This window comes from Neolamprologus multifasciatus, chromosome 16 (assembly GCF_963576455.1).
Source record: "Neolamprologus multifasciatus chromosome 16, fNeoMul1.2, whole genome shotgun sequence".
Classification (NCBI taxonomy): Eukaryota; Metazoa; Chordata; class Actinopteri; order Cichliformes; family Cichlidae; genus Neolamprologus; species Neolamprologus multifasciatus.
In genome coordinates this window covers 17,159,877-17,266,069 of record NC_140454.1, presented here as the reverse complement: position 1 = coordinate 17,266,069, position 106,193 = coordinate 17,159,877, and the positions used below count along the sequence as shown (strand labels likewise).

Here is a 106,193-nt window from a genome sequence, read left to right as displayed (position 1 = left end):
GGATTCAGTGCCTGGAAAACGCTTCTTCACAGTATATTTTGGATAAAATTTGGTGAGCTGGGGTTGTACAAAGAGCAAGGTGCAGAACTGTTTTTATAAACAGTTCCCAGATTGTGAGGTACTTCTGTGCTATCAGTTGTGAAACAATGCAAAAGCTCTCCAATAGCCTCAACAGTGTAATGTTCATATTTGTCGACAGAAAGATGTTGATTTAGGGTCATTTGGTGGTATTTGCAGCAGAGATACAGTATGCTGGACTGCTAGAAAAAGATTTGTGAACAGATTAAATGACATCACTATCACTGACCTGTTATTTTAATTATGGTAGTAACTACATAATTTAATGTATTCTTCTGGAGGTAGTAAAAGTGATCCACAACAATTTAAATATAACCCCCGCACACTCTTTCTTAATGCAGATACATTTACTAAATCACAATATGTCCACATACATGTAAGTGTGGACATTGTGACACACACACACACACACACACACACACACACACACAGACACTACATATTACAAATACTAGTGCACAATATGAGATAGAGATACTAAAACAAAAATTATACAGCGTTTTTATAAGATGTTATGGGTGCATAAATGTTACATGTTGGTCATTTTAGCCCGTTGCTAGGCGGTTGCTAGGCAACACGATGACGTAATATATGATAAAGACAGCAGCCATCAGGGGCCATCAAAGTATAGCAGTACATCACAATGTATTTTACAATCTGATTATACTACTGATTGAGGTACCACAAGACTACAATATAGAGATATTAAAATATGAAATATAAATCTGAAGTGTGAACCGATGATCCTGACAATAAATTAACACGCCGCATAAATCACATGTCTATCATCTCTATCATCTATGGGCATAAAATTATGGACACTCAGAAAATCTGGTTCTTTGCAGTTTGGGTCAAAGGTAAGCGAGAGGTCCGATATGTTTGTGTTTACAAAGAAAACGTCACCAGAAGAATTGTTATCTAGATGCTTATTTCCAAACCAAACATCATTCTCTGCAGGCGTACAAAGTGAAGAGATCAAGCAAGAGTATCATCCATCTGGGTAAGAGCTGTTTAAAATCCCCCCTGATTAGTGCTAATCCCCTTGATGCGCCTTCCTGAGAATAAACACATACTGACCCAAGTGACCCATTCCTAATTAATGAAGTTAGGAAGTTTGCTATGCAATCATCAATACACTGTGGCCAATCCTGCGTTAAGGGAGCTTGCACTAAAGCTAACTTTGCTATATGATGATATATTTAAAGGTAATAACTCAAATTACAACAGCTGACATTTTAAATTGGGATCAATGGCTGGTGTCAGCTTTTCACCATATAATACACCCCCAGGCATGACTAGCATGACTAGCAAAGAGGGGAAACTTTCTGTCTTGTCTTCTTTTCTCCTATGAAGCCTTTGTGTAGGGTCGCCTCGGAGGCGAAGCACAGTTCACAGGTCAGCCGTACCCAGGAGGATGGACGGCAGTGTGAGGGCAGGACCCAGGCTCGAGGACAAGGAAAGGGTCAGGGGTTGAGTTCAGAGGGAATCCATGCAGAGGATGTTGAAACAGATATTGTTGGGGGGCAGAGCTTCCTCCACTTTTCCCACTGGGTTGCCACAAAGACAAGGCAGGCACAGAGAGACACACATACAAACAATCCAAAGGTGTTAATGATAGAGCACATGTGCTCTTCAAAGTGCGTTACAGTAAAAGAAGAAATTATGACAGACATCACTTGTAGTCTAAACACGGGGCTTCAGTGCCTCTGTGTCTTCAATATCTCAAAATAAACTCGGGTGACAGAACAAAAGAGCAGTGAAAATATGTTTTGAGGAGGTGGTTCACACATGAAAATCAACACATTACATTTACTTATTTTTAGAAAAAATAAAACCAAAAAATTGAAAAGCTAAGTAAAATGTAAAGAAAAGGTGAATGAAATGAAAATAATGCAAAGACAATATATAAAGTGTTGAAACAGGTATTTATAAATCTATTTACTTCTTTCTTAAGTTCATTATTTTTAGTTTAAGTGTTAAGTTTTTAATGAAACGCATTTCAAAATAGCAAAAAAAGCAAAAACCTGGTGGAACATCTCACAGCTAATACGGTTAATTAGCAAAACAACCTGATATATATTATATTTTAAAAAAAGAGTCCCGGGGAGCAAGAGGTTTTAAGAAGCAAAGATGAGGTCCAAGCCTATTAAAAATAATGATTGCCAATGGAAAAGTGAAGATTTCTCATTTGAGGTGCACGGTATGGTTTAAAGATTCCGAGAATCAAGAATTCCCTAAGTGCAAGAAACAAATCTGAACAGCAATAGTCTTTAAACTCACAGATGGTGCTTTAGTATAAAAAGAAACCCAGTTCTATCACTGTAAATCACTGCATGACCTCAGAAACACATCTGTCATGTGAACATCGTTTTCACCACATCCACAAATGGAAGTCAGAACCTTTCTATGCAAAAAATATCCTCTTTCTTTCTTTCTTTCTTTCTTTCTTTCTTTCTTTTTTTTAAGAAATCATGGACACCATGTTTTTAAAGCAAATGACAAAAGACACCACCCAGGTTGTTATCAGCACACATTTCAAAAGCTAGAATTTGTGATGGTACGGGGTGCATTAGTGAACACAGCATGAGTAACTTGCACATCTGTGAACCACCATTGATACAGGTTTGGAGCAACATATGCCAAGCAGACATCTTCTTCGAGGAAAGCTGCATTTATTCCAGCTAAGGAAATATTTCTTCTTCGAAAATCTCATTCAATATACATCAAGATAGATTCACTGGCCACTTGATTAGGGACACCTGTTCAACTGCTTGTTAATGCAACTATCTAATCAGCCAGTCGCATGCCAGCAATTCCATCAATGTTGGCATGTAGACATGGTCAAGATGACCTGCTGAAGTTCAAAGCAAATATCAGAATGGGGAAGAAAGGTGATTTAAGGGACTTTGAACATGTTATGGTTGTTGGTGCCAGATGGGCTTACTGGAGTATTTGAGAAACTGCTGATCTGGTGGGATTTTTCCACAAAACCATCTTTTGGGTTTACAGAAAATGTCCAGTGAGCTGCAGATGAAAAGACCTTGTTGGTGACAGAAGGTCAAAGAAGAATGTCCAGACTGCTTTGAGTGTATAGAAAGGCAACAGTAAGTCAAATAACCACTCATTGAAAGCAAGGTATACAGAAAAGCATCTCTGAATGCACAACGTGTCTAACATTGAGACCGATGGGCTTCAGTGCCTGAAGACCACACCAGGTGCCACTCCTGTTAGCTGAGAACAGTACATTGTCTCTTGAATTTGCACAGGCTTACCAACATTGGACATGGAAGACTGGAAAAACAGGGTCAGCATGAGTTCATCCTGCCTAGCATCTGGGTCCCTTTCCAACATAACAGCCAACCTGAGTATTGGTACTGACCATGTGGACCCCTTAAGGACGGCTGCTTCTGGTAAAATTACACATTGTGTGGCATCACAAAGTTCAAATAAACTCAAACTGGTTTCCTGAACATGATAATGAGTTCACTGCACCTCCAAAGTCTCCATATGAGAGTTCTAGCTAGAGATCTGCATCATGGATGTGCAGCCAAAAAATGTGCAGCAACTGTGTGATGCTGTCATGTCAATATGGACTAAGATCTCAAAGGAAAGTTTACAGCACCTTGCTGATGCCACAAGGAGTTAGCTATCAGTGACCAACTCTTTGTGATAGTAGCATTGACATATTTGTCACCAACTCTATTAATTTTTTCCCCCCTGAGTAAGTCATAAAAGCAGCATGAGACTGAAAAGGGAGCATGAAACAGATTTTAATAGAACAAATTATCTGCAGTGACTATAGAAGCAAAAGCTTTTAAACCTCTGAGAACAGCATATAAATTAGCACCTGGAAATTTATTTATTTAGTTATTTTATTTCATTTTTATTGTCTATGAATATGTCGGTGTCGGTACACCGGGGAAAAAACTTGCACATGGCTCAGCAAACCAGATTGTTTACATAATGAATGTGCAGTATTTCATCCTGTGCGTGTGCTCCAAGGCTAAGCGCTCATTTCCACCCTTGATGATCACAGGCACCATTGATTGTAATGTTGACGAGCAGGCTAATACTGCCCGTGGCGTACAAAGGAATCTGGACATGTTTAAAGTTCTAACTTTCATGTTTTTTCATGCTGGTATGAAGGAGAATGCTGATGTTGGGGGCAGCTGGCTCTCATTAAGAAAACATGATGTCAAACAGAGGGGCTCGCTGGTGAAAGTCAAACGCTCTTCTGCTCCACCGTCGTTGTCATCTTTTGGCATATCCCAAAGACAGACAGACAGATACTCCACCTGGTGAACTTAACACATCAACATTGGTCAGTAAACTTTTACATACAGACCAGAAAAAAAAGAATAAGGCTGTTAAAAATATACAGTCTAGGGTATAAAGCTATAAGTCAGCATGTCTCAATATACAAAATAGTAATTTATGTTCTCCTCAACCTAATAGGTCATGTATTTTTAATTTTGTAATTTTCTTTCACTCTTTATGAGACATTTATAAAACATGCTTGACTAATTGCTTCATAAACATTTTAATACTTAATGAATAAACAATAAACACATTTCAGCATAGAATCTTTTATCAAAGGTCTCTTACGTTTTATAGTCCTTTTAGCAAAAGGCCCACTTTATTTTAAGCTCTTTACTTATAATTGACCATAGTGTTGTGGTTTGCACAGTTGCCTAGCAGGCAAAAGATCACCAGTTTGTCTCTGGAAGGAGACTCAAATCCCTGTGGGGGTTGTGTCAGGAAGAGCATCCGGTATAAAAACCTCCCAGTTTAAACATACTAAGCTACCTGCTGTGGCAACCTACTGTGTATAAGGGAGCAACTTAAATGTAATAGAATTTTTTATTTTATTAGTTGCTTACCCTTTCTTAATCCATAAACTCTACATGTGTAATTGTTTACAAGTCCTGTCACTAAACTTTCCAATAAACTATCAAGTTTGCCCAAACATTGGCCTTATTTTCCCTAAATAAGTAAAGATATGAATGATGAATTACACTGTTAGCTAAAACTTGTGAAACCTTCATAAACTCATTAACAAGGCATGCAAGCAACACCCAGTGCTTTCATTTCTTCAGTTTACAACCCCAGTTAAGACTGACCATTTCCTGCACCTCAGCAAGCTTCGGAGGCACAGGCCGGTCTTGTTTGCCTCAGAGGGTGAGGACAGTGGTGAGCAGCTCAGGCTGATATATCTACAAAAGCTTCATTGTCATAGCAAAGAAGCCTTTGTTGGTGACTTAGATGGAAATATCTGGCACAGACTGTCTTCAACCTGCGCTGGGCGGATCTGGAATATTGCTGACGTCCTGGTCGTAAATCCCTTGTCTAAATGCACCATTACACGTGTGCTTTTTCAAGCCTGTTTGCAACATAAACAGTTCCGTTTGTGCTGAGGTGTTGAGTGGAGCCAAGATTTAGGTGAGCTGAGGGAGTTCTGTGATTCACTGTCAGGACGCTGTGCCTGCGCAGCCTGCAACACGTTTATGACGCTCAAGAGGGGCAAAAAAACATATGGTGTACATGTTAGGAAGGTTTTCACCGCACAGCTTAACAAGGGATGATCTCTCTTTTTCCACGCTTTGATGGTAAGTGCCTGTTAACCACGTCCCACCTTTGGGATAAATGACATTATCAGCTACTTAGCTGATACTTTTTGGGACGATCTGCTTTTCATCGCTTATAACAAAACCCTACAGCATGTTTTCCAAGCTCACTTTACTCCCGGACTCTTATATTAATGTGTGCTGCCTGGAACACACTCGCGTGTTATTTTAGAGCTCGATTTTTTGATTCCATATTATCCTACTCAACATAACTCAAGCCGAATCATCTGGTGAAACACCTCAAAGATATGACTCTTGCAAAACCACATGGATCGTCCCTGGAGTTTGACCCGCAGTTCACACATGAACACGCTGCGGTTGTCATTCATACGTGCTAAAGAAAACAAACACGTTCCTTCTTTCAATTCATAAATAATTTACTGCTCCATATAATTTGTGCCATGTTTACCATCACTCCCTCCTCTCACATCTGGGATTGGATGATATTGCAAAAGATCTCGCTGGGCTCAATTCGTCTCTGCGCTCATCTCTTCTCATACTCATAGCCCTTAAAAGCAAAGCTCCAAAGACAATGAAATATTGTGCAGATCTGATTGGAAACAGCCTCCATAATGTGAGTTTAGCAATCTCCTTATGTCATTCCACTTTTCAAATAGACCGTTTGAAACATCACAGTAATTTGATTAAAATGGATTGACAGCCTGGTGAGTTACTGTCAGTGAGCCAGTGGGAAAAGAGTGTTTCTGATTTCTCCTGAGGAGAATCCTTCACCTCCCCAGAAGTTCTTTTAATATAAGAGCAGCGCCTTTCATCTGCTCCTCGGAGCGAGGCTCTTAATGCGTTGCAGATTCTTTTCAACTCTGACAATCTTTTACCATCATCTTTTTAGTGGGTTGCTGCATAACATTTCAATTAATATCACATGAAAGTGAAAATATTACCCTGCAACGAAGTCAGTGTAATGTCTGATAATGAATACGCTCATTCCCATTCGTGGGAAAATAACCAGTGAAGAAACTGCAGAATTTGAAAGCAAAGTGTAGCCGATTATACTGTAAATGTATTTACTTTGCAAAACATCAGAAGCTCTTCAGTATTTGCCTTCTTGCTTAGAAGAAACCGACTGAAAGCCTGGAAATAGTAAGAAACAATAAGAAAAGATATGATGATTAATGAGCTTAGCATTGGTAAATTAGTTCTGTTGCTAGCTACCTTGGCTAGCTTTTAACCTCGCTATCACTTTTTATGCTATGTTAGGATTAATATCTCCTTTCTTTTGCTTTACATATAGTTGCATTGATCCTTCTATTTAGCTCTTGACAACAAAGCGGGCAGGCGTATTCCCAAGATGTTTAACTATGGCTTTGATCAGTGTGTTTAGTGCAATGTTCCTCTGGTCATTGGTCCCACTGCTGTGTTGGCAAAGTCTGGCGTTCTCATTCCTATTAAACCAAAACAGCCATTTGTTACAGGATACAACGCTGTGATCTTTGATTAACCCAATTAGTATGAATAAAGATGAGGAAGTAACAATTTCTAAAGATAATACACAAAGTAAACATGATGTTAACCAAGCACTGCCGTGGTTGCTGAAAAAATCCCAGTCCTCTGGCCTCTCGCTGCACGATCTGTCTTTCATAGACGACCGGCGCTGACTGCCAAGAACAGCACTCTGGCTGATGTGCCTGGCTCTTGTTAACAGAGGATAGGTTTGTGTCAAGCACAGCTTCTCAGCAGGCAGAGCCGGTTGTTGTTGTGGTTAAAAAAGATTGTGGGAGCATTGTGCAATCGCTCACTGACAGAGATGTCGGGCCGCTATAAATGACACACCTCCGACCAACTGATCCTCTGCCAGCGTGACTCATCTTTTTCTCATGGGGGAGGCCTGACAGAACGCCTTTGAACAGGTGTCCAGAGCTGTTGTTTTCCTTTCTCATCACTATCATCATCATTTTTTTTACATTGTTATTTGTGTATCTGATTTCATCTCCTTTCTCTGTATCCACACACACCCACGCACGCACGCATGAAAACAGTTTCAATTGAACTTTTCGAATAAAAAAGAAACACTGCTAGCCCTCGGTATTTATCATGGCTGAAATGTGCTTGGAGACAAAGTGCCTTTGAATTTGAGCCTATTCAACATTCAAAATATTGAATTAGATGTTTCATACCGCCTACAGTTTTTTTTCCGCAAGACAACGGGGGTTATATTTCCTTATTGGGATTATTCCTCTGTATTCTGATCCTTATTCAATGGACTTAAACTTTCTTCCAAGCTCAGTGTCACTGAATAAATATCCAGCAACTTTTCACTCTTGAAAGTCTGCCAGCGATTGAGGGGCTGTTTTTAATTGACTGATCGTCCACATGGTTGGAATATTCACGGGCATTGCCACGGGCAAAATTTCTTCTCATCAGAAGCTGCTGGTTGAGCATCTCAGATCTGAAGACAGTAATTGAATAGATGGGGTTTTGATTGATGCTTAGAGGAAGTCCCTTTCCTATTTAAATATTCATGGCTTTGTAGCCTAAGGGTGAGACAGGAATCCAAAGCAAACCTGTGCACAACAATAGCAGCTCAGAGTTCCTTCTGTCTGCTTCTCATTACAGTAAACACACTGTAGAGCTACCATCCCTCTCCACATTCCTGCTCTCCGCTCCAGTGGGCTCCACCTAACAGAAGGTATTTGGGCTCTGAAGGCAAATCTAAATGTGCAGGATAATTTTTTTTTAAAAGACAAATTACCCATCATCTTATTATTTCACCACATAAATATCCCCAGAAAAACATGTATCATTCAATTTGCTGAATTTCACAAGACACAATGCTTTGTTTCCTTTTTTTCTAGCAGAGCTTAGATTAAAAGTGACTATAATGCTGCAACGGCTGAAACATGCAATTCATGTTAAAGGTGTTTCCTTTGGCGCCATGTCTCTACTGCTAATGCACTCTTGGTCTCTGATTCCCAGTCAAGTCAATCAGATCATGCATGTTCCCTCCACAACACGAACTGCCATGGACTCCCTGCGCCAAAAATATCTCTTACCATGAACCATCCGCACACAAAAAAAGCCGCATTATTCATGATTCAATCTGTGGTTTGGAACAAATCTCCACTGTTATAATACAGGAGAAATAGCTTTAACAAATTGTAACAACCTGTATTAGCATTTGATGGCATCCAAAAGATACATATTTTTCTTCTTGCCTCTGGTGCTATTTATACATCTACGAATGAATGTGGTGTGAGTTTCTCAGTTATTAAGCTGTGCAAGATTTGATCAGGATTTACATGCATAAACCAGCAAAAGAAAACAACCAAACAAATAAAAGAAATCCACAAAACTTGTTGCTGGTGGTTTAATGTAGGCTATCAAACTACACCAGCCAACCATAGCACAGTGCAGAAGGAAGCACATATACCCATGACAAGAGGCCTGTGCTGATGACAGCGTGACAGGATGTAACATTTAATGGCATCCCCCTGAGGTTAGATGTCATTTTAGCACCACACTTTATTTTCTTGGTGGGTGTACATAACTGTGCAAAAGTCTTGAGCCACCCCGAATTTCTTTATATTTTGCTTCTAAAAATGCCATAGATTACACAGTTTGAGCAGGATAGTACTTTTGCACCAGTAGCATGAGTCCCGAAGAGCTATTAGCTAAAAACTCTGCATATCTCAACATGTTGTGCAATGTGTCCTCAAAAAAATCAGAGGAAGCTAAACAAGAAAATTTGTATTCCTAAAAATAAAACATCTATATCAAAGTAGTCATACAGGACCTGGACTATTTAAGTTCTTCAGCCCATCCATCTACTGTTTGCTGAGGACTCATTAGACATGATCTCAGTAGAGGGGATGCTGAGGTATGCCAAATTACACAAGAACTGGACAGAAAATCAGTTACAACGCTTCTTTTGGAGGGGGGATGTTTGGAGGTCAGGAAAGAGGTACAACATTGACTGCTTACATTCATGGTTTGGGACTCTATTTCAACCAGAGTTGGGGACCTTGTCAAAATTAGTGTTATTATGAACACAGAGAAGTAGGATCACATTTTGATCCACCCTGCAATACCACCTGGAAAGGGTCTCATTGGCCATAACTTCATTTTCCAGCATGACAATGATCCCAAACACACTTCAAATGCAGGAAAAGCATACCTGGATCAAAAAACACACAATATAACACTATCAGAGCCTGGACCAAACACTATTATTATTATTGTTGTTGAAGTAGTGTGGGGACATCTTGAAAGAAAATCTAACACAAGGCAGCCAGCATTCAAAGTAAAGCTTTGAAATGCCCTTCAAAGACCCGAGAGAACTATTTCTGAAGGCTATTTAAAGAAATGACAAGAAAGCTTGCCTAAGAGAGTTCGGGCTGTGTTGAAGAATAAAGCTGGTCATACCAAATATTGACTTTCAAGCTCTTTAGAATTGTGCAAACCTTTGCCTTAAATACTGTATTTCCATGTATGTTTGTTCACATTTCAGTGAAACACTGCACTTGCTTCCCATTTTCTAGCAAAATATTTTTTTTTTAAATGACGGGTTGCTCAAGACTTTTACACAATACTGTATTTTTAGAACTTAAACCAGACAAAAACATATACTGGAATTTGCGAGCTGTGTCTTCAGCATACTTGTGTAATCTAATTTCAAACTGAAACAGATAAAATAATGTTCAAAAGAAATCAGATATATTATTATTCAGCGTGTGTCCTGCAAATATTGGTGTTAAAACGGATAACGATCAAACACTGTTTATCATTTCATCCCAAGCAATCTCAGAAAAACATTATCAGAGGTAAATTTACAAATTTCAGTATCACAGCACTCCAACTATTAACCAACCATCCTCAAAATATGAGCTGCCAACAAATCAAGACTGTCTTTCCAAGAAAACATCTCCTGACCTAAAAAAAAAAAAGATGCCTTATTAGTCCAGTAAAATCCCAGCACATTGTCACGTGCAGAATACTGGGTGTCTTGCATATTTGAATCGCTCGTATTAAATTGGGTCTATGACTGTCAGCTTGCAGCGATATAAAAATACACCACCACAGTCTAGCGAGATTCTGAAAAGTAGAAGGAAAAAAAAATAAAAGTCAGTTGGAAATAAATCCACCGACTTATAAGCCAACAAACACAGACACAATCTGGGTTGGAGTGAAAGAAGCCCTCGTTGGGAAAACAAAGGGACATGAATTGTCTGCAGAAGTGTTTTCTGCATGGAATATCTCTTTTCTTTTCACAAACACATTTTCATTTGAGGATTTAATTAAGTGGGTTTGTTTGAGGAGTACTGGGACGCAGCAGAATAATAAAAGCTCTGTCGTACGGCCAAGAGTCAAACAGCATGCTGTTAAATAAACTTCTCACATTTCTGTCATCTAACTTTTCCTTTTTTTGCCATTATGTATAGTTTGTCTGCAGATTTTAACTGATGACTTCTGTAGATATTTTATTTTTTAATGGTCTTTTTTTTCTCTCACTGTGCCTGTGCCTTAGCCTAGCATGACAAGTAAGATCAGTGAAAAATGTCACTTGACTACCAGCTGCAGCTTTGAAGTTAGAGACAAAGTGATATGAAACATAATATCCCCAGTGTCCCATTTAGTATTTGGCACAATAAACATTTGCCAAGTCCAATTGTGTGTGACTGATTCTGCTCATATAGGTCTGGCAAAAGAGGCAGTAGTATTATAATTAAAATGACAAGTATTCAGGGAGATGAGTAGGTCTTTGAGGAGTAGGGATGACTTCATTATTCAGTCTCATTGACTCCAGAGAGCACAGATTGCATTGCACACACCACAGAGACTATATTACAGTAAAGCAAGTCATGCTGACGAACAAACTAAAATAAAGAGACATCATAAATTGGACTTTTTTTACATTTTTTTGCCTCCTGTTTATGAAATCATTATATTATTATCACAGCATATTTCCTCCTTTTCCCCCCAGAAAATAATCACTGCAAGGTCTTTTTTGGACCTGTTCTGGAGATGTAAATCATACAAGATCTTCATCAGCAGAGTTGTCGTGGAATTGCAGCTGTGCAAAGTCTCGTTTTCCCCACTAGAATACAATTTAAATCAGAGGTGTGCGTATGGAGGAAAAAATGCATCATAAAACATAATACATTTTATTTGAGCTGGGTAGAAAGCATCAGAACAATTCGATTTGATCATTAAATCTAGATATGAAAAGGAGAAAATGAAGTAAGACATTTCATCAAGCCTTATCTTAGCGTGATAATGACAAACTTGCTTCTTGGAATTTAGAGTTGGAGTTCTCCTCCAAGAAAAGAAAAAAGAAGAAAAATCGTTCTTGTGACTGAGCACATTTTTTAATCATTCTCCAAAGCCCACGCTTTAGCCACTTATTATATCACAGCTAAAATGTTCTGATTTATTACATCTTCAAATTTCACAATCTGAGGACAAATTGGTCTCCTCAAAAATGCATGAACATGGCTGAGAAGCACCACATGAGATGAAAATGCATTCCCGATGTTGCAACATGAGAGAATGTGGGCACGATGGTGTCACTGCTGATTAGAGGAGATGGCATGTTTTACGACCTGCAATACTGTTACTAATTAGTGGACACTTGATATGGTACGTTTCATTAGAGGGAGACACAAGCTCTGAAACCCACAGTGTCATTTCTGTCGGTTCAGTTGCTGTAGCTCAAGGTGAAAGAGACACATGGCCCACAGAGTAAATGGGATAAGCATCTCTTCTAACAAGAGGAACAAAAGCGTTGGGAGACGGAATAAGCCTTCATGGCAAAACACTCATAAAAAGGCATGAACTGGCAAGTCCTCGATCTCCACATCTTGAGAAATAATCACTCCCTTCTGGATATGTTTATGAGGGCAGAGGGGCCTGTGCTATGACGCCTGTACAATATACTGAAGAAGAAGCATGCAATGCAGCTGATCTGAGCCTTGGACTCCTGCAAAGGGGCATGCCTGAAGTGACACTGTGCTGTTGACAGGATTTCTGTGTTATGTCACAGAGATGAATGCATTTACAGTCTACTAAAGGGTGAAGGCAAAATAATTACAGTGAGCCAGTGTGTGAATAAACCAAAAGCACCATGCACTGTTTCACTTTACAGCTATAGCTTTGTAACAGTAGGTGTCCACAATCTTTTAGTACAAATAAAAAAAGAGAGAGAGCGAGAAATGAAGGAATCAGGTATAATAGTGGCCAGAGTTTACATCCGCTCATCGTGGGCAAACATTTCATGGTAATTTGGGGCTTTGATGATGATTTCTTTGAACTGCTATCTTTCCAGTGTGGGATGATTGTACAGCATACACCTTTGATGGCATTAAAAACACAAACTGGGTGCACAGGTTTGAATTTTTTGAGGGAATTTTCTCTGATCCACACTGGATCAAAAGTATACATACAGACTCAAATATATACATACCCTCATATAAATGTTTTAATAAGTGATGCTGAAAGATCTACAAAAATGTTTGGCAAGGCCAAGGCTTATTAACTTCTCATTATTGATCATGATTGACTACAACTGGTAGTTTCTTTCCTTTATACAAAACTAATTTATTTTGTAGCATTCAGTGAATTGACCAATAATCAGAACAACAGGAAAGGAAGGAACTTTAGATAGGTCACCACTTTTCCAAGGTACCACTTTTCCAAGAGACACAAACTAAGAGGAAATCGGATGTTCAGGAAAAACCCAGGAACCCCAAAGCTCAAGCCTGCCATGAACTGGAAACTGCTGGAACACCAGCATTGCTGTCACCAGTGACATTGCTGTGGACTAAGACGGTGCTGCCCAAGAAAGAATCCCCTGCTGCCCACATAGATGAAATAGAGGAGGCCATAAATGAAACAAATATTGAGCTATATGGCTACAATGACAAAAGGTTTGTTGGATGAGTAAAAGTGAGACTTTCACACCTGAGAATGCTGTAAAACATGGTGGTGGTACCATCATGCCCCGGGTCTGATTCCCTGCCTGTGGGACTGGTACGCTCCACAAAGTGGATGGAATAATGAAGAAGTGGGGCTATCTCCAAATTCTTCAACAGCTAAAAAGCTGAAACTTGAACCGAGTTGGGTGTTCCAACAGGAGAATGATGCCAAACACTCAAAACTCAAAACAGGTTTTGGAATGCACAAAACAGGCTAATATCAAAGAGTGATCAAATATTCAGCCGGAATAATACCAGAAGTTTGTTCATGGCTACTAAAAGCATCTGGTTGAGGTGCAACTTGCTAAGGGACATTTTACCTGCTATTAGTGGATGTGTTTGAACCCTGTCTGGATTAGAGAAGATTTTAAGTCATTGAAGATCTATGCTGTACAATTATTCCACCCTGGAAAAAGAAAAAAGTCTAATGGAATCACTAATAGCTTCAAAATTATCATGACATTCATCCCTGTGATGAGTTAATGTAAACCAACTTTAAATTTGCACAAAAAAATCCTATCCAAGATTTGCAGTAAAAGAAAAAAACAAACATATTTGTCCCTTGGCACATACTTATTGTTAAGTCCAAGGAAAAGAAGAGGTGAGTTGAGTCCAGCTCCTCTGTGACTGCAGCAGATTCCAGTGAAAAGCTCTGATTCAAATGACTAGAGCTATGCTCAGGGTCATGGATTCTGGACATCAAGCTGCATGCAATCACCGCTTAAAATAGCACCAAACACATGTTTTTCTAAAGGAGACCAGTGACGGGTAGAAACATTTCAATCAGGGTCCCCAGACTGAAGCAAGGTTCTAGAAAAGAGTATATTTGTAAAATTAGCAAAAGGGTAAGAAAATTTAAATTGTAAGCCCCAGTTCTTGGCAATGCTGAACTATATTTTATAAATAGCAGCATTATTGTTTTGCTGCTATTGTGGCTATTTTTCATGTCTTTGTTCCCTTCTCTTTTTTGGTCATTTTCCATGTTTTTCCCTTGTTTGTCTTCATCTGATTGACTTTCCAACAAGAAGCTTCAAGTGCCACTTCAAACAGATGTATGACTGTTTGGTCATCCATCCATGATACTAATAAAACAACTACCGTGCCATCTCCTCCTTCATCGCTTAAAACAGAGAGGGAGACAACACCACAATGCTGTGGAATGTTGGGATTAAAACCACAATCTGTTGACTTTACAATGAAATTATGGACACAGATTTTCAAAGCATGACATGTTGCAAAACAAGAAAGAATCTGTAAAATACTTCAGCGGGTATGAGGTATGTCATGTGAGCAGCAGACTGTTTACAAGTTACCACAGGATTAGGAGAGGGTGGATTTATTCTCCAGTGGAGGTTAGAATAATTCCTTGTCAAATCCAGGGATGTGTATATTTTGTCCGCCCTTTCTAAAACAGCTCGTTCAAGCTGATGGATAAGGTAAGAGCGCATGACATGCAGAGGATTTTCTATTCTCTTTTATGATCGCTATGGCATTGTTTTCAATCTGAGCCCCTCTGAGCCTCTAGGGAAGCCAGGCATGTGTTTATTTGTCAGGAGCCCATTTGTAATAGATCCATATTTCAAAACAAAAGCAACCCATCAAAGTGTTTATTTTAATCGGTATGTCCTAGTCGGGAAAGCAATCGTGTTACAATGAGGAAATGAGGTTGAAACATGAAAGAACGAAAGAAAAGTAAGGATTTTCTGACACCTGATACAGTGGAATATGAATTAGGATCCATTTAGAGGATAACTGGCTCATATAAAAACAAGTATAACTGATTAGTCTGTATCCAGACTGGTTTTAGGAATTGAAGCCTCCATACATGATATTAAGATTACTTTTTAATTTACTTTTCTTGCAGTCGGATTTACATTTGGATCCGGAGAATTCCTCTGAGAATTTGATCAGAAGAGTTGCATTAACCTTGTTCTAGACGAGGAGGGCTTTACGTGCCGCTGCCAGCTTGTTAAAAAGTGAGGGAGAATGTCAAGGAAAGGAACACGTGGATATACTATTCCCAGTGGAACAGCCCAGACTTTAAGAGACGAATGTGCTCCATTTTTTTATTAATGGCTTTTGCTATCAATATATTTTATTAAATATGAAAAGTTCTCTAACAAACAGTGCCAGTGACCTGAAATGCCATAAAATTTCCTGGAACACAACTCGGAAGTGAAATAAAACTGTGTTTGCTATTGCTGGTTCAGAGTCTGTGCTATTGTTCAAAGGTGTCTCTGACTTTGTTACCTGAACTGGTGCCAAAGCAAAGCTAAGATTTTGATTTATTTCCTACATATGACCTTTGCATAATATATTAAAGGGCTGTTACAAATAGATCTTCCATTTTAGCCAACGTTACGCAAGTGGAGCAACAGCAGAGCCCGAATGGAAGCTGAGGCAGGACGCCACACTATGTACTGTAATGGAATCCAGGTTATGACCTATTTTTGTTTATATTCACCTTTGCATGCCATGTCTGCAGCAGTTCCTTTGCTGACATTTATGAGGCCTGTGATGAATGTGAATGGCTGTTACAACTTTTGTCTTTTCCTGAGAAGGGCCTAATGTTAGTCTGTCTAGTGTCTGTACCAACCACAAAGCAGCCTGACCTGTGCAAACCTGGGGAGATGGCATCCAGATTTCCATCTCCAGCTGCCTTGTAGAACCACAGGACTACTTCCTCCACTTAGTTTCCTAATTTATCAGCCACCCCTCATCACACACAGTGATCCCCATAACCAAAACCTCTCCTTTGATATTGAAAAACCAGAGTTCGTCACTTCCCCCACTTCCTATCACACTGAGGCAAATGACATTGACGGTAATTGTTTGCCGTGTGAAGGTGTTCTCTCGAGTTACTTCTGATCTGACTTTAATGTGAATCTAAAGGTGTGATCGCAAACAGGCCGAGAACGAGCCAAAATTTCACAGGGATATCTGTGGAACTCATTTATGCCGGTGCCTGGACTTTGCTTTGAGGTGTGGATGGGAAACGAGAAACAACATTTAGCGGCTGCAGCTGAGAGTAGATCTCTCACTCTGCCAACTGTGCTCTCTCATCCCTCCTTGGGCTCGGATGAGAGCTTTAACCTTGAGGGTAAGGCGGTGGTGAACATATGCAAGTAATTTGTACAGAATAAATAACAGGATGATCTTTTGACAGTCAGCGCAGCCGCTCTGGGCTTTATTATTGGCACACAGCTCTCTGGGGACAACAGTGCCAAGCTTCGAGGTGTCACTATGGAGACCTGGAGCTGCTTTTGATACTCATTACAGCTTAAGTGCTTAGTGGATGGAGCTCACACATCACTATATCATCGCAGGTTTTGCCAAAAAGAAATTCATATACAGAATGGTTATTAATAAGAGTTGATAATAAAAAAAAACCCAATATGATTTAGAGGTTCTTTTACCGTTCAGAGGTTAAAACATACGTGTGAAAATGCTCACTCAGTTAAACAAGACTTGACATTCACACACCATTACATATGATGGGTGGGGAGCTATTTGGGAAATGTCTAATACCATGTGAGAAGTGGATCAGTGGAAACAAACATCTCTTTCCTCCCCCACTTTTTTTTTTCCATTGATTGAATCATTCCTCTCAGCTATCAAAGCCAAGCGAAAATCTCATAGAAAGATAAACCTTAACACCAGATCAGTCATTCTCGTCACCGCGTCGGATGACCTCGCCAGCGCAGGTACAGATTATGGATCGGCTCATTTCCCGTATATGAGGCAAAAAACAGATGGATTGCATATTAAAAGACTTTAGACGTGCCAGTGGTCGTTTATAAAAGCTTAAAAAGTGGGTTGGAGGTGACATTCTTTCAGGAAGGAGAAAGATTTAAAATGGCATGATTTCCCAAAGGCCTCAGTAACCAAATCTCACTTGGAGAGAAAACTCGGAGTGAAATATAACCATCATAGATTTGTGTGATTTGTTCTGTGTATGGATTCAGAAAAGTTCGGATCAGCGAGGGGTCTGTGCAATAAAACCTCAGCGTAGCTCAGGGTTGAGATTCTCATTGGATAATGTTGGCTGCGGAGGACAAAAAAATAGCCCATTAGATAATTTAATTACCTGGACAATGGATGCATGAGTGTTTGCGATTAAATGCTCAATTCAGCCAGCATTTTGAATATTGATATGGATGTAATTCTTGCTGGAACCTCGCTCTGGCTCAGCGGTTGGAATGAAAACATTGCCTGATGCTTTACAGAGATTAATAACAGCCACCACCGCACGTTTACACTGGATAGATGGGAGAAGAACATTTTATCAGACATCTGTTCAACCCAACCAATCAGAGACACTTGGACCTGAAGCTCCCTTGCAGAACCAAATAAAGCCGTGAATTGTTGCTAACACTGAACAGTGACTCGTGGTGGACTGTCATCCAAGAATACCACATAAAACCAAATCATTCATATAAAGCTCTGCTGTCCCTGCGGCTTTGAGCTAGGCCTTCAGAGCTTATAAAGGGGATAGCAAAGCCCTTTAAGAGACTTTGTGGCCTCTGGGGTTAAGGTAACAGCTAATTGTTCTGCTCGGGTTCTGAAGACATTCGCAATGAGCTCATGAATCGAGCATGTAACTTATGCATCAAGCCACATCCTCTCATTCTTCTCATGCAGCATGCACCCTGTGATTTATGGCTGGACAGTGGCCTGTAGAGGTGTTGGATTCAATGAAATGCAAGGGAGAACATCTGGAAAGCCCATTAGCTCCAAATCACAGCTTGAGCCACTTTGATAGTGAGATGCAAGCCTGGAATTGACATGCTGGTGCACACTGAGGGACACTGAGGATTTCTCATCGAACAGACATGAGAAGAGAGGGTTGTTCATATTTTAAGTAGCTCAATATTAATGGTCCTACTTAAAGCACCAGGTGAGCTAACAAGAGCCTTAAATGAGCCTCTTCCATGTGTTCCTAATGTCTCCCAGATGTGGAGTACTTCAGTCCTGTTGGCGTCCTTGGTTGGAAGCAAGAGCGCCTCCTAATCTGAAAAATGAAAAGGCCTTGATAGGATAAAGAATCCATTCTAAAGCTGCGTGACACAGCCAGTGTTACACAAGTCATTCTAGTCAAGGAAAATTGGGTAAGGAGAGCATCGGCAGGGTGTGTCTGAAGAAGGTACCTCTGCCTCCACTCATCTCAGGCCCATCATAAGACTGTGGGGAGGTGTGTTGAAATACAACCCCGTCACCATTCATCCTCACCCCCTCGGCGCAACAATGACTCGCATGCAGTCTGCTTTTCATTTAAGGGAATTACCTTTGGGAGGCCAGAAGACGTCTTCAAACTTGCTCTGTGTGTGTTCTTCTCATCCCTGCAGAGCTGTCTCATTAACACAGGCTTGGTTTAGCAAAGCCATCTCTGTCCTGCCGAAGCCTGCAGCCTGCCGAATGGAAGCTGAATGTAATGACTCACACACAGACACACACACACTCACATTATAAAGATCCTGCACACCCTCCCTGGTTACAGCAGCACTCCTCCGGTCGTTGCAGCTTACACTGCCAGCCTCTCAAACGAGAGGACTGTGATACTGAGGCCACTTAAGGCTGAGAGTGAGAGAACAAGGCAAGGCAAGGCAAGGCAAGTTTATTTGTATAGCACAATTCAACAACAAGGTGATTCAAAGTGCTTTACAGAGACATTAGAAACAAAAACAAATAAAAAGCATGATTTAAAATTGATTAAAACAAGCAAACAAACAAACTAATTAACAAACAAACAAACAAACAAAACAGTATATAAAATCAAAACAGATAAAATCAGAACAGTAGATAAAATCAGTAATTAAAATGTGAGTTTTGAAATTTAAGCCTAAGTGTGGATTTGGTGCTTTATTCAAATGCAGTTGAGAACAGGTGAGTCTTCAACCTGGATTTAAATAAACTGAGTGTTTCAGCTGATCGGAGGCTTTCTGGGAGTTTGTTCCAGATATAAGGAGCATAAAAGCTGAATGCGGCTTCTCCGTGTCTGGTTCTGACTCTGGGAACTGATAAAAGACTGGATCCAGATGACCTGAGGGATCTGGAAGGTTCATACTGGGTCAGGAGGTCACTGATGTATTTTGGTCCTAAACCATTCAGAGCTTTATAGACCAGCATCAGAACTTTAAAGTCTATCCTCTGACGGACAGGCAGCCAGTGTAAAGACCTCAGAGCTGGACTGATGTGGTCCACTTTTTTGAACAGAAGAGGCAAGAGGGAGAGCCGGGTGTTGTGTAAAGTGAAAAGAGTAGCACTGGATTAGTCTAAATTATGACTTTCATGAGATTTTGCGATGATGTGCGCAGCTTACCTAATGAGGTTTTTGACACGGTACATAAGTTCTTATTGCTTTGCAGTCTGAAGTCTGACCTGTTGTCTTAACTTCAGTTTGGAGTGGAACAGCTATTACTCTTTTCCTGTATAAAACTTGTTTTACTGCCGCTGAAAAAGCCCTAATTAGTCAATCATCAGTAGGGTGGCTACTTCCTTAAGACCACTTAAGAGTTCAGGCGTCGTCTCACCGGGGTGTGGCTCATATCATTTAAATTTCATTAAAGCATGCTGCGAGACGAGTTTCCATGAAGCAAGCACATGGGTGGGTTTGGGAGGGGGGGGGGGGATGGTGGACGTGTCACCCATCAGGAGCTGTCAGAGGATAGAATCCAGATCCCTGGCCAGGAGAGGCCAGGCCAGCCAGCTGTCACCTCGCTGACACTGGCTGAGACCATCCATCTGGCTGAGGGAGGCCCACCATGGGTGGGTGGAGAGAAGCTCGCCAGATTCCAGACTGTATGCACATGAAGGTAGGAATGTACACATACAAGCAGACATTTTTTGTTAGTGCACAGACACGGGGACAAACATTTAAGGGCATTCATGCAAGTGCTCTTCTACGCGTGCACGCCCACGGGAACTTGCACAATGTGGCAGAGCTATTTTGAGTAATCACCAGCCACCAGCGCAATCTGTGCTGCTGTCCACATGAATCACTCCCTCACAGACAGATCCAGGAAATAGATGTGACACGCTGCCATCAAGCTGAACAGAGACAAATAAACAATTGTAACATGTAGCGCTCACTTTCACATACAGCAAACCCCTGTATCAGAGAGTGATTTTCAACAGCAGGAGGTTTTTTGTTTTTTTTTGTTCTGCACACCTATGCATCATTATAGCTTACCTTAAAGCTCCTCTGCTGGCGGTAATGATTGAACGAGTGGCAAGCTTCTTCTAATCCAAATTTAGACACGCTACAGTCGTAGATCTACCTCTTTGTTAGGTTTTTCCTGGAATTTTTAGTGCAGTAATTTGCTCGAGTGAAACATCTTTGCTACACATCGGATGAGAATGTAACTCATCTACCCTGGCACACCAAAATAAAAGGGATCACTGAAGTTGCCAGACATATGGAGAGCATTTGGAGATATTCAGATTCCCTGGCGACCACAGCAGAGACAGGAAGAGTGTTGTACATCTTGTTTTCGTAACAACTAATTTCAAAAACTTAAATGGCCGCAATTGTTCCCAAAAATTTTTTAAACAAAAGAAGCTTATTATTAATTTACTGTTTTCAATTTTTTTTTAAAGTTTAAAATCAGTTTTGACTTGACATATACACGGATTTTGACTGAAAGGCATATCATTGATGATTGCCTTTAGCATTCATAATGACACCAATTTGAATCAGAGCTGGGTTTTTCAGTAAAGCTCTTTTTTTCTGTGAGCTACAGAGAAAAAAATCAATTGCCTAATACAGGGTTTATATGCCAGTCATCTCATGTGAAATCTTTAGCTTTTTATCTGCTGTGCTGTAAAAATCTTGATTTTCAAGACCTTTAGATGTTTAGATTCTTATCCATCATGTTATACAGCGTGGGAGACGTTTTTTGGCCCTAAATTCACCTTTGCAGCATGACAAATACACAGAGAGAGTCATAAATATCTATTATCAGTGATATAAAGGACAAGGAGTTCAACATCAAATAGTATGGATTCCGCAGAGGCCTGATCTCAGCTTCATTAAGTCAGTCTGGGATTACACGAAGAGAGAAAAGCAAGCGAGACAGCCTGAATCCACAGGAGAACTGAGGCAAGTTCTTGGAACAACTTACCTGCCAAGTAATTTTAAAGCAAAGTGCATCATGGAGAACCGGTGCTGTATTAAAGGCAAAGGGCGAACAGGCAAAATATTGATTTCATTATTTGCTTTCGCTGTCCTTTGTTTGAAGTTAACTGATAGATCAGACCTACAGCTTGTTGCATTATTTTTACTCGCTCTACTTCTAGTCCCCCAAAACATTCACACGATGCTACAGTCAAAGCATCTGTTACATTTTTTGTTTACTGCAACACAGAATTTGTTGAATGATTGCTCTGAACGATGCTCCTTTATGTGAGGACTTAGTTAGAGGGGCTCTGGTATTGTAGCAAACAGCAGGGTATGAAATGAAAGCTAAAACAGTATTAAAGTAGAAAAGTACAACATCAGACTAGGAGTGCTTACCCAGCGCTATAGCTCCTAGCACATTATTTCTAATAAGAGAGGTTATCAGCAAGAGTACAGTATATGACTATTAGTATTACTGTATAATAACAGTCGTATAAAGCCAAACATATGTATCATTATTTTCTAGCAATAGTGTATCTCAGCCCTGTTTTGTCCAATCACAACTGCTTATCAAACCCTGAATTGGATAAGCAGCTGAGAAAATGTTAGAAAATGGACTGATGTAAGAAGTGCATCTCTACACACTTCAATCCGGATGTTCTTCTGGTGAAGTCATTGCAGTTTCTTATCACACTATCACACACACTGAGACAAGAGGCACCACTGAGCCATGGGAAATGTTACGGAAAACACACAGGGCAGACTGGAGAAGGTAAAGACAGACAGAGGACGAGATTGGGAAACAAAGATCAATGATAATGTGATCTGATGACATGTGCAGTTGAGTGAGTCGTTCCCCTCTGGTGGTCTCGCCATCGACCGACTCCGAGCCGAAGACAGTGAATTTTGTTTGGCTTGGCTTTAATCTTTCCATCAGACGATATGAAGCAGGCATTGTGCTGCAAGTGTTTTCCATTTTTCCACAAGAGAATTGTGTCAGGTTTTGCAAGTGCACAAGCAAAGATACGTCAGCGTGGCACTCTGACAGGCAGCTTGTTCAAATAAAGAACTGGAGCTTAGCACCTCTGCTGTTGAGAAACAAAATTAAAGCAACTCCCTTTGCTGCTTCTCAGAAACTGTCTGTCCATGGTGCTGAATTCATGCATTTATACATTTCTAATTGCTGTTTCCCTCCTAAGTTAATTAGCAATGGCTGCTGGAAAGTTTGAAAAATGGTTTTTGCTTTGCAAAGTAAGCTTGGATGGATCTTATGTTTGACAAACAGTGGTGATTGTTTGAAACTGTGTGAAATCTGATGCGGGAGGTTGGAGTACAGCATGAAAATCAAAGTGCAAATGTGATAGTCATCAATTTTATTTTTCTCTTTCAAGGGCTGTTAATGCTTTGCAGCGCTTTTGTCAATTTGAAATGCTTACATGCTCACAACGACAATGCTAACACGCCTTTGTTTTGAATGCCTCATGTTTCCCATCTTCACCACTATAAATATTCATCTGCTGATCAGGACCAAACGCAAAGCTTAGGCTGGTGTTAATATGTTTTTTAAGGAACTTAAACAATAGTATAGAAGTGCAGCTGAAAGTTTATACTTGACTGACTAAATCAAATCAGGGTGTGCCGATTTCTTTAATCTACCACTTAAGGGTGACTTCAGAACAAGCCAGTCCCCATAAACGCTGATGCTAAAATACTGACCTAGCCAAAAGCTACTGTCCTTTGTAGCTATAGTTTTACATTTTAATAAGGCTTGAAGTTATGCATTATTTTATGTTTTCCTGCTTTATGTGACAGGTAGGTGCTAACGTTGCTATCAGCTGTCTGCCACAACTCACCCTTTGACCTTGTTTGTGTTATTGGAGCATTTTTAATGTAATTTTCTTGCAAGTAATAAGACCTGCTGTGTGGTAACTACACAAACACACCATCCACCAAGTCTGTGCTCCAGTTTTTGTGTGTGTGCTAATATTTTGATCTTCATTTAGGTCTAATTTTTGGGTACCCGTGTAACAGATGAAAAGTCATGATGGTTCAGTCAAACTGTCACATGCAGTTTGTGATTTCTTCACCCAAACCAACACTGCTATTTAAATTAACGCTTTGAAATGGTTGACAAAAGACATAGTCTTCATACCATATAAATGAGACATGTTTCAAAAGCAAATTATCCAAAGGAACCATAAAAAAAGCATTGAAGAAAATACTATCTGATTTCACTATAGATTTGGAACTCGGTTCCAGCTTCCCACAACCCTGAACTGGATAAGTAAAGAAGAAAACAGATGGATGGATGCATCAGAAGGCAAATAATTGGGAAGATCTATGACAGTGAAAGTGTGCGTGTACAAAAATGCTTCAAAGTCTAGCCAGACCATAAGGACTTGCCCTAAGAATTTTTTTTCTTATTTTTAAGTGTAACAGATGTGTGAAGGAATCCACCATGACGCTGCTACCATGCACACCTTCACTGACTGTGCAGGTCTAACAGCAATTTATTTTGATTATTAAAGTCAACATTAATACATCAATAATCTGTTTGTGCTGTTCAGAGAAAAGCAAACAGCAGATAGCACTGTTAAATTAAATTCTTTATTAGCGGCATAATGACAACGTTAAACCTTCACAAATCTCTATGATCTGTATGTCCAATCCCTAGCCCCCCCCCCCCCCCCCCCCCCACACACACACACACACACACACCCACACCCACACCCAATCACACAGCAAGGCCTCATTCATTAAGAGACATCAAGATAAAGCTATGGGAATTATTCCTTACTACTGAGATCATTTTTGGTTCAGGGAGGACAACCAAACAAGTTTCATTCTACCTTGCACTTATTTTATCTCTCCCATTTGTAGCCCTTATAGGTATGTAAGTAGGATATTAATGAGTGTTTCCACTGTGTGCTTACTGCCGTGGGTATAATAATCCTTTTGCCTCGGGCACGCTTGAATTTTACATGATGACCAAATGTTAGTAAAGCATAGAGGTTGAATTCTGCCAAGTACAGTCATAAACATCCTCACCCAAGAGGAAAAGCCTGTATGATGAAGTATAATAATAACAGTGAAAAACAATGCTTTGGCTTTGGTATTAATGCTGGAACAGCGGAGGGTCTGAAGACAAATCAGGCCTTAACAGAGGCCTTTTATAGAGATAGGCAAGAACAGGATATTATTTCATTATTATGTCTCAGCTTCACTTAACAATTTAGCCACATCATTACAGTGGCGCCCAGGTTGCAGTGTCACAGTAAAGTATGGCCCAGAGAGAGAGCCAAGAACTTTTACTGAGCTGATATTAATTGATTTGTCCTGATCTACCCAGACCTGGCCTCCCTGGGCTCAGCCTCCTCAGTGGAGCAGTGCCAAGGCTCTGTCCTAACTCTGCATAAAAATAAATGAGAAGCTCTGGGGCTAGTCTCTAAAGCCAGAGGATATTGTTCGATTTCACGTCAGCCCTCCAGGAGGCAATTTAAACAACCCAGCATGCTAATCAACCTGGTATAAAAAGCAGTTCTGGAGGGTAGCCCATTCTTCTTTTTTTCTCACTCTCTCTTACTGCAACAAGGCCAAAAGGACATAAACAATCCAAGGGGAAAGTGTAATTGGGCCAGTATCTATGCAGGCACTATCACACTCCAGCGTAATCTCGCTATATGAAGTGACACAGAGAACAACTTCTTCTTACAATAAAGGGCATGCCTCGGCCAGTTGTACAATATAATAGTTTGACAAACCATTTTTCAAAATACAGGAAAACCTTAAAATGCCCTTCTGCTGTAACAATCAATACTGAGAATCAATTCCTACAAACAAAGACTGTTAATGTGAAAAAAACCAAAGCAACTCCACTAGAAGATTATGAGGCAGGATGCGAGAGTCCGTGTTCCTGCTGCCATCGACACAGCATCTCAGTTGAACTCGTTCGGAGAGGCAGAGACCAGCGCCAACAAATAATTCAAACCTCTAATATTCCCCTGCTTTTTGTTATAGCCGTAGAAATATGATAGTGTTCATTCTCCGCTTGTGCCATGAACCCACAGGTCACATGGTAGCAGATCACAGACTTCTGTGTGACTCAGAGGTTAAACTAATCATGAATGACTTTCTCACATGGCCCACGCAGTGCCCTTAGAAATCTACACCAGCTTGTCATCCAGCGGTGGGTCGAACCTGCCTTTCATGTATTTGCATCACTGAGCGGTTTAGATGGCCTGATGGTTATGCTTCTTGTGTCACTGACCTGCTCCTCACTGAATTCACCGTTAGCTATGCAGTCCTTTATTTCCATGGAGTGATGAAACTGTCTATTTCACTGATAAGCTGTGAAAGACATCCTTTCAACATCAGTCTGGATTCATGCAGATCTTCACAATGCATTTATGCAACACTTCACAGGTACACTGAACTCAGCCACACATCTGAATGTTTGAATGTTTAAAAAATGACATTAAATACATTTCTGAAAATCAATATTTCATTGTTGTATGTTTCTCAGTTTATGTTTTCCTGCCTTTAGAGAAACAAATGTCCTTCAACCATCTCAATACTGAAGTCTAAAAAAGAATAATTTCTCAGAAAAAATCAGCCGATGGCTTAATGTAACAGCTGATAAACACTGCCACCTATTGACAGAACAATAGTTTTACAATTTATATCAACTGATGCAATACATGAGGGTAGATTATATATCTGCAGTCTTAACTTGACAAACACGGAAGGAATTTTTTTTTTAAGTTTACTTCACTCAAGTAGGCATGTATAGCACATTTACATCAAAGTCAGATACTGCTGTAGTAACCTTTTGTGAAAAACTGAAAGAAACGTAACAAAGTTAATGCAAAAAGAGCAAAACAGGAAAACCAAAATGCCACAGCACCATTCTAACTTAATTTAAAATTAATTAAGGAAAGATAGCAATTATATCATAAGTTAATAGAAATTTCAGTTGTTATTGCAAAAGTGTTTTAAAAATTTGCATAAAACGCTCTAAAGAACCCTTTGATCGTAGATATGATGCAGACAAATTGACATTATGACTTTATTTTCTTACAGATATGCATAACAAATACCCTTTTTCTTTCATTAATTTAATTTAATGTTGTCACAGTAAAACTGTACTGTATAACATTGTGATAGTGCATCTTTTAATTGAATGAAATTTCCCCTAACACATACACATAAAACTAGAGCTTTTAAAATACTTTTAAAATAATAACATACTGTATCATCATCATCATCATTTAAAAAAGAATATATTTACATGTAATTGTCAAACAAACATAATCACTAACTAGAAGTGCCAAAATACACAAGAATGCATTATTTCATGTAATTTCTGTTGCATAATTTCAGACCAGCCTCTGCAGTGGTCTGTAAGATGACTAACTCTGTAGTATTTTAGAAGCTGTTTTGTTAACATAATAGTATTTCCTGATTTATAGGAGGCCTTCGATATCTTATCTACTTTGAAAAACAAAATGAATAGAGACCTCTGGTCTTAAGTCTCTGATATAATTGTCTGCTTTTGTTTTCAGTGTCTCCTACCATTAATCTGTCTGCTTTTCTGGCCTCTCTAAGCAAATAATTGTTTTCCTTTGTACTGACTCAGACTGAAGGACATCTACACTCTTTTCAACTGTAGACTGGATCTTTATAAAGATTTTACAATTTCAGTTTTGAGATCTGTTTCCTTCTGAACTACAATCAATAGGTTCACTTCTTTTCTGAAAGCCTTTCCACTATAGCCTTTCATTATGGCTTTTCCTGTCTGTTTTTTCTTATTCTGGGCCACACGGTGGACTTTACTATTATTCTTTGTGGTTTCACCTTTGTTTGCCTCACCTGTGTGTTCTATGCCTGTGTATTATGCCTGGATTACATGTAAATGTATCCTGTGGATGAATGATCCAATCTAATAACATTTAGCAGGCACACACTCACTCACTGTAAAGAAATCTCATATACACAAATGGAAGCACTCACTTGAATGAGAAAAAAAAAATCATTTTTTACTCTTTTTACATGTATGTGGGGTGAATGTAGCACTGTAAGTTCAGTCTGTTTGAAAGCTCAATTGAACCGAGAGAGAAAAAGGCTAACATTTGTGAAAAGACAGTACTTTTGAGAAAATTGTATGTAAATGACACAATGCTACTAGGACTGCACGTGCTGCATTAGAACCTTTAGAAAGGTGTTCATTAGTTTAGCCTTTTTTTGATGATTGGGGATGTTGCTACAGGGTTACAGTTACTATTGCCTTGTCCCGAGGCAGAATTCTTTGCTTTCATCACCTCTACCACCTGATATGATCAGAAACTTCTTGCTGATTGTCCTCTCCCAAGTGTGTAGCTTTTTGTGCTCATTTTTCTCTAGTATTCAGATCAGGAATGGTAGATAACTCTAATTTCCCATTTATGACAGTAGATTAATTTCCTTCCCCCGAGCCTGATGACTTTCCAACAATTTCCTTATTAGGTTGTCCAGTAGCCTGTTCTTTGTTGGAGTCATCCACATTTTCCCCAGCATCACTTTTAGATGCCATCGTTGGAGAAGCTGGAGCCAAAGATGAAAGCGGCTCTGCAGCCGAAAGAGAGGCATTATTTTCAGGAGCAGACATTTGGTCGTCATCTGCTTTTTTCACCAAGTCTGAAATAAACAGTAGAAAGATTAAAAAAAATTATGTGCACTAGTCTGTTAATAACTTGTAGTCAAAGACACCAGTATAGCTCAGTTCGTTGAGCAGCTGACCCATATACCAAAGAGCTACTGCAGGGGCCTGGCTTTGATTCTGACCTGGGACATTTGTCATTCTCTCAGCACTCTGACCCTCCTTTCCTCTCTGATCTACTGTCCTGTCATAAAAATAAATCTTTAACAGGGGAAAAATACTTTACAGTTAAAATAAACTAGTCCTATTCACTGGACATTTAATCAAAATGGTCATAGCCAAAAAAACAGTTTCCAAGAAAGCCACAGACTGCATTAAAATAGTTAATCAAAATAAATGTCAACTGAATTTAGCGCATATTCAAAGTTGTAATGAGTATATAAACTAAAATTCGTGGATATAAAGAAAATACTGAACTGTTAAGTATAAACAATAAAAGACAGTGATGGTGCCACGTACTTTGCACTTTGTATCATGACACAAATACAATTTGACCCTACACTAAACCATAAACTCTACAGGTTAACAATAAATGCTCCTCCCGTTGGTTACTTGCATTGATTTACTTGGTACGGCTGCTCTAATAAAGTGAAAGTGTTTGAAATAAGTGCTTCACAGTGCAAAAATGCACAGAGAAATCATGAAAGAAACATAAATTTGACAGCAAATTGATTTTGAAAAACTTATTTTTCGGTTTGTTTTTTATTGTTATTTTTTAGGCTTATTTATTTTTGTCCAGTTGATTATAATGTTATGTATACTGTGATCAACTTTGATGGCCATAGTGAGAAGTAACATTAGGTACAGAAAAACTTTAGTACAGTTTCTGTTTAGTAATTAGCAATAAACCAATGTTTCTATCGACATTTCTATCTGACAATTAAAGCTCTTCCAACTTCATCCAAAAATATCTTTGTGTGATTTTAAAGGGAAAAAACTATGTCACATTGATAAAATCTGCATAAATTTACTTTTAATTATTTTAAATTATTCAAAAATACTCAAAATACAAAAAGCACACTAAACAACAATGAATCATTTTGTCTGTTAGAGAAACAGTCACATATTTGGCACACTAACCCTAAACACCAAATTATATTTCATGTTCAAAAACTTGTCAGCTTTTGTCTTGCTAACCAATTTTTTTTCCTGTGACTATTCTGAATCTAGCTTTCATGGTATACTTTCAAACCTGGATTTTTAGGAGCAGTGGATGATTGCAGAGCAGATTCTGTGGCCCCACTGTGTTCTTCTTCTCTGGCTGGATTTATATTAGCTTGTCCTTTTCTGATTTTAAAAGACTTTACAGGCACAACGGGCTTAACTTTTTTGGGCTCATCTTTGTTGTTTTCCATACCTGAGACAGAAAAAGGAAAAATATTGCTTCAGCAAGAAGCTGCCTTGTAAGTTGGGAGTTAGTAGGTGGTAGTGCTGCTAAGTTAGTTTGGTTAATGATGTTTTAGGTTAATGTATGCATGCTTACAATGTTTAATCTTTTCCATGTTCACTATTATAACTTTTCATCTGCTAATTAGGACCAAACATGAAGCTTAGGTTGCTGGTGATGAAAAGCTTGTTTCTTGACGTACTTTAAAAATATAGTTTAGACATGAAGCCACAAGTTTATACAAAATTCCAGCAGTCACCAAATGCTAGAAGGAAACTATCAACATTAAAGAAATGAAACCAGTAAGTGCCAAAAATGCAGTACGTTAAATTGCTGCAGTACTTTAGGGTGACTCCATGAACAACTCAATCCCCACAGATCAGTGTTACATTTAACACTTTAACTATGATTTCGTTTTAGCGTGATTTAGGCATTTCAGTTATTTCTGTTTTAGTCTATTTTTGTTGACTGAAAATCTAAAGATTCACATGACTAAAATATATAGTTTAAAGGTTTGTTTTGTTTTTACCAGTTTTTGAACTGTGACAAATGTGTCCTTTGTTTATTGCATTTTCATGAGAAACAAGAAACATGGGAGCTAGTTGTGCTGTAGCATTTGCCATGGGCAGATCAAATGCTGATCATTCTAACTGCATTACTTCTAAACTGGTCCCACCTTTCTACACAACTTAATTAGTTCTCATTGGACCTCGTTTCTACAGATCTTTTTTGTCATTGACAAAAAATGTCAATATCATTATCATCATTTTATTTCCCATGCATTTGTTTTTTGTGAGAAAATCAAAGGTGGTTGATAAAAATAAAAGACCCAGATAATAAAGTGGTGACCTTAACAAGTGAACTAAAAATGCTGATGGTGCAGTAAACAGTTTGCGTCTTTTTAGCTACTGGTTAAAATTTTATGAAGCTTAAAGTCATACATCATTTGATGTGAGGTTACGTTACATGATAGGTAGGTGCTACCAGGCCTCGTCTCTTGAACTTGTTTGTGGTGTTGGCGGCTTTTGGAGCATTTTGGTAAATGACTTGTTTGTGGTAACTACACAACTGGATCATCAGCGGTCTCAGCTCTAGCTTTTGTGTGTGTTCTAACATTTTACACTTTATTTAGGACCAAATAGCAGACATGTGACAGGTAAAGTGTACATGTATGAATATATATAGGACCATGCTTCAAAATAGCAACCACATAATTTATTGTCTTAATATGTCATGACATATTAAGACAATAAATTGCCATAACATGGTGACAGGCCCAGCCATTAAACCACTTGTCAGTCAACTGTCTAATTACTTTTGAACCTCTGAAAATGGAGGTGTATGTTTTAAAAAACTTACTGAAATTCTTAAACAGTAATGCAATATGTTTATCCAAACCTTTAAATTAAAGCTGGATGTTTGCATTTCAATCACATATTGATTGTTTGATTTAACTTTCACTGTGGTGATATGCAGAGGAAAAAATTGCAAAATAATATTTTATGGGCCCAAAAAATAAACTTATGCACCTGAGTGTTTCTTCATACTATTTACTGATTTAAGACAAATACTGTCTGATGCCATCTTCTAAAATGTACATTTTTCTTTACTCTGTTCAATCCTATTAAAGAGCTAATTTTATATTCTCTATGCTTCACTGGATTTAATGTCAAAAAATGTATGTTTGTCTGCCTCTAATATGTTGTCTGTCTGTCTGTCTGGATATTTGCCTGTTCTATCCTGATCTTTTGTATGAGGGACTATATGTATAATGTCAGAGGAGTATTGAAAGGTACTGGTGTTGAATAGTTTTGACATTATGGCGCTCCAAGACTACAGACTATATAAAGGCAGTTTCACTTAACTCTTTCTTCCTGGACACCTACACCATCTTATTCACTGTTATCTTTAGATACATGTTTGCTTATTATTTTCATGAAGTCTTTTTCAAAGTGTGACTCTTTCTGTACCAGAAAAACAAAAAAAAGCTGTTTATAGCTGTTGTTTCTGCACCTGTTTGATCAGGAACGGTCGGTGGATCTTCCTTCTTTGTCTTGTCATCTGATTCATTTTCTTTTTGTTTTTCTTCTGTGACCTGTTCTGAGCTAACATCTTTCCCACCAACAGGTGGCTTGTTGATCGAAGATGAACTTGGCTGGTTAGCTGAAGAACCATCACCAATTTCAGTAGAACCCTTTGGTTCCTCATCTTGCTGTTGCTCTGACTCTGAAACAAACGGGGAAAAAGTTTAAAAAATGCACTAGTCTGCTAAAAGATGGTAGTAGGGTTAAATCGTTTGGAGGGAAACTTGGTTTATTCTAAACCAGTCTTTCTCCAGTGAGGTGTAAAAATGGGTCAAGAAAACAAAGAAGCCATTTCCCAATAAATATATTAAAATAAACCAAGTAAAGTAATTTTTAAAGACATGTTTTTCATCTAAACTAGGAAATGTTCTTGTAATCATCAAAGGATGACGACTGGTTCAAAGAGTAACAAAATCTTTTCAATGCTGGTTTTCAAATTCTTTTTTAGATAACAAAAATACATTTTCCACTGTCACCCAAATTATATACAATGCTCCAGACGTTATGATGATGTAGATGTTAATTAATATTAATAAGAATTCTATAATAATAAAATTTTTGGTAAAATGAAGAGTAACAAAAAGATTTCTGTATTGTTTTTTTCACATTTCTTCCTGACAATTAAAGCTCTTCCAACATCATCCAAAATTTCTATGTGTGAATTTAAAAGGACACAAATATGTCATATGGATAAAAGGTCAAATCTGCATAATTTTACTTTTAATTATTTTAAATTATTCAAAAATACTCAAAATACAAAAAGCACACTAAACAACAATGAATCATTTGTCTGTTAGAGAAACAGTCACATATTTGGCACACTAACCCTAAACACCAAATTATATTTCATGTTCAAAAACTTGTCAGCTTTTGTCTTGCTAACCAATTTTTTTTCCTGTGACTATGCTGAATCTAGCTTTCATGGTATACTTTCAAACCTGGATTTTTAGGAGCAGTGGATGATTGCAGAGCAGATTCTGTGGCCCCACTGTGTTCTTCTTCTCTGGCTGGATTTATATTAGCTTGTCCTTTTCTGATTTTAAAAGACTTTACAGGCACAACGGGCTTAACTTTTTTGGGCTCATCTTTGTTGTTTTCCATACCTGAGACAGAAAAAGGAAAAATATTGCTTCAGCAAGAAGCTGCCTTGTAAGTTGGGAGTTAGTAGGTGGTAGTGCTGCTAAGTTAGTTTGGTTAATGATGTTTTAGGTTAATGTATGCATGCTTACAATGTTTAATCTTTTCCATGTTCACTATTATAACTTTTCATCTGCTAATTAGGACCAAACATGAAGCTTAGGTTGCTGGTGATGAAAAGCTTGTTTCTTGACGTACTTTAAAAATATAGTTTAGACATGAAGCCACAAGTTTATACAAAATTCCAGCAGTCACCAAATGCTAGAAGGAAACTATCAACATTAAAGAAATGAAACCAGTAAGTGCCAAAAATGCAGTACGTTAAATTGCTGCAGTACTTTAGGGTGACTCCATGAACAACTCAATCCCCACAGATCAGTGTTACATTTAACACTTTAACTATGATTTCGTTTTAGCGTGATTTAGGCATTTCAGTTATTTCTGTTTTAGTCTATTTTTGTTGACTGAAAATCTAAAGATTCACATGACTAAAATATATAGTTTAAAGGTTTGTTTTGTTTTTACCAGTTTTTGAACTGTGACAAATGTGTCCTTTGTTTATTGCATTTTCATGAGAAACAAGAAACATGGGAGCTAGTTGTGCTGTAGCATTTGCCATGGGCAGATCAAATGCTGATCATTCTAACTGCATTACTTCTAAACTGGTCCCACCTTTCTACACAACTTAATTAGTTCTCATTGGACCTCGTTTCTACAGATCTTTTTTGTCATTGACAAAAAATGTCAATATCATTATCATCATTTTATTTCCCATGCATTTGTTTTTTGTGAGAAAATCAAAGGTGGTTGATAAAAATAAAAGACCCAGATAATAAAGTGGTGACCTTAACAAGTGAACTAAAAATGCTGATGGTGCAGTAAACAGTTTGCGTCTTTTTAGCTACTGGTTAAAATTTTATGAAGCTTAAAGTCATACATCATTTGATGTGAGGTTACGTTACATGATAGGTAGGTGCTACCAGGCCTCGTCTCTTGAACTTGTTTGTGGTGTTGGCGGCTTTTGGAGCATTTTGGTAAATGACTTGTTTGTGGTAACTACACAACTGGATCATCAGCGGTCTCAGCTCTAGCTTTTGTGTGTGTTCTAACATTTTACACTTTATTTAGGACCAAATAGCAGACATGTGACAGGTAAAGTGTACATGTATGAATATATATAGGACCATGCTTCAAAATAGCAACCACATAATTTATTGTCTTAATATGTCATGACATATTAAGACAATAAATTGCCATAACATGGTGACAGGCCCAGCCATTAAACCACTTGTCAGTCAACTGTCTAATTACTTTTGAACCTCTGAAAATGGAGGTGTATGTTTTAAAAAACTTACTGAAATTCTTAAACAGTAATGCAATATGTTTATCCAAACCTTTAAATTAAAGCTGGATGTTTGCATTTCAATCACATATTGATTGTTTGATTTAACTTTCACTGTGGTGATATGCAGAGGAAAAAATTGCAAAATAATATTTTATGGGCCCAAAAAATAAACTTATGCACCTGAGTGTTTCTTCATACTATTTACTGATTTAAGACAAATACTGTCTGATGCCATCTTCTAAAATGTACATTTTTCTTTACTCTGTTCAATCCTATTAAAGAGCTAATTTTATATTCTCTATGCTTCACTGGATTTAATGTCAAAAAATGTATGTTTGTCTGCCTCTAATATGTTGTCTGTCTGTCTGTCTGGATATTTGCCTGTTCTATCCTGATCTTTTGTATGAGGGACTATATGTATAATGTCAGAGGAGTATTGAAAGGTACTGGTGTTGAATAGTTTTGACATTATGGCGCTCCAAGACTACAGACTATATAAAGGCAGTTTCACTTAACTCTTTCTTCCTGGACACCTACACCATCTTATTCACTGTTATCTTTAGATACATGTTTGCTTATTATTTTCATGAAGTCTTTTTCAAAGTGTGACTCTTTCTGTACCAGAAAAACAAAAAAAGCTGTTTATAGCTGTTGTTTCTGCACCTGTTTGATCAGGAACGGTCGGTGGATCTTCCTTCTTTGTCTTGTCATCTGATTCATTTTCTTTTTGTTTTTCTTCTGTGACCTGTTCTGAGCTAACATCTTTCCCACCAACAGGTGGCTTGTTGATCGAAGATGAACTTGGCTGGTTAGCTGAAGAACCATCACCAATTTCAGTAGAACCCTTTGGTTCCTCATCTTGCTGTTGCTCTGACTCTGAAACAAACGGGGAAAAAGTTTAAAAAATGCACTAGTCTGCTAAAAGATGGTAGTAGGGTTAAATCGTTTGGAGGGAAACTTGGTTTATTCTAAACCAGTCTTTCTCCAGTGAGGTGTAAAAATGGGTCAAGAAAACAAAGAAGCCATTTCCCAATAAATATATTAAAATAAACCAAGTAAAGTAATTTTTAAAGACATGTTTTTCATCTAAACTAGGAAATGTTCTTGTAATCATCAAAGGATGACGACTGGTTCAAAGAGTAACAAAATCTTTTCAATGCTGGTTTTCAAATTCTTTTTTAGATAACAAAAATACATTTTCCACTGTCACCCAAATTATATACAATGCTCCAGACGTTATGATGATGTAGATGTTAATTAATATTAATAAGAATTCTATAATAATAAAATTTTTGGTAAAATGAAGAGTAACAAAAAGATTTCTGTATTGTTTTTTTCACATTTCTTCCTGACAATTAAAGCTCTTCCAACATCATCCAAAATTTCTATGTGTGAATTTAAAAGGACACAAATATGTCATATGGATAAAAGGTCAAATCTGCATAATTTTACTTTTAATTATTTTAAATTATTCAAAAATACTCAAAATACAAAAAGCACACTAAACAACAATGAATCATTTGTCTGTTAGAGAAACAGTCACATATTTGGCACACTAACCCTAAACACCAAATTATATTTCATGTTCAAAAACTTGTCAGCTTTTGTCTTGCTAACCAATTTTTTTTCCTGTGACTATGCTGAATCTAGCTTTCATGGTATACTTTCAAACCTGGATTTTTAGGAGCAGTGGATGATTGCAGAGCAGATTCTGTGGCCCCACTGTGTTCTTCTTCTCTGGCTGGATTTATATTAGCTTGTCCTTTTCTGATTTTAAAAGACTTTACAGGCACAACGGGCTTAACTTTTTTGGGCTCATCTTTGTTGTTTTCCATACCTGAGACAGAAAAAGGAAAAATATTGCTTCAGCAAGAAGCTGCCTTGTAAGTTGGGAGTTAGTAGGTGGTAGTGCTGCTAAGTTAGTTTGGTTAATGATGTTTTAGGTTAATGTATGCATGCTTACAATGTTTAATCTTTTCCATGTTCACTATTATAACTTTTCATCTGCTAATTAGGACCAAACATGAAGCTTAGGTTGCTGGTGATGAAAAGCTTGTTTCTTGACGTACTTTAAAAATATAGTTTAGACATGAAGCCACAAGTTTATACAAAATTCCAGCAGTCACCAAATGCTAGAAGGAAACTATCAACATTAAAGAAATGAAACCAGTAAGTGCCAAAAATGCAGTACGTTAAACTGCTGCAGTACTTTAGGGTGACTCCATGAACAACTCAATCCCCACAGATCAGTGTTACATTTAACACTTTAACTATGATTTCGTTTTAGCGTGATTTAGGCATTTCAGTTATTTTTGTTTTAGTCTATTTTTGTTGACTGAAAATCTAAAGATTCACATGACTAAAATATATAGTTTAAAGGTTTGTTTTGTTTTTACCAGTTTTTGAACTGTGACAAATGTGTCCTTTGTTTATTGCATTTTCATGAGAAACAAGAAACATGGGAGCTAGTTGTGCTGTACCATTTGCCATGGGCAGATCAAATGCTGATCATTCTAACTGCATTACTTCTAAACTGGTCCCACCTTTCTACACAACTTAATTAGTTCTCATTGGACCTCGTTTCTACAGATCTTTTTTGTCATTGACAAAAAATGTCAATATCATTATCATCATTTTATTTCCCATGCATTTGTTTTTATTTAGTTAACATCTTCTTTTTGTGAGAAAATCAAAGGTGGTTGATAAAAATAAAAGACCCAGATAATAAAGTGGTGATCTTAACAAGTGAACTAAAAATGCTGATGGTGCAGTAAACAGTTTGCGTCTTTTTAGCTACTGGTTAAAATTTTATGAAGCTTAAAGTCATACATCATTTGATGTGAGGTTACTTTACATGATAGGTAGGTGCTACCAGGCCTCGTCTCTTGAACTTGTTTGTGGTGTTGGCGGCTTTTGGAGCATTTTGGTAAATGACTTGTTTGTGGTAACTACACAACTGGATCATCAGCGGTCTCAGCTCTAGCTTTTGTGTGTGTTCTAACATTTTACACTTTATTTAGGACCAAATAGCAGACATGTGACAGGTAAAGTGTACATGTATGAATATATATAGGACCATGCTTCAAAATAGCAACCACATAATTTATTGTCTTAATATGTCATGACATATTAAGACAATAAATTGCCATAACATGGTGACAGGCCCAGCCATTAAACCACTTGTCAGTCAACTGTCTAATTACTTTTGAACCTCTGAAAATGGAAGTGTATGTTTTAAAAAACTTACTGAAATTCTTAAACAGTAATGCAATATGTTTATCCAAACCTTTAAATTAAAGCTGGATGTTTGCATTTCAATCACATATTGATTGTTTGATTTAACTTTCACTGTGGTGATATGCAGAGGAAAAAATTGCAAAATAATATTTTATGGGCCCAAAAAATAAACTTATGCACCTGAGTGTTTCTTCATACTATTTACTGATTTAAGACAAATACTGTCTGATGCCATCTTCTAAAATGTACATTTTTCTTTACTCTGTTCAATCCTATTAAAGAGCTAATTTTATATTCTCTATGCTTCACTGGATTTAATGTCAAAAAATGTATGTTTGTCTGCCTCTAATATGTTGTCTGTCTGTCTGTCTGGATATTTGCCTGTTCTGTCCTGATCTTTTGTATGAGGGACTATATGTATAATGTCAGAGGAGTATTGAAAGGTACTGGTGTTGAATAGTTTTGACATTATGGCGCTCCAAGACTACAGACTATATAAAGGCAGTTTCACTTAACTCTTTCTTCCTGGACACCTACACCATCTTATTCACTGTTATCTTTAGATACATGTTTGCTCATTATTTTCATGAAGTCTTTTTCAAAGTGTGACTCTTTCTGTACCAGAAAAACAAAAAAAGCTGTTTATAGCTGTTGTTTCTGCACCTGTTTGATCAGGAACGGTCGGTGCATCTTCCTTCTTTGTCTTGTCATCTGATTCATTTTCTTTTTGTTTTTCTTCTGTGACCTGTTCTGAGCTAACATCTTTCCCACCAACAGGTGGCTTGTTGATCGAAGATGAACTTGGCTGGTTAGCTGAAGAACCATCACCAATTTCAGTAGAACCCTTTGGTTCCTCATCTTGCTGTTGCTCTGACTCTGAAACAAACGGGGAAAAAGTTTAAAAAATGCACTAGTCTGCTAAAAGATGGTAGTAGGGTTAAATCGTTTGGAGGGAAACTTGGTTTATTCTAAACCAGTCTTTCTCCAGTGAGGTGTAAAAATGGGTCAAGAAAACAAAGAAGCCATTTCCCAATAAATATATTAAAATAAACCAAGTAAAGTAATTTTTAAAGACATGTTTTTCATCTAAACTAGGAAATGTTCTTGTAATCATCAAAGGATGACGACTGGTTCAAAGAGTAACAAAATCTTTTCAATGCTGGTTTTCAAATTCTTTTTTAGATAACAAAAATACATTTTCCACTGTCACCCAAATTATATACAATGCTCCAGACGTTATGATGATGTAGATGTTAATTAATATTAATAAGAATTCTATAATAATAAAGTTTTTGGTAAAATGAAGAGTAACAAAAAGATTTCTGTATTGTTTTTTTCACATTTCTTCCTGACAATTAAAGCTCTTCCAACATCATCCAAAATTTCTATGTGTGAATTTAAAAGGACACAAATATGTCATATGGATAAAAGGTCAAATCTGCATAATTTTACTTTTAATTATTTTAAATTATTCAAAAATACTCAAAATACAAAAAGCACACTAAACAACAATGAATCATTTTGTCTGTTAGAGAAACAGTCACATATTTGGCACACTAACCCTAAACACCAAATTATATTTCATGTTCAAAAACTTGTCAGCTTTTGTCTTGCTAACCAATTTTTTTCCTGTGACTATTCTGAATCTAGCTTTCATGGTATACTTTCAAACCTGGATTTTTAGGAGCAGTGGATGATTGCAGACCAGATTCTGTGGCCCCACTGTGTTCTTCTTCTCTGGCTGGATTTATATTAGCTTGTCCTTTTCTGATTTTAAAAGACTTTACAGGCACAACGGGCTTAACTTTTTTGGGCTCATCTTTGTTGTTTTCCATACCTGAGACAGAAAAAGGAAAAATATTGCGTCAGCAAGAAGCTGCCTTGTAAGTTGGGAGTTAGTAGGTGGTAGTGCTGCTAAGTTAGTTTGGTTAATGACGTTTTAGGTTAATGTATGCATGCTTACAATGTTTAATCTTTTCCATGTTCACTATTATAACTTTTCATCTGCTAATTAGGACCAAACATGAAGCTTAGGTTGCTGGTGATGAAAAGCTTGTTTCTTGACGTACTTTAAAAATATAGTTTAGACATGAAGCCACAAGTTTATACAAAATTCCAGCAGTCACCAAATGCTAGAAGGAAACTATCAACATTAAAGAAATGAAACCAGTAAGTGCCAAAAATGCAGTACGTTAAACTGCTGCAGTACTTTAGGGTGACTCCATGAACAACTCAATCCCCACAGATCAGTGTTACATTTAACACTTTAACTATGATTTCGTTTTAGCGTGATTTAGGCATTTCAGTTATTTCTGTTTTAGTCTATTTTTGTTGACTGAAAATCTAAAGATTCACATGACTAAAATATATAGTTTAAAGGTTTGTTTTGTTTTTACCAGTTTTTGAACTGTGACAAATGTGTCCTTTGTTTATTGCATTTTCATGAGAAACAAGAAACATGGGAGCTAGTTGTGCTGTACCATTTGCCATGGGCAGATCAAATGCTGATCATTCTAACTGCATTACTTCTAAACTGGTCCCACCTTTCTACACAACTTAATTAGTTCTCATTGGACCTCGTTTCTACAGATCTTTTTTGTCATTGACAAAAAATGTCAATATCATTATCATCATTTTATTTCCCATGCATTTGTTTTTATTTAGTTAACATCTTCTTTTTGTGAGAAAATCAAAGGTGGTTGATAAAAATAAAAGACCCAGATAATAAAGTGGTGACCTTAACAAGTGAACTAAAAATGCTGATGGTGCAGTAAACAGTTTGCGTCTTTTTAGCTACTGGTTAAAATTTTATGAAGCTTAAAGTCATACATCATTTGATGTGAGGTTACGTTACATGATAGGTAGGTGCTACCAGGCCTCGTCTCTTGAACTTGTTTGTGGTGTTGGCGGCTTTTGGAGCATTTTGGTAAATGACTTGTTTGTGGTAACTACACAACTGGATCATCAGCGGTCTCAGCTCTAGCTTTTGTGTGTGTTCTAACATTTTACACTTTATTTAGGACCAAATAGCAGACATGTGACAGGTAAAGTGTACATGTATGAATATATATAGGACCATGCTTCAAAACAGCAACCACATAATTTATTGTCTTAATATGTCATGACATATTAAGACAATAAATTGCCATAACATGGTGACAGGCCCAGCCATTAAACCACTTGTCAGTCAACTGTCTAATTACTTTTGAACCTCTGAAAATGGAGGTGTATGTTTTAAAAAACTTACTGAAATTCTTAAACAGTAATGCAATATGTTTATCCAAACCTTTAAATTAAAGCTGGATGTTTGCATTTCAATCACATATTGATTGTTTGATTTAACTTTCACTGTGGTGATATGCAGAGGAAAAAATTGCAAAATAATATTTTATGGGCCCAAAAAATAAACTTATGCACCTGAGTGTTTCTTCATACTATTTACTGATTTAAGACAAATACTGTCTGATGCCATCTTCTAAAATGTACATTTTTCTTTACTCTGTTCAATCCTATTAAAGAGCTAATTTTATATTCTCTATGCTTCACTGGATTTAATGTCAAAAAATGTATGTTTGTCTGCCTCTAATATGTTGTCTGTCTGTCTGTCTGGATATTTGCCTGTTCTATCCTGATCTTTTGTATGAGGGACTATATGTATAATGTCAGAGGAGTATTGAAAGGTACTGGTGTTGAATAGTTTTGACATTATGGCGCTCCAAGACTACAGACTATATAAAGGCAGTTTCACTTAACTCTTTCTTCCTGGACACCTACACCATCTTATTCACTGTTATCTTTAGATACATGTTTGCTTATTATTTTCATGAAGTCTTTTTCAAAGTGTGACTCTTTCTGTACCAGAAAAACAAAAAAAGCTGTTTATAGCTGTTGTTTCTGCACCTGTTTGATCAGGAACGGTCGGTGGATCTTCCTTCTTTGTCTTGTCATCTGATTCATTTTCTTTTTGTTTTTCTTCTGTGACCTGTTCTGAGCTAACATCTTTCCCACCAACAGGTGGCTTGTTGATCGAAGATGAACTTGGCTGGTTAGCTGAAGAACCATCACCAATTTCAGTAGAACCCTTTGGTTCCTCATCTTGCTGTTGCTCTGACTCTGAAACAAACGGGGAAAAAGTTTAAAAAATGCACTAGTCTGCTAAAAGATGGTAGTAGGGTTAAATCGTTTGGAGGGAAACTTGGTTTATTCTAAACCAGTCTTTCTCCAGTGAGGTGTAAAAATGGGTCAAGAAAACAAAGAAGCCATTTCCCAATAAATATATTAAAATAAACCAAGTAAAGTAATTTTTAAAGACATGTTTTTCATCTAAACTAGGAAATGTTCTTGTAATCATCAAAGGATGACGACTGGTTCAAAGAGTAACAAAATCTTTTCAATGCTGGTTTTCAAATTCTTTTTTAGATAACAAAAATACATTTTCCACTGTCACCCAAATTATATTCAATGCTCCAGACGTTATGATGATGTAGATGTTAATTAATATTAATAAGAATTCTATAATAATATAATTATTGGTAAAATGAAGTGTAACAAAAAGATTTCTGTATTGTTTTTTTCACATTTCTTCCTGACAATTAAAGCTCTTCCAACATCATCCAAAATTTCTATGTGTGAATTTAAAAGGACACAAATATGTCATATGGATAAAAGGTCAAATCTGCATAATTTTACTTTTAATTATTTTAAATTATTCAAAAATACTCAAAATACAAAAAGCACACTAAACAACAATGAATCATTTTGTCTGTTAGAGAAACAGTCACATATTTGGCACACTAACCCTAAACACCAAATTATATTTCATGTTCAAAAACTTGTCAGCTTTTGTCTTGCTAACCAATTTTTTTTTCCTGTGACTATTCTGAATCTAGCTTTCATGGTATACTTTCAAACCTGGATTTTTAGGAGCAGTGGATGATTGCAGAGCAGATTCTGTGGCCCCACTGTGTTCTTCTTCTCTGGCTGGATTTATATTAGCTTGTCCTTTTCTGATTTTAAAAGACTTTACAGGCACAACGGGCTTAACTTTTTTGGGCTCATCTTTGTTGTTTTCCATACCTGAGACAGAAAAAGGAAAAATATTGCGTCAGCAAGAAGCTGCCTTGTAAGTTGGGAGTTAGTAGGTGGTAGTGCTGCTAAGTTAGTTTGGTTAATGACTTTTTAGGTTAATGTATGCATGCTTACAATGTTTAATCTTTTCCATGTTCACTATTATAACTTTTCATCTGCTAATTAGGACCAAACATGAAGCTTAGGTTGCTGGTGATGAAAAGCTTGTTTCTTGACGTACTTTAAAAATATAGTTTAGACATGAAGCCACAAGTTTATACAAAATTCCAGCAGTCACCAAATGCTAGAAGGAAACTATCAACATTAAAGAAATGAAACCAGTAAGTGCCAAAAATGCAGTACGTTAAATTGCTGCAGTACTTTAGGGTGACTCCATGAACAACTCAATCCCCACAGATCAGTGTTACATTTAACACTTTAACTATGATTTCGTTTTAGCGTGATTTAGGCATTTCAGTTATTTCTGTTTTAGTCTATTTTTGTTGACTGAAAATCTAAAGATTCACATGACTAAAATATATAGTTTAAAGGTTTGTTTTGTTTTTACCAGTTTTTGAACTGTGACAAATGTGTCCTTTGTTTATTGCATTTTCATGAGAAACAAGAAACATGGGAGCTAGTTGTGCTGTAGCATTTGCCATGGGCAGATCAAATGCTGATCATTCTAACTGCATTACTTCTAAACTGGTCCCACCTTTCTACACAACTTAATTAGTTCTCAGCTGACTGCAGGTTTTCCCAATCTTAAACAGTACATTTCTTCAATAGCTGAACTGAATAGAATTGTTCATTCAGTGGGCTGGTTTCAGTTGTCTCCAACTGAAAACACTACATCCAGATGAATAGGATAAACCTATTGGGTTATTACCACTGTTTCTGCACTCAGAAATGGTGGACAACACTCTTTTTTTCACCTGAGCCAATTGATTGATTTTCTTTCTTTATTCCAGGGGCCTGTTGTGAGTTGACATCTTCCACAGCAACAGGTGCCTCGTTGTTCAAAGGAGAATTTGGCTCGACTGCAGAAGGACAAATACCATTTTCAAGTGAAACCGGTGTTTGCTCATCTGCCCTTTTCTCTGACTCTGAAAGAAACAGTAAAAAGAGCTTTGGACTAAACCAATCTTAAAAATTTGTCAAGAAAGTCAAGAAGCCATTTCCCAAGAAAACAACGGTGTGACTCTTTTTGTATCAGGAAAAAAAAAAAGTAGTTTATTGTTGTTGATTCTGCACCTGTCTGTTTAGAAATGGTGTTTGTCATGTCATCTGATTTACTGTCTTCTTTTTTCCTGTTATCTTCCACTTCATTTTCTATAGAGACTGGATCTGAGATGGCAGAGAGAGAGAGAGAGAGAGAGAGATAATAAAACAAGTTGTTTTCCCCAAAAAGTTGGTTATTATATTTCACTGGTTCAATCAATTAGCATGAGTGGAAAAACAACAATTACCTATCCGTCCTTGTTCAATGTTTTGAACAATCTTCATCACTGTAAGGAATGAATTACAAACAGAAAAAAATGAATCTACTGCAATATCATACCACTGATCAGTGATTATAAATAACAAAAACACCTTTGAAAAAAATAATCTTGAAAACCTCTCATCTTGTGGGGCTTTCACCATTTAGATGGCTTAAAGCAGTGGTTCCCAAACTTTTTTTGCTAGGCCTGCGCACACACACACGCACGCACAAACACGCATGCACAAACACATCCTCCAACCACACACACCTATATTTTGCTCCATTGCGGATAAGCGAATACAAGTAAACTGCAATAAATTACAGGTAGTAATAAAATAAACTACTAACTCTGTTATGCTACGTCCACACCTACACGGGTATTTTTGAAAATGCAGCTGTTTCGTCCACATGTAAACGGCGTTTTGAATCACCAAAAACTGAGATTTTTTAAAACTCCTGTTTTGCGTTTAAGTGAGGACGAGGATTACAGAGTTCGTCACACAACGTCAAAGGTATGTGCCTTTTTTCAAATCACGCTGTGCGCCACGTTATTGTTTACGTGAGATGAATTGCAGAATGGCAGATAGAGACAAAATACTGTTACTTATGTGGGGCCGTACAAGCCAAAATTCATTCTTTCACTCTCACACACATACATTCTTCTTTCACACACACGTATTGTCACTCTCACATAGTTTTATTTTAATTTTTATATTTAGATATTTTTATTCTCATGTTTACACATATTTAGCACACACATTGCAATATTGTGCTCTCTTATACATGTATTTTAATGTACATATTTACAAATTGTCACTCTAACATACATGCATTTTCATTTCTACATTTCTACATTTTTCTCTCATTTACATGCATTCAATATGCATTTAATCTCACAAATAATATATGTATGTAAGAAGAGAATGCATACATGTCTGAAGAAAATATGTATGCAAGAGAATAATGTATGTGAATGAAAGAGTATAGTGGAAACGGAAGGAGTTTAATGGAAACGGAAGGCTGGGTGTCTGTACCGCTGTGATTGGCTGAGAAGCACGCGCGGGTCACTTTCAAGTGTCTGACAGCATGGAGGGGGGAGAAGAAACTCGAGTTCTTCAGCAAGCTATCGGGGTGTTAAGAAAGATTTTATCATCTCCTGAAACGGTCACATCGTTGTCCTCGTCACTTGATCGAGATGGGACGGGCTCAACTGCACCCAGTGTTACCCACAGCACAGTGGAAAGTGAGATGAGGGAACTTTTTAGACCAGCTAACACCCGGGTAGCTTCAATGATCCAAGTAGCTACTAGTGATGGGTCGTTCGCGAACGAAATGGCTCTTAGAGCCGACTCTTTGACGTGAACGACGCGAGCCGGCTCTGTCACTACCCGATCCGTACCGGAAACCCGATCGGTACCCCGCATGCGCGAAAGGTGTCTACTTCCGGTCGTAGCGTTTTAGATAGTTACGGGTCAGAGTATCTGTTAAGATGTTAAGAATATTAAGTAAATCTTAAAATGTTTGCAATAATGAAGCATTTCAGTACAATGTAGACAAAAACAAAAAATAAAAAGATAGTTACGGATCGGGACTCCCTGATCCTTACTGCGCATGTGCAAAGTCGGACCGTACAAATCGGGTCTACCCGATCCGTACCGCGCATGTGCGGATGTTTTCTTCTTCTTCTGTTCGTTTAATGGCAGTTTACTCCCCAGTGTACGAGGATACCGCCACCTGCTGACCGAGAGAATGAACCCTATTGTAAACTGAATTGGCGTCATTACAAACGTGTGTTAAATTTGATTTAGTGATAGTCGAGTGTGTTTATGCTTGTCTGTGTGGAGAGGATTGACTGGAATAGTGATGATGATGTCCGCTATCACTGTCAATTGTCAGTAAACACTTAATCTGGCTGATGAATCTTTACGTGACACATTGCTAAGTCAATATTATTAAGTCTGTAATTAGGCGCCATTCTTCTTATTTTTTGTTCAATCGGGGAACGCTCTCTGTTGAGGAGAAAAGCATGAATTTGTTTGTATACGGATTATCCATTGTTTAAATGTCCCGGGCAGTCGAAAAGGAGGCAGAGCTGCTGAGAAATGCTAGGAGCTAACTGGGCGCTAACCGTATCATTCAAATATATTGAATGTCGCAATGTTGGCAAAGAGAGGAAGTGACGTAAGATTTGCGCATGCGGGGTACCGATCGGGTTTCCGGTACGGATCGGGTAGCGACAGGCTCCTTATCGCGAGCTGTCACGTGGGTTTTTTTTTTTTCTTTCTCTCACCCTCTCTCTCGCACTTTTTTTCTGCTTCACTCAGCACACGAGCCTTGTGCTTTACGCTGGGCAGAGGGGGGAGGGGCGGTAGTTACACTCAGTAGCACAGGAACAGAGCCAGAGGGAGAGAAAGAAAGCCAGGGACAACAACGTCACATTAGTACGGAGCCCCGCAGGGGACATGGGAGAAAAAAAAAATTAAGACGGACTTTTGCGAGATCTCGCAAAACAAACTCGGGATCTCGCAAAGGTTTTGCGAGATCTCGCAAAACAAACTCGGGATCTCGCAAAACTTTTGCGAGATCTCGCAAAACAAACTCGGGATCTCGCAAAACTTTTGCGAGATCTCGCAAACGTTTTAGCCGCATTCTTCGGACGCTGGCTCGAAGCCGACCGGGAGGTCGAGGCACGATGTGCCGGGAAAGCGGTGTTCCTCCCGGCTGTAGTAGGTCTCGACCTCCCGATAGCTCGAAGCTAACGGGAGGTCGAGACCTCCCGTTAGCTTCAAGCTAATGGGCTAAAACTTTTGCGAGATCTCGCAAAACTTTTGCGAGATCCCGAGTTTGTTTTGCGAGATCTCGCAAAACCTTTGCGAGATCCCGAGTTTGTTTTGCGAGATCTCGCAAAACCTTTGCGAGATCCCGAGTTTGTTTTGCGAGATCTCGCAAAAGTTTTGCGAGATCCCGAGTTTGTTTTGCGAGATCTCGCAAAAGTTTTGCGAGATCCCGAGTTTGTTTTGCGAGATCTCGCAAAACAAACTCGGGATCTCGCAAAAGTTTTGCGAGATCTCGCAAAAGTCCGTCTTATTTTTTTTTTCTCCCATGTCCCCTGCGGGGCTCCGTACATTAGAAAGGTATAGTAATCATCCACAACTATTTTCAGTTGCAGATGATAAAGGATTCAGAAAGTTTATTCATGCGGGCCCATATGACAGAGAATATGCATGTTATTTTTGTTTTCATATTTTAATTTATATTTAATTGTGTCGTGGTTTGCAGTGTTTTTTGTTGTTTCACTTTAAATTTGTAAAAGGAAAAAGCTGAAAATTTAAATAGTTAAAAGTTGAAATGTGAATAGTTGATTTTTGTATCATATGATTTATTTATTACATTTTATGTGGAGTGAATAAATAAAAGTATATTTACGGTGTCCCCTAGAGACAAAGCACATACAAACTTCAAATCACGTACAAACTCTGAAGGACGTACAAACCCTGAAGCACGTACAAACTCCAAAACACGTACAAACTCCAAAACATGTAAAAATTCTAAAACATGTAAAAACACGTAAAAACTCAGAAGCACATAAAAACTCAAAACACGTACAAAAGTCAACACAAGTGCTCCAGAATGCAGGCGCAGTGTTGAGCTTTTGTTACCTAGTGGCTACACAAGCCAGCAAGTACCAACGACCGGATTCGGTGTGTGGTAGTAACAGGTAAATGAACATTGTTTTTAAATTATTTGAATATATATGAGTGCCTGTGTATAAATACACAAACATGCTTTCAATTGTGTAATTTAAGTGATCTAGTAGCTCTGCTTTGGAAGTTCAGTTCATGCTAGAAATGTGTTTTGGAGTTTGTACGTGTTTTGTCTCTAGGGGCCACCGCATATATTTATATATAAACATATAGAAATAAAACCACTTTTTTTACGTTAGTAATTCCTTTTGTGCATAATTTAATATTATTGTTAATAATAAATTAATTAAAGCAACAAAACAACCCGAAGAGCCGGTTCGGTGCCGAAAGAGCCAGCTCTTTTTAGTGAGCCGAACCGAAAGAGCCGTATCTCTAAAAAGAGCCGGAAATCCCATCACTAGTAGCTATATGGAGTTCGACTGGAGTGAGGCAGTCTTTTATGGCGTTATTTTTGTGCCACAATTCTGAGCGCACGTAAAAAAAAATTGCAGGCGCAAGTGTTGCATTTTGAGGAGAAATTTATTTTGAGCGAAGAAAAGCTGAATTTGAGTGAACAAAATTCATTGCTGCATGCAAAAAATGTATTTCAGTGTTTGCTATCATCCACACACACACAATAGCAGCCCCTCTCGCTCAGTCTTTGTATTTGCGCTGCTCGCAATGTGTTGCTTGCACTCTCAACATTTCTGCCCGTGGGCGCTCAACTTTTTGTGTACGCCGTTATATTTGTGCCACAAAACCAGCCAATCACAGACTTGGATGCAAAAATATCTGATTGGCTGTTCTGGTCTCCAATCAGCTCGAAATGACAAAATGCAATATCCCAGAATCCATTTTGTCCAAAGCTCAAACGAGGCAGTGGTGGAGTTTGAAATATTACTCTTTCTGGGTCACAAAATAAACTTTTAAGATATTTTCATGCAAGAATGGTGCTGTGTAAACTTCAAATATCTGTTTGATTCATCAAGACATCACATATTTTCATAAGTGCTCTAAACGTTTTCAGAGATGCCTGTTACCCACCAGCTAACTGCATAGCTGGACTGGCCATTGGGCATACTGGGCATTTGCCCTGTGGGCCGATGGTCATTTTTTATTTTTATGTTTGTTTGTTTTTGTAACGGTATAAACAATGAAAGGTGGTGGATTAGCCAATTGGTCATGATCAACTCTGAGCTGGACCAATTACAATACATCCGTATTGAGAGGAAAAGGAACGCGATTAGTCCCGGACTTCAGCTAGAATGAAAAAGACACAAAGCCCGTCCCATCTCGATCAAGTGACGAGGACAACGATGTGACCGTTTCAGGAGATGATAAAATCTTTCTTAACACCCCTATAGCTTGCTGAAGAACTCAAGTTTCTTCTCCCCCCTCCATGCTGTCAGACACTTGAAAGTATAATCCGTATACAAACAAATTCATGCTTTTCTCCTCAACAGAGAGCGTTCCCCGATTGAACAAAAAATAAGAAGAATGGCGCCTAATTACAGACTTAATAATATTGACTTAGCAATGTGTCACGTAAAGATTCATCAGCCAGATTAAGTGTTTACTGACAATTGACAGTGATAGCGGACATCATCATCACTATTCCAGTCAATCCTCTCCACACAGACAAGCATAAACACACTCGACTATCACTAAATCAAATTTAACACACGTTTGTAATGACGCCAATTCAGTTTACAATAGGGTTCATTCTCTCGGTCAGCAGGTGGCGGTATCCTCGTACACTGGGGAGTAAACTGCCATTAAACGAACAGAAGAAGAAGAAAACATCCGCACATGCGCGGTACAGATCGGGTAGACCCGATTTGTACGGTCCGACTTTGCACATGCGCAGTAAGGATCAGGGAGTCCCGATCCGTAACTATCTTTTTATTTTTTGTTTTTGTCTACATTGTACTGAAATGCTTCATTATTGCAAACATTTTAAGATTTACTTAATATTCTTAACATCTTAACAGATACTCTGACCCGTAACTATCTAAAACGCTACGACCGGAAGTAGACACCTTTCGCGCATGCGGGGTACCGATCGGGTTTCCGGTACGGATCGGGTAGTGACAGAGCCGGCTCGCGTCGTTCACGTCAAAGAGTCGGCTCTAAGAGCCATTTCGTTCGCGAACGACCCATCACTAGTAGCTACTTGGATCATTGAAGCTACCCGGGTGTTAGCTGGTCTAAAAAGTTCCCTCATCTCACTTTCCACTGTGCTGTGGGTAACACTGGGTGCAGTTGAGCCCGTCCCATCTCGATCAAGTGACGAGGACAACGATGTGACCGTTTCAGGAGATGATAAAATCTTTCTTAACACCCCGATAGCTTGCTGAAGAACTCGAGTTTCTTCTCCCCCCTCCATGCTGTCAGACACTTGAAAGTGACCCGCGCGTGCTTCTCAGCCAATCACAGCGGTACAGACACCCAGCCTTCCGTTTCCATTAAACTCCTTCCGTTTCCACTATACTCTTTCATTCACATACATTATTCTCTTGCATACATATTTTCTTCAGACATGTATGCATTCTCTTCTTACATACATATATTATTTGTGAGATTAAATGCATATTGAATGCATGTAAATGAGAGAAAAATGTAGAAATGTAGAAATGAAAATGCATGTATGTTAGAGTGACAATTTGTAAATATGTACATTAAAATACATGTATAAGAGAGCACAATATTGCAATGTGTGTGCTAAATATGTGTAAACATGAGAATAAAAATATCTAAATATAAAAATTAAAATAAAACTATGTGAGAGTGACAATACGTGTGTGTGAAAGAAGAATGTATATGTGTGAGAGTGAAAGAATGAATTTTGGCTTGTATGGCCCCTCATAGCAGGTATTACACGCTTACATACACACACGCAGTTACTGTCCCTCCATTTAGAAAGGCAGAGGCGTCACGGTGTAATTATTTTATGTGTAGTTGTTTTTTTTCCTGTGTAATAATATTCAACATTGCTATCAATACATTTTTCAAAAAATGTCTCTCTGTACAAAATGGGTTTAAAAACATAAACAGCTGTGGGATACTGTTTGTCTGTGATTTAGACAGGGGGAACAAATTGTAGCAGGATCAGCCTGATATTATTTGTATCCCACTGTAACTTTACTGTATAAAGAGCTAACATCTCCAAAATGTCAGGAGTAGTTTGTGAACTAAAAATCAAGAATGTGGGATACTGCTTGTCCGTAATTTGAACAGTCCAGCACGTGCTCCCGACGAAGGGAAAACAAATTCTGCAGGGGAGACCTACATTGGTACTTGGATCATTTGGAAACATATTCAGCTATGCTTCATCTCCTGCTTTGCGTTTGTGTGTGCGCCCCGTGCTAGCAGTGTCCAAGCGTTGTTGTCCCCCCCCTGCAATGGCTCTGCGCCCCACCCCCCCACCCCCCCCCCAGGGGGCGGGCCCCAAACTTTGGGAAGGTCTGGCTTAGAGCAACTAATAAAACTTGAGATTTTATTAAATTATTAAGCAATGGCGGGCTAGGTTACGATTAGCTGTACTCCAGGTGCATCAGCTGCATTTTTAGTAAGTGTCTTCTTATAGCTACCGTTTTGGGGGGTTTTTTTTCAGAATATTTCCATATAACTGTGACCTGCTTTGTTTATTATAGGGAGAGACAGTGAAAATAAAAGGTACACAAGGTAATGTTATGTGTCAGCTTATACATATTATACTAATCTAGATATGTCTTCTACACGGAAGGTCAGTCTTGATAAATCAATGCAAATAAATGTCTGCAACAGTAAATCAGCTACGTATTTATAGGACCACCTTGTGTCTTCCTTTTATATTTTATTTTCCCTTGCTGTAAGAGCTCTGTAACACAGAAATTTCTTATATGTGGGATAATAAAGGTTTATTCTATTCTATTCTATTCTATTTGGTCCATGCCACCTATCCACCTGCAATGAATGACTTCATAGAAATTAAGTCCAGCCAACACAAGGTGAAAACTAATCCTTGTCAACTGTATCTGCTAGGAAAATGCTAAAGATGTTTAAAAACTGTAGTGTGGTGCGCTTCAGTGCAGTACCTAACACAAAATTATGTATTTAATAAGGTGATAAACTGAAAAACTGAGCTTAGCAGGGGAAAAAAGTGGATACATGTGAACTGAGACATCAGCAGCACGATTGGAAAAACTGCAGAAACTTTCTAAGCAATTTACTAAGACAACTTACTAAGCTAAAGAATTTTGATAGTGTGTAACTGGTAAAGATTTTTTTTCAAGTACTAGTTTGGTACATATGCTGTTTTCTAAAAAGTATGGAAATTAATCACTAATAACGAGTCCTAGTCATGACCATACACATATCTGTTGAAGTTTTATTTTTGATACTACTTATAATCTTACTATTTTTAATCAATGTATTTCTGCACAAAAATATTTTTTTTCTAACAAACTGTCTGCATCTACTGTCTTTTAATCACTCAGCTGAAGCAAAGAATAGATTACATGAACCAGAAACACGACGCACACACACACACATACACGCGCACACACACATACATGCGCACACACACACACACATACACACACAGAGAGTGAGATACACTTTTCTGGCTTTTACGCTTCTTCACTAAAGCTAAAATAGGCGTATAAAACACTCCAAATCAGAGAACTAGAAAAACATTGAGCTACTTTTACTTTTACCTTTTCCAGTTTGTGGGTCCAACTTCTTGTGTTTTTCATCTTTGTGATCCGAATTGCTATTCTTCACAGTTTCTTCCGAATGATGAAGCCGTTGGGAAGAGGGCCTTGTTTCTCTTCTATGAAGAAGAGGCTCTGATGGTTGATCAGATTCATGATCTAAAATAGATGGAAATACAAAAAAAAGTAACTTATTTAAAAGAAAAAATAATTTTCTTCCCAGGTAACCTCTTCATTGTTTATCTCAACAAAGTTGAAATAATCAGCTGATTATCCCCATTGGTCTAGTTATAGACCATTTATCATTTCTTCATTATTTAGGATTTCTTTTTTAAAGATTGCTCATTTAACCTTTTTTGCTGAGTTAGTTCATACATTTAAATGTATGGTATTAATAAATTCCTCTAAAATCATTGATAATAGGTGATATTAAAATGATAACAGGTTTTAGGCCTTTGTCCATTTGTTGTTCAGAACACCGCTGCACAACACTGCATAATTGTCTCTCATCATTGAATTGTAAAAGTAATCATTAAATTAATGATATCAAAAATATTTGTCACTAACAAAACAAAACACACAAGATTAGACATTTTTCCTTACCACTATGTGGCTGTTCCACAGCTGTTTTCTCCTTTTTTGCAAAACATGCTGGAATCAAGAAAAAGGAGAAATAATAATAAATACGGAATGTGATTTCTTTCTTAAGTTACACTATGAAGGTTAAAGTCACTTAAACACAGAGGTTTTCAACAATACTCCACATAAATACATTTATAAATATCCAATTAGTATTTAGATCGCCAAATAAAATAAAAAAAATCAGTCCAGTAGAATGTATTATACTATCAAGTCAAGTCTGTTAACCTTATGTTACATACAGGATATACAGTTTCTCTGAATCTACCATATATCCTGTGTATCACTTGGTTTGTCATGATAAGTTAGTATTTTTGGACCCATTTCTCTCAAGAAGTTTTCATTTCTTAAACTGTTGTTGTTTTATTTTACCTTTATGCTTTACTGCACAGAACACTGCGCCCAAAACACACAAGAGTAGTGCTATCACGCCAATAATCAGTCCAGTAATGAGTCCAGCTGAGGCTCCAACTGCACAGAAACAAAGAATTCCAAATAGAACAACTTCCATAACAGTCAAACACATTTCCAATGCAGTTATATTTCCATAAAACCAGAGGTTTTAGACAACATGAACACTGCAGTCTCCCTTATTACCAAATGGATATGTATATGAATTTTTAAACATGCAATTAATAAAATATATTTTTTCCACTAATATAATTGATAACACAGTAGGTTGTGCACTCTGCACAACATTGTCCAGGTATATTGTTATTTTTATTACAGTAAAGTTAACAGAAAACTGCATTCAAGTCACTGTTATTATCAGTGCAGTAGTTTAGGCGTTGTTTCCCAATTAAACCAGTGGCCTTTGGTGGGATAAGCCCTAGAAGGGTCGTAACACACTGATAAAAGCAGTTTGTATCAAATGGTTTCTGAAAATGCCCAATTCAATCCATTAATTACAGCTAATTAGTAAAATCTTACCAGGGTAGCAATCCTTTGCAGTGAATGTAGCTATTTCTTTGGACAATTCGTTGCTCGCAGTACAGCTGTATACTTTATCATCATGTTCTGTCCCTAGAGGTATCGATAATATCTGGCCAGGCTGAATTTCTCCAGGTTGGCTCCACGTGTAGTTTAAGGATTGTGATGAGTCTGCAGAGCACATCAGTGTGGCTTCACTTCCTGATTTGTCAGAGCTGCTGCCATCGCTCATGTTACAGGTTATGGTGGGCTTGGTCACTGTGTCTATATACATACACAAATACAAAAAAGCAAATCTGAAATTAAAATACATAAAAAGTAAATCTTCTGACAATATATATTGCATAGACTTGCAAATGCATTCATGAATTAATATAATCATCTGGTGTATCATCGTGTTGCTGTCAATTATCCAAGTGTGAAAAAGGCTAAATCATTTCAAGCTGATGCTTGTTTAATAATTTACTGGCCCTGAGTTTGAGATATAAACTCACCAGTTTCTGGTTTGAGGCTGAGGAAGCTAAGGCTGGACTGACAACAAAACATTTGGTTTGAAAATGCATAATAGCAGCTTGTATATGACACTACCTTAATATTAATTAGAATTACAATCCAATGTAGGTTAAGTATATACTGTGTTAGGCTGCTTAGCAAATAACTAACTAGCTTTCTAAAGGGCAGAGTCTCTCTGAACCAAATATGAGTAGAATAAAATGCCTGATAAGTGACTATTTAAGAGATAAGCTGTTGTTATCATGATGAGCTGTGGGACGTTTTGGTGGAAGCACCAAGACCTTTTATCCTTTAGGTACAATGCAACAATAGAGAAAGCATTCATAATCCTTCAGAATAAAAGCATATGTATCATATTTTTTTTACAGTTATGAAAGTCAGAAGCAGAGTCAGAGTTAACTAATTGGTGTTCAGCTGAAAATTTAATTTAGCTATAAATAGAACTAATAATTTGCCAGAATAGGTATAAAAACAGTTGAATAGTTTAATTAGAAATGTGTGATGTACAATCAGTACAATATAGAATTACCTGTTACTCCACACCACTGATGTTTATTTTATAAAAGTGACTCTGGTTTTTTCATTTTTTTTTAGAAATTATAAAAGAAAAACGTTTTTATCCACAAGTTCAAATGTTAAATAATATTAAAAACAATAATAATAAAATATATATTCACCAGTGATCTGTTTCATCTGTTCAACAAAAAAACAAAATTCACTGACCTTCTGGAAAGCTTTTTTTTTCAGCCTTGTAGACATATCAACTACAATTTCATTTCATACTCTGACTGCCTTCACTCAAAATTCAATGAAGTTTTTAAACCAGATTCCAGTAAAATCTTTTGACAAGTCTGCAACAAGAGTTCCTCCGGCCTTCCAAGCTGCTACTATGCTTCATTTTAAGTGCTTCAGCTCCTGGGCAGTGTTTGGTTTGGCTGATGTATATATTAATGTGTGTTGGGTGAATGAGACTTAATAGAAAGCGTAACAGAAAGCGTAATAAAAAAGCGCTTTTGTTGCTCATATTGAATAGGAAATTGGAAGTACTACTCCAATTGTCATTATGACATATTTGTTTGGCTAGAACATGATTTCATATTTACACTGTTAGACAAACACATGTCCACAGATATGTGAGCAACTTCACTTTAATGCACACTTATAAACCATGATTTTTATTGATCAGTGTTCTGCATTAAATATCAACTGTAATCACAAAGAGATCCAATATTTTGTAGCTGCATAACATGGAGTTTTTCTGTAATAAAAGTACATTTTATTTTATGCATGCATTTCAGTCCTGTATACAATATTTATTGCAATAGGTTAGAGTTAGTATAGCAACGCACAAGCATATAGAACACGGATGTCATTGTTAGTTATTAAAAAGGTAGTATAAAATGAACTGACCTAGGACCTTCAATTCAAAGTTACGACGAATTACACCACCTCCCTTTGCGGCATCCAATTCATATTGTCCACTGTCACTGTGTGTCAGTTGGTTGATTTCCAGGTCTGCAGAGCCCCAGTCGAGGGTGACCCTCTTTTGAAATTGACTGTATTCAATTTGCTCATTGCCATCAAATTGTACCACTTTATTCCCATTGTGTTTCCACAGAATGTCATCAAGGCGGTCTTTGATATCCGTCCTGAAGGTGACTGTCTCACCCACGAGTCCATATTGTGTTGATTGACCAGCAACTAGAAAACAGAAAAGTGAAGAAAGATGCAAAATACGAATAATTTTGACTATTATGAACATCACAGGCATAGTGACAGCTCAGTATCAAGACTTCAGCAATATACACCAACATGCTAGTACAGTGTAATACAATTTTATATGATTTTATATGATCCATATATAATTGAATCTCATTTTATTAGATGAAATATTTTATTTAATACCTTTCAATGAAAGTGTTTAAATAGTACTTACTAGAAATATCAGTCAATGCTGAAGTTCAAAAGATAAATTGTTAAAAGAGTTAGCAAGATTTTTTTTTTTTTTTTTAAAAAATATGATTAAAGACAAGTCAGCCTGTAAACTTTACAAAGTTTACAGGCTGACTTCTAAACATTTTACAGTGAAAGGTAGCTAAAAGAAATGGACATATCTAAGAATCAGATGTAAGGACATGTTATGTGCCATGAGGATTGCTCTACAAATGTAAATGAAACCAGAAAAACCTACCTCATGAGAAAATAATGGAAGACCAAAAATATTTTACCTCAGAAATCAGGAATATTAAAAAGACTAACACTGGAATGCTTAATGTCTAATAAAGTTTAATGTTTCTTAAATGAAAAAAATGAGGCTGAATGAGCTTTCATATGTGAGACTGAAAATTAAAATGGTGGTCAAACACAATACCAAGGACTGATTTAAAGACTGAGCTTCACAGAGAAGCTGTCAGGGCCAAATGCAAAAACCTCAGTTTTTTTCAGAATTGAGATGCAGGAAATGTGATGACATCCAAATTGAAATAGCAGTGAAGCATTCATTGGGCTAGGAGAGGCTATCGAAGTTGTTAAGCTTAACACAGAAGTACAGGTTTGTAAGGAGCTTTCTGAGTATTCTCAATATATCAATCAATCAGCCACTGTAATAAACATAATAAATACTAAGAAGAATCCCTTTCTATTTCCACAGTGATGAATGTATTGGTGTATTTTCCACTTAAGAAAGTCAGAAACATGGGGGGCAAATTATAGCTACACAAGTCACAGTCACTCCACAGACGTCTGTTATCTCTATGCACAAAATGTTTCATACCTGCAGACTAGTCAAGCTTTAAAAACATTACCTGGGCAGGAATTAAACATTAAAAAAAAAAACAGTAGGAAATAGCAGCCATACCCGTGTCCCGCCTTTCTCAATAAGTTTGGGTCATGGGCGTTGAACACTTAATATGGCATAGAGTATGAACAAATCAGTGTGCGCATACTAATTAAACGTTTAAACGTTTTCTTCGCGTTTAACTGCCAGGCTGCTTTTACAACTTGCAAGCAGCTGGCCTTTGTGTTAATGTGTTTAACTACACATTAATGTAAGCAATGTGAATTACAATAACTTACAGTTTACAAGTTGGTGAGAAAATACTGAGTCGTTGTGGCACACCTTAATCTCTGCCTGGTGTCCTCAGTCGGATCTATGTGACGAGGTCTGGTCACCTTGTGCACTACACATTCACACAGAAAAGTATCGAACCTATCAAGTTCCGGCAATTCAAACTCACCTGCCGAGGAGGTAAGGATCCAAACGGCGAGGAAATAACAATAAATCATTTCTAAACCGTCTGAAAAGGAAGTAATGTCGCCAGTGTCCCTTATTTAGGAGCTTTCACTTTCTTCTCCCAGCTAAATCAGTCTCTTCTTATCGAATAAGTCAGTGTTGGCCCACAGCCTACCAATCTATTCACAACACCTGCATCTAAACCGAAACCTGCAGTTGGACTGGCTGCCAAGTCCCATAAAAACAACACGCAGGTACAGAGTAAAGGTAAGACAAGCACCACCCCATCTAAATGTTTCCGGTGCCTTGGCGCGACAACGGTGACAATGAAACGCAGGTGGTTTTCAGGGCCCGTTAAAGAAAAACCAGGAAATAAATACGGCCAATAGTTCGTCTTTAAAAACACGTCTTTGATTGTTTTCGTGTCTTAACAGTCGCATTGTTTTGACTTTCACAAAAAGTGTGGAACTCTTAATAACGACATGAGTACTTTTCACCACTTGATGGCAGCACTCACAAGGAAATGGATTACAGGTTCTGTTTGACATGTCAGATTATTTGTTAATACGCAGGTAACCTGTGTTGCGTTCATATACCATTGCATTTAATAAATCAGCATTAAAGTGTAGAATTCAGAGTTAGTTTGCTAATTGAAAACATAAAAGGAAAATCCAAAAGTTAATTTAATTGCTTTTGCATTGCTCTTTCCTTCATTTGCAACTTTAAATTTCTCTGGCAGTTAATAAGAAAATTCTAAGATAATGATTTAGCAAATGTTTAATTTTCGTTTTTGTGTTTGTAGACTTATTGTGACCTGTTGTGACGTTGTAATCCACACTTTTCTGAGAAAGCTTAACTACAAACGCAATGTTTTCAAAACATCATAGTCATTAATTTGTTACAAAACGGTAACAAAGATAAAGTAAACATTGTAATGCATGCAAAAAAAACCCAAACATATTTCTTATCTTTGAACATGTTTTTACTCTTCATGCATAATCCTACAACCACTCTTAGCACCAAAATAAGTCCTGTTCACGGTGTCTGTATCATTGGCTCTCTGAGGCAGGTGTTATTCTGTGTATATGTGTGTAGGACTTCATGAGGGTCACACTGCCATGGTGGGAGACTCCCATTGGTAAAACGCACTCCTCTGTCAAAACCCCTCGGGCGACATCCCAGCACATCACTGTGGAGATGACTTGGTTTTTGTTATCTCTTCCTCCAGTGATGAAAAGTTTGTTGTTACAGGCAGCGATAGCACAGCTTGCCCTCTCCCCCAGACGAGTCACAAGGGTCCAGGAATCAGATAGAGGAGAGTAGCAGTACATGGCATGCATGGCACCACCTGAGACCACAAAGAGAATTGGACAGATATCAAATCAATATACAATATCAGTACGCAGAATCATAATAAAAGTCTGAAAATACATTAAATATATCAAAACCAAAAGCAGTTGTGATGAAAAAGGCTCATGTCAATGTTACTGCAATATTCTAAAAGTTACATATATATACCATTAACATTAAGTAGGTAAATGTACTTAGTGGGATTTGACAGCTTACCAACTACATAGATGCAGTTCTTGAATGTAACAGCATTAGTGCATTTAGTTTCAATGGGTATGGGTGCTTTCAGTTCCCAGCCGCCTGTCCCTGGCTCCCAGCACTGGACCTTATCAGTGGCCAGCTTTCCATTCGGCCCACCACCAATCACATAGATCCATCTGTCAAAGCTTGCAGCAGCAAATGAGCTCACACCTACTGCAAGAGGTGTCACCTGCAGTAAATAAGAGGCGTATATAAGTATGTCTGAATCAAAACAGTAAGGCAATTTAAAAAGGTAAAAGATCTAAACAGAAGACGCTAACTTAAAAATGATGTTAGCTGCAACTGATGATAGAACACCACAGGCAGGTGAAAGTCCAAAACTGAAAACTTTACTTTCAGGCTGGAGATCACACATAAGTCAGTTATTGAGGCAAATAAAATAGGAAGGCAACAGGCATAGGATCAAAAGTTAAATGGGATGGAATTTCTGAACAGGAAAAGAAAACACATAGAATACAAATGCAGATAATAGCAGGAAAGCTGAACTCTCGAAAGTAACATAAGTAACTTATGTGACACGTGAGGTATAGTAAAACCTAAGTTCTAAAAAAAATTGGGCCACTATGTAAATTGTAAATAAAAAGCACATTGCAATGATTTACAAATAGCACAAACCCATATTTTACTGTTTAAACTGAGAGATTTTACGATTATGTCAAAAAATATTTGTTTATTTTAAGTTTGAGCAACAGTTATCTAAAAAGTCCACAAATGCTGTAGAATGTAGATCTGAAAGAAGATTTTGCAACAAAATGGAAAATAGAACAGACAAATTCCAATTTAAAATTCTTTTTAGAACATATGGGCTCTGTGACCTGATTTATTAGCACTCAGTTCAAAAGCCTGCCTTTCTGATGGTATGCTGGGGACAATAGTGGCTATGGGAATGGCAGCTTACACAGATTGACACATGTTTTAGAGCAAAGTGTCTCTTCCAGATAGCCTTTTTTCACAGAAATTCTTGCATATTTCAGCAAGACTATGCTAAACTGCAGCCTACAGCAGCATGGCTTCACAGCAGAAGAGTCAGTATGCTGAATAGGCCTGATTGCAGTCCAGATATTTGGGCAACTGCAAACATTTGTCAGATTATGAAATGAAAATTACGACAAAGAAGAACCTACACTGTTTAGCAGCTTTAACCCTCTATCAGACAAGAGTGGAGGAAAAATTCTTTCATTAAGGTCCCAAAACTGGTGTCCTCAGTTCCCAGACATTTACAGACTGATGTAAAAAGAAGAGGAGATGCTACACAATCACAAATCTCCTTGCCCAACTTTTTAAAAACATGTTGCTTTCATCAAATATGTTGCTTTTGTGAAATTCCAAATGACCTTATTTTTATCTCAAGATCTTACATGTTATAAGTTTAAACATGCAATATGTTTTCCATGTTCTGTTGTGAATAAAACGTGTTATTATGAGAGTTGCAAAACATCAAATTCTGTTTTTATGTATGTTTTCCACACCTTCCCAACTTTTGAGGGGAACTGGAGTTGTATATACTGCACTAGGTTAAAGAAGAATATATTAGATGAGAAATCACTCATCGAAGATGGTGGTGCAGAAAACTGGGAGCAACACTCAGAACACCCAGAGTACATGATCAAAACAAGACTGTCCAAATAAAACAGATTTGAAAACATGAATTAAAATGCTTTTAAAATGCTGCGCAGATTGAAGTTGTTGGTAATTCCCTTTTGCTTCCTTTTTATTAGGAACTACAAACAATACCCTTCACATATATACAGTTGTAGTTAATATGAAAATCTAGCCACTTTGAGAAATTGTGTTTACCTGCATCCAGCGATTATGAAAGGGATCATAGGCCTCAACACTAGAAAGCCTCTGAACTCCATCAAACCCTCCCAGTGCGTACACTTTCCCACAATGAACTGCCATCTTGTGTCTCCAGCGCCCAGTCGACAGGGGCTCGATTTGGATCCACTTGTCCAGGGCACCATTGTATTTCCAGACATCATGCTGTGTCTCCTTACCTCCTACAGCAACAAGACCATTAGAGAGAACTGTGATTATCTGTACAAATATTGGTTTCATTCCAAAATATTGACATATCGCCAAGTCTTTAGTAATAACTCTGCACTAAGTTATCATGCTGTTTAAAGATGGAGAAATCCTGCGTGCTAGTCATAGCATTTACAGTCTGCGTGTTCCACTTAACTAGAATTGTCAGTTCCTGCGTTGGGAAACACCTAAAACCACAGCAACTGTTAGAGCAGAAATAATGTCACGACTTCCTGTTGTTTTGTTTTGTTCATACTATAAATTCCTAAATTCTCATTACATTTGAATACCAGTGAAGTGCACACTTCACGAGTAATAACAACAAGGAGCAATCATCACAATTTCACAAGTGAAGCCTTTCTATGAAAAAAAGAATATGTTCATTCACCAGATATGTATACTTCATTGTGGAAAGTGATACAAGCAAATTCCACCCATTTTCTATTTTGGGACTCGTCCTCTAACTCTGTCATTGGCATCCTGGCGACCTCCAGTCGGCTGCGTCTGAGAGGGTCCAAACATGTGACAGTGGAAATGAAGCGTTCGTCTTTGGTGCAGCCTCCAATGATCAAGAATACTTCTGACAGAAAGTGCTGCACACGTGGTTTGGTTCGTTCTGAGACCACCTGTTAAAAAGGTCAAACATATATGAAACTTGGACATGAGACAAACAGTGATTAACAACAATAAAACACAATATGCCCAGCGGTTTATACTGACCTCCCTGCCAGAGAGATGATAAATGCGGGCCTCTTGCAACAAAGGAAAAGCTTCGCTGCACCGTCGTATCAGCTCATCTGACTCCACTTTCTCAACAAAGTATGCCGGCTCCAGCAGCGGCAACCGTACGTGCGTAAGCAACCTGGCCAGTAAGGGATAGCGTTCATCCTGGCGGGCTCTCACCCAGTGCATGAGTGCTTCAAAAACACACTCCTCACATTTCACATCCAGGTCATCCCTCTGCAGGATAGTCTCCAGAGATTCCACTGGCAGCTCCAGGAAGTCCTGCTGCTGGACCACTTGAGAGAATTGAGTAGTAATATAGTCCTGAGCTCTGGCGCGCAGGGCTGACAGGGCATGTCTGTCAGCCAGATTTAAGATGCCAATACAGGTGTCTAGCTGCATAGACTTGCTGAGAAAGCTAGAGCACGCATCTACCACACGAAGGAACTAAAGAGACAAAAAGAACAAAGGCATCGGTTAAAGCTATTTGTAGCTGATTAAGCTGCTCCAAATTGGCAATTACAGCTATAGTTGGATTTTAAGGGCTTAGAATTTTCTTGTTGGTAAACTGGCTGTAAATCAATTCTGTCATAAGCGATGGGGGACTTTTTCTGCAAAAAAATGCCTTCTAAAGTATAACACAGTCAAACATTTGTATGCAGTGACTCCTGAGACGTCTGTGAGCATCAGACCAAACAACTGTTTTCTTATTTGCAGCAAGAAAACAATCCAACGGTGGACAGTAATAGAATTTTGGACTAAAGAGGCCCACAGTTTTCCCCGGTACCCACTTTGCTTATCTAATTGCCATAGCCTGGATTTATATAAGCTTTTGAAATTCAACAGAATCGCTGTGGATATTTTTATCTATTACTTGCAGCAAAAACATTCACAAAGCTCTTTCACAAAGCCAGTATAAAATGAGATACCTGATTAGTTTTTTTAAGGATATAAAATAAAATAAAATTTAGCCTCATATGATAATCTTTACCCTAACTCTTAACGTGATCTTAACCTTGCTTCTTAGTTACACTTATAATCCAGCAAGAGTGCCTTAAGTAATCATCATCAAAATTTAACACCCATAGCGTTTTTGCAAAAATACAAGCACACAAACACAAACACCTGCCTCCTCTGCAGTGTGGCACAGCTGTGTAGTTAATTTAAGCCCTTATGGAAAAATGATCCTGAGTGTAAACAACTGACCAACTTTCACTTCCCTCTTAGCAAAACCAATTTCTCATCCAATCACGTGTTTGTTCCCTTTACGCAAGGAAAAAACTGAAGTAAGAAGCCGATAGCAGTTTCAAAAATTTAATTACAGTTCCACATCACAACACAACACCCGATTAGAAATAAATGGTTTGCTTTCTGCTGCTAACTCAGCACGAGGCGTCACCATTCATTTGATGGCCTATTTGTTCCAACTGACTTTACATGCAGGTGGTTAAAATGTAACAGATATAAAAAAGTCTGTATAAACCGATGGTGTTGATGGTTTAAAAATTAATTGAAAGAGATCATTTGCTGCCAAAAGCCTTTTTCAAGTTAAACTCGACTAAAACAAACTTTCAGTCAGATTAATTATAAACTCTATGGTTGATTTATTTTATGGACTTAAATTCAAGCTGTGCTGCCTTTATGTGAAAAACATGTTAAGGTCAAATTTCTTTGTAAAAAATGGTTTACTTGGTCTTTAAAGTCTAAATTTACACCTCGATTTGTAGAACTTATTTGCCTCTGCTGTTTGATTTCACTACATCTTTACATTGGTGTTAAAAAATGTCAATGACCTGGCACCAGACAATGATTTTGCAAAAAAAAAACCCTGATTGAGCAACAAAGATCAGTTAAGCTGCTTTACCTGAAACTGACTGGCAGCCTCGAGTATTCTCTGGACATTCGAGTGTGTGAGAAGAGCTCGGCTGGTGTAGGTATACTCCAAGAGACAGTGCATTGTCCTGCTGTCCAAACCTTTCATTTCCACACGTTCCTCATGACTCTCCTTGAGACCGCTGCAAAACATTGCCCTGTAGAGACCGGCCATAATTTGTGAGTAAAACAAGTAGGCCCAAGATCATGACACAGTTAAGACCAGATGATAATTTACCTGAAGTAGTGACTTGCAGCCGCCAGAATCGCTCTATGGCAAGCAAAGTCATGACCCTGAACGCGCAGTGTCACATCAGTCAATTCTCTGTTCACTCGTAGGGTTTCCATCCCTTTCTGGAGCTCCATGGGCAGACCTCCATCTTCCCAACGTAACTCACTTGGTCCTGTTACATTCCCTTTCTCATTGTTCACGTTGGACTCCTCAGCGAGAAGCGGCAAAGGACAGTCTGTAGTCCTCTCCAGTGAGTCACTCATCTTTCAAACCAGCAGAGCTTCAAAACTCCCTTTCTGCAGAAGAGCAGCATGCAGCCACCTTCAGAAACACCTGCACACATAGCCTACATAGAAAGTGCACAAACATGTGTGGTTTACACTTGCAGCAGTTCTTTTGCTTTGAGAAGTGGATTTGTGTTTTTTCCTGTCTTCTTCATACTTCCTATTCCTGTTCTGTAAGGGACATGCGTATGCATAACACTTCCCCTTTGTCTTCAGCTGAGTAAATTTCTCTCTAAGCTAGACAGGTTTTTTTTGCATTTCTTTGTTTTTTTTTATCACAGACAATGATGACAGGTCTCTTCTATGGAAAAAATGACTGCAAAAAAAAAAAAGAAAAAAGAAAAAAGAGAAAGACGTCTGTTCAGCAGCTTAACCTAGGTGGGATAAAAGTATTTCATCTCAAACATAAGCGGAACGCTCCTGTGAACTCCTCATCTTGAGTTTTCTTGCATCACGCCATCACACTGGCGCCATAAGTCCAAGTTTAACTAGAAGGCTACCTTTTTATATCTAAACCAGCAGGTTGTATCATGCTGGAAAACATGAAAAATGACGTGCTTGTCTTCCCATACATGAGAAAGTCCCTCAAACCCCTAGAGGCATTCATTCACGACCATTTTGACGTATGCTCGTCTAAAGAACTCCGTGGTTGCGTAAGTTTGTGATTCATCAGAAGAGGAGCCTTAGATTGTGACATTTTACCAGATTTAGAAGCCTGAGGTGGTAAAAGTGTCTAAGTAAACACAGCAAAAAGCCGAAAAAAAACCAAAAAAAAACCACATTGGTTTTTGTTTTTGTCCTTAATTAGTATTGACAACAAAAAGGCAGCACTCTGCCCTCCAATATACATCACATGTGTTTTGGTATTGTGCAGTCATTCAAATGCAAAGTAGTAAGATAAACTCACTGGTAACTCTATTAGATGCATTTTGCTCATTCTGGGTTGGACCTCCTCTCTGCCTTCATAACTGCCTTGATTCTTCTTGTAGATTCAACAAGGTGCTGGAAACATTTATCAGAAATTTTGGTCCATACTGACATGATGGCACTATCCTGTTAGAAGCAGCTATCACAAGATGGTCACATTGTGGTCATGAAGGTATGGACATGTTCAGCAGCAATACTCAAGTAGGCTACAACATTTAAATGATGTTTATTTGGTAGTAAAGGGGCCAAACTGTCCCAAGAAAATCTCTCCTGCATCATTGCACCTCCAGCAGTGTAAACCGTTGATACAAGGTAGCATAAACCCATCTTTTCATGTTGTTTATGCCAGATTCTAACCCTTACAGCAGACTCACCAGACCAGACAGCACTTTTTCCCCATCTTCAGTCTTTGTAAACTCTAGACTCAGTTTCCTGTTCTTCACTGACAGAAGTGGAACCTTGACACGTTTGACATGTTATGCGTTCAAGTTGCTCTTATGCCTACTTTGGTTGTAACGAATTGTTCCTGTCAGTTCAAAACAGGTCTGACATTCTCCTCTGACCCTGCCATCAAAAAATGCATTTTCACATACAAAAAATGCGTGGTTGATGTCTCACTGGATCTCTTCTCTTTTTCTGATCATTCTTTGTAAATGCTAGAGATGATTTTGTGACAAAATCCCAACAGATTAGCAGTTTCTGAAACACTATAACCCATGCCATGTTCAAAGTTACCCAAATCATATTTTTTCTCATTCTGATTTGTTTGGTTTGTTCATAGTTTGTTTGTTTGTTCAAGTATTCTTAAGCAATAGTTATATAGTCCTTCTTTAAAAGTTTTTTTTCTCCTTTTTTTCAACATGTTGATGTTTTTCCACTCATTTTTAGTCCAGTCTTTGTATCTGACCATTTTCAGAGCAATTCTGAGAAGTTTGTTGAGCCATTTGACTTCAATGAATCACTGAAGCATTAAAAAAGGAACTTCAATCAGTGTTGTGTCTACACAACAATGCTTTATTTGTCCCCATTTGTTTTAGTTGAAGACAACATCTTTTAACAGGCATAAAATTTTGTTTTTGCACCAACAAAGTGATTCTAAAAGAGACCATATCATATACCATATCTCACCATATTGTGTAGTATGTCTTTAAAACTTTTAGGGAAAACTGGACAAGACTAAAACTTACAACACAAATGAACCTTATTTGTAGATCGTATCTTAACAAGAAAAAAGTCCAGGGGTGAGGACCTGAAGGACCTGCCACAAAACCTGAAAAATGCATCTGGCCCTTCAACTGATCATCTACTCTTCATTGAAGCACCATCAGAAATGGTATCTTTGAAGGGTGGATGTCAAGAAGCCATTCTTAAGGAAAGGAAACAGGGAGAAAAGGCTGAGATATTTCAAATTACACAAGAACTGAACTGAAAATCAGTTGCAACATGTCATATAGAGTGATGACTCCAAATTTGAAATTTTTGGTTAAAAGCTATACAACAGTAAGTGTTATACATGTGTCATTACACACATCTGTAAAACATTGTGGACTGTTTGGGGCTGAATTTCAGCCAGTGGTGTTGGGAACTTGTTAAAATTGATGGAATTATGAACAAAAAGTTCACTGTCAATGCAGTAAAAGTCATGAACTGGCCTCCCCAAAGCCCAGACCTGTACATTACTAAAGCAGTGTGGGATCATCTTGATACAGAATGGAGAAAAAGGCAGCCGACATCCCCAAAAGGGCATTCGATATTCTATAAGAAGCCCAGAGAACTATTCTTAAGATCAACTTGCCTTGTAGAGAGTGTCGAAGGTGATCATACCAAATATTGATTTTCTAGCTCTTTAGAACTCTATTTATGACCTTAAATACCATATTACCATTTATCTTTGCACATGAATACCTTGCTGCACCTATCTGTCATTTTCCAGTATATACCACAACAACCATCAGCTTAATATTGGCCACTTTGGGATGTTGTTAAAGAAATGAGGGGTGTTTTAAAACTTATGCACAGTAATGCACCTAACAAAGTGATGGATGAGTGTAGATTATAACAAAATACTGCTACTTTATTAGTTATTAATAAGCTACATCATGGCATCATTTTCCCCCACTGTTTTTGAATTCACAATAGTCATTCTGGATTGAAATATCACTTATGGGCTTCTTAAATCCTGTATTTCTTCTGCATACATCATTAAATTTTCTTGTTTGTATGAACTTGATAAAATGTTTACCCCTTCTCTTTCTTAGCTTGTCTCTATTATATCAAACGTTTTCCACTATGTTTAAACAGTCTAAATGTTGAAACGCTGATTTGACTGTGTAAAACTGTACGTCTTTCTGGTCTCCACCAGATGGCAATATTGCGTCATTAATCTACAGGATCGTTCAAACAGACGCATTCAAATTATCACTGTTTGCAAAAACTGTGTCAAACTCAGATGGGGACCGTTAAAGGGTCGTTTCTACGCAACGCAATTTGACCGCAACCACGTTATCTCACAAGTCGCCTATGCAACAATATGATCATGCTATGAAAATATATTTTAAAGGAAGTCGATGAATAATCGAAAAGTTACATATGTTTTCCCAAAATGTTTATTCCGTTCATCTGGAAGTCTCATCTCAGTCGCAGCTGAATGCAGGCTTCCCCCCAACCTTGTAAACAGTATAGCTCTGCACAATGACTGAAACTAGCACCAAGTTTCAGTCATTATGCAAAAGTTGAGACTGAAGAAGTCGCTTGGGTGAGTGACGAAACGTTTCTTCCTCTGAAAACGCTACATAGAAATGAACAGAATGAACGGTTTGGTGACCTACTTATGAGCCCGCTCAGCTTAAGGTTGTCTAACCACGCGTGTAACCATCCAATGTTTCGATCGAGGATGGAAAAAAAACGAGCGATGTTACTGATCTCCACCAATCCACCTGTACACATACACAAAAGTCATGAATAATGTGCAGTATGCAGGAAATATCTCAGACTTCCTCTTGCTCTAGGTCACCGACAGGAAACATAAACCACTTTAACAAGTGTGAAAAGACACAGGCAGATTTTCACACAGACTAAGAGCTTGATCACAGACGCTATGCTGAGGACGTAAAGTGCTGAGCCTGAAGCTGAAGGTTCATGATGAGTTGTTTCCTGCTCTCCGTTTGGAGGTCCAGTTTGATTCTCTGCCTGGGTCAGCTTTTGCGTTGTGGTAAGTGGTACACTGGCTTCCTTTAGCTGCAGTGGATTCTAGTCAGTGACCTCGAGGATTCACTGGAGATGTCAGAATATATAACTGTGTTAAAGTAAGCTGTTGGTAAAAACACACTGTATGCCCATTTTGAATAGAATAAAAATATATAATTACCATCAGTACATTTGCATGATAAGCTCATCGTCTTTGGTAAAGCTAAAATATTGTCTGTGTTGTCTCCTAATTATTTTCATGCATCATTTGCATCATGAAATAGGTAGCAATAAATGTTTCATGGGTCTGGATTTTGACCCAGTGTTTTGTTTTTAAAGTGTGGAATTTAAAGTGTTTCCTCAGCTACCCTCCTGTCATTCAGGTTCCATGTTTCCTCGTATTTCCCAGTTTAATTTATTCCATTTTGGTTTGTCTTATTTTATACCTTTACGATCAGTCTTAATAAAAAGCTCACTTTATGTTAACTTGTTCCTGCCTGTCAGTGTCTCCTGCATTGGGGCCCTCACTCAGTTTCACAACATCTGCAGGCCGCAGATCTTGACAAAATGTTTGCTTTCTCTGGGGAAAAAATATTTCCTACATGAGGGAAAATAAAGTGACTCAAGAAAACAAGCAGTTTTTACTTGGATGACAAGAAGACGATTGTACACATTATTTGATTTAATTAGACTTCTATCACGGTCTGAATAGCACTCCTATCCTCGTAATCTTGGTCTAGACTTGTAAGACTACCTCAGCCATTCGTGACAGGAACCCACAGTTTCCTTAAAAAGGAACTAACAAAAAACACAGTCATGTGGCTGATTGTGGCCATCACCAGGAGGGTGAATATATCTTTTTTCAAAACTTGCAAACATTTTTTATTTTTTTATCCGAAATATCATAAAAACCATATTTTTGGCAGAAAATAACTTAACAAATAAAAAAATATATAAATCTTTCTGAAAATATTGTGTATTCATTCTATCATTCATTTGTAACATGCCTGTGCAACATATGTGTTAGATACTTTAATACTTATAAATACACAAGTGGCACTTTGAAGTTTCAGGATTCAGATGACTTCATTTGTGTTTTGTCTCTGCTTTACTCAGGAGAGGCCAGAGTGAACACTGAAGTACAAGCTGGGCCTCTGTATCGTGTGTTAGGCTCTCCCCTCTACATCACCTGCAGTGTGAGTGGCTTCAGAAGTGAAAACACTGACAAACATTTTGAATTCCGTATGACGAAGCCTTCAAACCCAAACTTTGAGATCCAAATCATCAGTTCACATGAAGATACTTTTGGATATTCTTCTCACCTAACCCGTGTGAGAAATAATGAAATTACTTTGAAACGTCTCTCACCAAACTCAGTCCGCTTCGAGATAAAAAGCCTGCAGAAAACTGATGAAGGGGAATATGAATGTACTGCAGTCAACTTAGAAGGTGCTTATGATGGAGAGTATTCTGCTAAGACAGTCGTTAAAGGTAATCAATCACCATCCTGATTTTCAGTCATAACGCTTGAATGTGTCTTCATGTAGGTACGATCCGGACTATGTCAGAGCATTCATGACTTTTCATTTGTCTGATGTGGTTTCATAGTGATTGAAGACTCCCTGAGTGTCTCATCATCTGCTTCCACACCACTGAGCTTAAACGAGGGTGAAGCTCTGACTTTAACATGCCTGGCCTCTAGCAGCACCAGCCAGCACACCCATCTGTCTGTTGCCTGGTATCTCCATAAAGATGGACAGGAGGACGCTCAGCCTATCATTTCTCTGAATAGAGATTTTACACTGAGCCCAGGCCAGGGGTTTGAAAGGCGTTACCAAGCAGGTCTCATACGCTTAGATAAATGGGGAGAGGCCTTGTACAGCCTAAAGATGGCTGAGGTTGAGCCATCAGACCAAGGTAGGATCTACTGCCAGGCTCAGGAGTGGATCCAAGATCCTGATGGCTCCTGGTACATCATCATACAGAAGAATGCAGAAGAAATGTCCCTGACAGTTAAAGCCACAGGTTGGAAGCATTTCATTGATTTTGCTTAGCCATGCTATATTAAATTACATGTATTGATCAGCACATTAATGTTAGACAACTGCCTTCATGATTTAATGTGTGGATGTCTCACTGTTATAATTTTTTATCTTGATTAGAGGTGGTAGAGCCATCATCTCCGTCTCTGGCAGTGGAAATCTCAGCACAGCCAGCAGCGCTGCAGGAGGGGCAGGAGCTGATGCTGTCCTGTAATATAAACACACAGGACGTGGAGAAAAGATTCTTCTCTGTAGCATGGCTCAAGGGAAGTGTGGAGCTGGCCCGCATTGGTCCCACAGGCGTTCTCACTGTGGCACCGGAGTACAGTGTTCGACAGAAAAATGGAGAGCTCAGAGCCGCCCGAAGCGGGAACAGAGATTACCGTCTCATCTTAAAGCCTGTGAGACCTGAGGACAAGGGAGAGTATATCTGTACAGTCTGGCCTCAAGAGAGAGGCCAAGATGATGCTTTTATTGAGGGAGAAGCCAAAGACTCCAGCCCACAGCGGGTCAGCGTCTCAGCCACAGGTGTGTCAAAGTGAACACACACAAACACATTAACTCTTTTCCTTTTTTCATTGTTAATTTTATCTGTAGTTATTAAGGATTACACAAGGTGATTGTTCTTATTTGTTTTTACTGTTAGTGAAATGTAATTATTTTATTATTAACTTCTCAAACACAGCAGTACTATTAGTCTGTCGCCTCATCTCCTCACAGAAAACAGGCTGGCAGTCAAAATGCAGCAGGCTGTAAATGTGGCCGAAGGGGGCGGGCTGCATCTCTCCTGTAAAGTGGATGGGGTTCAAGGTCAACTCTCTGTCACCTGGCAACACAAATCAACACCAACGGCCCCGTTCACCGAGATCATCAGTATAAGTCAGGAGGGTGTTACAGAGATAGCAGAGGAGTTCATGAGTCGCAAAGTGAGGGTGATGCGTCCAACTACTGACAACTTCACCTTAGAGCTTGATGAGGTCACACTGTCTGATTCAGGAGTGTACCAGTGTGCTGTGTCTGAGCGCAAACCTAACAGCAAGACTCACAACCAGGCACAAACTACCACTGTGACAGTGACTTCTATAGGTAAGATGTGTCTGTGTGTTTGTGTAGTACAAACTATGTAAGATATGATATTACCTTCATTGTAACAGGTGTTTCTATCATAAATTCTAACACTTCTTTGTTAAACTACACTTCAAATATTACAGAAGAAATAGCAAAGTAAATAAGTGGATTTTGGTCAGCTTGACTATTAATCTGTTTACTTGTAGATATATTCATTAAACCATTTAGCCCATAGTAATATATTACAAGAAAATGGCATAAAAACATCCAAAACATACTGATATTGAGAGTCTCAATGTAATCCTTTGGGAATCCTTCTTTTGTTTACTGAACAACATTAAATCAAACGTTACATTTCCCCACAGGAAATTTACATGGAATACGTCTACAAAGCAAAAATCATGTTGTTTAGTGGATTTACTCTTTGCATTGTCATAAGTCAAAATTTTAGGTTTCCACATTTCAACACTCAACAATCAGATTGCACATTTATCACCAGTGAGCAAAAAATATTTAGTTTTATGTATTTTTTTTTAACTGAATTGTGAGTGCAGCTTTCAGAAAACAAAACTGTCTTCAGAATGTTTGACTGAATATTATTTGTTGTAGCATTTCAGCCTCAGGGTTTGTCATAGTGAACACACACACTCAGTTATTCAGGGTTTATTTCACTTTCCTTTTTACATTGTTGATTTTACCTGCTGTTATTAAGGCTCACTTGTAGTTTCAAAGTGTTAGTTTTCTTATTTGTGTTTTTGCTGTTAGTAAAATTACTTTTTCTATGAGTATCTTCTCAAACATAGCGGTACTATTTGTCTATTGCCTCATCTCCTCACAGAAAACAGGCTGTCAGTCAAAATGCAGCAGGAGGGAAATGTGGCCGAAGGGGGCGGGCTGCATCTCTCCTGTAAAGTGGATGGGGTTCAAGGTCAGCTCTCTGTCACCTGGCAACACAAATCAACACCAATGTCCTTGTTCACCGAGATCATCAGTATAAATGAGGAGGGTGTTACAGAGATAGCAGAGGAGTTCATGAGTCGCAAAGTGAAGGTGATGCGTCCAGCTACTGACAACTTCACCTTAGTGCTTGGTGAGGTCACACTGTCTGATTCAGGAGTGTACCAGTGTGCTGTGTCTGAGCGCATAACTAACAGCAAGACTCACAACCAGACACAAACTACCACTGTGACAGTGATTTCTATAGGTAAGATGTGTCTGTGTGTTTGTGTAGTTACCTACATTATAACAGGTTTTTCTTCTTATTGAGTGGTTTGATTTGTTTAATAATAAATTAGCAAAGTAAATATGTGGATTTTGATCTGCTTGGCTATTGATCTGTTTATATGCAGATATGTCCATTGAACACTTTAGCTCATAGTGATATATCACAAGAAAATGGTAGACAAATATCCAAAACCTGATATTGAGATCTTGTCACCGTTGGGAATCCTTCCTTTGTTTACTGTACCCCTGCAATTAAACCAAACTTTACATTAACCCACAGAAAATCTACTAAATGTTATTTAGTAGATTAAATGTTATTTAGTAGATTTATCCTTTGCATTGTCATAATCGTATGACCTCCCTTCAGGCCAAAATTGTTAGGTGCCCACATTTCATTTTTGACACAGATATTGTGACACTTACTGAATGAAGGCAACGTTTACTGGATAATTTTCATAATAATGTTAAACTTTCTTTACTTTTACGTAAGAAATGAAGGGTGACATAAGAATAGCCATATTGTGTAGACTGAGAAGCCAGTTGTGGTTTTGTAGCCATGTATTCACATCTCCTTTTTGCTTTCAACACTAATGATTGCTTGATCACCAGCTTCTACTTCCGTACTTGCTGTCACTGACTATTTTGGATTTTTGTGTCAGACACGCTGATGGGAGTGTTTCTAAACAGTCGCAAGACTCGGGTGACTGTTGGAGAAAAATTGGAGTTGATGTGCCGGGTCAGAGGGCCACACATGCCAGTAACAGTGACTTGGAGCGTGCAACGTGAGGCTAAAACACCAGACACCATCCTGACACTTTCCCCTGATGGCACCATCAGTTGGTCTCCAGATCAGAACCACTACCAGCTACGAGTAGAAAGCAGAAAAACTGAAGTCATGTACTATCTGCTGGTCATTGGTACCAGCCACAGAGAAGGAGGAAGCTACCAGTGTAATGCGTCTGTCTTACTGAAGAATGTACACAAGGAGTTGAAAGCGTCCAATCAGCTTGCTGTGATAGTAAACAACCCAGGTACTGCGAGCTGCAGCCATTTTGGGGCGTCATTAAATAGAAAAAGTCATTTTTTCCCTCTTTCCTCAGAAAATAATGAAAATATTGTCTCCTTTTCTAGTAAGCAGGCTTGATGTGTCACCTATCCCTGCAATGACAAGAAACATGAACACTGACATAACAATAACATGCTCCATCATCACAAAAACGTCTGAATCATCACTCTATTCTATCACCTGGCTGCATGAGGAAAATGCAGGAAATAAGACCATTGTAAGCTTGGACCGGAATTCCATAGTAACAGAATCCCAGGCGGACCTGCGTCAGCGAATCAGCATGAGGCGCAGCAAAGGACCCACTTTTGAACTGACTATTCAGCAAGCTCGAATCTCAGATAAAGGTTTATATACATGCAAAGTGGGCGAGTGGCTTCAAGATCCTCGTGGTGAATGGTATCTGCTCTCAACAGTGTCCAAAAGCACAGTGCTAACAATTACTGAACCTGGTGAATACATTTATTTTTCATACTTCAGAAACATGTTCACATGCCATATACAATAAGCACAAAAATAAATTAAACAGACCATTTAAAAATATATAACTTCATATAAATTTTTTTCATTCTCTAGCCAACGACCTTCGTTTAGATAAGAAAGAGCAGCAGCTGACTGCCAAAGAAGGAGAGGAAGTCGAGCTCAACTGTAGCATCACCTCAGGAGCTTCTGGTTCTTCGGTTTTCTATCGAGTCATTTGGCATTATGCTGCACACAGTTCTTCTTTGAAGAATGCCTCCCTGGTGGAGCTTGATCACACCGGCCTGGTGAGTTACCCAGAGAACAAAGACACCAGAGGCCTGCAGGAGCGGCTACGCCTGTCCAGACCCACTCAGAAAAGCTTTTACCTAAGTATTCAGAAAGCCCATGAAGAGGATAGTGGAACCTACTGGTGCCAAGTGGATCAATACCAGCTGGATAATGAAGCTCACTGGCAGCTGAAGGCCTCAGACAGGGGTGGTGCTATCAAACTCAGTGTAAAAGTAACAGGTATGATCACACTTTTAGAAGTGTTCTGTTGGGCTCCTAATAGTCTAGCTATTTTGGGAGGTGTATGAATTAAGGATACTTGTAAGCACATTTTAAGCCAATTAAGAAGCGGGTGATGTGTTTCCCTCAGTTACAAGTTCTGCGTCAATCCATCTGACCCTAATAGTGGTGGATGACATCAAACAAGACTTAAGTTTCAACCCTAAATTCAAGTCAAAGGCTCGTGCTTCAGGCCTTTTCTAAATCTGGGTCTGTATAAAGTCATAGAGAGTTGACATCCCCAGAACAGCCATATGAGAGCACACAGCTTTGGATGTGAGTAAAGCAGCACCAACCATCCACACTTGTGACTGGAGACCTTTAATGGAGAGTTTCTAAAACAGCTTCAACTAGATGAACTTCAGTGGGCTGCCAAATATGACTCAAATCAAGATGTGTTTGCACTGTGAAGCATGCAAAGGTTTTTCTAGTCCCCTCACTGAATGAAGATGGAGCTAGAAATGAACAAGAGACTATCTTTAATCTTCTTGCTGTAACTTTGTATCAGCCATATATAAGTTAGTGTTATCATCTAATTTAACTCTATAAAAAAGGAATCAAATGTAATTCCCAAAACCTTGACAAAATGTTCCACTCTTCTCAGTTGTCTTCTCTCTTGTTTTGCTGTTGATTGTTTCATCTCTTCTGTTTGACTGTTTGCAAGTTCTCCCTTGTGTGTCAGTATAACTGGAATTTCACCGGTAACCACTGGTTACCTTGATAAACTAAAGTTTTGCCCTTGTCCCTTTTCACAGAAAACAATCTCCCTATTTCAAAGGAACATACAGCAATGAATATAAGCAGAAACCAGGATTTGACTATCCCCTGTAACATCAATAAACAACCCAGCAATGAATCCAAGTTCCAGGTCACATGGTTTTGGCAGAAAGAAACAGAAACTAAACAGCGCCCCATATTCACAGTTTACAGGAACACAACTCTACAGGACAGGTTTGGGGAGAATGTTCGCCTGAGATACGACCACCCTGACCCCAGCCAATTCAGCCTCACATTCTCAGGCCCTGGTCCTGAAAATAGTGGCCTGTATTTCTGTGAGGTAGAGGAGTGGCTGCCTTCTCTGTCTCATGGGTGGAGAAAAGTTGCAGTGGAAAAGTCAGGGCATTTGAATGTCAGTGTTCTCACAGAAGGTAGGCATGTCTTAACACACTTAGTCATTTCTCTCAGTAAATATCACAAGATCATCTGGAAATACCTTTCTTTGTCTTCTTCTTTGCAGGTGATGCTAATGCTAATACCGTATCTGAATGTAACACAACAACCTATACAATCATTATTGCAGTTCTCATCATTATGGTGGTGGTTATATTATTACTGATGTTCAAGGTGTGCAGAAGTAAAGGCTCACAAGGAAAAAACTCATCTTCATCTCTCTGGGCTGAATCAGTACCTATGAACAACAAACCCAGTGGAGACGATTGAACAGCAAAGACATTTTTTTTTGGTTTCTTTTAGATATGATGCAAAAATATGTAAAATTTTCCATTTAAATAATTGTGTCCATTCATTTGTTTCTAACATTCCATGAAGTAGCTCTGCTGATTTACTTTTAGTACAGGTAGGAAGATTTTTTTTTCTTTAGGAGTTAATGAAACTACGTTTAGAAAGGCTATTCTCATTTTATAGATTCTTCTGCTCATTTTTAAGGCCTGAATGCACAAGCAGCTGAACTGTGGTGAGTCTGTGGCTTCACATCTGCGAAGACGTTGCAATGTAGCATGTTTTCATGCAGATATAAGCATAAATTGTGGTGAATGTCTAACTAGTTCAGCAATTACTCAACCGGGAAGTGCTGTGGTAATGCTCAGAATGACTGTGTGGTCTTGAAATCCTGCTGAGTTGTCCATGTGGCAGACGTTGAAATGTTAGCTACTGATTGCCACAATGTTCTTAAGAATTTTCACAAGATACTTACTAATGCAAACCTTTCCCTTTTTTTGCTATCGTTACAAAATTGTTTACGGAAATTGTTTGGTGATGACAGTATTTCTCATTTGCATCGGAGCCATGATGCACAGTGTTATACGTGTGTGTGTGTTTCATTTATTTTATGTTTGTCACATGCAATCTAGTATTACTTTTTTTTCATTGCTGTGGCTTGAAACAATAATTCTGATTTAAATTTTTAACTGAAGATAAAAGACATCTAAAGAATAGACCTTGACAGTTCATCATTAGATAAGATACTGAATATCAATGGATTGTAAAAATGAACTGTACACATATGGTGGACATAGGTATTGGTCAGCCATTTAAAGCATTTTAATTTATGGTTATTCATCTTGAATTTGTCCCACTGGCTGTTGAGTGGTACTTTTTTATGGATTGTATTCCTCTATGAATTTTATTTTTTCAAAAGTTATAGGCTTGGGCAGGTCTACTGCCCCTGAAAGACTGCTTTTATGTTGATGTGAGTGCTTCCAAAGTGAAAAATAAAGTCAGCACTTTGACGTGTCAATGTGTCAAAATAAAAAAATATATAAAAAGACATAATAATAGTGTGTGGCTATGCAGGGGCTCATAGGATGCAATGTACTATATATGTGTGCTGTTTCACACTGTCATTATTTCTCTATTTCACTCAATGTTTCCTTCATCACCCTCTATGAATCTTTAACATTCCATCTGTGCAAAAGACTAGAATTGAATCAACTTGTTGCCTTTACTTTTCAGTGAACAGCTGAAAGGAAGGAAGGCTTTTGTGTGGTGTTTGTATACAAGTTGAGGTAAAACTTGCAGCGTCGCTCTGAAAGATGTGAGAGATTAAAAGAGCACTTTATGACGGACTGTAGTTCTCTCGGCCTCAGAGAGATGTTGTTGTGCTGTTTTGAATTTGTTGAATTTTACAAAGTGGTGGACTTGGCTCCTTGGTACAGCCTCCCTCTAAACGTTACTGTAATTTCACTTGCTTGTGTTGCCATGGCAATGACTGTCGGGGCAAACAAAAAAACCCACAAAATTTGGAAGGCAAATCACTGCACAAATGTTGCATTGAAGGATATGATTTTATATAATTTTATATGATAGAGGTCAGTGATTTTAAAGCAGTAGGCATACAATCTTTGTAAGCCTACATTTCCCCTTCTTTTCGTGGGAAATGACACTGAAAGAAGACTGCTTTTACAAAAACAATGACTGTTTGTCCGTACCTGCATACACAAACAATGAGTAGATTTCATATGTCAGTTGTGCATGCTGCCCGTCTGGTTGGTTAGCACACTTAAATGGCAAAGTGCCAGGAAGAATATTAGTGCCACTTGTAATATTGTGGATCCTGTGGCCTCTCCTCTAGCACCACCATGAGGACATTTTTTGGGTGAAATAACGTTGACGAACCCCTAGGTTTCCATCTAGCTCCAACAACAGGATGCAATATTTCTTTTCCATCGTGTTGGCAATAATAATAAAGACGATCTGATGGTTGTTAACTTCAGTACAGCTACTGAGTTTTGTGGTCCTTCGATATTGAGTCGAGAGCTATCATCAGCTCAAGATTCCAGTGTTCAAGATCACAAAACTGCAAGAAAAGAAATTCAAATTAGTCCAAAATATAAATGTCAGCAATATTCCCCAACATCAAACTGCAAACATGTTAAACATTAAGTCTGCTAAAACAACAGCGTGTGAGCACTCATAGAAGGTGACTGCAGTTTCCTGAAGGAACAGAAGATGTCCGGGGAAACTCGCTGGTCCTTATCGGTGGCTCCAAACGGATTCCATAGCCTCTGGTTCACAGCCAAGATCTCCATCCCCCAAATTTTCTTTAATCAAATCTATAATTCTGGAAAACTTAACCCTTATTTCTTTCAATGTTTCTGTAAATGTGTCTTTCACCTGCATTTTGAGCAGCAGCTTGATGTGACAATGAAACATGCAGGCCTGTGAAACACTGTAAGTCTCAAAATAGGACTTTAGGACAAAGAGATGATCTAGTTGAGATGTAGGAATATCATATTGTTCAGTCTATAGCTCAAAAGAAGACTCAAAGTCCTAATGAAGCTAAGAAAAGGTTTCGTGATATATGATACTACATGCAATTCACCCATTATTAGCAGGCTTCTGCTTAATTATGTGCTAACTTGAACTGGAAAAAAAACTCCTGGTGTTATTTATGTGTTGTTCCATAGGAGGTGTGAATAAATTGGGAATCTGTGCCATATATTACTTCTATAGATCCCTAGTTTCTGTCTTTGTTATGATTATAATCCATGCTGATTCATACAGGGACAAAGCATGGCAATGCAGGAAAAGGTAAAAACACTGAATCTCTAGCTGGTTTTCTTTTTTTGCTGCTAATTAAAAACATCACTGATTGGCATGTGGCCTGCAAAAGCTTCAGAGTTTAGCCTACAGAGCATTTCTGTTTTGTTTTCAGTTTCTATTCTGTCTCATTCAGAGTGAATTTCTAATATTTTTATTCTTGAACACATGTCCTGAACAGTTTACACTAGAATACATTTTCTTTCATCATTTCAAGTCTCTTTTCTCTTAACCAGAATTTAATATGGTGAATATGGTAATAAGGATAGATGGATGTTTTCTGATTGATACTCACTTCATAAAATGTTTTTTCCCCATACTACTTTCTGTATTTGTCTCACAAATGTGTATTTTGTTTAAGGACTAATACAGTCTCCTACCTAAAATACTTTCTTAGCATTTCTGGTGAATACATCCATTCATTCTCATCTGCATGTCCAATTCAGGGTCCTGGAGGGGCTGGAGCCTTTCCCAGCCACCACAGGGCGAGGTGTACCCTGGACAGGTCACCAGTCTGCAACAGTGCCAAGGTTTTTAAGAGTAGAAACTGCTGCTGTGAAGCTCTTTATGCCTTTTTTGAACATACCTAAGAATATTTTTTATGGCATCAGGGTAGAGAATGACAAACACATAAAACGTTATTTTGTTAATTTTATGAACATTTAAAAATAAAGTCCCCCACTATTTTTAAGCAGTCTGCAAATTAAAGATGCCGATTTGAATAGGACTGGATAAACTGTACGTCTTTATGTTCTCCACTAGGTGGTACTATTGCTTCATTAATATACAGCATCATTCAAACAACCACATTCAAGCTTGCAAAGTTTGCAGTAAGGGGCCGAATTTAGATGGGGTGGTCCTAAGCAGCATAATTAACTACTTTATCTCAAGCTGCCAATGCAAGAATCTGATCAAGGATGTAAATGTCAATGCCAAAAACGTGCATCACCTGCTGGGAACCCGCAAAGACATGAGTTTCGTTTGCACAAATTCAGTGGAAGCGACTTGCTGTCCAGTAGTGATGTGCGATACCACTGATTTCCTTTCCGATCCGATACCAAGTAAAATTCAGGGTGGTATCGACGATACTGATCCGATACAATACTTTGTACAAAAACGTATTTTATTTATTGTATCGCAAATTATAGCGTCATAATGATTACATGACATAAGATTACTTGTTCTTATCACTTAATAATGCAGAGTTCATCATATAGAAATAAAAAACTGAACACGTTGCCTGCACGCAGCACTAAAGGACTCCGCGAGAGACGTCTGTCTCACCCTATCAGCACCTGTCCCTCTCCTCCTCTTCAGTTCGCCTCAACATACGTTCGTCATATTCTGTGATATGATTTACTCTGAGGTGTTTGACAAGGTTAGTGGTGTTGCGGCAAAACCTCACTTTTTTGCCACATGTATCGCAAACCAAATCTCAGCTGTTTGTGGAGGTAAAATACATCCGCACATGACTCCAATTATGAGTTATGTTATGAGTGCGCATGCCAAGGGGCTGCGAGACATTTATACAGCCGTATTTCGCACATGACTATGAAAGGCGGAAGAGGAAGTAGTTCCTTCGAATGTAGACAATCCGAATGTTATAGTTCCTTTCCACTGTGTTCCTGTTAATGATAAACTACAAATTTACCCTAAATTACTAAAATATCGATATTTTAATGTGAGAATCGATTCTAGAACATAAATGACTGGTATCGGAGGAATCGATATTTCAGGATCGATCTGCACATCACTACTGTCCAGCAGGTTTTATTTTTAAGACATGTATTTGTAATGTCTAGCGGTGGTCAGTTTTGCCCTTCTCTCTCCCCACCTTTGGGGAGGCAAGAAAAAAAAAATAAGCCCCGTTATCGTTCCAGTTTTTCCACTTCTTCGTACACTGTTTGGCAATTTCCCGACAAGAATTCACTGACATGTACGAGGCCGGGTGTTCTGGGAATCCATCCTACCCGTTGTTTCTACGCATGCGCACAACACGAAATTCACTGGCGAACCATCCTACCTATGTGAATATAAGCTACTAACATACTCTGATGGGTAAAATTAAGTGTCAAACCGTCCTACCTTTGTAAATATGACGTACAAGCATACTTTAACAGCTAAAATTAAGTGGCAAACAATCCTACCTTTGTGAATATGAGCTAGCATAATTTTACAGCTAAAATTCAGTGGCAAATCATCTTACCTTTGTTAATAACAGCTAGACACATACTCTGACGGGTAAAATTACGTGCCAAACCATGCTACCTTTGTGAATGTGACCTACAAGCATACTTTAACAGCTAAAATGAAGTGGCAAACCGTCCTGGCTTTATAATAATGAGCTACAAGCATAGTCTGATGGGAAAAGTTAAGTGGCAATCTGTCATACCTACTTACATTTGTGCTGGAATGACTCTGTGACAGCAGAAATGTGCATAAACTACTTACGGTAGGACGTTTTGCCAAAGTAGGACGTTTTGTCAGAACACCGGAAATGCACAGGAGCAGTCTGAACAGGCCAATCACAATAGTAGCCGTCTCCCTCAGCGGGACGCGGAATAACATTTCCAAGAAATTGCACGTCGTTATGTTCCCATTTACGGCGTGAAAGGTTTCACAGAGGTTCGTAATGTACCTGAAGCGCAGGCAAATCAAGGCATGAAAAGGCACAGAGAGATCACACAGTACACATTAACCAAGGGCTTGATCGCAGCCGAGGACGTACACTGTTGAGCCTGAAGTTGAAGGCTCACGATGAGTTTCGTGCTCTCTTTTTGGAGGGCGGGTGTGATTCTCTGCTTGGGTCAACTTTTATATTGTGGTAAGTAGTACAGTGAATTCCTGTAGTTGCATAATATTAATTTTAATGTCTCAGATAAACCCAAGATGTTATTGGTGTTGTCTGTAAATGTTTTTTCACATTTTATGAAATTGTATTTAGCAAAAACCTCAGAGTAAACTCACTGATTTATAAATGTTAATTCTTTTTTGGTCTCCATAGTTTAATATCAGTTTAGTTGCTACAGAAAATTAGCTCCTCCAAATTATTTTTACTTTTCACGAATCACTTTTATGACAAAGTAGTAATGTTTGCTTTATGTGGGAAAAAATATATTCCTGCATGAAATAATTAAAGCCAATCGAGCCAACAGGCCACACCGTTACAGGTGATATCTGACAAAACTTGTAAACATTTTCTTTTAATCATAAATGTCATACAAACATATTTCCACAGGGAAATAAGACCTCAAAAAAGAAACAATGTTAAAATCTTTCTGAAAACATTGTGTGCACCTGTATATCAATGGATGTTCTATGCACAATTCATGCAGTGTGCCATAACCTACAGTATATGTTAGATACTTATAAATATACTTGTAAATATATGAGTGACATTTTGAAGTTTCAGGATTCAGATGACTTCATTTGTGTTTTGTCTCTGCTTTACTCAGGAGAGGGCAGAGTGAACACTGAAGTACAAGCTGGGCCTCTGTATCGTGTGTTAGGCTCTCCTCTCTACATCACCTGCAGTGTGAGTGGCTTCAGAAGTGAAAACACTGACAAACATTTTGAATTCCGTATGACGAAGCCTTCAAACCCAAACTTTGAGATCCAAATCATCAGTTCACATGAAGATACTTTTGGATATTCTTCTCACCTAACCCGTGTGAGAAAAAATGAAATTACTTTGAAACGTCTCTCACCAAACTCAGTCCGCTTCGAGATAAAAAGCCTGCAGAAAACTGATGAAGGGGAGTATGAATGTACTGCAGTCAACTTAGAAGGTGCTTATGATGGAGAGTATTCTGCTAAGACAGTCGTTAAAGGTAATCAATCACCATCCTGATTTTCAGTCATAACGCTTGAATGTGTCTTCATGTAGGTACGATACGGACTATGTCAGAGCATTCATGACTTTTCATTTGTCTGATGTGGTTTCATAGTGATTGAAGACTCCCTGAGTGTCTCATCATCTGCTTCCACACCACTGAGCTTAAACGAGGGTGAAGCTCTGACTTTAACATGCCTGGCCTCTAGCAGCACCAGCCAGCACACCCATCTGTCTGTTGCCTGGTATCTCCATAAAGATGGACAGGAGGACGCTCAGCCTATCATTTCTCTGAATAGAGATTTTACACTGAGCCCAGGCCAGGGGTTTGAAAGGCGTTACCAAGCAGGTCTCATACGCTTAGATAAATGGGGAGAGGCCTTGTACAGCCTAAAGATGGCTGAGGTTGAGCCATCAGACCAAGGTAGGATCTACTGCCAGGCTCAGGAGTGGATCCAAGATTCTGATGCCTCCTGGTACATCATCATACAGAAGAATGCAGAAGAAATGTCCCTGACAGTTAAAGCCACAGGTGGGAATTTTACTCAGTCATGCTATATGTATAACACATCTTGATATTGGTCAGCACATTAAATTTACTTATCCTATAGACACCTGTGTGGATGTCTCACTGTTATAATTTTTTATCTTGATTAGAGGTGGTAGAGCCATCGTCTCCGTCTCTGGCAGTGGAAATCTCAGCACAGCCAGCAGCGCTGCAGGAGGGGCAGGAGCTGATCCTGTCCTGTAATATAAACACACAGGACGTGGAGAAAAGATTCTTCTCTGTAGCATGGCTCAAGGGAAGTGTGGAGCTGGCCCGCATTGGTCCCACAGGCGTTCTCACTGTGGCACCGGAGTACAGTGTTCGACAGAAAAATGGAGAGCTCAGAGCCGCCCGGACTGGGAACAGAAATTACCGTCTCATCTTAAAGCCTGTGAGACCTGAGGACCAGGGAGAGTATATCTGTACAGTCTGGCCTCAAGAGAGAGGCCAAGATGATGCTTTTATTGAAGGAGAACCCAAAGACTCCAGCCCACAGCGGGTCAGCGTCTCAGCCACAGGTGTGTCAAAGTGAACACATACACACTCAGTTATTCAGGGGTTTAAGTCACTGTACCTTTACATTGTTTGTGTGCTCCCAAAGAGAGGAGTGAAGAAGTTGTGACAAACATTGCAGTCAAAATATCCACTTCAACTGTTGTTGCTTTATTGACTACATCCACTGGTCCTACTGGTCCTACTAAAATTCACTTGACAAGGGCACACACAGAGGTTGTGGCACAGTGTGAAGCACTATTAAAATGATTACTTATTAACTCAGTTATCACACTCCAAAACCCACTACACTCAATTCCATCACCTCACCAGGTCCGACCTAACACCTGACCACTCCCAGTGAGCACACCAGCTGCTACCAGGAAACCTGAAATATAACAGCAGGACCAGGGTTAAAATCACTAACACAATATCTAAAACAAAAAAATTAAAATAGAAACCATTTAAAAACTCCAGTGGATAATAATTGGACATGACTGGAATTGGAAACGGAAGCAAGGAATAATTAGAATCACGCATTACATTAACACATCATACACGACTGCATTGCTACAAATATGCTCAATAATTAAACATGTAAATCCCCACAGTTCAGCCAGCTACAGGTTAAGGTTCCTGAGGAAGGGCTTTAACATAAATTTGCATCAATAAAATAACAAAATGGGTCAAGAGGTACTTCACTAACACCAGCTTGCTTTGTTTCGTTTTTTTTTTTTTTCCAGCCCCAGGTTAGTAATTAATCGGCTAAAGTGACTCATCTAGCTGATAGTACATTTACTGCACAAAGATGAGGCTGGTATTTAATCAACCCCGTTCACTGAACAAGACAAAGGCCTACCACACCTGGTGCACAGCCTTTTGTTACCTCAGCACCTCCCACTAATACACCCATTATTCTCAATACTACTGATTCTGCCAGGAACCTGTAAATTCCCATACACTAGGTTAATTTTATCGAACGTTATTAACTCTTTCTGTTGCCTCATCTCCTCACAGAAAACAGGCTGTCAATCAAAATGCAGCAGGCAGGAAATGTCACAGAAGGGGGCGGGCTGCATCTCTCCTGTAAAGTGGATGGGGTTCAAGGTCAACTCTCTGTCACCTGGCAACTCAAATCAGCACGAATGGCCTCGTTCACCGAGATCATCAGTATAAGTCAGGAGGGTGTTACAGAGATAGCAGAGGAGTTCATGAGTCGCAAAGTGAGGGTGATGCGTCCAGCTACTCACAACTTCACCTTAGAGCTTGATGAGGTCACACTGTCTGATTCAGGAGTGTACCAGTGTGCTGTGTCTGAGCGCAAACCTAACAGCAAGACTCACAACCAGGCACAAACTACCACTGTGACAGTGACTTCTATAGGTAAGATGTGTCTGTGTGTTTGTGTAGTGCAAACTATTCAAGACATATGATATTACCTTCATTGTAACAGGTGTTTCTATCATAAATTCTAACACTTCTTTGTTAAACTACACTTCAAATATTACAGAAGAAATAAGAAAGTAAATATATGGAATTTGGTCAGCTTGAGTAATTAGCTGTTTACTTGCAGATGCATTCATTAAACACTTTAATCCGTAGTGACATATTACAAAAAAATGGCAGACAAACATTCAAAACATACTGATATTGAGAGTCTCAATGTAATCCTTTGGGAATCCTTCTTTTGTTTACTGAACAGCATTAAATCAAAATTTACATTTCCCCACAGGAAATCTAGATGGAATACGTCTACAAAGCATAATCATGTTATTTAGTGGATTTACTCTTTGTATCACCATAAGTCAAAATTTTAGGTTTCCACATTTCAACACTCAACAATCAGATTGCACATTTATCACCAGTGAGCAAAAAATATTTAGTTTTATGTATTTGTTTTAACTGAATTGTGAGTGCAGCTTTCAGAAAACAAAACTGTCTTCAGAATGTTTGACTGAATATTATTTGTTGTAGCATTTCAGCCTCAGGGTTTGTCATAGTGAACACACACACTCAGTTATTCAGGGTTTAATTCACTTTCCTTTTTACATTGTTGATTTAGATCTGTTGGTATTAAGGCTTAAACAAAGTGTTAGGTTGCATATTTTTGTTTCTGGTTTTTTTTTTTTTTTCTGTTAGGGAAATTATTTCATCTTCTCAAACACAGCAGTGCTATCTGTCTCTTGCCTCATCTCTTCACAGAAAACAGGCTGACAGTCAAAATGCAGCAGGCAGGAAATGTCACCGAAGGGGGCGGGCTGCATCTCTCCTGTAAAGTGGATGGGGTTCAAGGTCAGCTCTCTGTCACCTGGCAACATAAATCAACACCAACGGCCCCGTTCACTGAGATCACCAGTATAAATGAGGAGGGTGTTACAGAGATAGCAGAGGAGTTCGTGAGTCGCAAAGTGAGGGTGATGCGTCCAGCTATTGACAACTTCACCTTAGAGCTTGATGAGGTCACACTGTCTGATTCAGGAGTGTACCAGTGTGCTGTGTCTGAGCGCAAACCTAATGGCAAGAATCACAACCAGATACAAACTACCACTGTGACAGTGATTTCTATAGGTAAGATGTGTCTGTGTGTTTGTGTAGTACAAACTATTCAAGACATATGATATTGCCTTCATTGTAACAGGTGTTTGTTCTTATTGAGTGGTGTGATTTGTTGAGCTTTTCTAAAACCACTTTGGGAAGGTTTAACTTTCTATGAAGTATGATTTGTTGGCTCTGTCAAAACAGAAAAGGTTTGATGATGCTAAGATTTTCATTGCATCTTGATGATGGACAGAATTACAAATGAGTATATCACAGGGGCAGCTCAGGATTAGCTGTTTCTTTGGACATATAAGTTAAAGAGGCAACGATGAGCAGCATATGTGAAAAGGAGGGTAGTGGTTATAATAGGCAAACAATGCTGAGACTAATAGGCAGGATGGTAAAAGGAATTATTTTAATTTCTTTGCATTTTCATAACTATATGACAGGAGACATTAACACTCAGCAGGTAGGTTACTCATTAACAAACCACAAGCACAAATGTTTGTTTTTTTTTGCCAAGCCAGGCTTTCAGGGAAAAAAAGCTATCCTTAGAATGTTTGTGTTTGACTGACTATTTTGTTTTAGGGCAAATGTGGTTTAGGTTTCGCTTACAGTTTTTAAAAATGACACGTAGCTGCATAAATATATGGCTAAAACTGGCTAATGTATACATTTATAAGCGTGAGACATAGATGTCATGACACATATTGGATGAAAGTCATTTTTGTGTATTCATTTTTATAAACAAGCTAATCTTTTCTTTTTTAAAAGATGAAATGATGCATGATTTTTGTTTTTGCTTTCAACACTAATGATTGCTTGATCACCAGCTTCTCCTTTCTTACCTGCTGTCGCTGACTATTTTGGATTTTTGTGTCAGACACGCTGATGGGAGTGTCTCTAATCAGTCGCAAGACTCGGGTGACTGTTGGAGAAAAATTGGAGTTGATGTGCCGGGTCAGAGGGCCACACATGCCAGTATCAGTAACTTGGAGCGTGCAACGTGAGGCTAAAACACCAGACACCATCCTGACACTTTCCCCTGATGGCACCATCAGTTGGTCTGCAGATCAGAACCACTACCAGCTACGAGTAGAAAGCAGAAAAACTGAAGTCATGTACTATCTGCTGGTCATTGGTACCAGCCACAGAGAAGGAGGAAGCTACCAGTGTAATGCGTCTGTCTTACTGAAGAATGTGCACAAGGAGTTGAAAGCATCCAATCAGCTTTCTGTGATAGTAAACAACCCAGGTACTGCGAGCTGCAGCCATTTCGGGGCGTCATTAAATAGAAAGAGTCATTTTTTTCCCTCTTTCCTCAGAAAATAATGAAAATATTGTCTCCTTTTCTAGTAAGCAGGCTTGATGTGTCAACTATCCCTGCGTTGACAAGAACTATAAGCACTGACATAACAATAATATGCTCCATCATCACAAAAACGTCTGAATCATCACTCTATTCTATCACCTGGCTGCATGAGGAAAATGCAGGAAATAAGACCATTGTAAGCTTGGACCGGAATTCCATAGTAACAGAATCCCAGGCGGACCTGCGTCAGCGAATCAGCATGAGGCGCAGCAAAGGACCCACTTTTGAACTGACTATTCGGCAAGCTCGAATCTCAGATAAAGGTTTATATACATGCAAAGTGGGCGAGTGGCTTCAAGATCCTCGTGGTGAATGGTATCTGCTCTCAACAGTGTCCAAAAGCACAGTGCTAACAATTACTGAGCCTGGTGAATACATTTATTTTTCATTACTTTATTACTTGCCATATACAATTAGCGAAAAACAAATGAAACATGCCATTTAGAAATATATAACTTCTTCTTCTATTTCTATTTTCTAGCCCCCAACCTTCGTTTAGATAAGAAAGAGCAGCAGCTGACTGCCAAAGAAGGAGAAGAAGTCGAGCTCAACTGTAGCATCACCTCAGGAGCTTCTGGTTCTTCGGTTTTCTATCGAGTCATTTGGCATTATGCTGCACACAGTTCTTCTTTGAAGAATGCCTCCCTGGTGGAGCTTGATCACACCGGCCTGGTGAGTTACCCAGAGAACAAAGACATCAGAGGCCTGCAGGAGCGGCTACGCCTGTCCAGACCCACTCAGAAAAGCTTTTACCTAAGTATTCAGAAAGCCCATGAAGAGGATAGTGGAACCTACTGGTGCCAAGTGGATCAATACCAGCTGGACAATGAAGCTCACTGGCAGCTGAAGGCCTCAGACAGTGGTGGTGCTATCAAACTCAGTGTAAAAGTAACAGGTATGATCACACCTTTAGAAGTGTTCTGTTGGAATGTTAATGTTCTTAATGTTGTAGCTTATGTTTGCATTGATGTTTTTCTCCTCCTCTTTCCTGACTTTTCCTGATTTTTTTTCCTTCATTAGCCCTATAAGTCTTTAACACCCAAGGTAACATTACTAACTCATTCTAATCTCTTTATTTGTAATGAGAGATTATATCGAAAGAAGAGTTCAGATCAAGGAGCACGAGTATGTTTAAGAGCCCAGAGACAGCTGACATTAGTAAATCATTGGTGATTTGATCAGAACTGTGTCTATACTGTGAACTGTCTGAAAGTTAGAATTAAATATTTGGTAAGGTGAGAAAACATTTATAAAACAACTGGACAAAAACATTTTGAAAGGGTTTACATCAAGTTTCTCAAGAAATGGAATTATCAGGAGCAAAGACAGAGAATAGGGAAGAATGTATAATGTAAAATCTTTCCTGCCTGTGATTCCCCCCTTGTCCCCTGGAATTTCATTAGGTCTTACTGATACCTTGTTAAACAAAGGTTTTATCCTTGTGCGTATTCACAGAAAACAATCTCTCTATTCCAAAGGAGGAAGCAGAGATGAATACAAGCAGAAACCAGGATTTGACTATCCCCTGTAACATCAACAAACAATCCAGCCATGAATCCAAGTTCCAGGTCACATGGTTTTGGCAGAAAGAAATAGAAACGAAACAGCGCCCCATATTCACAGTCTACAGAAACTCGACTCTACAGGACAGGTTTGGGGAGAATGTTCGCCTGAGATACGACCACCCTGACCCCAGCCAATTCAGCCTCACGTTCTTGAACCCTGGCCCTGAAAATAGTGGCCTGTATTTCTGTGAGGTAGAGGAGTGGCTGCCTTCTCTGTCCCGTGGGTGGAGAAAAGTTGCAGTGGAAAAGTCAGGGCATTTCAATGTCAGTGTTCTCACGGAAGGTAGGCATGTCTTAACACATTTCTCTTAACACGTCATTTTTCTCAGTAAATATCAAAAGATGTGGAAATACCTTTGTTTGTCTTCGTCTTTGCAGGTGATGCTAATGCCGATTCTGAATGTAGCACAAGGACTTATATAATAATAGCTATTGTAATTCTCATCGTCTTAGTTTTAGTCCTATTGCTACTCGTAGTCACGATGTGCAGAAGTAAAGGCTCACTGGGAAGCAAGTCAGGGCCATCTCTCTGGGGTGAATCAGTGCCTATGAACACCAGTCGAAGTGGAGATGACTGAACAGCAGAAACTTTTTTTTGTTTTTTTTAAATGCACATATGAAAAAAGTTTTCAGTTGGACTCCACCTACTTTTAGACAAGGGGTCCCCGACACTTGTTTCAGAACTCGAGGGGACTGATCTTTCCAAGCTGTTGCACCCAGTCTGTGGAATGCACTTCCTCTATCTGTACAGCGTTTGGACTCGGTGGAGACCTTCAAAAAGCAGCTAAAGACATTTTTATTTCGAAAATCTTTTAATTAGACCAGGGCTTTTATGATGTATTTATGACTGTATTGTGTTTTTGATACCTCTCTTGTGAAGCACTTTGTGACATCTGTCTGTAAAATATGCTACATAAATAAACTTTTACATTTACTTTACTGTTCTTTTACTTTCTGCCTTTACAAGTGTCCACTTTATTTGAAATAAACAAACAAAAAGCATCTATACAGGCAGCTTACATTTGTGGATCTGTGCAAAGTTGACAGCGTAAAATTTGCTTGAAAACCCCACGTGGGCGTGCGACATCGTCTGTGAGTACCAGGTGAGTGGTGCACACGTATTCAAGGTTTTGTGAGCGAGGAGAGGTGTTACGTGTCGTTTCAGACATTTGTATGCACAGAAAGGGTTTTTATAGAGAAAAGTATCCATTTGTGAGCAGAACTTAAATTGTGCGTGAATGATGAGTATTTATTTAGGTTTTCATGTACTCATTTGTAAAACAGTTTAACATGTGGTCAGATTGCTTTGTATTTGTGTGTGGATTGGAGCACACGACTGTGAGAACTCAAAAATTACATACAAATCACTGTACATTGGTGTAAATCTTAGTCCTGTCAGCCTTGAATGTAATCAGGGCCATCCTCACACACATGAGGAGGTGCTCATTGATGAATTGAGAACTATATCTAGTTTTGATTATGTTAACTGTGAAGAAAACTGCCTCACTTTCGTGCGTGGAGCCAAATATAGTTAAAATGCACAGGGGCAGTAAAAGTGGAAGGGTCATCTCATACAAACTGCTCTTTCGGGGCCACATCGTCTTCAAGATTAACAAAATGCATCAGGAGAGCCCCAGCATTTACTCATTGGTCTATTTTCACTCTCTACTTTTCTAATGGCAGAGCACTGTTTTTTCCTTATTTTTTCTTTCCTTTCTTCGTGTCACCTGTATCTTTTTTTAACATTACCCATTGCAGTCATCTGTATTTCTTCTTTTTACATCACTTCTGTCTACTGTCTTTTCATGTGTACCTTACTCATTCTGTCTGCACTGTAGAGTCAGTGTTTACCACCTGGAATGCATTGAGTTGATTGGCTGACTGGTATCACGTGGGACGGCTTAACTCTCATCGAGTTGGTCTATGCATTTCTTCAGCCACTGAACCTAGATCATAACCTTCTGTTTTGGCTGTAGGTCCGGGTCTGTATAGGATAGCTTGTGGGTCCAGATCAAGACCGCAGTCTGCCTGTTGGTGACCTCTGGTCAATAACAGTCCATGAAATAGCTCTACCGGTTTACTTTCAGTGCAAATACAAATACTTCTGAAGAATAAAATCAGTACTGATAAACTAACATACCAAAATAAAATGTGTTGCTCTGCAAATACTCAGACTGCAATGCACTGTATATATATTTTCATATATTTTTGTACATATGAAAATATATATAGTGAGTACTAGTGAGATTCTGAGTGTCTGCTGTTATTTGCCTTGGATGTATGGTTGCTGCACTGGCACAAAACTGTATAACTTCAATCAAAATTTTGATGCTTTTCCTCCATCTGTCTCACACTCTCCTTCTTTCTCTCCACCTCTTTACTGACTCAATATTTCCCCTTCATCAGCCCCATAAATCTTTAACACTCCACCTGTGTAAGAAAATGGAATAAAAACTACTTATTGCTTTTGCTTTTGAGGGAACAGCCATAGACATCAGATTACTCTCATACTGAGGGAGGCTCTTGTGTGGTGATTGTGTACAAGTTGAGGTAAAACTTGCAGTGTTTCTCTGAAAGATGCGAGAGACTGAAAGAACACTCAGGAACTTTATGGCAGACCGTAGTTCTCTCAGCCCCACAGAGATGATGTTGTGCTGCCTTTGGTCTTGGGTTTTATCATCCTTTCACAGCCTGGTGGACTGGGCTCCTTGGTACAGCTACCCTTGAAAATTTTGTCTAATTTCACTTCCTTGCGTTGCCATGGCAATGCTCGTCAGTGCAAACAAAGAAACACTGAATTTGGGAGGCAAATCAATGCTTGTAACTGTGCAGTAAAGGCTAGCAGAGGCAAAATCGCATCCACAGCAGCAGCAATTTGAGCTCCCTCTTCATGTTCTTTGCCTTTAATAGGCCAATGTTTGAGTTTTATAAACAGTCAGTTCATCCATTATTTTTCCATACATCTACAGTACAATCCCTCTCTTTTCTCAACTTGTACTTTTTGCCTGCATGTAACTGAACACATTGAGCTGGTTATCGTTATTGCTGTCAGACTCATTCCAGACCTAATTTGACATCAGCTTGATGTACTGGCCTTCATGTGCCATGAAAGTTGATTTATGACAATTGTGCAGCCATTTTTCTATTACAACTTTTGTAAATACAGGAACAGCACTGCTGTGAACTTAAAACACACAAATGCTGTAGTGAAATCAGTGATTTAATAGCAGTAGGCATCCAGTGTCTGGCAAGAACACTACTCTTACAAAAACCAGTCTCAGTTCATACTCGTTTACATGACAAACTGGCAGTTGTACACAATAGTTATACTCTACAGTATCTGGTTTATCAGCATACCTGAATGGCACGGTGACACAATGTATTTTATTTTCACTTTTACTTTTGTTGATCCTGTGACTAGCAACACCATGGGGACATTTTTGGTAAAATGTCTCCACAACAGATTTACTGACGTGAACCAGGCTCCCAGTAGTTGGATATGATTTGGCGTTTGTATGAAATAATTTCTGTCCTGTAAAACACACACACATGCTAAAAAGCACAAATGAGCCAGATAAATGATCATTTCTTTTTTTAAACAATAATACACAGAAAACCCCAACAATCAGAACACTCTCTTTGAGCCAGCACTTGGCAACGATAGTCCATATAAACAGTCCAGATAAAACAGTGGGTGAGGGGGCTGAGTATGGAAAAGGCATCTGACAAAAAAGGTTTTGCCAAATCAAACATGTGGATCATAAAAATGAGATTCCCATACCAGATTGGTTGGAGCCCCGATTAAGGAATTTAAATGTGGGGCATATGGCTGGTATAGAGACAGAGACCTGGCTAATATAATTAAGAGAAGGGAGGAAGCTATTCTGTGTGCAGAAGATCGGGTGGCAGGGAAGCAAAACCAGGCACAGTGAAGAGGGATTCAAAGTGTTCTACCATAGTGCAGATAGGAAAACAAATAGGGTAGGGTATTCTTGAAGGAAGAGTGTACTCATGGTGTTGTGGAGGTTAAGAGTATCAGACAGGATCATGAGTATGAAGCTAGAAAATGAATGGGGGATTTTGAATGTTGTCAGTGCAAATACCCTAAATGTTGGATGTCAGAAGAGAAAAAAGAATTCTGAAGCATTTTGGATAAAGTAATAGAGAGTGTCCAAAGGTGGGAGAGAGTAGTGTCTGGAGAAGACTACAATGGACATGTGGTTGAATGGAGAACACAGGTGATGAGATGTTGAGATAGAAAGGGCTGCAATGAACACATACTTCAAGAAGGCTGAAATAAGAATGGAAGAAAGTACACACATCTTATCAAGAAGGTGCAGTCGGAAATAAATACAAGACGTCAAGGTTGTCGCAGCTAATTGGGCAGGCTGGGGTCAAACACAGACCACATGGTGCAGAGGTTTAGGACATTTGAGTAGTTTTTTTATTTCCATCATGACACCAACACCCCTACTGGAGTGGTATAACTGTGTTAGGAGGTACAAATCTTTTAGTTCTCTTCACTGACATGTTGAGTAGGATGATTCTCCTTCACTGTCTGAGAAATGTATTTATGCCATGCTACCAGATTGGATGGCTGTCTTACCTGTGTCAACAATAAGGTGATATCTTCACTCGCACATCCTCCTCCCAAGTCAACAGAAATGATGCTCCGCTCTCAGCCTTTCTCATATGTAAGGCACTAAAACTCTGTTTTTAATTAGCTAACAAACCATGTGCTGTTCCACAAAGGGGCTGGCACAAAAGTAATATTAAAACTCATCACTTCGCTAGAAAATTGTGTATATAATATCAAAAGTAAAAATAATCAATCTGAAGAAAAACATTCCTCCAAGGGGGGGGGGGTTAAGCTTTAGCTTTCAGCTATTGTTGAAACTCTGATCAATTTTATTCAACTCAATTCAAGTATCTCAATTTAATTATGACATGTTCAGTAACATCATGTATGCAGTAACATCATGATGAATTACAAAGCAGCACTAACAAAATGGATGGAATGAGAATGCTGAAAACAAACAAACAGTTGTTGATTTGCCGTCCTTAGATTAAGTTCTCTCCTCATGTAACAGTAACAGAACTTATGCATTTACAGGTAAGAATGCAGCAAGGAAAGATTAGATAGTAATCTGTAGGATGATTTTGAAAAAGGAAGCACATGAAGGTAGCTTCAATGATTAAATGGTGGGAAATGAAGAAGCAAGAATGTTGCACAGAGTACAGGGAGGAGTTGAAACACGCTCTGGGTTGCAGGAAAAAGTAATAACTGGGAGAGCACAAATGAAGTGCTGAGGAAAACTGCCAAGAAAGAAAGAGGACGAGGAGATTTGGTGGCGCAATAAGGAAGTACAGGAGAGTATTCAAATGAAGCGGTTAGCCAAGAAAAAAGTGGAATAGTCACTAGATGAAGAAAGTAGAGTACTAGGGGGCTTATCCTTGAAAACACAATAAGTTTCTATCACGAAAGTTAATGAATTTCCTGTGCAATACTCTGTGCTCTCTCTCTCTCTCTCTCTTGCTTGTTTTGTAATACTAGCTGAGTTCTTTTATAAGGGCAGATTCAAAGTTGGCACCTTAAGTGCGACATGTTCTGGGGCGATCGCGGCTCAAGAGTTGGGCGTTCGTCTTGTAATCGGAAGGTTGCCGGTTCGAGCCCCGTCTTGAGTGTGACAGTCTCTTGAGTGTGAGACTGTGACAGTCTCTTGAGTGTGAGACTGTGACAGTCTCTTGAGTGTGAGACTGTGACAGTCTCTTGAGTGTGAGACTGTGACAGTCTCTTGAGTGTGAGACTGTCACACTCAAGACACTTCACCCGTTGCCTACTGGTGGTGGTCAGAGGGCCCGGTGGCGCCAGTGTCCGGCAGCCTCGCCTCTGTCAGTGCGCCCCAGGGCGGCTGTGGCTACACTGTAGCTTGTCATCATCAATGGGTGGATGATTGTGTATAGTGTAAAGTGCTTTGGGGTCCTTAGGACCAAGTAAAGCGCTATACAAATACAGACCATTTACATCCAATTGGCTGAATAATGTGTTTCAACAACATCTTAGCTTTGGTTGAAGCAGTCTGATCCCTGGAAGGTATTGCCCAGGCATATTTAGTTAACATATCAGTATCAACCAAAATATGCTGATATGAGTCTACAGGTCTACTTAATATAAGGAAGTCAACGGCCATGATTTGGACAGGTGCATGTAGGGATGGGTATCGAAAACCGGTTCTTGTTGAGAACCGGTTCCCACTGTTTCAATTCCTTGGAATTGTTTGCCATTTTTGCAAACGATTCCCTTATCGATTCCAGTCGCCCCGAATGACGTCACCACGTTGCGGAGCGTCGCTTACCTGGCAGGAAACATGGCGGCTCAAACGCTAAAAAGTTTGGTTATACTTTACGAGAACGGATGACAACAGGGCAACTTGCAATACTTGCAAAGTAGATATTTAATTTAAGGGAGGAAACACTACGAATATGCAAAAGCATTTGCTCACAAAACACACGATGACCTTAAATGAATGTCGTGTTTTTAATTCCGCTCCGGACTCGTGAATCTCAACCCAGCAGCGGCGGTAACGTTTGCACGTCCTCTCCCGTTAATACGGCAGGTAAATAATCAACTAACAGTGCATATTATGTTAGCGCGATCTGCCTTATTACAAAACCTGCCATTACTGTGCATTTAGGTGACCACGATGAGACAGACAGAGTCTGGCTCAGATGCTGGCAGTTCTCGCTGCAGTCTACCGGTAGCGTCTCCTTTCAGGCCAGGATAGACGAATGTCACCGAGCTGTGACTAAGTTTGTGGTCAAAGGCTTGCACCCATTTGCCACAGCAGATGCCCCCGATTTTCGGTAAGTGAATGTGTTTAATTGTAGGCAGGGACATTATTGGATATTCTTGTGTAATTGCTACTGAATAATTTATGTTATACTTTGTTATTGCTACAGAAGAATATTTATTTTATTATTTTACATTCACAATTTTTTTTCCTGGGGACCCTGTGACACCCCATTGAAGAGCCGTAGGTTGGATCTGTTAAGATCTCACTGTTGGGTTTGTAAGGCCATGTTACTCCTAAATTTCTATCTTGTTCAAAGAGAAGATATAAAACAAAGATCTAAGCTAATTGACCTTAGTGTTCTCCTTTTTAAAAAAAAAAAAAATCGATAAGAGAATCGATAAAGAATCGAATCGTTAAACAGAATCGAAAATGGAATCGGAATCGTGAAAATCTTATCAATACCCATCCCTAGGTGCATGTGCATAAACAGGGACGAGAGGGGCCTTACCATCATTACATAATGTGTGGCTCCAGAGTGGTTCCACGGTCTCGGTTTCACAGCCAAGATCTCCACTTCAAAAAATAAATAAAATTCCTATTAGGCCACATTAATCTTGCTGCAATCATACTGCAGAACACTGCACAGCATAGGCAACAGTTCTTTGTTACTCAGTTTGTGTATAATCATCTCTTCTGTGATGGAGCATCTTTTAATCATCCCTCATTTTGAATCACCCTGTGGCTACAGCAGGAATCCACTCCTCAAGAATATTAAGAGTAAATTTGAAAAAAAAAGAAGTAAATGAGCCAAATATGAGTAACGAGTAACATGATGGGGTGAGGCTAGGTCTCACGGTGGTTTCAATCAAAACCTCTGCTGATAATGACCCATATCCGTTTTCACACCTTGGCTAATGTGATTAGACACATGATCAATAGTTGGTCAATGACTCTTTTTAGGGACCATTCTCAATAGGGCTTAAAACCTGAGGCTCTACACCAACTGGTCTTCGGACGAAGAAGCTTCTTGGATGGAGGTGACCTGGATGACTGAGAACCTACACAGACATTTTCCCCATACCACTTTCTGTTTGTGTTTTTTTTTTATGTGTATTTCCTCTCAGGACTAGTACAGTCTCATATCTATAATACTTTCTCAACATTTTTGTTGCATACATCCATCCATTCTCATCCACATATCCAGGTCAGGGTGCTGGAGGGGCTGGAGCCTTTCCCAGGCACCACAGGGTGAGGCGTACCCTGGACAGGTTGCCAGCCTGTCACAGTGCCAAGGTTTTTAAAAGTAGAAACTGCTGCTAAAGCTCTTTATGCCTTTTCAAACATCCTTAAAATAACAACCAGAGGAGAGACTGACAAAAATTGAAAACATTATTGTCTTTATTTTATGAGCACTTCATGTTTCTACATCTAAAAATAAAGTTCCCCGCCATTTTCAAGCAGCCTGGTTATTGAATTGCCAACTTGAATAGGACTGGTTAAAACTGTATGTCTTTATGTTCTCCGCCAGGTGGCACTATTGCGTCATTAATATACAGCATCATTCAAACGAATAAATTCAAGCTTGCAGAGTTTGCAGAAAGGGGCCAAATTTAGATGGAGTGGTTCTAAGCAGCATAATTAGCTACTTTCTCTCTCAAGCTGCCTATGCAAGAATATGATCATGGATGTAAATACGTTTTTTAACTGAATTGACGAATAATCAAATCCAAAAAATCTAAAAGTTACAAATTATTTTTGTATTTGTATTTATTGTCAGAGAGGAAGTAGCTGCAAAGGTACAATCTTTGTGACAAGGACAGGGGGACTGGGGAAAATTATCTTTCTCTGAATTTGTCAAAAACTTGCATCACCTGCTGGAAACAAGCAAAGTCATTGATTTAGTTTAAGGTGAAAATGTCCAGCAGGTTTTATTTTTGATTTATTATATTTAATGCTAAGTCTTGCAATGGTCAATCTATGAGCTGGACTGGGATGCCCTTCTCTCTATTTGATCCCCACTCCTTTTTGTCCCTCCAGTTTTTCCACTTCTTTGTACGTTTTCTCACGTCCAGTCCCACAGACTTGGCAATTTCATTGGATATGTATCCTACGAATCCTTTTATTGGGTTCGGAAATGCACAGGAGCGATCTGAACAGGCCAAATCACAATATTTGCCATCTTCCTCAACGGGACACAGAATTACATTTCCAAAAAATTCATGCTATTATATTCCCATTTGCAGCGGGAAAGGTTTCAGAGGGTTTGTAACCTGAAGTGCAGGTAAATCAAGGAGTGAACAGACAGGGCGATTACACAGATTACACAGTTGCATTAACCAAGAGCTTGATCGCAGCGGAGGACGTACAGTGTTGAGCCTGAAGTTGAAGGTTCATGATGAGCCGTTTCCTGCTCTCTCTTTGGAGGGTCAGTGTGATGCTCTGCCTGGGTCAACTTTTACATTGTGGTAAGTAGCAGTGTGTAGTTGCATTTGAGCCTGATTGATGATCATGAGGAGTAATGGGAAATGTCAGAATATTAACTATGACCAATTTATAAAAGTCCAATATGAAAAAAAAGATGTAAATGAAAGTTAATGTCTATGATAATTCTAAAAGGCCATCTGTGCTTTTGCGAAATGATTTTCAAATTCTATAAAATGGCATTTAGCAAAAACAGAGTAAACTCACTGATAAATGTTCATTCTTTTTTGGTCTCCATAGTTTTAACATCAGTTTAATTGCTGCATGAAAACAAGTTGGCTGTAAATTACTTTAAAAGTCTCGTTCATGAAGAATTTGTAAAAAGTGTTTGCTTTCTTTGGGGAAAAATTATTTCTCACATGAAATAAAGTGAATCAAGCCAACATACCAAAAAAAAGAAGAAGAAAGAAAAAAAAAGAAAACAAAAAACGAACAAGAATAGGGTTAGTTGAAGAAAATAGATGTAAGGAATGTAAGGGAAAAAAACAAGCAAAAAAGAAACCAAACAACATCACTATACTCCTGACAAGCTCGGTCTTTGTCTAGACTTGTACACATTATCTCATATAGTTTATAGCAGGAACTCCCAATTTTCAGAAATAGAAAAATTGTGACCAAGATACAGATGACATTTTTGACAAAACTTGCAAACATTTTTTAATCAGAATTACAATTAAATATATCTTTTTGAAAACATTCTTTATACCTGCAAAATTTGATATATCAATAGATGTTCAATGCACAGTCTATATAATGTGCCATAACAGACAGTATATGATACTTTAATACTTTTAAATACATGAGTGACACTTCAATGTTTCAGGATTCAGATGACTTCATTTGTGTTTTGTCTCTGCTTTACTCAGGAGAGGCCAGAGTGAACACTGAAGTACAAGCTGGGCCTCGTGTGTTAGGCTCTCCCCTCTACATCACCTGCAGTGTGAGTGGCTTCAGAAGTGAAAACACTGACAAACATTTTGAATTCCGTATGACAAAGCCCTCAAACCCAAACTTTGAGATCCAAATCATCAGTTCATATGAAGATCCTTTTGCATATTCCAATCACCTAATCCATGTGAGAAATAATGAATGATTACTTTGAAACGCTTCTCACCAAACTCAGTCCGCTTCGAAATAAAAAGCCTGCAGAAAACTGATGAAGGGGAATATGAATGTACTGCAGTCAGCTTAGAAGGTGCTTATGATGGAGAGTATTCTGCTAAGACAGTCGTTAAAGGTAATCAATCCCCATCCTGATTTTCAGTCATAACGCTTGAATGTGTCTTCATGTAGGTACGATACGGACTATGTCAGAGCATTCATGACTTTTCATTTCTCTGATGTGGTTTCATAGTGATTGAAGACTCCCTGAGTGTCTCATCATCTGCTTCCACACCACTGAGCTTAAACGAGGGTGAAGCTCTGACTTTAACATGCCTGGCCTCTAGCAGCACCAGCCAGCACACCCATCTGTCTGTTGCCTGGTATCTCCATAAAGATGGACAGGAGGACGCTCAGCCTATCATTTCTCTGAATAGAGATTTTACACTGAGCCCAGGCCAGGGGTTTGAAAGGCGTTACCAAGCAGGTCTCATACGCTTAGATAAATGGGGAGAGGCCTCGTACAGCCTAAAGATGGCTGAGGTTAAGCCATCAAACCAAGGTAGGATCTACTGCCAGGCTCAGGAGTGGATCCAAGATCCTGATGGCTCCTGGTACATCATCATACAGAAGAATGCAGAAGAAATGACCCTGACAGTTAAAGCCACAGGTGGGAAGCAAGCTGAAATATGTAGTAATATGTTGTGTGGGGTTCTGGTAATTACACGAGAAACTGCATTTTGAACCATTTGAATCCTATGGAGAGGTTTCTGTGATTATCCAAAGTAAACAGAATCATTGTAATCAATAACCATGTAACCAGCGCAAACAAAAATAACAGTACTGTTACCTGTAAATGATTGGCATAGCTAACTAATAATACGATGGGAATATTCAGTCCAAGTGATACTCATATGTTTCAAAATATAAGGTGCTATCAAAACAATACCTAGACTCTAAACCTGGGAGGAAGGAGCAATTAGAGAAAAGTCAATACATGAGAGAATTTACCCCATTTATTCAAAATGGTTCTAGTTCCTTTAAGAAGAACTTCTGTTTTCTCACTTTTAATTTTATAAAATTAGCAGATAACCACAATTTAATCTCATATAGGGACAAAAGAAGGTGGGAGAGTGGAACTAGTCTTAGTGGAAAGATACAACTTGGTGTCATCAGCTTAACAACGTAAACATATGCCTAAAAATGTGAGCTAAAGGTAAAAAATGAATATTTAGGCGTGAGCAAAAGACAAATCTTTGGGGAACACCACAACGCCACAGACAACCAGGACGGGTTGTGATCTGAAATTTTTTAACTTTTCATACTGATTATGATGTGAGCTATGATAAACCAGACATGTGAACTGCCAATATTACCAACTCATTCTAATGTCTTTCTTTGTCCTTATTCACAGAAAATAATCTCTATATTCCAAAGGAACATACAGCGATGAATATAAGCAGAAACCAGGATTTGACTTTCCCCTGTAACATCAGTAAACAATCCAGCCATGAATCCAAGTTCCAGGTCACATGGTTTTGGCAGAAAGAAATAGCAACTAAACAGCGCCCCATATTCACAGTTTACAGAAACTCCATTCTGCAACACAGGTTTGGGGGGAATGTTCGCCTGAGATACGACCACCCTGACCCCAGCCAATTCAGCCTCACATTCTTGAACCCTGGCCCTGAAAATAGTGGCCTGTATTTCTGTGAGGTAGAGGAGTGGCTGCCTTCTCTGTCTCGTGGATGGAGCAAATTTGCAGTGGAAAAGTCAGGGCATTTGAATGTCAGTGTTCTCACGAAAGGTAGGCATGTCTTAACACATTTCTCTTAACACGTCATTTCTCTCAGTAAATATCAAAAGATCATGAGGAAATACCTTTCTTTGTCGTCTTCTTTGCAGGTGATGCTAATGCCGATTCTGAATGTAGCACAAGAGCCTATATAATAACTATTGTAATTCTCATCATCTTATTTTTAGTCCTATTGCTACTGGCTTATGGACATCAGATGAGGTGGAGACAACTGAACAGCAGAGGCTTTTTTTTTTTTAAACACATGATGTTATATGCAAGACTTTTTAGTTGGACTGCACATATGTTTTCGTATATAAGTACTAGTGAGACTCTGAATCTTCTGCCATTACTTGGTTGTATGGTTGCTGTATTGGGGAAAAACTGAATAAATCCAATCAAAATTGTGATGCTTTTCTTCCATCTGTCTCACACTGTCCTTCTTTTTCTCCTCCTCTTTTCTTTTTTTTTTAATATATTTTATTTTTGCTTTTACAACTGAACACAACATACTTATATAGATTCATTTGTAAACAGTTACTACAGTTAGCATATGTGGACTTAAGCATGAAGAACAATAAATTAATGAAAAAAAATAACTAAGGAGGTAAAGAAAATTTAGAGAAGAAAAAAAACATAACAATAATAAATAAATAAGTAATTAAATAAGGAGGGGGAGGAATAAAATTAAGATCAATTCATTTTTAAGAATTTCAGAAATGGCTGCCAAATCGTGCAAAAATGCACCAGTTTCCCTTTCCTGTCAAATCTTATCTGTTCCACCCTGGCCACAGACACCATCTCGTTAAGTCACCTCTTAAAACACGGGGCCGAAGGAGACCACCACTGTAAAAGAATGAGTTTCTTTGCAGCAAGCATACCCATTGTGATTATCTGTTTTTGTGAACAACGTCTGTGTAAGAGACTGGAATAGAATCTACTTGTTGCTTTTACTTTTCGGGGAACAGCCATAGACATCAGATTACTGTCATGCCGAGGAAGGCTCTTGTGTGGTGATTGTGTACAAGTTGGGGTAAAACTTGCAGTGTTTCTCTGAAAGATGTGAGAGACTGAAAGAACACTCAGGAACTTTATGGCAGACCGTAGTTCTCTCAGGCTCAGAGAGATGATGTTGTGCTGCACTTGCTCTTTAATTTTGCCAGCACTTCGCAGAGTGGTGGACTGGGCTCCTTGGTACAGCTTCTCTCTGCACCTTGCTGTACAGTTCACTCCCTCGTGTTTCCATGGCAATGCCCGTCAGAGCAAAACAAAGAAACACTGAATTTGGGAGGCAAATCAATGCTTTTAACTATGCAGCAAAGACTAGCAGAGGCAAAATCACATCCAATGTTTTTAACAAATTAAAAAACATTAACTTTACATTCAAACATTAAAATAATAAACAGTCAGTTCATACGTCTACAGTACAATCCCTCTCTTTTCTGAACTTGTACTTTTTGCCTGCATGTAGCTGAACACATTGAGCTGGTTATCGTTATTGCTGCAGTGTCATTCCAGATCTAATTTGACATCAGATTGATGTGCTGGCCTTAATGAAACGACTTGATTTTATCAGAATTTTTATGGCAATTGTGCAACCATTTTCCTATTACAACTTTTCTAAATACAGGAACAGCACTGCTGTGAACTTAAAACACACAAATGCTGTATTCACATAGTGAAATCAGTGATGTAGCAGCAAAATGCATCCGGTGTCTGGCATTGCAAAAAAGTTTCTTGATTAAAAATGAAAGTAAAGAATACGACTCTTACAAAAAACAGTCTCTGTTCTTACTTGTTTACCTGAAAATTCGGCAGTTATACTCTATAGTATCTGGTTTATCAACATACCTGAAAGGCTCAGTGAGACAATTAATTTCTTTGAACTCTCATTTTTTGGTAAAATGTCTCTATATCATTGTTATGAAATGTGCAGCAGATATTATGGGAGTGCAGAGAATGAACACTAATCGCTTTGGTGAACACCTGACAGGATGCATAGTTGGATATCAAACTGGTGGCACTTCCTTTTTTAAGTGCCACCATCAGGTTGGCAATAAGGGTCTTAATAACCTGCCACGAAGCTCCTGAGCTGCATAGTTTGTCATGAACTTCCGAACAGCTACATCATTTATGACTTCTGTGACCTTTGACAGAATCATCATCAGGTCAAGATTTCAATGTTTGAAACCACAAAGCTGCAAGAAAGGACATTCCCATTAGTGCTAAATACAAATATCAGCATGCAAATTCACAAAGAGACAGTGAACGTGTTTAACATTAAATCTGATAACGCAACAGGATGGAAGCACAGATGAAAGTTGACTTTAGATTTCCCCACGTGTACCAGGCTCCCTGTAGTTGGATAAGATGTGTTGTTTGCATGAATTTCTGTCCTGTCAAACACACACACATGCTAAAAAGGCAGATAAATTATCATTTCTTTTTTAAACAATAATACACAGAAAACCCCAACAATCAGAACATGCTCTTTGAGCCAGCACTTGGCAACGATAGTCCATATAAACAGTCCAGATAAATGTGTTGTTGTTTTGCACATGTCTTTCCTTGTTTGTTTCAAATGTGAATTTTCCTTAGGGACTATTGCAGTCTTTCTAATACTTTCTTAACATTTCTCCTCTTTTTCAAACATCCCAAAAAATAAAGCAAGAGACTGAAGAATTTAAGGACACTGGGTAAAACTGTACTTCTTTTGGTTTTCCACCAGGTGGCACCATTGCATCATGAATCTACAGCATTACTCAATCAAATCAGTTCAAAAGGGGCAAACTTGGATTGGGGGATCAGATTAATTACCCACTACTACTTTATCTCTCAAGCTGCCTTGTATGAACATGGTCATGTTATGTAATTAGGTTATAAACTGAATCGATGTGTAATCGAATCAAGAAAACGTGAAAGATGCACATACAAAGTTACAAAGCTATAACTTAAAGTTAAACTTTAAGATTAGGACGGGGGGGCAGGGCGGGGGTCTTTCTCTGGACATTCATGCTATGATTATAATTTATTATACTGATAATATGATTGTTTTTCTCTCACTAATAAATTCAAAAAGTGCACAGGAGGAATCGATTATACTGAACTGCAACACAACTGTTGCTGCCTGTCTCACTTTATGCCCCAGGGTTTTGCAGGGGGGAGCCCACAGTGGAAGATTCAACACAGAAGTCTAAATCAAGGTGGGAAAAGGCGCAGACAGATTTTGATACAGCTACACTGACTGAGGAAATATTGTTGGGCTTGTAGCTGAAGGTTTGGATGATGAGCTTGAAAAGTAAATTTTAAAGTAAAGAGTTAGTAAGTAGTGCTATTGGTGCTATTTAGTAAAATATAGATAAACACAGAATCACCCTCAGTAAATATGTTGTCTGTGTTGTGTGCAACTTGCCTTTTCAAATTTTATATGATTACAAACCTCAGAGATTAAACTCCCTGTTTCATAAATGAGAATTCTTCTTTGGTCTCTATATTTTAATATCAGTCTAACTGCTATATAAACTTAAATTAAGTCCAAATTATTTTCATGAATCACTTTTTATGAAAAAGTAGCAATAAGTGTTTGCAATCGTTGGGGAAAACTGTTTCCTGCATGACGGAAAATAAAGTGAATCATGCCAACACAATCTTATTACTTGCATTGCCAGAAGATAATCATGAACATTTTATTAATTTAACACCATGTTTTTCTGAATCTACTGTAGGATTATCCTCTTCTTTAAACAGTAAGACTGAGCTTTGGAGCCACACTCCAAAAGAAAATGGTTAAGACATGTAAACACTGTCTCAGCCACTTCTTCATGATGGTAAACCACAGTATCCTTAATTAAAAATTAAAAAGCCACAGGTTAGAAGCATTTAATTGATTTTACTCAGTCATGCTATATTAAAAACACATCTTGATATTGGTCAGCACGTTAATGTTTACTTATCCTATAGACACCTGTGTGGATGTCTCACTGTTTTCATTTTTTATCGTGATTAGAGGTGGTAGAGCCATCGTCTCCGTCTCTGGCAGTGGAAATCTCAGCACAGCCAGCAGCGCTGCAGGAGGGGCAGGAGCTGATGCTGTCCTGTAACATAAACACAGAGGACGTGGAGAAAAGATTCGTCTCTGAAGCATGGCTGAATGAAAGTGTGCAGCTAGCTCTCATTGGTCCCACAGGTGTGTTCACTGTGGCGCCGGAGTACAATGTTCGTCAGAAAAATGGAGAGTTCAG

The 106,193-nt window shown here is 38.5% G+C and overlaps 4 protein-coding genes, 1 long non-coding RNA gene and 1 pseudogene across 18 annotated transcripts in view; 3 read left to right on the top strand and 3 right to left on the bottom strand.

The window, feature by feature from the left end:
- Positions 1–27,005: 27,005 nt before the first annotated feature.
- LOC146500598 (uncharacterized) lies at positions 27,006–57,991 on the bottom strand. 6 transcript variants are annotated; one of them, XM_085134582.1, is made up of 19 exons: positions 57,876–57,991; positions 56,050–56,340; positions 54,127–54,390; positions 53,569–53,667; positions 53,161–53,208; positions 52,561–52,716; positions 44,167–44,205; positions 43,952–44,044; positions 43,633–43,803; positions 42,542–42,706; positions 41,531–41,743; positions 39,303–39,467; positions 38,294–38,506; positions 36,066–36,230; positions 35,057–35,269; positions 32,850–33,014; positions 31,841–32,053; positions 29,633–29,797; positions 27,006–28,418 (listed from the first exon to the last, which is right to left on the bottom strand). In XM_085134582.1, the coding sequence occupies exons 1-19, from the start codon at positions 57,922–57,924 to the stop codon at positions 28,198–28,200; spliced, it is 3,108 nt and encodes a 1,035-aa protein (XP_084990708.1). In that variant the 5' UTR covers positions 57,925–57,991; the 3' UTR covers positions 27,006–28,197. The 6 variants fall into 6 exon arrangements, with proteins under 6 accessions (XP_084990708.1, XP_084990712.1, XP_084990713.1 ...); XM_085134586.1 differs by lacking the exon at positions 29,633–29,797; XM_085134587.1 differs by lacking the exon at positions 32,850–33,014.
- Positions 57,992–58,916: 925 nt separating this feature from the next.
- klhl6 (kelch-like family member 6) lies at positions 58,917–65,123 on the bottom strand. Its single transcript, XM_085134589.1, has 7 exons — positions 64,341–65,123; positions 64,095–64,260; positions 62,228–62,677; positions 61,896–62,133; positions 61,280–61,482; positions 59,438–59,651; positions 58,917–59,219 (listed from the first exon to the last, which is right to left on the bottom strand). The coding sequence occupies exons 1-7, from the start codon at positions 64,595–64,597 to the stop codon at positions 58,921–58,923; spliced, it is 1,827 nt and encodes a 608-aa protein (XP_084990715.1). The 5' UTR covers positions 64,598–65,123; the 3' UTR covers positions 58,917–58,920.
- A 2,953-nt stretch (positions 65,124–68,076) lies between these two features.
- LOC146500596 (immunoglobulin superfamily member 2-like) lies at positions 68,077–77,592 on the top strand. Of its 5 annotated transcripts, XM_085134572.1 has the most exons (12): positions 68,079–68,300; positions 68,554–68,756; positions 69,848–70,222; positions 70,340–70,756; positions 70,894–71,301; positions 71,494–71,859; positions 72,680–73,045; positions 73,725–74,096; positions 74,197–74,580; positions 74,705–75,118; positions 75,913–76,305; positions 76,395–77,592. In XM_085134572.1, the coding sequence occupies exons 2-12, from the start codon at positions 68,684–68,686 to the stop codon at positions 76,595–76,597; spliced, it is 3,771 nt and encodes a 1,256-aa protein (XP_084990698.1). In that variant the 5' UTR covers positions 68,079–68,300; positions 68,554–68,683; the 3' UTR covers positions 76,598–77,592. The 5 variants fall into 5 exon arrangements, with proteins under 5 accessions (XP_084990701.1, XP_084990698.1, XP_084990697.1 ...); XM_085134571.1 differs by having other exon boundaries at positions 68,079–68,756; XM_085134575.1 differs by lacking the exon at positions 72,680–73,045 and having other exon boundaries at positions 68,077–68,756.
- LOC146500595 (uncharacterized) lies at positions 77,574–81,900 on the bottom strand. Its single transcript, XR_014869701.1, has 2 exons — positions 81,185–81,900; positions 77,574–80,439 (listed from the first exon to the last, which is right to left on the bottom strand). It is a non-coding gene; the product is annotated as an uncharacterized LOC146500595 (long non-coding RNA).
- A 157-nt stretch (positions 81,901–82,057) lies between these two features.
- LOC146500594 (immunoglobulin superfamily member 3-like) lies at positions 82,058–91,781 on the top strand. 4 transcript variants are annotated; one of them, XM_085134580.1, is made up of 11 exons: positions 82,187–82,259; positions 82,891–83,265; positions 83,383–83,799; positions 83,925–84,332; positions 85,324–85,689; positions 86,509–86,874; positions 87,728–88,099; positions 88,201–88,584; positions 88,698–89,111; positions 89,672–90,064; positions 90,160–91,780. In XM_085134580.1, exons 1-11 carry the CDS (start codon positions 82,193–82,195, stop codon positions 90,357–90,359), a joined length of 3,762 nt encoding a protein of 1,253 aa, XP_084990706.1. In that variant the 5' UTR covers positions 82,187–82,192; the 3' UTR covers positions 90,360–91,780. The 4 variants fall into 4 exon arrangements, with proteins under 4 accessions (XP_084990704.1, XP_084990703.1, XP_084990705.1 ...); XM_085134578.1 differs by lacking the exon at positions 85,324–85,689 and having other exon boundaries at positions 82,058–82,259; positions 90,160–91,781; XM_085134577.1 differs by lacking the exon at positions 86,509–86,874 and having other exon boundaries at positions 82,058–82,259; positions 90,160–91,779.
- A 6,505-nt stretch (positions 91,782–98,286) lies between these two features.
- The window catches only part of LOC146500593 (immunoglobulin superfamily member 2-like), a 14,051-nt pseudogene continuing 6,144 nt past the window's right edge, over positions 98,287–106,193 (top strand). Inside the window, exons 1-4 of the transcript XR_014869700.1 lie at positions 98,287–99,040; positions 99,923–100,293; positions 100,411–100,827; positions 105,959–106,193. The exon at positions 105,959–106,193 is cut by the window's right edge and continues 49 nt beyond it. The product of XR_014869700.1 is annotated as an immunoglobulin superfamily member 2-like (transcript). The remainder of the gene's footprint in view (positions 99,041–99,922; positions 100,294–100,410; positions 100,828–105,958) is intronic.

Coding starts and splice junctions, on each gene's coding strand:
- klhl6 (XM_085134589.1), bottom strand. CDS start 64,597: ATGAGTGACTCACTGGAGAGGACTACAGACTGTCCTTTGCCGCTTCTC. Junction 64,261..64,340: donor GCTGCAAGTCACTACTTCAG/GTAAATTATCAT, acceptor CGGTCTCTACAG/GGCAATGTTTTGCAGCGGTC. Junction 59,220..59,437: donor GAACTGCATCTATGTAGTTG/GTAAGCTGTCAA, acceptor TTGTGGTCTCAG/GTGGTGCCATGCATGCCATG.
- LOC146500596 (XM_085134572.1), top strand. CDS start 68,684: ATGATGAGTTGTTTCCTGCTCTCCGTTTGGAGGTCCAGTTTGATTCTC. Junction 73,046..73,724: donor TGTGACAGTGATTTCTATAG/GTAAGATGTGTC, acceptor TTTTTGTGTCAG/ACACGCTGATGGGAGTGTTT. Junction 74,581..74,704: donor GCTAACAATTACTGAACCTG/GTGAATACATTT, acceptor TTCATTCTCTAG/CCAACGACCTTCGTTTAGAT.
- LOC146500594 (XM_085134580.1), top strand. CDS start 82,193: ATGAGTTTCGTGCTCTCTTTTTGGAGGGCGGGTGTGATTCTCTGCTTG. Junction 86,875..87,727: donor TGTGACAGTGATTTCTATAG/GTAAGATGTGTC, acceptor TTTTTGTGTCAG/ACACGCTGATGGGAGTGTCT. Junction 89,112..89,671: donor ACTCAGTGTAAAAGTAACAG/GTATGATCACAC, acceptor GCGTATTCACAG/AAAACAATCTCTCTATTCCA.
- LOC146500598 (XM_085134582.1), bottom strand. CDS start 57,924: ATGATTTATTGTTATTTCCTCGCCGTTTGGATCCTTACCTCCTCGGCA. Junction 36,231..38,293: donor GACCGTTCCTGATCAAACAG/GTGCAGAAACAA, acceptor TTTCTGTCTCAG/GTATGGAAAACAACAAAGAT. Junction 33,015..35,056: donor GACCGTTCCTGATCAAACAG/GTGCAGAAACAA, acceptor TTTCTGTCTCAG/GTATGGAAAACAACAAAGAT.